Source organism: Hakea prostrata, chromosome 5 (genome assembly GCF_041222555.1).
Source record: "Hakea prostrata isolate BN-2017 chromosome 5, UWA_Hpros_2, whole genome shotgun sequence".
Lineage (NCBI taxonomy): Eukaryota > Viridiplantae > Streptophyta > Magnoliopsida > Proteales > Proteaceae > Hakea > Hakea prostrata.
The window spans coordinates 1,817,782-1,941,131 of NC_142604.1; the positions used below are offsets into that span (position 1 = coordinate 1,817,782).

A 123,350-nucleotide genomic window follows, 5' to 3' on the forward strand; every position below is an offset into this window, starting at 1 on the left:
ATTTCATTTCAGTCATTCAATATGATCGAGCATAAGATACTGCAAATAGTATAGACAATATCACCTTGATTACATCCATGGAGTTTGTAGTGTAAAAAATCTAACCAATCATGCATGCTATTTTCCAAAATTATGATGTATAAAAAATATAATCAATCATACATGCTTTTAAAACTAAAACTAATCTAACTCATCCACCTATTTGTACTGCTCCGCTCATTTGGCCTTTCATTCTTTGAGTAATAAAATTTAAGATATTTGGCAAAAAAAAAAAAAAAAAAAGTTAAAAAAGGAAAATAAATTATTAGAGCGATTATTCAAACCGAAAAATGTATTTAAAAAAAAAAAAAAATTCTTGAAAAGCTTCATAAGCATATACATATATAGTCTATTAAAATTAGAACCATCAAAACCGGTGGTTAATGATTTGAAGTCTTAAATTTGAAATTGATGCTATTGGTATAATTTTGGACTCGACGTCAAGAAACAAAAGGGAAATGTGGTGGCGATAGTAGTTTTTTTGGAGAATGGATGTGGTGGTCTCGAGCAAAGTGCAAGAAGATGAATATATTTTTTTGGTAAATCAAACTTCATTCCAAAGAATAGAAAAAAAACTAGGAGTCAGACTTACACAAATCCAACAACCAAGAGGTGGAAAGAGGTGCGAGAAGATGATTTTGTGTCACCTATTTGAGAGCTAGCTATGGTACAAAAAACAAGGGTAGTTTAGTAACTTTTGATTTTCTGTCACCCATATGCGAGTTGGCTATGGTACGAAAAACAAGAGTACTTTAGTAACTTTCTATGATTTTCATGTATGGTATTTTCATCATTTAACATATAAAAATGACTATTTTTTTAAATTTATTTATAAATTTCACTATTTAATGAAGTAACTAGTTGAATTAAAGTTTTTTTACTTAAAAATCAGGTTGCGTAGAAAATAATAATTTTAAAAAAAAAAAAAAAACGATAATCTTTTTTTTTTTTGTGGTAAAGACAATCAGTCTTCTTTATTTTGAACTGGCAAAGGACATTTACATGATTTTCCGGTCCAGACAAAATAGAAACTCTACCAAACAAAAAGGTTACATTTGATTTTAGAAATCCTCTTCCAACCATACCTTCTTCGTTGGATCTCTCGACATTGGTCATCTCTCCTGCTTCTGATACTGGAAGTCTGCAACTCGAGTCACATTCGCAGCATCGTGGATGGATGCAATCAGGAAACAAGCCACGAAGCTCAGGGAACAGGTCGCAAAGCAACAACAGGTACGAACCCTAATATTCTGTTCAACTGTATTATCCGTTTCCCATTTCGAATGATATCTTCATTGGTTAAAAGAATCTCAGCTGACTACATTTTATAAGTTTGAAATATAAATCTAACTCTCGCATTTAGCGCGATCGCAGAAAAAGTTTTCAGCAACTTGGGATACTTTATTTATTTCGTTTTAATGGTTGATTTTCTGTTATTATTTAGTGTTGAGATTGTTATATAGACGTTACGAAAGTTGAGTTCTAAGGTATTGGCATTTGAAAGGGATTGAGAGACGGTAAATTTAGCTTTTAGTCTCAATTGAGGCCATTGTCCGATAATCAGTAAATGTTGGATCCGGATTTCCATTTCTAAACAGTCATGAGATTTAACCATGAATATGCGCACAGAAGAAAATGAAAATTTGACAACCATTATGATCTGATCAGTTACCTTAATTCCCTATGGGTCTTCACTCTAGTGAATCATGGTTACCCGTTGGAAGTAGGATAGGAGTTTGATTTTCCATAAAGACACAACATTTTGTGGCTATGGATCTCTTATTCTCCTTGGCTCCTAGGCAATGGCAAACCAACATTCAATGACTAGAGCTTGACCTTCAGTTGATGTTGCTCAGATGGTGTACAGTGCGGATACTAGTGCAGCTGGTTACCGAGTGAAATAGCCGAGTGGCAGGGATATATCTTCTTTGTTGATGTGATGCTTTTTGCTATTTGAGCAGTGGCAACATGACAGGCTGAGCAAAGCTGTTGATAGAGATTGCTTCTGCAACAATTCTACATGTGGCTACTACGTTCTGCTACAGCCTCAATGAATTTTATGCAAAATTTGATGTGTTCAAATATACAAGTTCACTCTGCAAAGAATCTTGTTAGTAAGTCTTCTGTAACCATAGATAGTTTTTAGGGTTAGGGTTTTTAAGAAAATCTTATGGACTAGTAAGGAAAGGCATATGTGGCTAATCATGTTCGACAGTTAGAAACTATAATAGAAGTTATACCATATTACGGGTTTTTGTTTCGATCTGGTTTGAATTAGAACTTTATCGACCAAAACATATTCGGTCTAAATATGTATTCCACCCCCCTTCCCCCCGCCGTGTGGGGGTAGATTTGATGGCTAGTTTTGAGGGGTCAGATGATCAAATTAGGTTATGAAACTTGTAGACATCCTGTTTTAGGCCCTCCAAATAAGGCAGAACCCCTAGAAGAAAATAAAATCACACCTAAAATTGTAGTTAGGTTTTAGGCCCCGATGTACACTGCTTACATTCTCTAATATAACATTATTCCACATAATATCTAGTCTATAACTCATATAAAATTCAAGTAAGACGACTTAGATTAGTATTAAGAATGATTAGACATCAAATTATAAGCTATCTGATGAATCATGCATCACAAATGGTTCGCTATAGTCACAGAAAGAAAAGTGGAGTTTCCCGGTTCAGGAGTTGAAACCAGGGAAGAACATGAAATGTGGTTATGAGATACAAGGGGTGGATGCAACCAAAAAATTGGCTAAACTGGTCATAACAAAATTTAGGCAAAATGAAAGCTTCAACAAGACTATATGCACGTGTTTCACTTTGACAGCATGTGATGCTGAATGTTTCCATGATGTATCACTGATATTTGTGAAATCTTGTACCGTGAGTTTAATATTGCCTGTCTTCAATGTTATGTGTTTCATTTTGAGAGCATGTGAAGATGAAATGTTCGGTGATGTATCACCAATATTTTGGGAAATCTTGTACCATGAGTCTAATATTGCCTATGTTGTTCAGTTTTATGATTAATTAATGGTGGTCATTGCTTGACCAGAGTCAATTCACATATTCTTTATATTGAGATCTCTTAACTGTCACTTTTCCCCAAATTGTTTACTGCGTCCTCTGTGGTCAATATCTGTGCTTGACTTCTGTCAAGTTATATTAAATGATTACTTTTCTCCCTTTGCCTTGTATCCCCTCTATATGTGATGGATATATTTTTGTGGTAAAGAATTAAAGCTGATTATTTTTTGGAACCTCTGAAGACATGATCTGTTTTATGTACTCCAGGCCGTCTTCAAGCAGTTTGGAAGTGGCATATATGGGGGATCAGATAATTTAGTTTCAGATGACACAGACCTACAACAGCATCAAAAACTTGAGAAGCTTTACTTGTCAACTCGTGCAGCAAAGGTTAACCACTGTTCTGTATTTCTTTTGTGATTTTGCTTCAATATATTTCACCAACCCATAGATGTGCATTTTCTCTTTACCAGCACTTCCAAAGGGATATTGTTCGTGGTGTTGAAGGTTATATTGTTACTGGGTCAAAACAAGTTGAGATAGGTGAGGATGAAGCTCTTTAATCCGTTAGTAAATCTGTATTTTTTGTCCTGCCTTCTGTTTTTACATGCCTTAAACCACAACTTTCCATTAGGTACAAAGTTATCAGAAGATAGCAGGAAATATGGTGTTGAAAATACGTGTACCAGTGGCAATACATTATCAAAAGCTGCATTAAGTATTGCACGAGCTTATGGTCAATTAGAAAAGGAACGTGGAAATTTGTTGAAAGCTCTTGGTACACAGGTTTGAGCAAAGCACTCGGTAGACAGGTTTCATAAAGTTTTTTGCTTTCAATGTTGTAGCTTTGGTTTGGAAAATACTTCAACATTTCTTCGGGCATCTTCTTTTGATTTTAACTTTGGTGGTAACAGATTAACACTCCATATACACATCTCTATTTTTTTTTACCCCTTTAGATTTTGACATCGCTTGAATTGCTACTTGTTTTATGTGTGTGAAATCATTTTATATGACAGTGTCAACATATGTCTTTGATTCACCCCCCCAAAAAATATGGCTTTGAGGTCATAATTCTCCTTTAGTTGTATGTATGACTGTGTTTGATTTGCAAAGCAATTTCATATTTCATTGTGTTGAATTTACAGGTTGCAGAGCCATTAAGAGCAATGGTTATGGGAGCTCCACTAGAGGATGCTCGGCATCTTGCTCAACGATATGATCGAATGCATCAGGAAGCTGAAGCTCAGGTAGCATGAGATCTGTTTCTTCTGCTCTATTCTGCAAGATTTATCATGCTTTTAACATAATTGATTTGTTTGGTTGGTGACCTTTTATGTTGGACTTCTTCTGCAAGTTAAAGTGCTCAACCTTTTTTTTACGTGGAATGCTTCTAATATGTTCGGCTTACTAACTCGAGGAAACTTAGGCAGTCTTTGGTATAGCATTTGTTTTTTATTTTTACTCAAATAAATCGTTATGGTAGTGTTTGGTATGATTTGTATTTCTATTTAAAACCAAAAACAGGTCTCAACCTGTTTTTGCTTTTTCTATGAAACTCGTTTTCAGTTGTTTTCGTGGTGATTCTTAAAACAAGTGCTTCTTAGTTCTAAATTCTAATTTGTACAAGTGAGGTTAAAGCAGTAAATTCACATTCTTTTATAAAACCCTCTGATCTTCACCTTTTCTTTCTTTACAAAACCTTGCTTCATCTTCTTGAAGACGTTGTTCAAGATGGTATGAAAATGATGTTTCAAACCTCCATTAGGGTTTTTACCTCTGGAATCAGGATTCCACCGCCCCTTGGAATGAGTGTTCTTCTTGCTCCCATCGATTGGCAGGTAGAATGTCGCCACTTGGTGCCGAATATACCTCTGTGGTTTCTTCTTGCCCCACTAAATCTACAAGATTTCACCTTCTCTAGACTACAACTATAGCAATAGTGAAGCACTGGAGCAGAAAAAGGTCAGGACTAGGGTGAGTGTCACACCCCACCCAGCCGGATTTGGTCATACCCAAATACCCGTGGGGGTGATACATGGCAAGATTTAGGTTTAGTGACAATTCCATACAATACATGATAAAATAAAATTAAATGGACAGGAAATAAATAAGTTCAAGTATTTAATAATCAAGAATGAAAAGAAAGGATTACAATATCCAAAACTTCCTTTCAAAAACTAAATATATGAGTTTTAAGAAAAGAAAGAATGTATAATGTTGCAGTGAAAATAATCTAAAGAAACTCTAAGGAAAGGATTCTCCATAAGAGCAATCCTGGCACGAGCAAGAAGCGTCATGTGCCTCCACTTCTTCTCCAATTTCGCCCTCTTGGTAGCCATTCATCGAAGGATCCTCAACATAGGAGGGGTCCTCATAACCTGTAGAGCAGTCTAAAGAAACAAACAAAATAAAGGAATGAGTTCATAGAACTCAGTGAGGTAACTAACAATCACATCGTATATTCATCCAATTCCCATTAAGACAATAATGTATTCAATAATATAAGTAAATAAATAAATAAATAAATGCATGATGATGATATGAGGTTCTTAACTCTATAATATAGTCTCTAAAGTAGACACGCATTAAGTCATACACCAGTCTTCTTTGGGCGGTCTCATCACTCTTCCCTCACGACACTCAAGCACGTTTGTTGGGTTCTCCGCGGTTGTTGTTGTAAGCGAACTCCACCAATGCTAAGTGTTTATCCCAACTTCTACTCATGTCAGCTACACAAGCACGAAGCATGTCCTTCAAGATCTGAATGGTTCTTTCGGATTGTCCATCCGTTTGGGGATGATGAGTTGTACTCAAGTTTAACCTGGGTACTCAAAGCTTTTTGAGACTCTTCCAAAATCTTGAAGTAAATCTTGGGTCACGATCCGACACAATACTTACCGGCACACCATGCAATCTCACCACGTTATCCACATATAACCTTGCCAGTTTGTCCATGGTGAAAGTAATCTTCATAAGAATAAAGTGTGCTGACTTTGTTAATCGGTCCACTACTACCCACACTGTGTTGTTTCCTTTATTGGTCCAAGGCAAACTTGTGACAAAGTCCATCCTCCCACTTCCAACTTGGTACATGAAGTGGTTGCAAAAGACTTGCAGAAAGTTGTCGGACGGCTTTTACCCTTTGGCAAATTCCACACTTGGCCACAAAGTCTTCAACGTCATTTTTCAGACCAACCCACCAATAGTGCTCTTTCAAGTCTTTGTACATCTTGGTGCTACCGAGATGCATAGTGAACACAGAGTATTGTGCTTCACCCAAAATCTCTTTAATAATATCTTCATTCGTTGGTACACATATTCTTCCTTTGTACACTAAGAGCATTATCGGAGGATAAAGAAAAATCAATCACCTCTTGAGGGTCTGAAGAAATCTTCTCTAACTTCTCTTGCAACAAAGGATCTGAAGGTTGTAAGGTAATGATCCTATCTCTTAGGGTAGGCCTTGCTGTCAAAGCGGCAAGGATTACTTCAGAACCTTTCGGCACAATCTCCAACTCAAACTTCATGATAGAGTTTAGCATAGGCTTATTAAAGAACATTAAGATCAGTCACTCCTCGAGTGCTCTTCCTACTTAAGGCATCGACCACTACATTTGCTTGACCCGGATGGTACTGGATATTGCAATCGTAGTCCGTTGCCAGCTCAAACCACCGACGTTGTCTCATATTCAACTCCTTGTGGGTGAAGAAGTATTTCAAGCTCTTATGGTCGGTGAAAATGGCTATTGTTTCTCCATAAAGATAGTGATGCCATATCTTCAAACGAAAACCACCGCAGCCAACTGAAGATCATGAGTGGCATAGTTGTGTTCATAATCCTTGAGTTGCCGTGATGCATAGGCTACCACTTTCCCATGTTGCATTAACACACAACCAAGACCAATCTTCGATGCATCCGTGTAAACTGTCAATCCTCTAGAGTTATCGGGTACAGTCAAAACCGGTGCATTGGTCAATGTCTTCTTTAACTCTTGGAAGTTCTTTTCACATGATTCACTCCACACGAACTTCACGCCTTTCTTCGTCAATCTTTTCATTGGGGCGGATAACTTAGAGAAATTTTCAATGAATCTCCTACAGTATCCAGCAAGTCCCAAGAAACCTCTGATTTTAATGACCGATTTGGGTTGATCCCAATCTGCTACTGCCTTGACCTTATCTAGATCCACTTTAATTCCATCTGCAGATACAACATGTCCCAAAAACACTACCTGTGAAAGCCAAAACTCATTTGGAAAACTTTGCATACAACTTCTTTTCTCTTAACCTTTGCAAAGCAAACCTTAAGTGTTCGACATGCTCTCTCTCATCCTTAGAATAAATCAAGATGTCATCAATAAAAACTATGTTAAATTTATCTAAGACATCATGAAATATCCTATTCATCAAATCCATGAAAACGGTTGGTGCATTGGTCAGATCGACCGGCATCGCTTTGGATTTGTAATGACCATATCGAGTCCTAAAAGCCGTTTTGCATATGTCATTGGCTTTCACTCTCAATTGATGATATCCTGATCGCAACTCAATTTTAGAGAAAATTGCGGCTCCCTTCAATTGATCAAACAAATCATCAATTCTCAGTAGAGTATATCTATTCTTGATAGTAAGTTTGTTCAACTCTCTATAGTCGATACACATCCTCATACTTCCATCTTTCTTCTTCACGAACAACACCGGAGCTCCCCAAGGAGATACACTAGGTTAAATGAAACCTCTCCCAAGTAACTCATTTAGCTGGCCTTGAAGTTCTTTCAACTCCATGGGTGCCATTCTGTATGGAGCTTTGGACACAAGTGAAGCTCCAGGTATGAGTTTAATGGCAAAATCCAACCCTCTTTCTGGGGGTATTCTGGGCAATTCATCAGGAAAAACATCCCTAAAGTTCTTCACTACTTTAAGGTCTTCAATGGACTTCACTTCTTTTCTTCCATAGAAGCACAAAGTTTAGCACCTCCAACCAGTTCCTTTGCTTGAAGTGCTGCCACTGAAGTCTTCTCGCACTGCTTTCCAAATCACCTTGGGACTCAAAAATAGGGCTATCAACGGGATGAAATTGAACTTTTTTCTTTGAACATGAGATGACTGCCTTGTGAGCTGTCAGCCAATCCATGCCTAAGAAAAAGTCTTTTATGTCCAATTTCACAAGTTGAGCCTCTAGATCTTTTCCTTCAACAATTATAGGTCAAAGTCCAACTACTTTCATCAAGTTTTACTAGAGACCGAGTAGGTGTACTAACCACTAGTTCATGACATAGTTTACTAGATGGTAAAGAAGTACGCCTCACATACGATGATGCAATAAATGAGTGTGAGGCTCCAGTGTCAAATAATACAAATGCTGGAACTGAAGCAATAAGAAGTGTACCTGTCACTACAACATGACTCTGGTCTATCTCAGTTCCAGTCAAACTATGCACCTTTCCCGCTTGAGGTTGCTGAGGTGGCCTGAAAGAAGTATTAGGCTGACTTCCTTTCTGTGGGTAGAAGCGAGCCATATGTCCAGGTTTCTTGCAATAGAAGCAGGTAAGCTCTCCTGGACCTCGAACTGTAGCTGGCTGAACTGCTAGTCTAGGGCCATTGACAGGATGCGTATTTGCATAGATAGGTCCTGATGGTGGAGTAGTTCCAGCTGGCCGCATAGGTGCACCACTATTCCCATAACCAAACCCTGATCCTCTTGGTTGAAACTGAGGATTGGGTGATGCAAAATTAAAGACATATTTAAGGAAGAAAAAGCCCATTGGGTTAGGCCCATTAACGGCCTAAAGCTATCACTTGAACCAGCCCATGGCTTTTATGGGCTAGGACTGTTTTAGTGGGTCAAAGTTAGCCCACACATGTTGAACTTCATAGTTTATACCTAAGCCCAAGTCTAGGTTTTGAAAAGTCAATAAAAAGGGCTATGGTTTGAAAATAAAAGAACTCATTGTCAAAGGAGTTTTCCTTTGTCAAAGAGTTAGGTAATAGTTGAGTTATTAATAGGTAGGTGGTGTTAGCTAGTGGTTGGATGTTACCATTAATGTTTATGTCTCTTTAGAATGCTACATAAAGAGACTTATGTAAGTGGTGTACACACAACTCATGAATTGAAATCAAATTGCTTGCTAGCATTCCTCCTCTTTGGAAAACCCTTGTGTTTGATCAAGGTAGGTTGATGTTCGATCCAATCGATCCACCTTATGGTGTGAAGCCCGGGTGTTACATGTTACATTGTTATTGTCACTTTCTTCATTATAGTTCTGCTCCTATTTGAAGATATATTCAGCCCGTTTCGTTATATGCTATTATCCTTATAATACCATTCTAGTTTCAGCCCTCTTTCCCATCTAAACTCTGTTTCACCTTAAGTCCATCAAATCTGAAATTGATTCCTTGTGAAAGATCTTATTTGGCTATTGTTTTGATCAATCAAATACAATACTACATTACTGGGGTAAGGTGAAGGCCTAGTGAACCTTCCTTGATTTTTGCTCACATAAGGATTGGGTCCCTTATTAGCCAAACTCCTCTGCAGTTGGTAGGTCTCTCATTCTCCTTCTTCAATCTTCTTTGTTGCTTGCACGATCTGAGCATAACTCACGATAGGTTGTATGGCCATATAAGTTATGATGGTTGGCCTCAAACCTTTCGAGAATTTCTTGGCTTTCTCCAAATCAGCCTTCATAAATATTGGAGCAAAAAAGAAGAGCTCCTCAAACTTCTGCTGATAATCGAGAACAGAGAGGGGTCCTTGCTGAAGGGCTATGAATTCAGCCTCCTTGGAGTCTCTTACTGACACTGGGAAGTACTGGTAGAACGCTTCCTTGAAAATCTCCCAAGTGATCACCGGATGCTATGCTGCCTAGACAGGTTGTGTGGCATTCCACCAAGCATCAGCCTCATATTGAAGCTTTTGTTCAGCACACACTATCTTTTGTTCTTCATCACACCTTAAGTGATGGAAGGCTTTCTCCATTTCTCTTAATCACTTATTCGGGAACAAGACGTCCTTAGTGATTCTGGTGAATGTTGGGACACGAAGCTTGAGGAATTGCTCCACTCAGTTTGTTGTGAAATCCCAAACTGAAAGTCCCCTCATTACCTCCGTGAGTGAAGGTTCCAGCACCATGAGCTTGAGGTGTAGGCCTATTTCCTATAGCCACCACTCCTTGCATGAGCGCATTGATTTGAGTCTGCTGCTGCTGCTGCTGCATCATGTTTCTCATAATGTTGAACACATCCTGAGTTGTGGCCTACGTTGGAGCATCGGGTAGGTTACCTCCTTGAGGAAGGGGTGTTTCTGTACTAGGTGGAGGAACACCACTTGCTCCTTCCCGACTGGAATCATTAGGAGAGCCATCACTACTTCCGTTCTTGACAGATCAGTTTCTCAAATTAACCATCTTGATAACACCATAAACTCGTGAATTCCAAAATCACAAACTTAAGACATCCAATCCTTATATCAAACTTCAGCAAACAATAAAGCTGAAGGCACGTATGAAAACCAATTGAAGCACTTGAAAGAATCCAAAAATTTTATTTTTTATTAGGGGACCAAGGTGGTCTTTGAAATCAGGGGACCAATTTTTGTGTGTGTTGACCATAGGGGGGTTGGGTCGAGTCGACCATCCACCCACCCGGTAGGTCTTTGGAAATCGAGACCCTGCCAAAACCCCTCTTTTTTTTTTTTTTCTTTTCTTTTCTTCTGGAAGTCTTTCCTGCGCGCGTGCCCGCGCCCAAACAGCCCCAAAATCACATTTTCTTCACTTTTTCAACCTTTTCACCTCTCTCACCCTCTCCCTTGCCTTGGGGGTGAGTTCTACTACACTTCTAGGTTAGATCTAGCCATGTACGAGGCTCGAACGCGAGATTTGACAGCATCTTCTCCGCAAAACCCAAAAGTAAACTCTCCCCACATACCATCTTCGATTTATATGCGGGATATCCCCATTGATCTCACATATATCATTCAACGTGCAGCACCCCGATGTATCCAACCTTGGGTATGGGCGTCTCTTAACCCGAATCTTCAGACATTTCGGAGTGGACTTCTTTGACACAGAAGAATTGAGGGAAAATTTGGGAGATAACATTGGGAGAAAACTTATCTCTCAGATGGGAATTCGAGACGGACCCAACTCTCCAGTTTTAACAGAGGATGGAGAGGGAGGTAGACAACAGGAGCATGTGCCACCAGAGCGTCACATGGAGGAGGGTGAGTCTTCCTTTAGTAGAAGGGCTCCACCAGTACCCGCCGTTGATCCTGCCATGTGGGCAACATTCTTGGCTGCAGTAGGAAGAGTAGAGCAAAAGCAGAATTTCATGGGTCAGCAGATTGTAGAGCTTCACACTCAACAACAGGAGATGGTCCGACGAATGAGAGACATCCATGCCTGAGTCGAGCATTAGGAGAATTTCCTTTCGTCAGAACATGCCCCCGCCAGAGTGCTAGAGATTTACTTACTCACTCAGTTTCATTTTATTTCTAACATATATTTTATTATGCGTGTTTGTACACGCTTTTTCACTTGATATGGGGTTGTAATATTTTGAATCTATGAATTTTATCAGTTATGAACTTTGACATTTCATATACTTATTGTGCTTTATGCTTTAGTTGAATTAATAGTATATGTGACTTTGTATTTCATACACTTATTGTATTTTATTCATATTGGATTTATTATGCAACTGTTAAAATCAAATATTTCCTAAGTTCATGATAAGCCTATTATTCACTCTTATTTAGTAGAGTCAGTTATGGATCAATGACTCAGATGTCCCTACTGTATCATATAAAGTTAGGACTTGTATGAACCTAGGCTCTGATACCACCTTCTGTCACACCCCACCCAGCCGGATCTGGTCATACCTGAATACCTATGGGGGTGATACACGGCAAGATCTAGGTTTAGTGACAATTCCATACAATACATGATAAAATTAAAGTTAAATGGACAGGAAATAAACAAGTTCAAGTATTTAATAATCAAGAATGAAAAGAAAGGATTACAATATCCAAAACTTCCTTTAAAAAACTAAACATCAGAGTTTTAAGAAAAGAAAGCATGTATAATGTTACAGTGGAAATAATCTAAAGAAATTTTGAGGAAAGGAATCTTCATAAGAGCAATCTTGGCACGAACAAGAAGCGTCATGTGCGTCCACTTCTTCTCCAATTTCGCCCTCCTGGTAGCCATTCATCGAAGGATCCTCAACATAGGAGGGGTCCTCATAACCTATAGAGCAGTCTAAAGAAACAAACAAAATAAAGGAATGAGTTCATAGAACTCAGTGAGGTAACTAACAATCACATCATATATTCATCCAATTCCTATGTCATAATTCATAAGACAATCATGTATTCAATAATATAAGTAAATAAATAAATAAATGCATGATGATGATATAAGGTTCCTAACTCTATAATATAGTCTCTAAAGTAAACACGCATTAAGTCATACACCAGTCTTCTTTGGGCGGTCTCATCACTCTTCCCTCACAGCACTCAAGCACGTCTGTTGGGTTCTCCACGGCTGTTGGGTAAAGTATTATCGAACCATGGTTGGGGATCAAGTCTCCACTCTCTCACATCACCATTGGTATAAGATTTGGCGCATGTCAGGGATAAACTTAAGTTCAATGCAAAGTCATACGGTCTCATACTACATATGGTCCGGATATCTCCCCTCACGCCTAGTGCTCTGTTGGTTCAATACCTTCCCACTTATGAATGGAATTCTCAACGGGAGGTATCTGTTGGATCCCATTCCTTAACTTAGTGGTCATCCACATATAATGGACAGGATGATCTCCATGTCCTCTCATGTGTTGGTTACCGATCTTTAGCGCGCAGGAGTCCTTATCTATTATATGCAGTATGATGATAGTGGGCCTGCTCGATACACAGGACCCAACCACTAGCATCACGGGTCAATCGGCTTCAATACCCCTACCGGAAGGGTAGTAGTACTCATAGGGGTTCCTAGCCCAACACTTCTAGACACCTATCAAATATGCAATTGGGTTGAATGGCACCACATAAAGTTACTAGGATAATGGGCGAACCCACAACCCTAGTGAAAAATACAAGGTAGAGAGAATAATAATATTCCCCCGCTCCCTTCACATACATTTACATTCCATTCTCATAATAATAATAATAGATTTAAAGGCAACTAACAACATCATAGATAATAGTTTTACCTTTCTTTCGTGCAAAGTCACACACAAATATAGTAAGATTAACAGAAATTACAGCAATTTATATTTAACAAAAGACATAAAATAACAAAAATTAATTAAATATAATGTGATTAGTTATTCCTCACCTTCCAACTAGATTCCTTTCTCCAATGATCAGTAATTCCTTCCCACAAGAAGGTAACAAAAGGATAATTTACCCTAATCATGCAAGAGGATTAACAAAAATAAAATATAAGTTAATTTGGATTTAGAAAAATATCTTAAAATATTCCCATAAAAACCCAAACAGAAAACTAGGTTTTAACTCGCCCTTTTTAACCTAAATCGGCTAAAAGTTATAATTTCGCCCTTGATTTGAAGTCGAAACGAAACGAAACTTAACTTTGGGGGAAGCTAATTGGCAGTAAAGAGATCATAAGGGTGTCCTCAATTTGGTCCAATTTAATCCAAAACCCCAAATTGGCTCTCCTAAATCACCCGTGGGTGACCCGGTGAGTCAAAATGCATCAACCTTGGCAAGGGATCGCCCCAATAATTCTTATACTAGAAAGGGACATTAAAACAAAGATTGAGGAGTGAGCAATGAACTTAACATGCTTCCCTTTCAAGATCCCTCAAAAGGAAAGGAGAGAAAATACTCACAAAATTGTGATTAAGAGAAGGATTAAAGAAATCTCACATTTCTTGAAGTTTTTGCGAAGATTTGAATCACAAACACCTTCGGAAGAATGGAAATTGATCCTCTTCTCGGTTTCTCCTCTTCCCGCAGCCTCAAACTCGTTCTTGCATAAAGAAATGTGGTTACGGGTGAGTTAAAACATAAAATAGGGCTTAAAAACCTAAAATTCCGTTTTTGCCCCTAAATAGAAAATGGGGTGGGGATTGGTTCACCCAACCGGCCCATGGTTGGACACCTAAATGGACTCCGAATTCGGTGATTTTTAGCTTGTTGGAAAGGTCTTTTGATGATCTTCGATTTGATACCTTATTTGTGTCAATCGGATTCTCCATTGCCGATCTACGGACGTGCCAAAATCTTCTTTTAACACCATCGTGATTAATCTTCTCTCTTCTTTTAAACTCCATGAGAGTTATCAAATCATCACTAAGTTCATCCACAATCATTTGGCCCTCTTCCGAACCTTCGGGCTCGACTCGAATGGTCCACAGTTGTTGCTGACTCGAGGCTCAGGTTTGCGGTCCTGAAATCACGGGTTAACGGGTTAGAAATCCAGGGGATTTCACAGTGAGGGCTGCTGTAGGAGCCCCTGCGATGACAAACACATCTACTCATGCTGGCTCCAGCAGTAGGGATGGACCACTGCAGAAGCAGCAGCTTCGTGTGCTTGTGGCAGGGGGTGGGATTAGTGGGCTTGTTTTTGCTGTGCCAGTCATAAGAAAAGGCTTCGATATGGTATTGGAGGATGTAAGTGCCATTACAGGAGAGGGGAAGTACTGGGGTCCAATTTAGATACAAAGCAATGTGTTTGCTGCGCTGGACGCCATCGATTTTGAGGTTGCTGAGGAAATTATGAAGGCTGGTTGCATCACTGGTGACTGAATCGATGGAATGGTTGATGGGATCTCTAGTTCTTGGTTAGTTGTTCCTGCTTGTGCCCCTTCTTGTCAGGAATTAGGACTTGTATTGGGCTCAGATGTTACATCTTCTTTATAGCTTACGAACCCATATTGCGATTTATTACCAGTTGGGAGGACAGAACTGAAAAAGAAACATGGCATAAGAGTGATGCAAGAGCAGACACATGCTATACAGTTTCTGTCTGTAGGTTAAAAACCAATGGAAGGCTTTCTGATGTTTCTTCCAGATTCAAGTTGATGGCTAATGTTTAACTTCTTTTTACAGTCTTTGAAATTACTGTTAGAATATATATTTCAGGTGGTGCTCACTATCATATAAAAAGATCCATTTAGCAAAATATGACCCTGAATAGAGATTAATTCCTTTACCCAAAAAAAAAAAGAAAGAGATTAATTCAGTAGTTTGTTTTGGTGAAATTAATTAGGTAGTTTATGAGACTATTATGAATGACCTACACTTGGAGAGTGTTTATATCTTTTTCTTTATGAGTTTAAAAACCTATAGAAAATCATTTTACAGAAAGATATACCAAACGTATTTTTTATTAAAAAAAATCTATTTTACCAATTGATTACCAAACGTCTTTTGTATTTTGACACAAAATGGTTTTTTGTACTATTTTTAACAAAGGGTAAAAATAAAAAATGAAAATCATGCCAAAGAGAGCCTTTAGTCTTCACGCAGCTTATTTTGTTCTTGATCTATTCAGGCTATCGAAGTCTCTAAACGCCAAGCAAGAGTAAGGGAATCTGCAGGCAATGTTGATTATATGCCAAAGCTTGAAGCTGCTGAAGCCAAGCTGCAAGAGCTGAAATCAAACATGTCAACGTTGGGGAAGGAAGCTGTTGCTGCAATGGCTGCTGTGGAAGCCCAGCAACAAAGACAGACGCTCCAGCGGCTTATTGCCTGGGTAATTTATTTGCATCTTTACCTGACACCGTTCATTCTAAGTTACATACCATATGTTTTAGAATATCACACTTTTTACTCATGTTGCTCTTCTACATTAAAGGTGGAGTCTGACCGTTTTTATCATCAACGAGCTTTACAAATACTTGATCAGCTTGAGGGAGAGGTACAGGATCATCTTATGAACTCAAATCACTATTGCTTCTTTTTGGCAGATAGTGTTATTTATTTAAACTTTTTGTCTTTTGACTAAAGGATTGTTAAGATCTATGATACTTTGCTGCAATTTCCAGATGGTATCAGAGCGCCAAAGAATTGAAGCTTCTCCTAGTGTGGCTGTAGACAATTCGATGCCACCACCACCACCATCATATGAAGAAGTCAATGGTAGTTTTGTTGCTCAAACATATGATGGGCCAACAGATAGCATGGGATACTTTTTAGGAGAGGTGATTTGCTTATCTATATATAGAAATCTTTATTGATAATGAAGCACAGTTTTGTTGTGGCTTTCTGATGACTCTTTTATTCCCAAATTTTCATTTTCACTTTGTTGTAGGTTACACATTCTTATCAAGCTGAGTCTGATGTGGAGCTGAATTTGTCAGTTGGTGACTATGTTGTTGTTCGAAAGGTTTGTGAATCCCCCTTACTTGATGATGGTTTAATGCTTTATTTAATGATTTTATTTTGATTTGGCTGTTTTTGACTAAAATAAAAGGTAAAGACAAATAAATTTCTCTAGAAAATGTGGTGCTGACAATAATTGTGGAATTTGAAGGTTGTTGGGAGGAAACAAAGTGATATTCGCCAGGTTCACTATTTGACATAGATGCAATATGAGTTATTCTCTGTTTTGCTTGGCGTTGCTGACTAAATGACAACTTACCAAGGGCATGGATCATGCCTAACAGGAATTGGCTTTTCACTAGAGTTTCACCATCAGCAGTGGAAAGGAACTGTCAAAACAAAATAGAACCGGAATTTAGAAAGAAGAAGAAGAAAAGAAAAAGAGTGAGATGTCGACAGGCGGAAAAGGGGTGAATCCTAGACCAAGATAGGACTTAAAGCCTATAATATACGTAATGTTTAGGATGCCTAGTAAGAGTCTAACTATGCATAAAGACTTAGATTAGTTGAAGTAACTGGCAATGACTAAATAACATAAAACAAGACAATAACTCAACACGGTAGTCCAAAAATTAGCATTTGGAAATAAGAAGAAAAGAAATAAGCCTTGGGTATGGTTATTTATGCACTGGGCTTCCAATTCCATGTGTTTCCTTTCGTAATAGGTTTAATGGCCTAAAATATGGGAACTTGGAAGATATATGAGATTTGGCATATAGTAGCTTATTTCAATCCTATGTTAATTAATGCAGTGGACTTTACACGGTAGTATTGATTAGTCTTTTAGTTTTCATATCTTAGACTATGACCAAGTGGTCACTGGTTTGAGTCTTGAAAATTGAAACAACTTCTCTCTCGAAAGCAAGGGTATGTGGCTGTATATATTATGACCCTGCTGTGACGGGAACCTTGTGCATTGGGTATGCCATCTTTGCTTTGTTTTTTTTTTTTTTTTGGGGGGGGGGGGGGGGGGGGGGTGTTTCATGTATCCAGCCTATGGAATTATTCCCCTTGTTTGGGGATTGCTAGGGCGTCCCTCGACAAAAGAAGCGACGCGCTACACTATGGCCCCGGTGTAGTGATAGGTGGGCAAGGGTTAGCTAGGGCGTCTCCTTTAAGCAACTCGTTGCATTGGCGCCTGGATGCGGTGATAAGTAGGCAAGGGTTTCAGTGCCATGGACGAGTGCAGGTAAAGAAGCTAGTCCAAATATGTAAGATTAGATTGGAATCTTGGAACATATGATCTTTAACTGGTAAGAACTTAGAATTGATAGATGTAATGAGGAAAAGAAGGATTAATATATATTGCATTCAAGAGACTAGATGGAAGGGTAAAAAAACTAAAGAGTTGGATGACTTTGAACTTTGGTATACTGGGGATAAAATTAATAAAAATGGAGTAGGTATAATAGTGGATAAATATTTTAACAATGATGTGATGGATGTTAAAAGAGTGGGTGATAGGGTTATTGCTATCAAGCTTGTAATGGAGAAAGAGTTCATAAATATAATTTGTGCATATGCACCTTAAGTAGGATTGGATGAAAGTCTAAAGCTAGAATTTTAGGAAAATATGGATGGATTAATGCAAGGAATTCGTCAAGGAGAAAAGATTATTATAGGAGGTGATCTAAATGGACATATTGAAATAGATCAAAGAGGCTATAAGAGTGTACATGGAGGATATAGTTTTGGAGAGAGGTATGAGGAAGGGATCTCAATTTTAGATTTTGCTGTTGCTTTTGATCTATCTATTGTAAATACTTACTTCAAAAAGAGAGAGGAGCATTTAATTACTTTCAAAAGTGGATATCATAGAAGCTAAATAGATTTCTTCCTAACTAGAAGGATTGATAGATTGTTGTGCAAGGATTGCAAGGTGATACCAGGGAAAAACTTAATTGCACAACATAGACTTGTGGTATTGGATGTGTGCCTAACCCCAAAAACTCATAAAAGGTGCAAGGTTAACCATTCTAGGATAAGATGGTGGAACTTGAAAGGAGAGTGTTCAAAATCCTTCGCTAATGAAGTAGCCAAACAAGTAAAGTGGGATTTTAAAGGGGATACTAATGCCATGTGGAATGAGATGGCTATATGTATTAAGAAGGTGGCTAAAGATGTCCTAGGTGAATCAAAATGAAAGCTCTATTCTTATAAAGAAACTTGGTGGTGGGATAGTGAGGTTCAAGCTGCTATTAGGAATACAAAAGCTAGTTTTAAGACATGGCAAATAATTAAGGATGTTGAGGATCTTCAAAGGTATAGGTTGGATATAAATGAAGCTAAGAAAATTGCGGAAAAAACAAGGGAAAAGAAGTATGGAGAGTTATACAATAAGTTGGGCACGAAGAAAGGGGAAAATTAATTTATAAGATGGCTAAGATGAGGGATAGGAAGAGTAGAGATCTTTACCATTTTAGATGCATTAAAAATGGAGATGGTAAAGTACTAGTATGTGATGAGGACATTAAGAAAAGATGGGAAATCTATTTCTCTAGTCTACTAAATGAGCATACTTCAAGCACCTATGATTCAGACAATTACACCATTCACCAATGCACCAATTTTTGAACTTATATACGGAGAATTTCGATGTGTGAAGTAAAAGAAACACTAAGGAGGATGAAATTCGGCAAAACACAAGAACCTAATGAAACCCCAATAGAAGTATGGAAGAGCTTAGGAACCCATGGACTAATTTGATTGACTAAGTTGTTTAACAAGATTATGAGCACAGGGAAAATGCTAGATGAATGGAGGAGAAGCATCGTTCGTGGTTCCAATTTACAAAAATAAAGGAGATATTTAGAGCTGTAATAACTATAGGGGCATCAAATTGGTGAGCCATACTATGAAATTATGGGAGAGTAATTGAAACCCGTTTGAGACACTTGTCTACAATTATGGAGAACTAGTTTGGGTGTATGCCGGAAGATCCACAATGGAGTTTATTTACCTAATTAGGAGACTTATGGAAATGTATAGAGAATGTAGGAAAGATCTTCATATGGTATTTATTGACCTAGAAAAAAGCTTATGATAGAATCCTAGAGCGTTAATTTGGCAAGTTCTAGAGAAAGAAGTGTTGCAAGTAAATATGTAAACATAGTTAAGGAAATGTATGATGGTTTGGTGACAAGTGTAAGAATAGTGGGGGGGTCAAAGTAATGAATTCCCAATTACAGTTGGGCTACATCAAGGATCAACTTTAAGCTTATATCTATTTGCACTTGTAATGGATAAATTAATCAAAGACATTCAATATGAGGTCCCCTGGTGTATGCTTTTTGTTGATGATATTGTGTTGATTGATGAGACTCAAGTGGGGATTAATACCAAATTAGAATCATAGAGAACAATTTAGGAATAAAGAGGCTTTAAACTAAGTAGAACGAAGACAAAATATCTAGTTTGTAACTTTAGTCATGATCGGGCAAATGATGAGGTGGTGATACTTGACGATAAGGAGATTCCTCAGAGTGATTGTTTTAGGTACCTAGGTTCAATCATAAACATGGTGAGAGATCTCGCTCTCGAGCGAGATCTCGCTACCATGAAAAACCGAGATCTCGAACATCTCGGCGAGATCTCGGTCGAGATATGTCATTTTTTGGGCGTCAACTCGGTAGTCCATCTCGGTGGGTTTTAGGGTCCCAGTTAGGCTAAAACTTGGTATTTAGCCTATTTGATGCCTTTTGAAGACACTAGTGGCCTTGGATTTGTGAGAAAACAGCCCTAAGTATGATTTCTAAGTCTACCCATATTGTGAAACTGAAATGCTGTAGGATTAGAGAATGCAAGGTTATATAACATATAATATAAAACCATTAATGCTGTAGGATTAGAGAATGCAAGGTTATATAACATGTAATATAAAACCTTAAGGCATATAAATGAAAATCATGTGTATCAAATACATCAAATAACTCAAATGTCATCAAGATAACATTCATATGAGTATTACAATCTTAACTTTCGAGAATAGAATGATAAAAGTATACAACCGTTAGAAGTTTTATATAAGTCATTAACGCATAAGTTCATAAGACAAGTAGAGGATGATTGAACTTTCTTTGATGTTGTAGATGTGCTAAGAGTAGTTGCAAGTGAAACTTTGGCTGAAATCTACAAAAAATTTGGTAAAAATTGAGAGTTCCAGCGAGATATGGCGAGATTTGGGGCGAGATATGGCGAGATATAGCGAGATATGGCGAGATCTCGAGCGAGATATCCCATCTCGCAGATCTCGCCCTTGATCTCGTCTCGGTTTATGAAAAAACCGAGATATCTCGCGAGATCTCGCTGAGATCTCGCGAGATCTCCCACCATGATCATAAATAAAAAAGGTGATATAGAGGATGATTTTTCCAAATAATTAAAATAGGGTGGATAGAGTGGAGAGGTGTGTCTGGGGTTTTGTGTGATCGGCGTATTCCATTAAAGCTTAAAAGAAAATTTTATAAGACCGTTGTTTGACCAGCTATGATGTACGGTGCAGAGTGTTGGGTTGTTAAAAAGAATCATATAGATAAACTCAGTGAAGCAAAAAATGAGGATGCTAAGATGGATGAGTGGCAGAACTAGGATTCTTTTATAAGATAATGAATGATCATATTAGAGTTGGTTTGGGAGTTGCTCCCATAAGTGACAAGCTTCGAGAAAGTCTTTTTGGGGTGGCACGATCACGTTCATCGGAAACCTATTAATGCCTTGTACGGAGAAGTGATATAATTCAGATTAAAGGGACTAAAAGAGCTAGGGGTAGACCTAAGATAACCTTAAGAGAAGTGGTGAGAAATGATATGCATAGCTTAGGCCTTGTATCTAGCATGGCCTAAAACAAAAATGATTGGAAGGCAAGAATCCATGTAGCCAACCCCATTTAGTTGGGACAAGGCTTATTGTTGTTGTTGTTTGGGGATTGCAAATGCTGACTAGGATGTACTGAATGGAAGCTCAAGCTCTTCATTCATGAATTAAATGTCAAAAAGCTCTCTTTTAGATTTCTCACTTGTAAACTCAAGTGGTCAAAGGTGGATCTCTTTTGGGGGACATAGATGATATACTAAGGTGGGGTCTAGTGGATCTCTAAACTTTATTTGTTTTGTTCATCCTTCGCTTTTGACATCAGCTTTAACTGTCGCCATCATCTTCGGCCTTCGTCAAATAGCCTAACTCCCCACAATCTAAGAACCTACAGCCTTAAACACATTCCCTTGAACTGTGACTAATTGACTAGTCACCTTCCTGACATTGCAGCCTTTCTTTAAATTAGGATCTCTTTCCCATCAATTTCTTAAGTCTAAACCCACCATTCCAACCATAAGCTTGCCTCCACATAACTCTCTAAAGGTTCGATACATTCTGATTCTAATCAGGTTATCCTCCAGAATTAATCCTGAGTTGCAGATCCTTCTAGGATTTCCATCAAGAGCAGTGGAGAAAATCTGTGTTGAATAAACCATAATACAACCAGCAAAGTAAGTGGTAGAGAATATCAACCACAAGCCAGGATATCAGAGGCTCAGAGCAGCAACATCACATCATATGACCTTGTCAATTTAGGCTAGTAATAATCTTCACAAAGAACACAGATAAGTACAATATTGTTGTCGTGAACTACTAAAGGTGTAACATTGGTTGCTATGAACCACTGGTAGAAGTGCAGCATAGGTTGCCGCAAGTTACCAGTAAAAAGTGCTGCAGAAGTTCCTAAATCCACTAATAAAAATGCAGCATAGGCTGATGCAAACCACATACATAAGTTGTGTTGCTGAATTCCACAAGTAAGCATATTTGTAAAAAAGCTAGTATACTCACATGTGCAGATGCACATGTGGCCATGTGTGGGAAAGGGAGTGATAAAGAAATCTTGGAGAAAAAAATAATGAAATCGGAAAGTTTGAGAGGAAAAGATAACTAGTAAATTGAAGCTCAATTTGACCAACCTCTCATAAAAAACAAATATAGAATTTCTTTTTATCCCTTTATAGCTGGCCTAAATCATAAGAAAACTCCAACGTATCAATCCTAGAATAACAAAAAGTGCAAAATTATTCTAGTGGAGTAATACTTTGACCCATCAAAGATGAGATGTTTCAATTATTAAAAGTAGGATAATCAAACTTCAGAAACATAGGCTTCACAACCACATTATGAATCTCTTTCTTGTGTGGGAAGCAACCATTTTCTATCATTTCAAAGCATTAGGTTTGAAATGATACATTGCCTCTATTTATTCTCTATTCTTTTTTTTTTTGATGTCGCAAATAATTTAGACTTTATTCAAAATAAGACAGAGAAAACCTATGATAAGAGATTACATCAGGATGAGAAATAAAAGAAGGTGGTGTTATCCACCAATTTCTCTATTCTATTCTTGAATCCATCAACTACTGTGTGAAACTTCTAGATAATATCGGACCTACTTGACAACTCGTGGGAGTGATCCACAGCCATAAGATCCTCAGTTACATCATCAGTAATAAATATTACACAAAATGCCATAATTCATGAGTAAGAACAATTCAATAAAATAAGTGAATCCATAAATCCAAACCAACTTGAAAGATATCAAAGAATGTCTCAAAAAAGCGTATCCTAAGGAAGGTAACAAGATATGTAATAAGGTTTATGGCAGCGGAAGCAAAATTATTCAAAGAAATGTCTCATCATGTTTTATTATCTTCCTGCATCTTTTTAGGGTATTCTATCTCGTATTTCTCAATTCACGTAGTCATAAGTCCTTCCTTCATAGACCGATCCAAATGATGGACGACCTAGGGTCTCTTCCCGTTAATAGGTGCCATAAGAACATTCCATGCACCCCCAAGAATCTTTGTGTTGTGTAGGACCATATCCCATTGTCGCCTCCTATATCTCTTCAGAGGTGTTCTCCCACGCATGGGGAACTTCTCCTGTTTTTGTAAAGTCATCTGAAGAAAACAAGATAATCTACAAGGATGAGTTCTAACGAATTCAGTAAGACCACAATTTCTTATATACACCTCAATCACATAGTGAATAGTAGATGAAATAATGAAATGCATCTAGTAATCTAACTATGCGAGTCTCTATTCAGACATACATGCTTTAAGATGTAACACCAACCCTCCTCTGGGTAGGTCTTGTCATTCTGACTCTCACGGACTGACTACCTGACGCAGAATTAAAGACATATTTAAGAAAGAAAAAACCCATTGGGTTAGGCCCATCAAAGGCCTAAAGCTGTCACCTGAATCAGCCCATGGCTTTCATAGGCTAGGACTGTTTTAGTGGGTTAAAGTTAGCTCACATATGTTGAACTTCATAGTCTAGACCTAAGCCCAAGTCTAGTTTTTGAAAAGTCAATAAAATGGGCTATGGTTTGAAAATAAAATAACTCATTGTCAAAGGAGTTTTCCTTTGTCAAAGAGTTAGGTAATAGTTGAGTTATTAATAGATAGGTGGTGTTAGCTAGTGGTTGGATGTTACCATTAATGTTTATGTCTCTTTAGAATGCTATATAAAAAGACTTATGTAAGAGGTGAAGACAACTGATCAATTGAAATTAAACTGCTTTGTTATCATTCCTTCTTTATGGAGACTCCTTGTGTTTGATCAAGGTAGGTTGGTGTTCGATCCAATCGCTCCACCTTGCAGTGTGAAGTTCGTGTGTTACATTGTTATTCTCAATTCCCTTATATAGTCCCTTCAATTTCTTCGTCATAGATCTGCCCCTGTTGTGAAGATCTATTCAGCCTGTATTGTTATATGCTATTATCCTTATAATACCACTTTAGTTTTAGCCTTCTTTCATATTTAAATTCTGTTTCATCTTAAGTCTGTAAAATTTGAACTTGATTCCCTATGAAAGGTCCTATTTGGCTACTGTTTTGACCAATCAAGTGCAGTACTACATTATTTGGTATCAGAGCCATGATAGAGAGTGAAAATTACGGACCATCCAGTCCAACTAATCCTATGGCGGCAATGATGGAGATGGTTCAACAACTGAGCAACCAAATCACTGCGAACCAGAAGCAAATGGACGAGAGGTTCTCAGAAATGGAGGCTAGAGTTGTTACCTTTACTCATGCTCCTCACCCTCCACTTGGTGAAGAATCCCATCCAGCTCATTCTGTAGCCAATTTTCTTATTCGGAGAAATATGGGGAGAGGACCCCAAAGGATTCCAGTTGTGCAACCAACTTTTGAGGAGCACCTACGAAGTTATTTCGCTGGAGAACAACCTACATTCAATAGGCATGTTGGTGACTCTCACAGGGTTAAGCTTGAACTCAAAGAATACTCGGGTAAGCATGATCCTCAAGTCTTTTTTGATTGGTTGGTAGTGTTGGATGACTATTTTGTTTGGTATAAACTATTGGAGGTACGAAAGATGACGTTAGCACATACCAAGCTAGTTGGAGCTGCACGTGAATGGTGGAGAACTCGCGAATATGAATTGGAAGATCGTGGTAGAGCTCCTACTACATTGGAGGGAATGAAGGAAGAACTAAGAGAAAAGTACTTGTCATCTACTTTTCGATTGCAACTACAAGACAAGTTAAATTCTCTTCGTCAAGGGAACTTGTCAGTTGCAAAATATATATAACAATTTGACTCTCTTTCTTCTCGTACAGGAATTCGAGAGAGAGAGATCCAAATCTTGTCACGTTTTAGATTGGGTTTACGGCCTGAAATCAATAGGGCCATTGGCGTCGTGGATGTAGAGAACGTGCAGGATTGTTTTGAAAAGGCCCTACGAGCGAAAGAATTATTGGCATCCAACAACAAAAGGTTTGGATACCAAGCCGGGGAGGCTAGGTGAAATTTTCCAGCACCAAAACCTACAATAACCCCTACTCAACCCACATTTCCTACCTGACAAGATAAGGGCAAGGCTCCTATGACTAGTGGCAGCCAAGCGCAATGTTTTCACTGTTAAGAGGTTGGACATTATGCTAAATATTGCCCACACCGTCAAAAGATTAATGCTGATGCTGAGATAGAAAAGTCAGCAGAGGAAGAAGATCTTGATCTATTCCCATACCCGCTCGATAATGGCAACTATGAGTCTATGACGGAGCTGCATATGATGAGGATGATGCTAATAGAGGTGATGTTTATGGCATTCATATAGTAAACCGCATCTTGGTGGTTGAAACCAAAGGAGAGGACTGGCGGCGCAATTGTATCTTCTACAGCTGTATGAAGTCCAGAGATAATACCGCTTTGGTGATAGTTGACAGTGGGAGTTGCGTCAACGTTACTTCAAACACCTTTGTGAAGAAAGCAAACTTGAAGGTGGAGAGCACCCTCAACCATATTGGGTATCCTTGCAAACCTTGCTAAATGGGAATGCTCTGGAGGTAAATCAATGGTGTTCTGTACCACTGAAGCTCCATCGATATAAGGAAGAGGTATGGTGTGATGTAATCCCTATGCATCTTACCGATGTTCTGTTTGGTCGACCATGGATGTATGATAATGATGTTATGGCCGGGGGGAAGAAAAACCAGTGTGTATTCAAGTTCAAAGGACTTCACACTGTCCTCCACCCAGTCAATGTCCCAGCTGAAATGCGTCAGTAGAGGTCCTTGAGGACTAACCAAAAGGGGACCAATGAAGCACAAAAGTTGTTGTCCATACCGCAAAAGAAGCTGTTAGTTGTTCCTCACAAGGAGTTCATTCACACTAGCCATGATACATGGCTGGTATTGGCTCTTGTTACAAGGGAAGTCATGCCTCCACCTGAGGTGACATAACCTCCACCCATCAAAGAGTTACTTTTTGATTTTTCTGATGTGGTACCTGATGAGTTGCCTAATGAGCTACCTCCTATGCGCCATATTCAACATGTCATTGATTTGGTACCGGGTTCGGTGTTACCAAACCTACCGGCTTATTGCCTTAGCCCAACAGAGCACAATGAACTCAAAAGACAAGTGAATGAGTTGCTACATAAAGGATTCATTCAGGAGAGCTAAAGTCCATGTGCTGTACCAGCATTATTGACTCCAAAGAAGGATGGCTCATGGTGCATGTGTGTGGACAGTAGAGCAATCAATAAGATTAATAGTCAAGTATAGGTTTCCTATACCGCGGTTTGATGACATGTTAGACATGCTATCCAGGGCTAAAATCTTTTCTAAATTGGATCTTAGAAGTGGCTATCATCATATTCGTATTCGGCCTGGAGACGGGTGGAAGACTGCCTTCAAGACCAAGGATGGGCTATTCAAATGGAAAGTCATGCCTTTTGGTCTGACGAATGCACCTAGTACATTCATGAGAGTGATGACACAGGTACTCTGTCCTTTTATTGGTCAATTTTTGGTTTATACTTTGATGATATATTGATCCATAGCAAGCATCCAGATGATCACATCGATCATCTACGGCAAGTCTTGAGAGAGCTTTGCCATGAGAAGCTATACATCAATCTCAAGAAATGCTCCTTTATGCTGCCAAAGGTTGTGTTCCTTGGTTATTATTGTCTCATCACAGGGGGTTGAAGCTAATCCAAAGAAGATAAAAAGTATAACAGATTGGGCTACACCAAAGACAAATCACCGAGGTTCGTAGTTTTCATGGGCTTACATTGTTTTACAGGAGGAGATTCATTCGGAACTTCAGTGCGGTCATGGCACCTATTACCGAGTGTTTGAAGCTAGGCAAAGGTGAGTTCAAGTAGACAGCAACGGCAACCAAAGCCTTTCATCTTATCAAGCAAAAGATGACAGAGGCTCCAATACTTCGCTTGCTAGATTTTGACCGTATATTTGAGGTAGCAACGGATGCCTCACATATTGGTCTAGGAGGTGTATTGATGCAAGGAGGGCACCCTATCGCTTTCTATAGCGAGAAACTCAATGATGCCAAGCGACGCTATTCGACATATGATCTGGAGCTTTATGCTGTTGTCCAGGCGTTACGCCATTGGAGACATTATCTCATCAACAAAGAGTTTATTCTCTATACCGATCATGAGGCCCTCAAGTATTTACATTCACAAAAGTCGATTAGCAACAGGTACGCTAAATGGGTTGCTTATCTACAAGAGTTTGTGTTCGCAATGAAGTACAAAGCAGGAAAGGAGAATATAGTGGCTGATGCATTGAGCCGGAAAGTACTTACTCTTAGCACATTCTCAACACATGTAGTTAGCATTGATCAAATACGTGATGTGTACGCATCTGACGAAGATTTCAACATGCCATACAAGGAGTTAAAGCAAGGCAGGCAGCATTATAAATACTCACTTCAAGATGAGTATTTGTTTTTGGGAACTTAGTTATACATTCAAATTCCTCCCTTCGACATCACATCATACAAGAGTTGCATGGCAGAGGTTTAGGAGGTCATTTCAGTAGGGATAAGACTATCATACAAGTTACCGATCGGTATTATTGGCCTCATATTGCAAAGGATGTTGATCATGTAATCAAGAGATGCAGAGTCTGTCAGCTAGCCAAGGGAACCAAGGAAAATACAGGTTTGTACTCACCATTACTAGTTCCTTATACACCTTGGATTGATATTAGTATGGATTTCGTACTTGGGCTACCCTCAACAAAAGAGCGATACGACTCCATCATGGTTGTGGTTGACCGATTCTCAAAGATGGCTCACTTTATTTCATGTCGCAAGACCTTTGATGCATCTCACATTGCAAAGATATTCTTTAAGGAGGTTGTACGACTACATGGGCTACCAAGTAGCATTGTCTCAGATCGTGACGTCAAGTTCATGAGCTACTTTTGGAGACATTGTGGCTGAAAACTAACACAAAGTTACAGTTTTCAACAGCATTCCATCCACTAACTGAGGGGCAGACAGAGGTGGTGAATCGCAGCTTGGGAAACTTACTAAGGTGTTTGGTTCGTGACTATGAGAAGACATGGCCGTCCATACTTGACATAGCTGAGTTTTCTTACAACAGGTCAGTTAATCGTACGATAGGTTGTATTCCTTTTGAGATTCTACTTGAGTTCAACCCCGACGGCCTATAGACCACGTTCCACTACCACCACAAGCACGCATGAGCATTGATGTTGACAAGTTTCTGCGCCATATCACAGAGGTACATACTGATGTTCGCCGAAGAATAGCTCTCAGCAATGATGTCTACAAGGCTACAGCAGATCGTCATCGACGATATGTGGAGTTTCAAGCGGGAGACATGGTGATGGTTCGTGTCAACCGAGAAAGGTTCCAAGATGGGTTCAACAACAACTCCATCCAAAGAAGATGGGTCCATACAAGGTGCTGAAATGCATTGGACCAAATGCTTATGTACTCGAGCTACCAGAAGAAATGAACATAAGCAATGTCTTCAACGTGGCTAACTTACATCTTTATGTAGGACACCACTCTGATGATGGAGACAATGAACAAATGTTGATGCTGCCCCAACTCAAGCCACCAATCACTGACATCATTGAGGAGGTTTTGAATGACTCTTACAAAACCACTCGTCGTGGCACTGGATACCATGCTTTCCTCGTCAAATGGAAGAATCGTCCACGGCATGATAATACTTGGATTCATGCTGATGATTTCAAGAAACTCGATCCCAATTTGTATGAACATTACATGTCATTCATTCATTTGTCGGAGATGAATGTTTTCAAGCCAGGGAGAGTTGACGTAGAATTAAAGATATATTTAAGAAAGAAAAAGCCTATTGGGTGAGGCCCAGCAAAGGCCTAAAGCTATCGCCTGAATCAGCCCATGGCTTTCATGGGCTAGGACTGTTTTAGTGGTTTAAAGTTAGCCCACAATCCACATATGTTGAACTTCATAGTCTAGATCTAAGCTCAAGTCTAGTTTTGAAAAGTCAATAAAAGGGGCTATGGTTTGAAAATAAAAGAACTCATTGTCAAATGAGTTTTCCTTTGTTGAAGAGTTAGGTAGTAGTTGAGTTATTAATAGATAGGTGGTGTTAGCTAGTGGTTGGATGTTACCATTAATGTTTATGTCTCTTTAGATGGTATATAAAGAGACTTATGTAAAAGGTGAAGACAACTGATCAATTGAAATCAAATTGCTTTGTTAGCATTCTTTCTCTATGGAGACTCCTTGTGTTTGATCAAGGTAGGTTGGTGTTTGATCCAATCGCTCCACCTTGCAGTGTAAAGCCCGGGTGTTACATTGTTATTCTCAATTCTCTTATATAGTCCCTTCAATTTCTTCATTATAGTTCTGCCCCTATTTGAAGATCTATTCAGCCCGTTTCGTTATATGCTATTATCCTTATAATACCATTTAAGTTTCAGCCCTTTTTTACATCTAAATTCTATTTCATCTTAAGTCTATCAAATCTGAACTTGATTCCCTGTGAAAGGTCCTATTTGGCTACTGTTTTGATCAGTCTAATACAGTACTACATTACTACCTCTGTTGGGATCCTAGGGAAGGGGTACAATCCTCATCATCAACCATGGCTATGATACAAGTTCGCACTCTCTTACCACAACCATTGGTTTGAACACTGACGCATGTCGGAAATTCTAAACCCAATGCAAGGTCCTATGGTAACACAATACATGTGGTTCAGATACCTTATCTCATACCTAGTGCATTGTTGGTTCAATATCTTTCTCCACCTAGGAATGTAGACCTCATAGATTGATTACCTCTGTTGGATCCCATTCTTTAACCTTATGGTCATCCACATATTGTTGGGGCAGATGCTCTTATGTCCCCTTACGACACCCAAGCCGCCTATAGGGCGCCCATGAGTCCAATCCCAACATATGCAACCCTACCATTGTATGATAGAAAGTGGACCACTAAGTCCCCTCATGGACTGGCTGCTGCTATTGGATGATACAGAGTCACGTCACCACGGGTCACTCGGCTTTAATACCCTTGCCGAAAGGGTAGTAATTTGTGTGGGTTCCTAACCATGCAATCTAGACCTCCTAGTCATGTAGGACAGCAACCATGAAAGTTTTAGGGGCATCAGAGGACGATGTCCCATACCATAACCCTTGATATCCCAAGCTAGGAGCACCCAACTAGGTGTTCCCCAATCATAAACGCACCAAGCACACCAGTCCACACCATGCAAAATATTAAAAAACATTTATCATCACTTATGACATCACCATCATATAAACATCTATAACAGTAAATATAGCAAGATGCAAAACTAATGACAAGTAAAACAAAACAAACAGCTCATCATAGGATCAATTCAGATATACGTGCAATTGTAACCTTACTTGTTTTAGCAGAAAAGTATTGGTAATTGTGCTGGATCTCACCAGTAAACACACTAATAGGTCTTAGAATTCCCCTAGGTTAAGATTATAAGGTTATATTAGCCTATTAGGGTCTGAGAGTCAAACTAAGCAAAATCAACATTAAAACAGCCTCTGTGACCCAACTAGTTGGTTGAGGTGGTTGGTTGGGTCAATCGACTGCCCCTCTCTCGGGTAGAACTCCGATCTGAAATTTAGACTTTTGATTACCCATCCTCGATCTGATTTTGGATTGATTAAAGTTCAAACTTTGTTCTTAGAACTCTAGTGAGATCACTAGACTACAGATCACAGAAGAAGAATAATCTGAATCCACATCATTTTCTTCTACAAGATCAACCCTTGATTCGGATATAAGAATCTATCTTCTGACATATGAGTCAATCGAGATCATGATGGGTTTAAACTAGTCAAATTCATCACTACAGAATTTTAAAGGAAGAAGATTACTCTTTAACAATATAACATTCGAATAAAATAAGAGAGTGATTAACTCATCTCAACTGGATTTGAAAGTCAAAGCAAAATCTGAGATTTCTTTGCGAATAGAGGTTTCTTCTCCACCAAACACGTGTGTTCTGCCTTTACTCAAACCATAGCAGCCTCCACGAATAAAATAATGTGTAATTAGGTCATGGATGGCTTTAAATAGGGAATCAGGGTTTTATTCCTGAAGTCTGACCAGCGGGTCGCTTGAGGCGGTTGGTTAGGTCAGTCAACCGCCTTAAGCAATTTGCCCCTAGTACTTTTCAGTACTTGGGTGCTTTTCTTACCCAATTAATCCCTAACACTGCTGTAACCTTAACTAACATATGGAAAGGTCTTACCTTGTTTGCGGGCATCTTCCGACTCGATCTTTCTCGTGCTAGAAATCCACCTGTCCAGTCCATTCGGGTTCCAATGTGATCTTCTTCCGGTTCCCAAACAAGGCAGGTTCTTCACCAACAATAACCAGATCCATGGGTTCTAGGGCCAAAACATTGGCCTCAATCCGGATAGCCCACAATTTCTTTTGGCTAGAGCTTCGGGTACTCGGACCTATGATATGAATCTCGGGTTAGGATTATGGGGGTTATTACAGTTTTTGTTCCCCAAAGAAACACCCCCCCCCCCCCCCCCCCCCCAACCCCCAAAAAAAAAAAAAAAAAAAAAAAAAAAAAAAAAAAAAAAGAGGAAGAGAGAGAGGCAGGAACATTACTATTCAACCCCTAAATATAAGGGGTACATAGAAATGAAACAAAGCTGTGTTTGTGAAATTGGGATAAAATAAGCAAGATGAAGAAAATTGTAGCGAAAAGGTTGTCTTCATCCTTACAACTCAAGAACCTAGTAGATGAGGAAGGTTTCTTGTGATTGCTCTAAATCTCTAGTTCCTCAAGAGAGGTTCCAGAACACCTAGCCTTTGTATTTTTGATGTTTAAAAAGGGTTAGGATTGTTAAATGTGTGGTACCCATGTGAAGTGGTGTGAGGGTATAAGAAAGGGAAGGAAGGGAAAGTAAGGGGAAAGTGAAAATTTGGGCTCGACAATTAAAACGTACACTTCCCTTTTCTTTTCCACTATTTTGGCTGGGACTTTTTTAAGGCATGGGGTGGGAAAAAGTTATTGTTGCCCCAGCAGATAAACTCCTTAATTTAAGAAAGCTTGTCTCCTCATTCTTCCAGCCCATATAACTGAACAAACTCACTTTTCATACTTTGTGGGAAAAAGTACACTTTTGCCATTTGTTCACAGTTTATCCCATCAAATGAATGGTCTCCTGTGGACCTGCGGTTTTAGGATTGTGATTGCAATCACCAACCCTCTGGACTCCACATCACGAATATTCTAGAACCCATAGATTACCTAGTTTCTGAAGATTGGGTATGCATTTGTTACAGAACTGGTTTCAGTGGTAGGTCTGCAACTCAAAATAGAGAGGGACTTTCAAGTGAGAGCTAAAGGCTTTAGTCACTTTATAACCAAGAAGGATTAATGGAGCTTGAGACTTCAATACAAAAGCTTACGGGCTGCAGACAATGCCCAGAATGGGGCAACGCCAGTGACAAATTAAAAAGAACTACAGTAATAAAAGGAGGAACAGAGAAATAGATCGATAAAGTGTATGATGATCTCCTTTCATGAGAGACAGTAGAAGGATGCTCGAACTGTGAGGGCTGTAAGTCAGCAAAACTTTTATGGCAGCAGTTCTCCATATAAGGACACAAGGTTGTAAAAGCAATAAAAGGAGTAACAACGGTAACATTGGGACCAGTCTTCCTCAAAAAATTAGAATCTGTTGTTCTTTGTTTTTCCAATTTTCAGTGCATTTTCCTTTTTTTCATAGCTCTGGTACCATTTGATTTTATGATGGGAGTTTTAATTGTGTATATTGTGGTCTTGTCCCACAATATATATGTAATGTTTAAGAATTACCAAGATTGTGGGAATGCTACCAAGATTAAAAAACCTACTTAAGATCAAATTACAAATAATTACAGACGACTTGAAATAACTAACAAGTAACAATGACTGAGTCAAAGCAAGATGATAGTTCATCAAAGCCTCTCTCTCATGGTACAGCTATAACCCTCCTCCATTGTTATACTATATTTAATATAGTGTTGCCAAAATTACTGGCCTACTATAGCCTTTGAGCAGAGGCCTTGGAATTTTTCTGTGTGCTGTACATAGACATGGAGGGGTTGTATTACGAGGGATGGAAATTGCTTGACCTCCTGGGGCCCACATGACAAACTACACGGGACCAAGGGACAAACCAACTTTCAGACGAGTTGCCTTCAAGGCCTTTGGAGTTTTACTCACCTTTTGGTGGATGATTAGGGCCTTTGCTGCTATTAATGAATGGCCCGTGTTGTTTACATATCATGATATCAAGCTGCTGTTGTAAGTTCTTTAAAGCTTACATATTCTTCTTGTTCTGTAAAGCTGCCTGACGCCCCCATGGGGGGGGGGGGGAGGGTGGCACCATGTTGTTGTATATCACTCTAGCATTTTGCTTCAGCACTGCCCTGTGAATCAATGGATATGCTTCTATATTTTATTGTTATCCTCACAGAATCATGTTGAACTACGACTTTGTTAACTGTGCTGCTTAACTACTGAAATTATCTTACCAAAATAAAAAAACGTACTGAAATTAACTTCAGAATACTATTGTATTCATGATATAGAAGTGCACTGTGCATGACTTGAGATCTAAAATGAGTGCATGGCTAGATCTGGACCACTGGCATCGGCTCCAGCCTTCTTATAGCAATTTTGCTTGGAGACTTGCTACCGGTGCCATATTCTCATGAATCTGGTTCCATGCTTTTGGGATTGTGTTGCATTTGCAGGATGTATTAGTTGTCTTTTTTTTCTTCTTTTCTTATTTCAATTGCATTGAGCCTGACTGGTGCTTTGGCAGGTATCCAACAATGGCTGGGCAGAAGGAGAGTGCTTAGGGAAAGCAGGTTGGTTCCCATTTGGGTACGTCGAAAGACGTGATCGAGTTCTTGCAAGCAAGGTAGCTGTAGTTTTTTGATTTGTGGATTTGCTCTTTGTCAGATCTTTTTTCATATTTGTTAGGTTTGGCCTTTGTAATATCACAGCTTTTGAACATGTTTATTCATACACATTGACGTACTCAAAAAAGTGTATTGGACATTCCCTCTCGAAGGGAGTATACCCTTTTTTTTTCTTCCCTTCTTCCAAATGTGTGATAGTGTTCATTTCCTGTTAGTTGTATGAGTTTCTTCTCATACGGCCTTTCTGATAATTATTGGATGTTTTCTTCATACACATGTTTTTGCTGATATTTGAGTGGACCAGAACGCGTGAATTACTATCAGGCACCATTCGGAAAGATTGGTGAAAGAGATTGGCAATTCTTACCCAGAAAAGAAATAGATGATTAAGACTGGAGTGTCGTATTGTGCTGGCAAAGCTGTTCTGTTTTGTCTCACAAACACTTGCCGTAGGAGCTAAGGGTCTCAATACTCTCTGGTTACGTTTTAAATCCCCAGTGCTCTGCTGTAATTTGTTACGGTTTGTTTTTTTGTTTGGATATCACTCCGTTTGGTATGGCCTGGTTTCCAATTAGACTTGCCTATCTGGGTTTTGGACCTAGTTGTTAGAATTTAATGAAATTCACATTACAACCGTCCAAAGCTGGGCACCACAGAGACCACCATGTCTTGCGGCCGACCATGTTTTTATCCCCCAATTCTTCCAAGGCGTTGCGTTATCTCGCACTCGGGAACGAACGTGGAAGTACTCTAATTGATTTTAGTGTCGGCATGGCCGCTATGCAATCAAGTTTGGTTCCTTTACCTTCGAGGATAGAGAATAATTCTATCTTGACCCCACCATTATACAATCATAGGAATGTATTGTCCTCTACTGATTCAAATTTTTGCAATCAAATTGCATTTGTCCAACATGACCAAGTATTGAATGCTGGCATTTTCCGGTTAAGTATAAAGAAAATCTGATGTGAAGGTATGTATACCTTTCAAGAGGTTGTTTGTTTCCTGTTTCCCTTCAAATCTTAAGGATATGCATGCTGATTTCATGAAACCTAAAGTAGAGATACTTACCTTTACCAAAATCTGAATATATGATTATGAAAAAAATCCGCTTTGAGAAATATTAAAAATAATTTTGAGTGCTAAATTTTGTAAATACCTTTTTAAAATAGATCTCACTTAATCCCAATTCGTGCCCTATTTTTTCTCGGAGAAGCAAATGCAATAACCTTTTCCAAATCAAAAGTTTTCATAAATTTCAATTTATACTGCAAAAATCATGTGAAACGAAATGATTTTGTCAAATGGTTTTCAATCTTTTTTTTTTTTTTAAGTCGTAAGTCCCACCTTACCTTTTAGGGTTCACATCCTCTACAATTCCTATCCTTTACATTTCCTATATTTTCATTTTTCTATCAAGGATTGTGACATGTTACAGTTAATAATTTAAAGGTCAAAATTAAAACCTAATTATGAACTGAATCTAACAAATCTCTAAAATTAAGCCTTAAGAAAAAAAATCATCATAGAATTAAGAACACCCTTATCTAGTCTTCTTGAGTTTCACTTTATCACAACCATTGAGTTTCACCTGATCCAAATCTCCCTTGATTAGTTCTACTTTATCTAATTTACGTTGTAAGACATAAATATTGCAACCCGTTACCCAATTCATGATGTTTGAACAAAAAAAACAAGAAAAAAAAAACGCAATTCATGATGTAACTATTAAACCCAATCTCCTGTAACTATAGTAAAGACTCATGGAAACTCCCACCAGTGTATATAATCCTACAACCTATTAGGCTATTACATGAAAAAAATACTTTTTTTTTTGGTGAAATGAAACAATTCTTTATGAGGGTTCTATTTGCGAACCGTATGTTACGAGCATGCCATTTGTCAAAAGACTCAAAACCAAAGGAAAAAACAAAAATTCTCAGCTTGCAGGAAGATCAGCACGTTCTGGACTCCAGCCAAGAAAATAAATAAATCCAGCTTTGCAACACCTCATTCTGTCATTCATACTGTTTCTCCTGACGCGAAGGAACAAGGAACTGCAAAGTTTTTTGATTTTGACGGAAGGAGAAGGAGATTTCTTTTCACATCATTTTTCCATTTTTCCAATTGAAGGCTTTACAGTAATATCTCTCCACCATCATCACCATTTTTTGAGATCAAATTTCAGTCTTTCGCATTTGTTGCCTTCTTTTATTCCCGATTTGTGAACATCCATTCTTCGTTTAGGTTTGCATTGAAGAATTAAAAGAAGATGGAGAGTATAATGGCAGTGCTGACACATCCGGACGATATCTATCCACTTGTGAAGTTGAAGATTGCCGCAAGGAATGCAGAGAAGCAGATTCCACCAGAGCCTCATTGGAGTTTTTGCTACACCATGCTACGCAACGTCTCTCGTAGTTTCTCTCTTGTTATTCAACAGTTAGGTCCTGAGCTTCGTAACGCTGTGAGTCACCATCCTTTCAACATTCCTTTTTATCAGATGCGTTTCCTTTTCTTGGTTATGTCGATTGATTCTGCCATGATCTTATTTCTTGTCACTATTATAATAGCATCAGTCGTATCTAGGGTTTTGTGGATCTGTAATACTCATATCAAGCTCGGAGTTTTGAATTACGGTTGTTATTTGCTTTGGGAAACTTGGGTATCTACACCATTAATTAGGCATGTCTTTTTGCGATTTCTTACCATTTGTAGGTTGGGAGTTCCTTGGTTCAACAGAGTTAAATGCCTTGTATGCCAAACAATTGCAGTGTTTATAGTTGAAGCGTAAAATTTTTAAAATATAAATTTGGATCAAATTGGAGCTAATAACTAGTCCCAGCATATAAGTGTTGGAAAACTCAATATAGTAAAATATTTCGTATATCCTTGACTTCCATGTGAGCACTGCAGTTACATATCAGTGACTAGACTGGAACAATCTGGTTTCATCAGCTTACGAAATTGCACATTGTTTAATATTTGATCTGGGAAAGGTTCCTTGCTTCATTTCTCTAATTAAGTTTTAGCTGAATAGTGTTATTTTTATTTTACTGTTTGGACGGAGTATTTTTTATTTTTTTTGTCCAAATGATTTACATTTTCATTATTCATGGTTAAATTCTCAAGTTTGTTTGATTTAACATAAGAGTAAGTTAGAGAAGGTTGTCTACGTTATTGTTTTTGTAGGTGATAAAAGTTTTATTTAAGTTTAGTTGTCATGCTAATGCATTTAATTTCTTATATCCTCTGTGCAGGTTTGCATCTTCTATTTGGTTCTCAGAGCCCTTGATACTGTTGGTTTGTACCCATAGTCATTGCCTTTGTGATCACTTTTAACATGGTGTAGAAAAGAGAGTGGGAAAAAGGGGACCCTTCTTGCCATTCTTACTCTTTTCCCATCTTTATTTCCACAATATTGTTTATCCAGGTAATTTATTTTTAAATTACCTTCAACTCTGAAATTCGTTTTTGTTGGTAGAGGACGATACAAGCATTCCTTCTGATACAAAAGTACCTATTCTGAAAGCTTTCCACCAGCATATATATGATCTTGATTGGCATTTCGCATGTGAGTTTCTGAAATCTTTTTTTCCCCTGCTTGTAATGCCTTCCTTTTTTTTTTTTGTCCCTTTCCTTGGTCATGGAATGTGAAGACTCACTTTTAACATTTTTTCCCTTACTAACTTTGATAAGTTATTTATAGTATTCTAGCAACAATTACATGGCTTTCTTCACTTATTATGATTTGATACTGCTATTTGTTTTCAACTTGTGGAGGCATTTCATGGACTCGTTAGACTTAATAGATATTAATACCTTTTGTATTCCTTCATCTGTATGTTCTTTGAGAAAACCTGAAATTTCAGGAGATAAAAAGAATAAAAGAGACGTGCAATTAGGTAATTAATGTGGTTCAGCTGTTTCAGATCAGCCTACCTCCGTGATGCAACTCTACTACCATTTATTATTTACTTGAATTATGGTATGGCTGAAGCAGTAGGGTTTAATTTGATTACATTTGTTATTTGAGGAGGCCATGTTTACTATGTTACTGGGTCTCCTCTGTTTAGAGAGTTTGTGTTTATCACAACACTTATATTCAATTTCCCTGAACGAGTGAACCTTTTTGCATTGAGAGTTCTTATTAGGACTCTTGAGTCTCACTTCATGCAGTCTTTATCACTATTGCCTTGGTGATGGTGGCTGTGAGGAGTCCGTTAGGGTTGTTTATGTTCTTTAAGGAAGATTTATTTATTTTTATATTTTGAAGCTAGTTCAGACTTTAGGGTTTAAAACTTGAATGGTTTAGGAGAAGAAATACCAAGCATCCTCATATTCGTTGTATCGAATCCTTAAGAATAAAGTCTATACGAGGCTGACTGAAACTTCATGAAACTGAATAGTATCAATGATGGAATGAAGTTCTCCTTGTTTCATTATTCATGGTTTTAACTTCAAGGTTCTAAATTTGATGTCTTCCATATCAGTTAGTAGAAAGGTCATACATTAACTCAAATCTTACAAATATTGGAAATAAGATTATATGTCAATGTGTAGGTTATAGATGAAGGAAATAGGTTAGGGGTTATCGAACAGATGAGTTCATATAACTTAATGATGGTTTAAAGGAAGATATGTTTTTGTGCTGTAATGTGCTATTTGAGAAGCCTTGGGGACTTGCATTGTTTTGGAGAAGGTTGTGCAGATGTTTGAAAGGTGATTTTAGTGAAGATGATATGAGAGAAAGAACACTGCTTGTGTAGAGCAATGTCTAAACTAAACAGTTATAAAGAAGTTAATGTAAAGCTAAGGTCAAGGATGACTTAACCCCCAGTTAACCCACAAAATATAGAACTAGAAATGAGGACAGAAATAAACAATTTAGTGTGACACAAATCAGTCACCAAAATTATCAAAAACCTTGTCAAAGGAAGCTTATATGGTGGTAAACAGCTGCTCAAGTTTCACTTGATTCAAAGGGCTTGATTGAGGAATATGACCCAAACACAAAATTGGTAAATGGTTGGCTGTAGGCCAAAATACCCAGTAAAATGAGCTCAGATTTAGATAGGATGGTATTCTAGTAGATAAGGTTATGCTGCAAATTTGAGATGATTTTGGTGTCTGGAACTTCAGTTATTGAGGTGAACTGAAATTAGAAACTTAGTGGTTAATGGAGCAATTCAAGTGATGAAGGGGATTGAAGATGGATGTTTCAACCAATTTAATTCAGTCACTACCTGATTCAATTGGAGCAGCAGCAGCAGGCCTTATCAGTAGCTTGAGAGTGAATCCTCTTCAGTTTGATGGTCTGAACAGCAGCAGAACCTCAAGCGCAGTAATAGCAGACTTAAAGCAAGAGAGAAGGAGGCAAGGATAGGTGGATTTAGCCCTGTCAGTTAGGCTCCTTTAACTCTAGGATTTAGCAGTCTACATCATGGTTCCTTAACATTTTAGGTGTTTACATCTCACAGCAATGCCCGAGCTATTCTTATCACTCATGCAAGGACAAGGGAATAAATTCAAAGCACTGCTTCAGTAATTTATAATTCATTTGTTTTGGGGCTGATTACAACCTTACATATTTGTAGAGCTGTGGTAGTTGCTCACTTGCTCTCCAAGCTGTGTTAAAGTACTAATTGCTAAAATAGAATTTGGACTATTAGAAACCAATTGGCTTTATAATTCAACCACATGCATGAGTAACTATAATCGAAATTAGCTTTTAGAAACTGGGAAAGACAAAAATAATAACTAAATAAGATCTTCAGTCTTGTAAAAGGTGCAGTCACATTCTTCACGTGGGCCCCATTAAAATCTTTGAATAATATTCTCATTAAGACCCAAGGAAGGGGCTGTAACACTGCTACCCAAAAAAAAACACTGTTCATGCCACTGTATATGCAAAGAAGAGCAAGAAATCCACCTCAATTCTTCAGTAGAATTCAACCCTATAAAACTATACTGCTTCAGTTACCCCAGTTTCCTTTGTAGGCCACAATGCTTTGACTTGAGTGATACCTCATATACTAATTGTTGATTACTTATTGACATTGTAAGGACTATATATTTTGAAAGTCTGTGCAACTTACCGAATACCTGAAGTTAAAAGCTGATTTTATATTTGTGGATTAAGACTTTAACTTATTAAATTCCTAACTGGACTTAGAAGGTAGAAATTACCCACGAGACCGCAAGATTACCAAATAACACTACACTGGCTTTGTAGCTGACAATACTTAACCTGGTGCTGAAAACTGATCTCGTCATAATTACCAGCAATTGCTTGCTTCTGTGTTTCTTCAAGTAAAGAAACAGAAAAGGGAGTCTTCTGATCATAAATCAGAGGATGGATTGACCATTCGGAAGGAAGAAACAAGGGGAAAAAAGAAATGTAATTACTCAAGATCCACTTGTATATGGCTTAAATAAATTGGAATGTCAGTTTTCAATTTGTTTTATCTTACTGTAAGTAGTTGGATGGTTTATTTAGTTGAATATCTTGTCTTCTGATCTTTTAGTTAGAAACATCTTTGAAAGGATCTTAAGACGTTTTTCTATAAAGAAGAAAGGCTACATGGTACTAATGTGTTTTCAGTTTTTTTATTATGTTTCCTTGGTATGTTTGCTGATTGAAAATTGTGCTTCTTTTATTGTTAAGGTGGTACAAATCACTACAAAGTTCTAATGGATGAATTTCATCTTGTGTCAACTGCTTTTTTGGGACTCGGACGAAGGTTATTGCTAGACCTAGCACTTTATTTGTTATATAATTGCTTACAAAGTGCAAATGAATTTGAAATTATAATTCATCTTAGGAGTTTTCTTTGTTGCGGATATGTTATTCCTTATCTCGTTTCAGTATTGCAGTTAATGTGCCCATGAATTGATTGTAGATTCTTTTCTAAAAAAGAAACTAACGGGACCAAGGGTTGCCGTGGATCCAGAACTTGCGAGACATCTTGCTTTTCAGATCTAAAAAAATGAAACTAGGGCCAAACTGAGAAGAATAAATTAGCCTACATCCAAGTTCGTGTCATTCCATAAGGTGACTCATCTTTTCCATTCCCAACATTCTTATGTATGGGACAAGGATCAAACCCTCAGCTTTGAGGCTGGTTTCAACCAGCCAGATACTGAGATATGGCCAAAATGGTCAATACTTGGGATTTTTGAGGTACAACTCAACATGTATGGGCTTGTCAAAACTGATTGAATTCATCAAAACTAGTCGAAACTACTGAAATTGGTGTAACTTGGTATTTATTGGTCGAAACTATCATTTTTTAAATATTGTTGAACTTTGTCGAAAGCAGGGGCTTTTAAAACCAACCCATGGTTTTGTCTTGGTTTCTTGGGAAACCAAGATGTTTTTGCCCATCTTGGTTGAACCTGAACCATGGTAGGTGATTGCCTTTTGAGGTTCAATTGTTTTTGAGGACTGCAATGCTAGACCATACCCTTACAATAATAAACCTGATTCCTTGTCAGTTCAAGAATATTTGTTTGCTGTGTATAGACATTCTGTAATTGGGCCCACATTTGCTTGTCACAGCCATTGTGAATCAGAGGAGTATACTCATTTCTCTGCAATACCTAAGCAAATGGCCTTTGTAGCTTGCTTAAGTTTTGGAAAACTCAGTGTAACTGCTGTCACATTAACTTTGTTGTCAGAATGATGTAGCACATCCTTTTGTTCCAGCAGCCAGCCCAACCAGCCAAGCCCAGATCTAGCACGATCTAGCCTGCCCTGGCCTAGCCCACTTGCAGCAGTTTAATGGCCAATATGTGGGCTGATTTTTCACCAGTTTCAACAAGATTTCTGAAATTTTGGTGGTAAATTTGACCAATTTTTAGTTCAAACTGAATCTTTTAACCAATTTCATCCAATACAGCATCAGTTGTTTTGACCAGTTTTGAGCAGCCCATCACTATTCAAGCTTTATGTTAAAAAATATCAGGTTTGAGCGAGTTTTGACCAAATTTTCCTTTCTGGCTGGTTGAGGTAATCACCAAAATCTTTGTTCTTGCTTCACAATGATTTTCCCTCTTTTATAGAACGTGGGGGTTTGTCCTGCTTTACCGAATATATAATTGATTAGAATATTAGATTGGATACCATGAATATGCTTTGTATTTCAGCCTTTCAGGTTTTATTCTGCATCGGTTTCATTCTTCTTCTATAGCTAATAATTTTAACTTTTTGGGCAATTATGCAGTTATCAAGAGGCAATTGAAGATATCACCAAAAGAATGGGTGCAGGGATGGCAAAATTTATACTAAAGGAGGTTTGTATATTTGTACAGTCAACTTATAGACTTTATAATGACAGTTTACTTATATAGTTTTTCTCTGGATGCATGCTTTTACTTGGTTCTATTGCCTGATCAAGTAGATAGGATTTTATTAATTAATAGTGCGTCTGGTTATGTGTATCCATGGATTTCAAATCCGTTGAATCATGAATCCAATGTTTAGTGACCGTTTGGTTACTTTTGTTAAATGATTTACATTGAAATCAAGAATCACGTGGAGTCACAAATTTCGCCTAAAAATTGGAACTATTTGGATTTCATGGGTTTGAGGCTAAATCATTGGGTTCCTCCAAATTGAACATGAGTAAAAATAAAATTTGATTCACAGAGTCATGGTTATTTTGAAGATGAATCAGTTCTTAGGATCAAGATAACCAAACAGTTGAAATCAACGTAAGAATTGATGAAATTGAGTCCAAACACACTATAAGAATTCTTTGATATTTGGCTTTGCAGCATCAATATCTATCTACAATCCTCTGTCCAATAAGCTGACATTGTAGGCCTATCTTAGAGTAGTGTCTCAATTGCTTGAACAGTCAAAATCTTCCTGTTAAGTTCATTTTGAAATGTTCAAAACATGATTTGGTGTTCTATGTTAATATCATGCTCTTGAAGGTGATGGGGTTGAAAACATATAATATTGCCTTTTCTGAGAGCAACTTTATCTCTCTCCTTGTTTTGTAGGTAGAAACAGTTGATGAGTATGATGAATATTGTCACTATGTAGCTGGACTTGTTGGATTAGGATTATCCAAGCTTTTCCATGCAGCCAGACTGGAAGATCTGGCTCCTGATTCCCTCTCTAATTCCATGGGTTTATTTCTTCAGGTGATGATGTTGATATAATGGTAACTGTAACTTTTACTGGCAGAGTATAATTCATTGCCAGGTCCGGTTCTCTGAAGCTCTAATTTTGTATCCAATGATTTACAGAAAACAAACATAATTCGAGACTACCTCGAAGATATTAATGAGATTCCAAAGTCACGCATGTTCTGGCCACGTCAGATTTGGAGTAAATATGTAAACAAACTTGAGGTATATTTACTCAAGTGTTTCTTGATCTTCATTGCTGCAATATTTGCTGTCCTCATTGGAGTTCTCATGATGCAGACCTGAATTTGTAGATCTACAGATGTGGGTTAAGCCTGAAAAGAGATTCTCAGCTGATCTTTTTGAATATAGACTCATTCCATGTTGACATACTCATGTGATATTTCAGGACTTAAAATGTGAGGAGAACTCAAAGAAAGCAGTTCAATGCTTGAATGACATGGTCACAAATGCCTTGATACATGCAGAAGATTGCCTGAAGTATATGTCCGCTTTGCGAGATCCTGCTATATTCCGATTCTGTGCTATCCCTCAGGTAGGTACATCTTCAAAACTAACATGATTTGGTTGTCCATATTTGTATTTCTTACATCGCCATGGATTGTACTTTCTGTCTATAACTAGAACATGGAAACCCTTAAAATATTTGTTTCAGATTGTGCACTCTTTGTGGCTTGTCCTTCATGCAATATTTTCTGTTTCATGGTTCATCACTTATTCTATATCTCCATGTATTTCCTTGAAGGGTTGGGCCTTGGCACAATGGTTGGTGCACTACAGTTGTAGCCTGAGGTCAAGGCATCAAAAACAGTCTCTCAGCAAAAAATTGCTAGGTTAGGGTTGCGTAGGAAAGCTGCTCCCCCCCCCCCCCGGGGGACTTTGCTTGTGTGGAAGCCTTTGGCACCAGCTTTGCCCTTTTTTGTGGAAATTTTCAGTCCCACCCCCTGAGTTTCCCCTAATATTAATATCTTAAGTTTAAAAATACTATCCATCAACCATATCTCACAAACTTTATAAGGATTTATGATTGGGAGAGGAAGAAGTTGCAGAAGGTAGAGGGAGACAAAGAAGTGAATTGAGTGTAGGGTTTTTAGTTCAAAGTTATACTTGTCATTTTGAAATATTCAACTTGCTTACATCAGCACTTAACTGTGATTTCCAATGGCAAGGGGTGTCTTTGATATATTTTCACCATATAGGGCATCTGATTAATAAATTGGATAACTCAGGGGCTTACATTACTTTTAAGGGGTAACTAAGGAGGTGGTGCTGATAATTTTCCTTTTTATTTATCTTTTTATTCTTTTATTTTCCTGTGTCAATGTGAGTTTTGTTCTGCATATATGGGACAGTTATGGATAAAGTAGTTTGAAGCTGGACCTGTCAATGAACTGTGCGGAATGGGGTTACTTTTCAGTTTCCCAGGGCTGACATTTATTTGACACTAAACTATAGTTTCCATCTGTGTATCTGGAAAAGTTGAAATATTGGCAATCGGGGAAGGTCTGTCATAAGTCATAAATATATCTCATATCATATTGCAAGATTTGTTAACTGTACTTGGATAACATGTGCTTTATTCTTCTTTTCTGTACTCTTCTTACTAAATGGTTTTCTTGAATTTTCTTCATCTAGTCTCACAGCATGTGTGAAACATTATGCTTTTGGTGTTTGAAGACTTTCTTGGATGAGGCTCTAAATCTTCCTCGCTTGCCAATTCTGCCTGGGTTTGGAGGTTGGGAATTTTGACCATTGTTGAGTTATAGAATGCAAGGAACAAGGAGAACAATAGAGGAAGTATATTGAAGAAGATTGAAACGAAGAAGGAGAAGATGGTGGAATCTTGTGGGTTTTGGAGTGTTGTCTCGTCCACTTCTATAGTAATTAATTAATAATAATAATAACAAAGTGATTACATACACCTCCCTAGGGAGGTAAAACATAAGAAGGATACTAAATTGTTCTTGAAGCACACTTACTATGTAAACTCTAACATGACCTCCATCAATAGTCTGGCTCTTCATACTATCCTCAGCATCTTCTCAGTTTTCCACGTACAGTCTTCTTAAAACCTTTTTTTTTTGGGGGGTCATTTCATACCAGTTACGAGGAGTGGGGCCCACAGTCACCTGGGGGGTGGGAAGGCATGGAGGGATGGAGGTTTGAACCCAAGACCTCCTTGAACTTACTACCTCTACTTACAAGGTTGCCGCCATTGTGCTAAAAGCACATCCACCAGTTGTTTTGAACTTATTAACATTTTTGGTAATGAATTAATTATTCAGCAGAAAATAACTTCTTAATCCATGAACCACCTTCATTGTCTAAGGAAATCATCAATGCATGGTCATCATGCCAAAAATCACCTAGGCATACCAAGACATTGGAGAGGGTAACACCAACTATGGGAGTAAAGCATTTAAGGTGCCTGGCTACCTGCCTAGGCAACCAAGGCACCTGGGTTGAGCAAAGTGCCTGGACGCCAAGACAATGTCTTGATAAGTAATAGATCTCATTTATGTATTGCAAGTTGCATATTCTTAGAATGTGGCACAGTAAGCTATCATCCCTTTGGAGAATACAAATATTTAGATTGAGTTTAGTGTTTTGGAAGGGCTCACTTGAGGATGCTTTATCAATGCCGAAAAATCGTTGGACGTACATGACATGTCATGCCCAGTCCTCAACACATGGCTCAGCACCTCTAGCCTTATATTTTAACAATATTCTACTCCTTTTCCATATACCCATATAATTGCAAAAGCAATTTGTTCTAAGCAAACACAATCTCTAGGGCGTGGCTAATTCAATTTAGGTGGTTTAATCACTCTAAGCCAAACGAAATGCAAGTAATAGATCTACATAGTGACAGTTTGATACCACCAAACTGTAGGCTCAACCTTCTCTGCTTCCAAAGTCTAAATCGGCAAGCAAAGAAATTTAGATTGTCAATTGTTACATGATTCTCATCAACTATAATCCATTAGACTGGCAAAGTTTTTAAGCTCTTTTTCCTGGATCTTTAAAGAACAAAAAGCCGAAACCTTAAAGCATCTGAAAGTTGCTGAATTCCTGAAAATCTCCGACTCTCTCTTAAACTCTTTGCTGTGTTGCAATATTAGCTAGGTTCAAGGTAGCCAATGATATCAGTAACAGTAAGTGCTATTTGTGCTTTCTGTGAACTTGGATCGAAGCCCAACCCGTCATCCTATTCAAGTTGCGCTTGGCCATGTATGGTGGGTTACTTCATTTTGTTGAATTTTTGCTAGTTAAAGCTTTTGTTGCAATCTGCAGTGCCTACCCACAACCATCTTACTTTGGCAATACTTCCATTAGCTATGTGAAGCAAACCTAGGTTCAGATATCCCAATTTAGCAACCTGTCACAGTAAAAAGTCACGTTCAGGTGAAAAGGATAATGCTAGAAAGGTTTTTAAAATAGGGATACGAGGGGATAACGGAAGTGTTGAAGGGCATTAAAGGAAACAACAGCTTCAAACAAAACCAAAAGTTTAGTTTGGGGTCGTTTTCGACCTTCATATATTACCAGTAACAATGGAACCTGAACCTGGAGTGATTCAACCTGAAAGAACTTAGTCAATACTCGATATAGCGCTGGTCATCTTGCAATTTCAAGATTACGTTGCTGATTCTTGGGCTTTGAAACCCGGCTAATACCAATATCAGGGAGTAAATTCCAAGTAAATCTATGAAACAGAAATCGGCAATAGTGTCAGAACCAGATCTGGTTTCTGGGTGCTATTTATGATAGGGAAGTTGACTGCAAGTAGGCTTTAGGGTTTCAAGTCATCCAAGAATAGCAGTTTTGATCCTAGAAGGGGTAGAAGATTGTATGGAAAGGAGGTGAAACTTTTTGTGTGCAGAAAAGGGAGTGAGGAGTAAGAAGGATAGTGGAAGAAACAAGAAGAAAAGATTTCAGAAAATAAGGTTGAAAAATTGAAGAACAGAGGGAGAAGATGCAAGAGAGCACACATGCACGCACAGTTCTCATCTTCATTCTGTATCTCAAATCTGTTTTTCATTGGTTACAACCAGGTATTTAGGGAAAATAATAAATACTCTTAACTTGGTCTCTAAAAAGTAATCCATTTAAAATAATAGGTTACAAGATAAGGTGCCAACTAAGCACCCCATGAAAACCCAATTGAACCTGGTTCATCTTCACGTGGATACCTAAATGGATTTGGATGGGCCCAAGGCTGTGTGCCTGCATCACTATGTTAATGATATGCCTGAAGAGGGCACTACTTCCAACAGAAAACCTCTGTATCTGAAAAACTCTTCTTCCATGATGATGACCAGAACGTGATCCACTTACCATTGCGCTCTCATGTTATGACCCTAGGTTCAATGATTTTGGATGAACAATATGCACTTAGCTATGTTTGTATGGCTTGGATGGGCATTGGAGGAGCCAGGAGGGTTGTAAAAGGTGTTTACCAATGGTTTTCGATGCATTGTGTATTGGTGGAGAGTTGGGTTATAACATGGGTACGACTTCTGATTATGAGTCATCAATATGAACCGTGGAACCCTGTGTTTCTATGTAATCAAGTTACTTCAAATGGCCTTAAATTTAGATATTGGTTTGGTACCCAAATTCTGAAACAGCATTTCATTTTTATTATTGGAACTTTATTACTGCATAATTTTTGTACACGTCTAGAAGTTTGTAATCAAACTACTGACTTCATTCTCCTTATTATAACAGATCATGGCAATTGGAACACTTGCTTTATGCTACAACAACGTTCAAGTGTTCAGAGGAGTGGTGAAACTGAGACGTGGTAAAGATTCAATATGAAAATTCTGCTTTGATTTCCTTTTTTTGCTTATTAGGGCTAGGAGAATCTTAAGAGTAGTTTCTTGGCTAAAGAATTAGTCATTCTGTTCTAACATGGATTTGTTAATTTTCTTTTGAAGCCTTTCACTACACCAATGTTTCAAAATTATAATTTTCTTTTCATGCATTTAACCCTACAGATTTTGAGATTTACAGGGTACTTTCCTTTGTGGTCCATCCATGAATCCATTTGAATGCTGGTGCTGACACACACACACACACACATGAACACACGTTTTTGTTCAATAACATAGGTGAGGTTATGAGCACCGGTGAGATGTGATATTTAAAGTTACAAGTACCATCTGGAGGTTGGAGTTTGATATCCTTATGCAGCATGTACCTAGATACAGGGAAAACTTCCCCATGCAGTCAGTGTGCAATTTCCTTGTCACGTAGTTAATCATCAATAGGTTTATGATGGAATATGAGATCACTATGGAGTAGTCACTTACACACTTCTATCATGACATGCTATCATTGTACAAGCATTGTTGTCTGTTTTACGTGTTCATTTGCAACAGCATAGTTCTACAGTGAACAGTTGTTTACTTGCAGGGAAACTTATCTATGCCTGAGATCTGGACCTTTGAATGACATGTCTCAATTATGCTTAGACATATCCTTATGAAGAATTTTGATGTTTGCACATTCTTTGCTTTCTATAAGCTGTCGCAAATTTGTGTTGGGTACTTACTAACTCTTGTTTATCTTTCTTTTCTATTGCGACTTCTCTCTAGGTCTTACTGCTAAAGTTATGGACCGAACAAAAACAATATCTGATGTCTATGGTGCTTTCTTTGATTTTTCTTGCATGCTGAAGTCCAAGGTATAATACTTAAGTATATTACTGTACTGGCTTTAGTAGTTTACCATGTAGAAAATGCAGTTTTTCTGAGTGAAATTAGCTGGTACACCTTATTTCCCTCTCTGTTCTCTGGAGCCAAGTAAACACAGTGGATGAATTTTTATTTTATTTTTTATTTTTTTGGTAATGCAGTGAATGAAATTTGAGCACCTGGTGCTCGTCAAATAAATATTTTAAACTTCAGTTGTAATCTACATTTTCTGAGTTAGTACGGGATGTGTAACCTACATCGATTAAAAAGGTTCCTGATCTATAGTTAGGGCTTCACCTGGTGGGCTTCTCCTTGTGAAGGCACTTCTGCTCAGAGGATAAGCTTATTGATCCGTTCAATATGGCTTATTTTCTCACTTTTCATTACTTGATTCTCTTGAACATCCATTTCAGGGATTGGCATCGTGCCATGTGATTCATGCTGCAGCTAAAAGCATAGGAATTATTGAATGTTTAGAGTTTGTAGTTAACAAAGCACCATCTAGATAACCCTGAGGGTGGCTCAATTGGTAAAAAAAACCAACACCTCCAAGTAGGAGGTTAGAGTTCGAATCCCCTTGGGGCCAGGGGGCAAAGCCCTGCCTTATATTATGTAATATCCCACATCCCCAATATATAAAATTGCCTATTTGATGTAGGAGACACCCTAGAAACTAGGGGACCTACAAAGTGGGCTACTAGACTCTTAGAATTAAACACCTACTCTTGACAGATAGTAAATGAATGAATTTGCAGCACTTGAATTCTGATTAATCATGCATGTAAGACAGCTAAAGTAGAGAAATAAACACAATTAGTCCTACTGGTAAGCACAACTAAACAAGAATCAATAGGTAAACAAAGGGATGGGGATCTTGGCACCATAACACTAAATTGAATGCAAGGGTATTAAGAAACTTAAAGAAAATAGAGCTGTCCTAATCAATATCAGATTTCTAACAAGGAATTCAACAATTAACAATGTAAAGGCAGTCTTAGGAAGTTTTTGTTTTAAACAAAACTATTGCCAAAGAATAAATGAGAAATATTTAGGGAGAGTTAATGTTACCTGCTGATCCTGGCTGCAAAATAGGTGTTAGAAAGCATTTAGGAACAGAAATAAGAGAAAGAAAACATATTTTGAAGTAGTGATGAATCCTAGAATTCGGTGCATCCTAGGCATGGTAGCTCGAGCGAGATCTCACTACCATGAAAAATCGAGATCTCGACCAGCTCGGTCGAGATATGCCATTTTTTGGGCGTCAACTCGGTAGCCCATCGCAGTGGGTTTTAGGGTCCCAGTTGGGCTAAAACTTGGTATTTAGCTTATTTAAGGCCTTTTGAACACACTAGTGGCCTTGGATTTGTGAGAAAACAGCCCTAAGTATGATTTCTAAGTTTACCCATAGTGTGAAACCGAAATGCTGTAGGATTAGAGAATGCAAGGTTATATAACATGTAATATAAAATCATTAAGGCATATAAATGAAAATCAAGTGTATCAAATGCATCAAATAACTTAAATGTCATCAAGAATCCAAAATAACATTCATATGAGTATTACAATCTTGACTTTCGAGAATAGAATGATAAAAGTATACAACCGTTAGAAGTTCTATATGAGTCATTAACGCATAAGTTCATAAGACAAGTAGAGGATGATTGAGCTTCCTTTGATGTTATAGATGTGCTAAGAGTAGTCAAGTGAAACTTTGGCTGAAATTCGCAAAAAATTGGGCAAAAATTAAGAGTTCCAGCGAGATATGACGAGATTTGGGGAAAGATATTACGAGATCTCGAGCAAGATATCTCATTTCGCAGATCTCACCCTTGATCTCGTCTCGGTTTATGAAAAAACCGAGATATCTCTCGAGATCTCACGAGATCTCCCACCATGATCCTAGGAAGGAGGGTAGGGTTAGAATGGAGAACCACAGCAAGACTGCTGTACTAGAGGTAATAAAAGAGAATGAGAGAAAAAAAGAAATAAAATGAAGGGAAGGGAGACTAACAAAAGAAAGAACAAAGATTGCCATAGGGTAGGGAAATAAAAGGAAATAAGGGAAGTAGGGAAGAAAAAAAGAACAAAGATTTTTCTGCAAGAAAATATAACAACCGTGTGGTTTGGGGAAGAAGAAGAAGATTTCCAGGAAAGAAACTAAGTCTTTTTCAAGAAAAAAAGAGAGTAGATCTTTGTAGAGGAGAGGATGGAAGAAAGAGAGGTTATCTGGAGAGAGAAAAGTGTTGGTTTCGTCGGGAGAGAGAGAGAGAGAGAGCAGGGTGAGTTATTCTTTTCTAATTCTTTCATTCATTCATTGATTGCCAAAAACGAATTCCATACAAGGTTTAAATAAAAAATTGATCCCTCACAACCCTACGTGTTTAATTCCCAAAATAACTCGAACTTAAGTTGTAAATATAACCCAAACCCAAAATAATTCAAAATTGGGTTAAATAGACTCTAGGCCCAGCCCATAAAGACTTAAACATGAAATTAAAATATTTCAATAGTAAACTACTACCCAACCCACTAAGACTAAGTAGAATAACATGACAAACTGCCTATGAGCAGTGTTTTTCATCGAACCATAGGATCTTAGCAATCCGATAACCTCCGAACTCATCATCCATCCACATAGATGCTATCGTGGGATGATCTCTACGTCGGCGTCGCCGTCGCCGGTAAACTCGGAACGGCTCCCTAATGTCCTCATCAACTCTCCCCGACTTTGAAGAATTCACCTCCGGTGAATAAAGGCTCTGGTAGTACTCTAGCATGTTTGGGTCAAGTTGTTGTAGCTCCGCCGTCGTGATCCAAGTGCTGTCGATCTCAGGATGTCCCCTCCATTTAACTAGGAATTCTCTGTAACCTCCCTCTTTTGTAGTTGTAACTCTCTCATCAAGGATCTCTTCAACTGTCTCAACTCTGTTGTGAAATTTAGGCATAGGTGGTACTGAAGTAATAGGGAGTGAAGGGGTCTTACCAGCAGGGTCATCAAAAACAAAGGGAAGGGTGTTAAGGTCATCTGGATAGAAAGATGCAGTAGTAGGAGTGCCATGGAAGGGGACAAGGTCCTCCACATTGAAAATATTGCTGATCCCCATGTTAGTTGGCAGATTAAGAACATACGCATTAGCTCCTATTTTCTTCAGAATCTCGAATGGTCCTGCACTACGAGCATGTAGCTTGCTCGCTTTACCTTTAGTGAAACGTTGCGGTCTGATCCTAACCATCACCATATCTCCTTGAAACTCTTGCAGTCCTCGATGCACATCAGCTTTGGACTTATATTGATCATTACTCAGAGCTATTTGTTGTCTTATACTTGTATTTAAATCAGATATGTGCTGCGCAAAAGACTCGGCTGATGGGGAGGTCCTAGAGCTAGACACAGTTGGAATAAGGTCTATAGGAGCCTTGGGCTGGTATCCTAGACAAACCTCAAAAGGTGACAAATCAGTGGTTCGGTTCTTAGAGCTATTATAGGCAAACTCGGCTTGGGTAAGGACCCAATCCCAACTGGTAAGGTACTCTCTTATTAGGCAACGCAACAAGTTCCCTCGACTTCTATTAACAACCTCGGTTTGGGGGTGAAATGCTGAAGAGAAACGGAGTTTGGTTCCCATCATCCTCCATAGAGTCCGCCAAAAGTGACTAGTGAACTTAACATCCCTATCGGACACTATGGTATTAGGCAACCCATGGTACTTGACAACCTCATGGAAGAAGAGTTTAGCCACAATTGATGCATCGCATGTCTTAGAACAGGGAATGAAATGAGCCATCTTTGAGAAATGGTCTACTACTACAAATACAGAATCATGACCTCTCAAAGTCTAGGAATGCCAAGCACAAAGTCCATACTAAGGTCTTGCCACGGAGCATGTGGTACAGGCAAGGGAGTATACAACCCTGTGTTCTGGTTTCGTTGCTTAGCAATTTGACATGTCTTACATTGACTCACTACCCTAGCAACATCTCTTTTGAGTCTTGGCCAGTAAAATCGCTCCTCTACTAGGCTAATCGACTTATCTCGACCAAAGTGACCAGCAACTCCCCCAGCATGCAATTCCCAAATCAGGAAATCTCGAAGTGAGGTCCTGTGAATGCATAGTTTAGTTCCTTTAAAAAGGAAACCATCTCTCAGAAGGTAATCTAAGCGGCTAATAGGAGGATCTCCACTGAGGGAAGTGAATACCTCACTAAAATCAGGGCAAGTGGGGTATTAGCCCTTGATTAGATCAAATCCTATAATCTCAACACTCATTGTTTGAAGTAGCACATTGGCCCGACTTGTAGCAGTTGTGTGGCGGAGGTATATATTAACCCGGCTTAATGCATCAGCAGCAGTATTTTTAACACCAGGTCGATGCTTGAGTACAAAGGTGTACTCTTGTAGAAATTCAACCCACTTGGCATGCCTTTGATTTAGCTTCTTTTGGGCACTCAAGTATTTAAGGGCCTGGTGATCAGAATATAACACAAATTTTTGTGGTAAAAGATAATGGCGCCAATGGCGCAACGCTTGGACAACCGCATAGAACTCTTTGTTACAAGTGGAATAGCGTTGCTTGGCTTCGTTAAGCTTCTCACTAAAGTATGCAATAGGATGTCCTTCTTGACTAAGAACACCACTTATCCCAATGCCAGATGCATCACAATTAACTTCGAAGACTTTAGAGAAGTCTGGAAGGCGCAGGACTGGAGCCTCCATCATCAACTTCTTAATCTCTTTAAAAGCCTTCTTAGCACTTTTAGTCCATTGAAACTCCTTTTTCATGCAATCTATGATAGGAGACATAATGGTACTAAACCGGTAGATAAACCTCCTATAGAAGGTGGCTAAGCCATAGAAGCTTTGCACCTCATGGATGTTTGTCGGTTCTGGCCACTCAACAATGGCTCTCACTTTCTCAGGATCAGCAGATACTCCCTGGGCTGACACAATAAATCCTAAGAAAATGACTTGATCACTCATGAATGTGCACTTCTTGAGATTGGCATACAACTTTTCTCGTTGAAGCACTTGGAAAACTTGATGCAAGTGATCTAAGTGGGAAGACGGGGTTTTACTATAGATGAGGATGTCATCAATGTAAACCACTAAAAATTTGCCATTGAATTGTTGTAGCACCTGATTCATTATTCTCATAAACGTGCTAGGTGCGTTAGTTTAGCCAAAAGGCATAACTAACCATTCATAGAGGCCATCCTTTGTCTTAAAGGCCGTCTTCCATTCATCCCCAGGTCTAACCCTGATTTGGTGGTACCAGCTCTTAAGATCAATCTTGGAAAAGATTAATGAACCAGCCATCATATCTAGCATGTCATTAAGCCTAGGTATGGGGAAACCTATACTTAATGGTGATCTTATTTATGGCTCGGCTATCTACACACATACGCCAAGTACCATCCTTCTTTGGCATGAGTAGGGCAGGTACTGCACAAGGGCTAAGACTCTCCCTAATGAATCCCTTTTGAAGCAATTCATCTACTTGCGGCTTCAACTTAGCGTGTTCTTTGGGATTCATGCGATAATGGGGCAAGTTTGGCAATGAGGGCCCCGGGACTAAATCAATTGCATGTTGGACATCATGCATAGGTGGTAATTCTTCTGGTAGTTCCTCAGGAAACGACTACCGAAACTTCCCTAATAAGGGTTGCACTTTTCTTGGAACATTAACAAATTTGTCGGATGTGTGATGTGTATCTGGATTACTTTGCGAGGCAACTAGAGCATAAACAACTCCTGATTCTTTACACTCAATTTCAAATTCTTGCTGATTTAGTATCCCAAGTGTTTTAGAGCAAGTTTGTTTGATGGTACTGCCTTTATGCTCCACAACCTTAAGCTCTTTTGGGGCGCTAGGGGTCAGTCGGATCTTTTTCCCTTTATATTCAAAGATACAGATGTTAGATTTCTCATAGTTAGTGACATCCCTATCATATAACCATGGTCTCCCTAAAATGATGTGAGCAACATCCATCTCTAGGACATCACACCATACTTTATCCTCATAACTAGCAAAATGTAGGGGAACTAAACACCTAAGGGTTACAGGGATAGTAGACTGATCAACCCAAGCAACCTTGTATGGTTTGGGGTGAGCCTCTAGTTTGAGCCCCATTCTGGATGCAGCACTTTGAGCAACTATATTCATGCAGCTTCCACTATCTATGGCGACTCGACAATTCTTACCTTGATGGCAAGTGTAGGTAATAAAAATATTAGTTCGTCACCAGTCATCAGTATCTTTGGGTTGTGATACCATACAACGCACAACTCCAAGCTTAGACTTATATACCATATCAAGATCCTCATCAGATATGTCCTAATTTGGTCTTTGGTCTTCATACTCAGGCTCCTGATCGTCATCCTGATTTAAATCCACATGGTCTTGCCCTCCAACATAAAGGTTTCTGTTGGGGCATTCCCTAGCAACATGTCCAAATCCTTGGCATTTGAAACACAGGAGCTGGCCAACTTTCATAGGGGGAGTTCCCAAAATGCCTTTACCCTTGTTATCAATTGGATGTTGTGGATTAACAGGGGGTCTTTGGAAATTGGTAGTGTTAGGGTAGACCTTCGTTACTAGATTCTCTGGGCTAAAAGCTCTTCTTTTGAGGAAAAGTCTTCCTAGACGTCTCAAGTTTTAGAGCAATCCTAAAGGCTTGAGGGACATCTCGCACTAAGTGGGGTGCAAGTCGTGACCGGATATCTGAGTTAAGTCCAATAATAAACCTAGAAAGTGTTTGCTCAACATCCTCACGAGTACGACTTCTAATCTTAAGTTCGTTGAATTTGGGCATGTACTCAGTCACTGTTAATTTCCCTTGCTTTAGGGTGTTCATTTCATTTAACAAGTTTAGGCTATAGTTGATAGGTAAGAACTCCCTTTTAAGCCTTTCTTGCATCTCAACCCAAGTGGTCACTGGCTCAAGTTCTAGATTGTTCTCTTGGTACTCTAATTCTGTCAAAAAATCTTGGGCAGCTTGGTAAGCTTAATCTTAGCAAACCTAAAGCGAACCTCTTCTGACATATTATAAAAATCAAAGTACCTGTCCATTTGTCTAATCCGATCTAGTAAGACTTTCGCATCTATTTGGCCATCATAAGATGGGGCCTCTACCTTGACTATCCTCCTAATATCGAACCCTCTATCATGGGTGTCAAGAGCATTGTCATGCTCATAGGTTGCATGATGCATAGGACCAAGATGTCCACGTGCTCCACAACCTCTACCTCTACCTCTTCCATTACCTTGGAAATTATCCCCAGTTCTATCAAGATCCTCGAAGCAGTGGTCAAAGTTTTGGAGGTCCACTTGGTAGTTTTCATTCCTAGGTCCATTGGCTTGAGCATTATGTCCATGCTGCTTTTGTTGTCCCTCCATGGCTGTAAGTCGTGTTGCAAGGGTCCGAACATTACATTCTATGGCCTGAATGGTGGTGGCTTGGGCTGGTTGTGCTGCCCTTTGGTTATTTAACTCCTCTTGAGTTGTTTGAATGGCCTTTAAGATCTCTTCATTTTGTTGGAGCAGCTGAGTCAATTGGTCAGGGGTCAATTGGGCACTTGATGAACCATTCATATTGGAATATTCATTTCCACTTCGGGTTAGTACCATACACAGTTTGACCTAAAGACACCTATACTAAAACCAGCAATTCTAACAACTCAAAACCTAACAGTCCAGCAGTACTGACACTCTAAACCAGGCTCTGATACCAGAATTGATGTAGTAGAAACCCTAGAAACTAGGGGACCTACAAAGTGGGCTACTAGACTCTTAGAATTAAACACCTGCTCTTGACAGATAGTAAAGAAAGGAATTTGCAGCACTTGAATTCTGATTAATCATGCATGTAAGATAGCTAAAGTAGAGAAATAAACACAATAAGTCCTACTGGTAAGCACAACTAAACAAGAATCAATAGGGAAACAAGGGGATGGGGATCTTGGCACCATAACACTAAATTGAATGCAAGGGTAAGAAACGTAAAGAAAATAGAGCTGTCTTAATCAATATCAGATTTCTAACAAGGAATTCAACAATTAACAATGTAAAGGGAGTCTTAGGAAGTTTTTGTTTTAAACAAAACTACTGTCAAAGAATAAATGAGAAATATTTTGGGAGAGATAATGTTACCTGCTGATCCTGGCTGCAAAACAGGGGTTAGAAAGCATTTAGGAACAGAAATAAGAGAAATAAAACATATTTTGAAGTAGTGGTGAACCCTAGGAAAGGAGAAAAAAATATTTTGAAGTAATTGTGCATCCTAGGAAGGAGGGTAGGGTTAGAATGGAGAAACACAACAATACTGCTATACTAGAGGTGATAAAAGAGAGGGAGAGAGAAAAAGAAATAAAAAGAAGGGAAGGGAGACTAACGAAAGAAAGAACAGAGACTGCCGTAGGGTAGGGAAATAAAAGGAAATAAGGGAAAGAGGGAAGAAAAAAAGAACAAAGATTTTTCTGTAAGAAAACAAAACAACCGTGGGGTTTGGGGAAGAAGAAGAAGATTTGTAGGAAAGAAACTAGGCCTTTTTTGAGAAAAAAGAGAGTAGATCTTTGTAGAGGAGAGCAATGGGAATTTTTCTAGTGGGAAACAAGGGTGAATGGAAGAAAGAGAGGTTACCTGGAGAGAGAAAGAGAGAGAGCAGCGTGAGTTCTTCTTTTTTAATTCTTTCATTCATTCATTGATTGCCAAAAACGAATTCCATACAAGGTTTAAATAAAAAAATTGATCCCTCACAACCCTACATGTTTTATTCCCAAAACAACCCCAATTTAAGTTATAAATATAACCCAAACCCAAAATAATTCAAAATTGGGCTGAAATAGACTCTAAGCCCAGCCCATAAAGACTCAAACATGAACTAAAATATTTCAATAGTAAATTACTACCCAACCCATTAAGACTAAAGAAAATAACATGACAAACTGCCTATGAGCAGTGTTTTTCATCGAACCATAGGATCTTAGCAATCCGATAACCTCCGAACTCATCATCCATCCACATAGATGATGTTGTGGGATGATCTCTACGTCGCCGTCGCTGGTAAACTCGGAACTGCTCACTGATGTCCTCATCACTATTACACCCAAAAAAAAAAAAAAGACTAGATGCTTATTTGCAATTTTGCAGGCCAGGATAATCCCCGTCCAAAATATTGTTGCAAACCTATGCTCTTCGTCTTCAGTACTTGAGCTGTTTCAGGAATTCCATTTGTTGCTTTCTAGAAGCTGACTGTTGATGGTTTTCTTTAAACTTTAAACTTTGAAAGCACAGTTTAGATCATCTTGTGTAGAAAAAGTATACATGTTTTCATTTTGGCTCAAAATTAATGTGCAGGTGGACAAGAATGATCCTAATGCCACCAAAACTTGGAATCAGATAGAAGCAATACAGAAGGCATGCAAGGAATCTGGGCAGCTGAACAAAAGGTTTGCCTGTGTTTTGAAGCGTCCTGCTTGAATATGGTAGATTTATTTGTATGACAGTTTTGCTGGTTTCTACAGGAGATCTTACATGGTCGAAAGTGATCCAAGATACAATCATGTTTTGGTGGGTCACGTTGCTAGTTTGAATTATTCTGGATATTAATGAAGGTTCCAAACTGACAACACCATTGTTGCTTGTATAGATCATGGTAATCTTCATTCTACTGGCGATATTTCTTGCTTCTTCTGCTAAGCAACCAACTCATACAGATTAGGGTAAGTTTCTGTCTAAAATCTTGTATCGTCTTTTTGGTTGGGTGAATTATCTAGTCTCTATAATAATAATAATTGAATTTGGACAAACTTTATTTTATAGGAGTGGCTTCCTTTGGTATTCCAAGTCAACATTGTTTTGCAGGCTCTACAACTTGATCCATATTGGTCAATGGTCACTCATGTAATATTGCTTTGTGCTCCCCACAGTTTTGGTGGAAGAATCAAGCAGAGGAAGTTCCCATTTTGTTTTTTCCCTCTTGGAGGTGCTCAATATGCTATGGATGTACCAGACACGTTTTGTGCTTTACCATGAGAAAGTTTTCCTATCAAATTTGGGACTGGTGGTGCACTTTAATTATCTTATGGTTTGATTCCTCCCAAAACAATCAAAGAAAAAACTTGCGTCTGTTATGGTTACTTTTTCTAGTGGAAAGGAACAGATCATGAATTTCTCGAGGAAATTTTTTGAGGTTCCAGATCAGGTTTTTTCCAGGTTTTGCAGGTTTTCTTGAATTCAGGATCTTCAACTAAGTTGCCCATTGCAACCCTATGACCTTGGCGGAAGGGAAAATATTTTCTTGGTTGATAGATGAATGTGGGTGGGTGGAGGATTCTACATGCATTTCAGTAGCTTCCTTCAAACAGTATAGTTGTGGAGGATGTATTCTCTTTGGTAATGAATTATTTATTCATCTGAAAAAGTTTAGCTTAGAAAAAAATATTGGCATTAGTTTGAACATTTAGTTCAATACTTTGATTTATTTACGATGCTATAATGCACTGATTTTGGTCTAATTTTTCTTTTTGACTCATTGACCTTAAATTGGACATGGATGTGTTTTTTGGCACGGTTTTTTGGCATGGTGGTAATAGTCGAATACTTTAATATAGAGTGTGTTAGGTTTTTTATTTTTTATTTTTATATCTATATTAAATTTCAAAATTAGTTTTTTTATTTTTTTATTTAAATTGTTTTGTTAGTGTGTGGGACCCATGATGTAAGGGTGGTAATGAGGCACTCATGAGTAAATGAGGCATTTCATGACATTGGTTATGAGGTTCTTCATGACATTGATCATGGTGACAAGGTGGGCTTATTTGTAAGGTGAAATTTATTCAAATTTTAAATATTGACCTTCAATTTTCATTGAAACTTCTTGACCGTTCATGGCCATTACCATTAATGGGGTTTAGGTTATTGAATGGATTAACTTCAATTCATACAAGAGAGGTGAATATGAGAGTTAATTCTCCATTTATTGGGGATGTTAGGTCAAGATGGTTTATTCTCATTAGTGAAGAAGGGACAAGTCTATTGATTCTCCCCCTTGTGAGGAGGTGAGTCATTGTGATTTAATGACTTAATTCATTGACTTGAGAATCTCAAGGGGTGTAAGGTGCGGTTTGGGCCTATATAAACCGAACATCTTTCTTGCATGTGGCATGTAATATAAAGATACTACTCACACTTGCACCTTTCTTTCTTTGAGTTTGTTTAAGTGTTGTGCTGTAGCTTTTGGTTCCTTGAAGGGACTATAAGAACTACCTCATCTTCTAGTTGGAGGTTGCTTTATCTTGGAGGTGGTGGTGTGAAGAACCCTTGATAGTAGGGTGTTTCAATTACCTTAAAGACAACATTCAATGTGTGATTCAACATTGTTTATTGGTGGTTTGTTTGATTGCAACACCAAGCTCTCCGGATTGGCTAAGGATGAGTTGGGGCTGAAGCGAAGAAAACGGAAGTGCGCAGATGCGCACTCCTGCGAAGCCAAAAAAGGTGAGCGCCTAGCGCGATACGCATTCAAACTACTGCGCTAACGCGCTTCAACCTAAAGAAGCAAGGGCCCGACTAGATCACAACGGCTAGCGCGCCAGAACAAGCAAGGGATGAGCCCCCCTTGCTTTTAGTCGTAAGCTGAGCTAAGGATCTTCATCTTTCAATTGTATTGTAATTTCATTATTGTATTTTGTAGAATTTGTAATACAACTTCCCCAACCGAGCGTGTATTTTTATTTATTTATTTGTTATTTATTATGACCCTCTATTAGAGAAGTCTTAACCAAACTCAAAGAGGTCTTAAGTTTGACTCATACCCCATTCTGTGCCTATAAAACCCATACCCCATCTTGAACCTGAAGGTGAATGGATAAAATTGATTGAAATCATTATTGGATTGATTTTGGATTGAGGTACGAGAAATTTAAAAGTTGGGTTGTATTCGAACAAACACTATGAAATAGTGAATTGAAAAAGAAATAAAAATGAAAATAACAAAGATTTAGCGTATTAACACACCAATGTGGTATGTTAACGTTATCGACATGGTATGTTACACCTACGAGTGAAGAAAAAGAGTTTTTGTATTATGTAGAAGAAGAACAGAACAAGATTTCACAATCAATTTTCAAGAACGGTATTACAAGAACTCTTACCCAAAACGTTAATCGAAAATTCTAAAAATCTCAATAATGTGATAGGCAAAGATAAGATAGATATATATAAACTCCAATTGAGTAAACGGATTGATCCATTGGGTCAGGTTGTACCGTACCTGCACTGAAGCACGACCCGCAAATAAGTCATTTGCGTCATTCATCAAAATATGTTGGTGCGGGTCCGTATTCCAAATTTGGTATAAGAATTTAATCAAAACATAACAAGTTGCATCAAATATTCAAAATGAAAACAAATATGAATGATCCGTTCAATGCTACTTAATAGCCTCCACCCCTTAATATAAAGATACCAATTTAATAAAAAAAATATTAGAAAAAAAAAAGAAAAAAAAAGTAGGAATTGATTTGGAAAAATGTTTTCATTGATCTCATAATCTCTTTATTTTAATTTTATTATAATCACATTCTTTTTAAATCATCTTATTATTTTAACGTTTTCCCGGTTTTTTTCTTCTCCCACAAGTGACTCGGTATCGTTCGCGCTGATTCAGGACGATTCCCAATTTTAGAACCCTGGTCGAGCCCCGAATCATTTACACTTTTATTCGTAAAGCAATCATTTACACTTGGATCCCACAATCGCGAATAAGACGAAATTGTTTTTGTCCATTTGGTTCTACGGCTTCCGGAAAACTGGCTTAGAAACTAAATTCGAGATTTAAACCCAACACCAAAAAAATCAATTTGCACTCTCGCATGTTGCCGAATCATTTCCTATCTTCTGCTGTTCTCTCTAAACTCTAATTCCAATAATGGATTCAACAACCTTAACTCTTCCCTCCCGCTTTCTTGCTATGCGAATCCCTTGTTACAGACGATCATTCTCGTCTCCTGTAACACTCTTTAGCCACTCTTCACTTTCTTCTTCTTGTTTTTCTGTGTCTCCTTTACCTGTAATTGTTTCTGTTGGAAATAGTAATCGTCCACGCTTCAGAACTGCTTGTATTGGTCCTACTGAACAAGATATTGCCTACAAGCCTTACCGCGCGATTGACAATGAAGTGAACGACTTGTCGGTTTCATCCGTCCAGCTAGAAACCATGGGAGATCTTCCTTCAGTAGCAGCAGAGACTTTTGGTGCGGACAAGAGCATCTGGATACAGATGAAGGAGATCGTTATGTTTGCAGGCCCTGCAACTGGTCTCTGGATTAATGGGCCTCTGATGAGTCTCATTGATACTGCAGTTATTGGCCAAGGGAGCTCTTTGGAGCTTGCTGCCTTAGGTATATTCACAATCTCCTGTAGACTGTCCTTATGTGCGTGTTGCTGGTGGGTTACTCATCTGATTCAGTTAAATTACTAGAGTTAACCTCTGTTCGCATAAACTGTGGTTTGGATGAGCAGGACCAGGCACCGTGGTTTGTGATAATCTGAGTTATATGTTCATGTTCTTGTCCATATCCACTTCCAACATGATTGCCGTTTCCCTCGCTAAACAGGTTAGTTTATTTTTGTTGTGAGCTGTTGTTATACTATTGTTAACGCCATATCATGCTCGATCATTCCATATTTCCGAGCATGGGGGATAATGTAGCTTTTGTTGCAATGTTTTCATGTAGATGAGAAGTATTTTTGATGGCCTAATGGGATAACACAGGTTGTGGATTGGTTTAGGATATCCATTTGAGATTGAATATCTCAAATCTACTTCATTGTTCAAAGGTTGCAAGTTAAGGATGATCTGCAAAGGCCGGGCGGCTTAGTTGGCAGCATTATCCTAGCCCAGAATAGATGGCACACCCACATGGCTTGCATCTGTCCTAAAGTACCATGAAGTATTGACTCCTTTATAAAATTTGTCCATCCAAATTGTCATTGCCTGAAGATTAGTTTCCTGATCTTTTGCTGCTGAACTATTTGACAGTACATAATGATATTATGATAGCATTGGGAATAAGCCATTAAAACTTCCCTAAAACAACAACAAGAAGCCTTGTCCCAATTTAATGGGGTCGGTTACTTGGATTTTTGCCTTCCAATCAGCTCTATTTGAGGTCATACTGGATACAAGGCCTAAGCTATGCACATCCTTTCTCAACACTTCTCTTAAGGTTATCTTAGGTCTGCTTCTAGTTTTTCTTATTCCTTCAATCATGATTAAATCGCTTCTTCATACAGGGGCATTTACATGCCTCCATTGAACGTGGTCATGCCACCTCAAATAATTTTCTTGTAGCTTATCATTTATTAGAGCTACTCCTAGACCAGTTCTAATATGATCATTCCTTATCTTATTCTTTATAGTTTTGCCACTCATCCATTTGAGCATCCTTATTTCTACTACACTGAGTTTATCTATATGATGCTTTTAATAGCTCGACACTTTGCACCATACGTCTAAAACAAAAATTAGAAAACAAAATCCTTGTGATGGTATATTTGCTATACTGGATTTCTACATCTCTTGCAAATGTGATGTTTATCACTTGACTGTGGATATTAGTATTTGTACAGGATAAAAATGAAGTGCAACATCAGATATCCACCTTGCTGTTTATTGCTTTAGCTTGTGGTGTGGGAATGTTTTTCTTCACTAAATTTCTTGGTGCAAGGGTACTAACTGGTAAGTTTTTATGTATATATCATAATCTAATTTATATTTAACTCTGAATTCCAGCAATATCAACCTTCCCTTTTCCAGTTAAAAGTAAATCAGGAGGAAAGTTACAAGAAGTTTCCTATTGTTAACTAGTACGTATTTGTTGTTTTCAGCTTTCAGCGGGCCAACGAATGTACATATAGTACCTGCTGCAAACACATATGTTCAGGTCTGTTTTCCTGTCAAGTCAGTTATCTTATTCAGATTTTTTTGTGGTCTGTTCAAGCATGCTTTGGAGTAATCAGGCTTTCTTTTTAATTTCTTTAGGTTGATAGCTAGGATTTCTCCATGTTAAATTTCTTCATTGGTTTTACTATTCTTTTGGTAATAATAATTGGATTATTGGAAGGCCATGACTCTAAGGAAACTCATGTACGGTGCTGCATAGCTTAATTTATGAGATCCCTTTTAACTTTTCAGTAGAAGCTTAATATATGAGATTGGTAGAATAGGATTGTGTATCTAATTTTCGAGATAGATAGAAAAAGATTGCTATGAAGGCATGGTGCATTGGTCAAGTGCTCATTTCTATAAACAGCCTCTCTGGAAACATGGGTAAGGCTGCGTACATTGATCCTTCCCAGACCCTACTAAACGTGGGAGTCTTTTGCATCAGAGAAACAATCGGTAAATCATCTACTTATTTGTGAATTGTAATTGATAGAAAGGAAATGCTATATTGTATACTTATTTATGACTTGTGATCAATTGGTAGATTTACTTGGCATTTGTGATCAGTTTGTCTGGTTTGAAGTTCCAATTGCGACTATAGGCAACTGATGAGGTATAGACCATCAGTTTATGCACTTTAGTTTGAGTCTTTACCCCCACTGTGTATCTCTATTAAAAATTGGTTATGCTTTGTATTACAGCAACCAGCTTGGCTATAGTGATGATAATTTCAAATTGTATTGTTCATGAATGTGCATATTTATAAGCCTGAAGTTAGTTTATTTTTGGTTCTCTCCCTCCCTCCCCCCATGCGCCCCCCCCCCCCAACCCAAAAACAAAAACACTGGGAAATGTAATTGTTAAATTACTGCAAACTAAAATGTGGGATTTACATCTGCTATGTATAACGTCTTCTATAATTCAAACAAAAATGAACATGCAAATAAATGGCACATAGCTTGCTAGTTTTTTTTTAGTCAATTGAGTTAGAGTATGGAAGGTAGGGTTGTTACTCGATCTCATAATTGAAGCAATAAGGTTACTTGATCTTTGTAAATAGGTTTTGGCATTGTTTACATGTAAAGTTGTAAATTTGTGAATTCAGATCTCATTGTTATTTATTGGTCTTTTCTCTCATAGGCAATAAATGTTATTTAAAAAAAAAAGTTACTATCAGCGAGGGAGAGAGAAACCCTAAAACATATCCGTCTCTTTTTTTTAAACCTGTGCTTGATTTTAATAATCATTTCGTAATTACTGGGCTCTTATTCACTTGACAGATTAGAAGTTTAGCCTGGCCAGCAATTCTTGTTGGATGGGTTGCTCAAAGTTCCAGGTATATTTACCACAATTTTTTTTTTTTTGGCTAGAAGTATATTTATCATAATTTGTATCTTAGACTGCGTTTGTTTGCAAAGGTGGGGTGGAAAAAAAAACGTGGGTCCCATGTGTAGTGGGGTGAGGGAGAAGGAAAGGAAAGGGTTCTGTGGAAAAGTGATAGTGGTGAGTCCCACTTTTTACTTTTCCCAACTTTCCCACAAAGTCCCACCAAATATGTGGGGTTTTAAAATGGCTTGGGGTGGGAAATCTCACCTTCCCACCCCAAGTAACCAAACAATCTACCATTTTGGGATTTAAGGGAAAAGTAAGAAATTTACACTTTTTTCAAGAATTTTCCCACCCTACCTTTATTCCAGCAAACAAACACAGCCTTAGGGTAATTCATGCATATTCACATTTTTTTTTTGTCGTGTATAACTTTTTTGTTCTTCTTAATTTTATTTTCATTGTTGATGAATATTTTTATATCTACCATTTTATTTTGTTTTGTTAATCTTCATACCCAATGGGCTAGCTTGGCTGATCAAGTTGTTTAATAAGATTATGAACACAAGAAAAATGGTAGATGATGGCAAAGAAGGATCATGGTAATAATTTACAAAAGTAAAGGGGATATTTAAAGTAGTAATAACTATTGAGGCATAAATTTGATGGTTTATGCTATGAAAGTATGGGAGAGGGTAATTGGAACCCATTCAAGACAATAAACCACTATTACTGAGAACCGATTTGGTTGTGCTTGGATTCCACAACAGAAGTTATTTTCCTTGTTAGGAGACTTGTGAAAAGGTATAGAGAATGTAAGAAGGATTTTTATATGGTCTACCTATGATAGAGTCCCTAGATTGTTGACTTGGCAAGTAGTAGAGAAGCTAAATATTTCAAGTAAATATATGGGCGTAATTAAGGATAGTTACAATGCTTTAGTGACAAGTGCAATAATGGTTGGGGCCAAGGTGGTGAATTCTTGATTACAATTGGGTTATTGAGAAATAGGAATCAGTATTATCAAAGGATTTCTGCGATTATATGTAATATGGAATGAGTCAATCATCAAATCAAGGACCAGCTTTAAGCCCTTCTTTATTTGCATTTATGATTGATGATTTAACCAGAGACATTCAAGATGAGGTTCCTTGGTGTAAGCTTTTTGCCAATGATATTGTTTTGGTAGATGGGACACTAAGTAGAGATTAGTGCCAAGTTAGAGATATAGAGAAAACTTGGAGTCAAAAGATTTTACACCAAGTAGAATGAAGATGAAATATTTAGTGAAAACTTTGGGCATTCTTGGATAGATAATGAGGTGGTAAAACTTTATCCAAAAGGAGATTCCACAAAGCAATTATTTTAGGTGCCTTGGTTCAACTATAAATAAAGAAGATGATACCGAGGACGATGCTTCCTAAAGAAGTAAAATAGGATGGATGAACTAAGATGTCTGTCCAAGGTTTTATGTGATTAATGCATTCTTTTTGCAACGCAAAGGAAAAATTTATAGGCTTGTCATATGACCAGCCATGATGTGTGGCTCAGAGTATTGGGCTGATAAAAAGCATTATATAGATAAACTGGGTGTAGCAGAAATGGGGATGCTGATATGGATGAGTGGCAAATTTTAGGAATGATAAAACAAGGAATGCTCATACTAGAGCTGGCTTTGGAATAGCTATGATCAATGATAAGCTACGAGAAAGTCGTTTGGGGTGGCATGACCTTTTCAATGGATGATTCAAATGCTCGCGTACAAAGGAGTGATTTAATTTGGATTGAAGGAACTAAAAGAGCTTGGGGAAAAGTTAAGACAACCTTAGGAGAAGTGGTGAGAAAAGATATGCATGACTTAGGCCATGTATCTGCTATGGCCTCGAATATATCTGATTGGAATGCAAGAATCCATGTAAAGCCCCTTTAGCTGGATAAGGCTTGTGTCATTGCTGTTGTAGTCTTCACAACTGATGAATATTTTGATAGCTTTCCTTTTCATTGGCCATGTGAAGGATTTTGTTTTTATTTTTTTTGTTCGTCTCTGTACCATATTTGTTTCTTTTCATTCATTAGTGGATGAGGTGTAGTTCAGTAGCATCTATCTCTGAATTTGTATGGAAAAGATTCTAAATGACTTTGTTTCTTTTTGTAGTTTTTGAATGATGATGGAGCTAGTAGCATAACCAGTTTAGTTCCAGGACCCTTTATAACGTAAGAGTAGAACCAAAATAGGTCTAATTGCTGCCAGGATCAAATAGAAACTGATAGGCCCCTCATATCTCATGTGTATCTCGCAAGCACAAGAAGAAAGCTGGATTTGGCGAACAACAGCTAGGGAAGGCAATCAGATATGGTCCTGAGAAGGAGGTTGCTGAATAGAGAAAGCAATCAGATCTGGTCCTGAAAAGGAGGTACTGAATAGAGAATGATTTGCAGAATATTGCATAATATTTACTACTGAATAAGAGGGATTTGGGGACAGACAGAATATTGTGAATGATTTGCAGAATATTGCAGAATATTTACTACTAAATAAGAGAGATTTGGGGACAACCAGAATATTGTAGAATATTGCGGAATATTTACTACTGAATGAGAGAGATTTGGGGAGATTATGGTTGATTAGGGGTTATAAATAGGGGTAAGATGTGAGTAGTAGTTAAGGATTATTTATGTGAGTGTTTGGGCAGCCGTAGGCTAAGGGGCAGCAATGTGCTTTGGCGGTGACTGACACCATTGTAACCAATTTATCATTGTTCATTGTTATTCTATCAATTAAATAATATCAGTTTTGCATTCGATTTGTGGGTTCTTATCAGAAACCTTCAGTGAACAAGAAAGAGAATGATTGGATCTTAACTTGGTAGCCACAGGTGAACAAGAAAAGGAAATGATTATTGCTACACAAATTAGTTGCCTGTTATGGCTGCAATTAGGATTAGAATCCCCAAATAGATGAAATCAATCAGGCCAGGAAGAATCGGGGTCGAACAGCCTCTCGGGCTTTTGGAAAACCTAGGTTCTTGGATTGATGGTGTTGCTGGTTTGGCAGATGAAGATGAACCTTGGAGCAAAATATGATGCTATAATTCCAGGATGTTGATGAGAGTAACCTGCAGAAAAAACCCAGCAGTTTGCAGTAATCTTGAAGTCTTGAACATGATTAGGGTTTTGGAACATCCAGTGATGTTTGGTTTCGTGAAAGAGAATGGGTGTCTCGCCCTAGTCCACTTATGCCCAGAACTTAAATAATGCTCAAAGCAAATTCTATATTCACTCTATTGTGGGCTCTCTATAGCTGATTACAATGATTATATAGCCACTAATGGCTGAGACAAAAATAGAATCTAGAATCTAACTAGGATTCCCAATTCGGATGACAATTTTAAACATAAATAGAAAACCAAATAAAAGTAAAACCAATCATCCTTCGGGTGATGTGGCAAAATATCAAAATCCTTGGAATGGGGAGACACTGTACTCATGAAACTGTTCATTCTTGATGGCTCAAACCAAAGGTTACCCTCGGTGGCTTGGACATTTCCTACCCGTCTGGGTTTCTTTTCCTTTGTTGTTTTTTTGGAGTTTTTAACTTAAAATCTGAAGCACACAATTTTCTTCTTTTGGTTCCTAGCCGTGTTAATTTAAGGGAGGAAACTATTTTATCTTTGCAACGCATGGCATTTTTCAATTGATCACCATCAACTTGATACTCTGATGTTCTGATGGACCATATTCCTGTAAACGAGTCCAATGTTGAAGTTACATGAAATTTGTTACTTCATATAGATTTATGTCATGTGATTTTCCACATTAACCAGTCTAGGCATGAAAGATTCTTGGGGACCTTTGAAGGCTTTGGCAGTTGCTAGTGCTGTAAATGGCATTGGTGATATTGTCTTATGCTGTTTCCTTGGATATGGTATTGCTGGTGCAGCTTGGGCAACAACGGTTTCGCAGGTACAGCAATTGGAGGTCCACTTAATTGTGCTTTTTATGGTGAAAGTCCTTCAATACTCTATCAGTATTGTTCTAAAGTTCTCAAAATGATGTATGCTTCGTTTTGCTTAGTCTTATGACTTATTAATATTGGTTCCAGGTTATTGCGGCATTTCTGATGATTGAAGCTCTGAACAAGAAAGGCTTTAATGCTTTCTCTCTATCTATCCCATCACTCAAGGAACTGGTGCAAATACTGGAGTTGGCTGCTCCAGTATTCATAACAATGTTAGCAAAGGTTTATGTTGGACCCCCCCCCCCCCCCCCCAAAAAAAAAAAAAAAAGAGAAAAACCCAACCCCCTCCCAAAAAGAATGGTACCCATGTCTCTCTGGCTAATAAGTAACTGATGTTCAGGTGGCATTTTACTCTCTTCTTGCATATTGTGCTACTTCCATGGGAACAGCAACTATTGCAGGACATCAGGTTAGGTTCCTTCTGCACAATCCTCCCCCTCCCCCAACCGAAAGAAGGGGAACTTGGTACTACTACCAGCCTAAATATTTCGATATCTTCTTTCTGATATATTGCGCACCATTGAGAGATTAAGTTAGTTCTTGATGAATCTAGCATGCAACTGTAGGTCATGATTCAGGTGTACTGCATGTGTGCTGTATGGGCAGAGCCCCTTTCTCAAACCGCACAGTCATTTATGCCCGAGTTGATATTTGGAGTTAATCGTAGTTTGGAAAAGGTTTGTGGTTATTGTATTTTTCTGTGGCTACCTTCTTTTGTTAGAAGGATTTAGATGATTGCCTGCATGTCAGTATGCATCTTTGTCTCTGTGCATTGCGCAAAATTTGTCTCCGCCCCCCCCCCCCCCCAAAAAAAAAATAAAATAAAATAAAATAAAAAAGTGAACTGAAATTCCATGGAGACCTCTGGGCTTTAAGTTTGAAATACCCTTTACTTTCAAATTTCTATTTTCACTGCTAAAATGTAACACCATCAAACTTAAAACTTGAAATGCCCTTTTTTGGATAAATGAAGAATACATTAAAAAAAGCAACTTTGTTCCACTTATATGCATAAAATCTACAAAAACCAGAGAATGGCTGAGAGCTAGAAGATTCTTTACGACATTTGAAAATGAAGAAAAGCACTAGACCTTTGAAACATATTGTGGTCGCTAACCTACCTGGGAAAAGTTGCTAGTTAGATCAACTAGTAAACATGAAAATGATGAGGAAGACAGTGAGATGCTTAAACTAATTAAAAAGAAGAAACATGTATCTGTTTTTGTTTCAAGAATCATGAGATAAGCCTCTAATATCTGTACTGTGTGATAAGACCCCGAATTCAGTGAATTAACAAGAGTAAATTGGCACACGGAAGTAGTAATAATAATAGACTTTTAATCAAACAAACCACTAGAATAGAACACACTACAGCCGTAAGTGGTCCTATGCTACCCGAGAGCAATCGCCCCCTCCCTTATTTCCCTGATAACTCAAAAAGCATGATCTCCTATTCTCCCTTCCCCTACTAATAGTAACTACTTTCCTAACATAATCCTTTAACCAAATCACTCCAAATCCAATCCTAAAAGGCATCCTGTATCTCAACCGAATCACCCCACATTTATTCCTATAAAACAGCAAATGTATCTCTCAAATATTTCCTTCTATTCCTGGCTGTTGTGCAGCAGATCTTGTAGCTGATCTTGTATCTCGGGCTGTTGTGCAGCAGATCTTGTAGCTGATCTTGTATCTTTCCTTCCTTGCTTGCGAGTATAGACTCGTGAGGTGAGGGGTCTATCAATACTCCCCTCCAAAAGTTTCACCTTGTCCTCAAGGTGAAAGCCTGGAAAATTGGATTGCAATGCAGCAAGATCTTCCCACGTATTCTCACAAAAGGGAAGTCCTTTCCACTGAATCAGAACTTCCAATGCCCCCTGTACAGAGAAACGAGTGCTAATCAAATGTTCTGGTGTGAGTTGTAACTCGCCGTTCTCTTGCAAACAGGAAGGAAGAGGCTGGGGAACCATGTGTGGACCAACTGCTGGCTTCAACTGGGAAACGTGGAACACAGGGTGGATGCGAGTGCCCGCTGGTAACTGTAACCGATAGGCAGCTGGGCCCACTTGCTCTAAGATTTGGTACGGCCCGTAGAAACGATGACTTAGCTTTTCATTTGGGCGTTTGGCAAGCTTCTGAAAACGATAAGGCTGGAGCTTAAGGAAAACCTCATCCCCCACCTGATAGTGCACTTCCCGGCGATTGGGGTCCGCTGAAGCGCGCATGCTTTCTTGGGCTATCCGGAGGTTAGATTTGAGATCATCCAGTACTCGATCGCGCTCACGAAGGAACTCATCGACATCATTGACTTTGGACCAGCCATCCTCCCAACGCAAAAGTGAAGGCGGTTCCCGGCCATACACAATCTGGAATGGAGACATTTTAGTGGCTGCATGAAATGTCGTGTTGTACCAATACTCTGCCCAAGGTAACCAATTAATCCAATCCTTCGGTTGGCGAGCGCAGAAACAGCGTAAGTAAACCTCAAGGCTGCGATTCACCACTTCTATTTGGCCATCGGTTTGTGGATGATAGGCACTGGCTATACTTCGGTGGGTACCTGCAAGTTTGAATAACTCCATCCAAAAGTGACTAAGGAAGATACGATCGCGATCAGAAACAATGGATCGTGGAAATCCATGCAAGCGGATAACTTCCCGAGTGAAAGAGATAGCCACCTCTTTCGCAGAGTAAGGGTGCGAAAGAGCAAGGAAATGGCTGTATTTTGAGAGACGATCCACTACCACCAGCATTGTATCCCCACCTTTAGTCTTGGGTAATCCGCCAATAAAATCCATACTAATATCCTCTCAAATGCGTTCCGGAATTGGCAGTGGTTGAAGGAGACCTGCGGGTTTCATAGCTAAGTATTTACTGCGCTGACAAGCGTCACAACTAGCCACAAAGTCCCGAACAGCAGCCTTCATTCCCACCCAATAGACCACAGCCGTCAATCGCTTGTATGTCCGCAGAAATCCTAAATGTCCACCGAATGGGGTGGAGTGATACTTGAACAATAATTTGGGGATTAGGGGAGATCCTTCAGGGATGACTAACCTGTTTTTATAGAGTAATGAGCCTTGTTGGAGCTGATAGTTAGGATAGTCTTGGGATCCCTTCATTAAGGCCTGAATGATCTTCTGGTAACGTTCTGAGGCGTGAACTTCCGCATCTAATCCCTCACTTTCCTGCCAGGTTGCTGTTGTCATATTGAGGAGCTGCATATCACCCGCTGACTATCGCGAGAGAGCGTCTGCGGCCTTGTTCTCGCTGCCCAGACGATACACTATCTCAAAATCAAATCCCAAAAGCTTCAAGACCCACTTCTATTGATCAGTAGCCACAATGTGTTGTTCCAGCAAAAATTTCAGACTCTTTTGATCAGTTCGTACTTTGAAATGTCTCCCCATCAAGTAGTGACGCCATTTCTGGATAGCTAGCACAATTGCCATTAGTTCTTTCTCATAGACAGACTTGGTTTGTGCGCGAGGGAAAACACTTGGCTCTAGTAGGCAATTGGATGACCATCTTGCATCAAAACCGCACCTAGCCCAAAACCCGAAGCATCAGTCTCCACCCAAAACTCCTTTGTGAAATCGGGCATAACCAACATAAGGACAGTCGTCATGGCTGTCTTTAGGGCGTTAAACGCCGTTGTTGCCTCGTTACCCCACTGAAATGCATCTTTCTTCAATAAGTTAATGAGTGGAGCAACAATCTTACCATAATCTTGGACGAATCTACGCTAATACCCGGTTAAACCTAAAAACCCTCGTAGGGCTTTAAGATTGGCAGGTTGGGGCCACTCCACCATGCACGTGATCTTTCGTGGGTCCGCCGCAACTCCATCTTTAGATATGATGTGCCCTAAATACTCCAATGTAGCAACCCCAAACATGCATTTTTTCCGGTTGACGACGAGGTGGTGCTGTGTGAGGAGTATAAAGGCGGTTCGTAAATGACCCACATGTTCCTCCATGGTCCTACTATACACCAAAATATCATCAAAGAACACCAAAATAAATTTTCGCAGTTGTTCTCGAAATACCTCATTCATCAGTGATTGGAATGTGGCCGGAGCATTTGAGAGCCCAAATGGCATCACCAGGAACTCGTAATGCCCATTATGAGTTCGAAAGGCCGTATTTTCCTCATCACCTTCCGCCATTCTGATCTGGTGGTAGCCTGCTTTCAAATCAAGCTTGGTGAACACTGTGGCTCCTCCGAATTCATCTAACAGTTCATCAATTGCAGGAATAGGGAACTTGTTAGGAATCGTTAGTTTATTTAGGGCGCGATAGTCCACACAGAAGCGCCACCCGCATCCTTCTTTCAGACCAACAATACCGGACTAGAGTAAGGACTTACACTAGGCCGTATCAATCCTGCAGTTAACATTTCTTGTACTAACCTTTCGACCTCGTTCTTTTGAGAGTGTGGGTAACGATAGGGTCGAATATTGGGTGGTGTACTTCTCTCGGCTAGCCGTATCCTGTGGTCTTGTTCCCTCCTGGGTGGCAATTTAGTGGGTTCTGCAAAAAGTTTAGCAAAATCGGTTAATAAATTTGATACAGCTGCACTCTCGTGTCCCTCCATAGGTTCATATTCGGGACGCTAAGGCTGTAGCCAGTACCCATCACCGCCCGCTTGATCTAACTGTAGCACGCTTTTCAACGTCGTTTCCAATCGCAGCAAAGTCGGATCCCCATTCAGTTTCACGGGTCGTCCCTGCCACTCAAAACTCATAGTTCTTAAACGCCAATTGCTTCGACCTCCCCAAGCTTCTTGCAACCATTCTACGCCCAAGATTGTATCAATGCTACCCAAATTAAAAGGGTAAAAATTCTGTACAAAAATTTCACCGCCCAAGTGAATCGGTACTTGTCGACAAACTCCAGTACCCTTGCTAATCGTTCCATTCCCCAAAGCTACCTGAATTTTGTGTTCTTTACCTCCAATCCCATCAGCTCCACCAATTCTTGAGCAATGAAATTATGTGTTGCACCACAGTCAACCAAAATGATAACATCGCAGCCATGGATTTGCCCTGTTAGTTTTAAAGTGTGTGGCGAATTGATTCCTACCAGGGAAGTATGCGAGAGTTCTGTTTCAAGCACAGGATCGATTTCGACTGCACCACGATCCTCATCGATCACTCCTACTGGCGCTGCAACTTCTGATTCATCGTCGTCGTGAAGTAGCAGCAACTTAAGTTGCTTCAGGGGGCATCAATGGCCTTTTGTGTAAGGAGCGTCACACCGGAAGCATATTCCTCTGTCCATTTTCTCCTTAATTTCGTCTTGGGAAAGCCACTTCGATCGAACGGAACTTCCTATCGTCGCTGAACTTGCAGAGCGAGGTTAAGAAGAAGAAGACGATGGGTCGACTTTTAGGTTTGGTCGAACCGGAGTATTGAGTCCCTGGTTCATCCCGGTTCCATGAGTAGTTCCGGTTCCTTTATAAGGGGTGTTGGGTGGGCTTAAGTTGATATAACGTGGGTTTGAAGTTTGGGCTGGGTGTGTGGGCTGGGCCCAAGGTAAAAAATTCGATCGAAATGAACATTTCGACCGAAACTGGATACTTTTTTCCTGATTCTTGAAAACTCAATTTCGAGCCTCAAATGCACTCAAATTGATTTGGATTTTTGCATACTAGCTATTTCAAGCATAATAAACACTATAATAACTACTAGTTTACTAAAAAACTACTGAAAATGTAACATCCATTCATCCAACATTCCAAGTATATAGCATGGTGGGAGATCTCGCTCTCGAGCGAGATCTTGCCACTTAGAAATACCAAGATCTCGACCGAGATGGCGAGATCTCGGTCGAGATATGCCAGAAAATTGGCGGTAGTCTCGGTGAGTTTTAGGGCTCTGGTTGGGCTGAAACTTGGTATTTAGCCTATTTAAGGCCTTTTGAACACATTGGTGGCCTTAGATTTGTGAGAAAATAACCCTAACTATGTCTCCTACGTCGACCCTATGTGTAAAACCGAAATTCTGTGAAATGCAAAGTTAGAGTCTTAGAGAATAGAGATTATAGATATAGAGTTAGAGTCTTAGAGAGTTAGAGACAACATGTAATGTAATTATGTAAAGATATCAAGTAATTCAAGACTTCAAGTTAATGAGTTATCATTTATCAACCATCAAGTATCAAATACAAATATACAATAACATTACACATCAAGTATTCAAGAATCAAGTCAACAAGTGATCAAAGTTCAAAGTTCAAACTATCAAAGATTCAAAGTAATAAATTGTTAAACACTTAAATGTCTTCAAAATTTTACCATAACTCCATAAGAATTAAGAAGATTACAACTTACAACTTACAAGTTACAACTTACAAGTTACAAGACTAAGAGTATCACTCAACATTCCGCATCAATTGATTCTGAACGGTGGCCACATATGACTCCCAAGTTAATTGATCACTGAAGTATGTCACATATCGGTTTATATGATCATTATATGTTTGCATGTCAGAATACTGGAGGAATAGCGATGCAGGATAACCGTCAATCGTGGGTGGGTGAAAGAGCCATTGTTGTTGTTGTTGTTCATATAGTTGTTGAGTATTTGGGTAAAGGTTTCTAAACCACTCATTTAACAACCCACCTTCACTCCCATATGCATACTCTCCAAGTGAAAGGTCTTGAGGAATAGTATGACCTCCATAAGAAGAATACCCACTGTAATCTGACCCGGTGCTGTGATCCCCGTATTGGTACCCCGATGACAGGCTCTGCTGTTGTGAATCACTCTGATCTAGGCTCATGCTTCCCATGTTCAATTCAAGATCATGCATACTCGCATCATCATTCGGTTGCCCCTGTCCTTGCTTTGATCTGCTCTTCCGACTCTTACTATAAGTCCGAGAGATAGGGGAACTGTGGCTCACATGTGTCGGATGACTCGGACCTGGTGGAGGTGAGTCTGGTGACTCCCTTTGTTGAAGCTGACTTCCACCAGAAACACGACCAGCCTGACTGCCTCCATGACTCGAACTCGATGTCTGATTTGGGCCACTTGGCCGTCTGGTATGAGTGGTATCATCAGCATCATCATCTGAATCCCCACTACTAGTTGTCACCTCAGTTGTTTGAAGTCGACTAGGTGGCTCCACAAATGGTACAGCTGATCCTTCTGATGCCGCTACAGCAGCCTGACCCTCATCAGAAGATAGGTGCTCAGCCACAGCATCTGGGCCCACAGCAGCAGCAATGGTAGGATCAGGCTGCCCTTCTGGCCCATCCAGCACTGGGCCACCTCGATCCCTAACCCACTGATATATGACATCATCTTCCTCATCTTCTGCGGGGGGCTCGTGGAATATATCAGTCAACTCAATCGGTTCACGATTGTCGTCATCTATATTATCTTGTATGTGCCCTACTCTCAATCTCATGTTGTAATGCACATACACCAAGTTCTCGAGCCTCTTACTCCCCAATCTGTTCCGTACCTTACTATGGATGAGCGAGAAGGTGCTCCAGTTCCTCTCGCAACCAGAGGATGAGCAAGTCTGTGAGAGTACTTTAATTGCTATGTCCCTGAGATTTGGCGCACTAATTCCATATAGAAACCACCAGTCAGCTGCATAACCAAAAATAAGAATGCATTAGGCAAGCAAATCTTTATATTTATATAACTTATCAGTTATCATTTATAAAGTTATAGACTTATAGACTTAATGACTTATAGAGTAGTGAACTATTTACCAGGATCAGTTTTTTTCCTAGTTGCAACTGCAGAAGGCTTTCCAAAACTCCCAGAGGCATCCCTGAACTCCCTGATCTGTACACCAATTCTTCAATTATTGTATTATGTATATGCTTAATGGCTAATGCACTAATGCAAGAAGTTGAAGAAACAATTGAATAAGTTCTCACCTCTCCATTAATTGTCCCTTGCATGATGGGATTTGACACAAGCTTCTCCACCACCTCTTGCACCGCAGTCATCAACTTTACATCAAGCCCCAGATCATTCTTGTAATGGTACTTTGGGTTGAGGTAGTAAGCTTGCATTGTGGAAATAAAAAATTTGGTTAGTGACTTAGTGATTTGGTTGTTTACTAACTTACTTGTTTATAAATTATAAGTTATAAGTTATAACAAATAAAGAAGTTAAATTAAAGTATACAACAAAAACTTAAAGACTTAAAAGTGACTCACCAGCCAAGTGCAAAGGATGCATCAAGTGCATCTCCCATCTATTATCGATGATCCTCTCGTAGAATTTGAAGGTGCTAGGGGCAGCAGCTCTAAACAACTCTTTCATTTGCTGGAGGGCAGCATATATGTGGGGCATTGTGGGCTTCTTCTCCGAATCCACCATCCTTAAAACAAACACAATAGGCTCTATAATGCCCAGTGTCCTATTCAGCTGCCTCCAAAAGGAATCATCAGCAATGGTTTGTTGGGCTAATACTACATCAGGATGGCTAGATCCACGCCAACCAAACCACTCCTCACTTGCAAACATGTGCCGAAGACCCACCACTTTCTTCTGGAAGCTTTTCAGAGCTACATAGTTGTTGGCGAATCTAGTCAATCCAGGTCTGACTAGATCACCCTTACAGTGGTTCCTCATCATCTTTAGCACATAACCATGGTTATAAATAAAATTACTTACCCTTCTAGCCCTCTCAACCACAGTACTGATTGACTTTCTTTTCCCCAAGTCCTTCAACATAAGATTAATCGAATGAGCAGCACATGGTGTCCAAAAGAGGTGGATCTTGCTGCTCTTCTTCCTCATCAACATTTCACCAGTTTTTTTGAAGTTTGCACCATTATCTGTGACAATTTGGACAACATTCTTTGGCCCTACCTCGAGGACCACCTCCCTAAGAAGCTTGTAAAGGTAGTCAGCATCTTTGATCTTATCTGAGGCATCCACTGACTTGAGGAAGGATGTCTTTCCATTGCAGCTCACCATGAAATTAATGATGGACTGTCTAGTAGGACCAGTCCATCCATCAGCCATCACAGTAACACCATATGTACTCCATTGTTCTTTTAATGATTCAATGTATTCATCCACCTCCTGCTTTACCTTGGGTAAATATTTATTCATTACTTCCCAAGCTGTTGGGCCTTTAACCCCTACACCTGCCCTAGCAACTGCATTGATCATCCCCTGATAGTATGGTGTTTTGGCTACATTGGGTGCAATGTTGTTATAAAGCATGAATTTGCTGATTGATAACCTAGCTTCCTCCTCCCTACTGCCTTCTCTACCTCCAGCAAACATATAGGGAATGCTTCTTTGATAAATGTCTTGTTGGTTGAAGAGGGAGGGGTCTTGGTCAAATGTGGAATCATAATGTGTAGTCTTCCTCTTCCTCCTTTCGGTCCTCTCAGTCTCAGTTCCCTGAAAACTATTTCTAGGTGGCATGGATGCCCCTAACCCCGAACCACCTGCTCCCCTTGTTTGTTCATATTGCCTCACACTATCAGCATGTAAGGACTGTCTGCTAGCTTCCATTGCAGCCTTCATCTGTCTCCATTCGGCTCGTGACTCAACACCCATAACCCTCCTCCTCTCTTCATCATCGCTTGATTCCTCATCAACATCAAGAGTAGGTCTAGATAGCACTATATCCTCAAATTCCCTTTGCTTTTGTGCCATCTCTTCCTTTTTTTGTTTCCCTCCCCTTAAAGTTGCTGCAATTGTTTTTTGGACTTCATAAGGAACCCTGGGACACTTGGCAACATCTTTATAACCACCAGCTAAATGTTGCTTTAATCTGGTTGAACCACCAGAATTCAAAGTCTTGAGGCAATACTTGCATCGGGATTTCTTCTTGTCAGCAGTCAGTGGATCCCCATGTTGCCAAGCAATGTCCTGAGTCCCACTACCAGTGCCGCCACTCCCACTAGTTGCCATTTAAGATTCAAATGTACAGCATTGAAAGTCTGAAATACATACATGAATCATGAATATTGCCAAATAATCATTAGAATAATTTTTAGATACATAAAAACATGTAAAAACAATTTATAAAACAACAAAACACACACTTTGTTCTAAGATAACATATATACACTGCTCAAACAAACATGTTAGTATTTTTAAAATAAACTACATAATATGAGCATCATTTAAAAAAAAAACAGATAAATTTTTAATAACATATTATTTTTTATAATTATTTTATGTAAAAATAATTTATAAAACAACAAAACACACACTTTGTTCTAAGATAACATATATACAATGCTCAATAAGACATGTTTGTATTTTTAAAATAAACTACATAATATAAGCATCATTTAAAAAAAAAAAAACAGATAATTTTTTAATAAAATATTATTTTTCATAATTATTTTATTTAATTATTTAAATAAAAAAAATACAGCAAGCATGATAATCAAAATATTAATACATGAGATTGTAGCCCTCTAAATGTAGTTTAACATAAATAATAATCACATTCATATCATAAGTATTTATTTATAATCTTTAATTTTAATTTTTTAGATAATATATTTTTTAAATACGAAAATTCAAAAAAAAAATTTAATAACAGAAAATTAAATTTTTTTCCATGAAAGTGTAGATCTAAGCTTGAACATCAACATATATTTATATCACACTCATACAATCATTGAAGAACCTTGTATTTAAAAAAAATCAAATTTGGGGGAAAATCTTACATTTCTTGAAGATCCCTTGAAATATGCTTGAATCACTACAAATATGCTTCAATTTGTTGTTGTAGATGAGTTGAGGATGTTGCTATGTTGAATCCCCAACAAATTCCGGCCAAATTCCGGCCAAAAATGAAGTTTTCCGGCCAAATATGGGCTTCCAGCGAGATAGAGGAGAGAGAGAGGCTCGAGAGAGGTGAGAGATGCCTCTCTCGAGTGAGACAGGGGCTTTAAAAAGCCCCTAAAGCAGCCAAAAAAGTCCCGTTGGCGAGATCTCGCCGAGATATTGGCGAGATCTCGCGAGATGGGCGAGATCTCGAGCGAGATCTGCAATCTCGCAGATCTCGCCAGAGATCTCGTCTCGCCTTTCTAAAAAGGCGAGATATCTCGCGAGATCTCGCCGAGATCTCGCGAGATCTCCCACCATGGTATATAGTACATGAATCAAAGAAGAAGCTGTATTGTTGTTACTTACAAGTCTATTATATTCAAGCCTCAAGGTCTCCCTCTTCCGTCTGCACCCCATACAAATGACAATATAACTCCCATAATGTTTGCCCCTGCCCCATATAGTTTTGGACATAGTCAAAAACTGCACCTCTGTATGTGGCCTCATCCACATGCATAAGATTCCCTAACGGTGGGAAGTTGTGAATCTCCAAAGGAACTGGTGGTGGTGGGCCTTGTGGCTATGGAATAGTGTGGAAGATCTGCTCAACAAATGAAAGACCACCCTGCCCCTGGCTCTCAGGACTAGGAGAAGGATAAGGATACTGATAAGGTCGCAGTGGCTGACTCCGATAATCGACAGTGGGAGGGACACCATAAGCTCCATAGGCCGCTCCATAACCATAAGGCTCCAGTCGTGGCTGACTGGCCTGACCCTGAATCTGATAGCCAGGAGGGACACCATATGGTCCATAACCATAAGGACCATAACCATAAGTCGACTCGGTAGAACCAATACTCTCCACAGCAGTATCATATAAGGACTCTGCAGGCCTATGCCATCCGGATCCTCTGGAGGTGGAGGAGTCTCTACCATCATCAATGCTCATCGATCTCATAGATCCCACCAAGCTCTCGGCATCGGATGGATGGTAGGACCTATATGATGACGTGTCCTCTGTGCTCCAGCCATGCTGTCTCCCCTTCCCCTTCCTCGAATATGTAGAGGAAACATTTTTGCCTCGAGATGCAGCTCCAGTATGGTCTGAATCCTGTGTCGCGTGGGTGAACTGACTCTCTCCTGTAAATCTCGGTGGTCGTCCTCCCCCCCCTTGACTCTCACGTCCAGCAGGTGGTGGTGGTGGTGGTCTCTCCCTAGGATTAGCTGAATCCTGATCACGAGGTCCCACACCCTCCTCATCCCCTCCATCATCACCATCACCGTCATCATCACCACCATCGTCATCATCGCCGGAGGCCTGAGTCACCTCATCCTCAGTGTCGGACCAGAAAATCAAATCCTCACTCTAGGTGGATGCACTAGGGTGTGGCACGAAGGGACGGGCGGGCGGGCTTTGCATGTGGCCTCCCCTCCTGGGCCATGAAGTCCCCCACATTAGCCCCCATCTCCTCTGCAATTTGACTATTGGGAAGACCTCCACCCTCATCCAGCAATCCGTCTCCACTATCCCTGATCCAGTCAACTACTGGGTTATCATCATCATCCATCTCAAATATGTCGGCCAACTCGATATTGGTGCTCTCTCTGTCCATCCCCTGTCTAATATGATCCTCTCTCAGTCTCATATTATAGTGTAGGTAGACAAGGTCCTCTAGACACTTCACACCCAATTGGTTGCGCCTCTTCGAGTGAATGAGGCTGAAGGTGCTCCAATTTCGCTCACAACCAGTGGCAGAACATGTTTGGGAGAGCACTTTGCTTTCAATCCTACTCAAGTTGTGTGAATCACGTCCAAATTGCAACCACCACTCAGCTGCAACAAACATAGACTCCAAGTCATTTTAATACTTAAATAACTAAATTAAAGATAGAATATAATAATTAAATGTATAATGAAATAAATGAATGAACTTACCCGCAGGGGCGGTTTCCCGTCCCGATACAGCCACAGCACGACCGAAGCTCCCAGTGGCATCCCTAAAAGCCTTTATCTAATATATAAAGAGAAAAAACAATAACTAGTTAGTAGTTACTAGGTTAATGACTTAGTATAAAACTACGAATTGTGAATATCAAATGATTTTAATCACTATCTCACCTCCATAAGGATGACTGCTTGTTTAGCTGTATCCGGTTCGAACTTCTCCACTACAGTTTGGACAGCATCCATCAAATCTTGCCTCATCCCAAGATTGTCCTTGTAATGGTACTTGGGATTTAAATAGTATGCTATGTAAGAAAAAGTATGTCATAACTCATAAAAGGGAATAGTTAATGCTTAAGCCTTAATAGTGTGATAACATAATGAAAATTAAATTAAATTCTTAAGTCACTTAAGTACTTAACAACTTAACAACTCACCAGCCTTATGCAGTGGATGCTGCAACATAGACTCCCATCTACTGTTGATGATTTGAAGGACTTTCTTGTTGCCGCGTGGGTGGACCTGAGCAACTTGCTGCTTCATCCTATCTACTGTAGCAAATATGTGTGCTAGAGTAGGTTTTCTTTGCTGATCTACCATCCTCAACACATTCACCACAGGCTCAAGCATCTTCACTACTATCCTCACATTGTGCCAGAAACTCTCATCAAGGATAGTCAACTGAGCTCTCCTTCCTCCCACCGATGAAGAACCCTCCCGCTTAAACCACTCCTCTGATGCAAACATACTCCTAAGGCCAGTCTTCCTACTCTCAAAGCTCTGCAGTGCTATCCAATTAGTAGCAAATCTCGTTATGCCTGGCCTCACTAACTCACCCTGACACTTGTCCCTCATCATCCTTAATGCATAGGTGTGGTTATATATGAAGGTGCTAACATGTCGAGCTTGGTCCACCGTATTCTTCACAAGCTTGACCTTTCCAATCTCCTTCAACATTAAGTCCATCCAGTGAGCAGCACAAGGAGTCCAAAAGAGCCTATATCTGTCCATCCATTAAGGCATCAAGCCATCAATACAAAGTTATAAAGTGTACATGTATATGTGTAATGTAAATATATGTATTTACAAATGAAAATTAATACTATATGTTTAGACTTTAGATACCCGGAGTTCTCTTGCATCTTCAACCCAACTTTTTTCTTGTAGTTGGAGCCATTATCAGTCACAATTTGAACTACATTTTCCACTCCAACCTCCTTCACCACTTGCTTCAGTAATTTGTAAATGTATTTTGCATCCTTCTTCTCACCGGATGCATCTATTGACTTGAGGAACACTGTCCTCCCATCACAATTCAACATGAAATTGATGATGGACTGTCTAGTGGGACCAGTCCAACCATCAGCCATCAGAGTCACTCCATAATGATTCCACATGGGCTTTAATCCCTTAATGTATTCATTTATGTCCTCTTTATGCTTAGGCAAATACACATTATATATCTCATATGGAGTGGAGTGGGGCCCTGTACACCACTCCCAGCCCTGCCTATTTGCTCAATCATATCTCTGTAGTAGGGCCCCTGAGCTGTATGTGCTGAAACACTATGGTAATGCGCCCATTTGGAGAAAGCTATCCCCACTTTCTCCTTCACACTCCCCCATAAGTGCTTCAACTTTCTCTGTTTATGCTCAGGCCTCGCAAATAGGGCCGGATCATTGCGAAGAATCTCAAGATCCGGATCTGTAGGATGTGTTGAGGAAGCTCAACCCCTTGTAGGGGCCCGTGGGATAGGAGCCTCCTCCCTGACACTCTGAGACCTCCTCATAGGGACTTGGGAGCCACCTATGCCTCCCATACCTACTGGCTCTCTAAAGGACCCACAACCCAGACCCCTCTGTTGCCTCCTGATGTCATCAATCCTCTGTTGCTCCCTACTCATCATCATCGCCCTCCTCAGCTGATCGGCCTCTAGATCAGGGTCACTGTCTCCTGGCTCATCCCTACCATAACCCTCAGGATCTGGAAGGTCATCTAAGCAGGCATCCTCGAACTCATCCCTCTGTGTTCTCTTCTCTTTCCTCTTTTGCTTTCCACCACTAATATATGAGGCCATTGCCTTCTTAACCTCTACAGGCACCTTTGGGCACCCTGTTACATCCCTGTTGCCACCAGCTAGATGCACCTTCAATCTAGTGGCCCCACCTCCTCCTATTTGTTTCTTGCAGTAATTACACTCACTCTTCCTCTTATCAGCTGTCAGTGGCCTCCCATATTCTTAAGCTATGTCTGACATTTTAAAATAGAGTGCCTGATACAAGAAACACACACTAAGTATCTTGAAAAGCTCCACAATATGCTCCAAAAATGACATACATGCTTCTAATAATAACCTCCAATTTTTAAAAAATAAAAAAAATATATGTATAACTATATAAGTATTTTTTAATATATAAATAATTTTAAAATATATAAAATACACACTAACTATCTTAAAAATATCCACAACATGCTCAAAAAATTGCATATATGCTTCCACTAATACTCTCCTATTTTTAAATTTAAAACAGAAATTAATTATTTTTTTAATATTTAAATATTTTTTTAATTATTTAAATATAGATTAAATACAGTAAAATTACATAATTAACAGAAAAAAAAATTCAACACCATCACAGCAATATGGTGTCTCAACTCTCACATACATCCATTTGAAGCTTATACATGTACTATACATAAACATTTTTAACAATATACATAATTTAGTAAATAATTTTTAATAACAGAAAAATAAAAAAATAGTAGGAAGAATCAAAAAATAATTTTGACACTACAAATTCATAGATCATCACTCTAAAGTAAACATATATAAATTTGGAAGCAATCTAACATGATTTAAGGCACAAATGAAACAAAATAAAAAAATGAGGAAGTTGGTTACTCACCTTGCAAGATTTGAGAAAATGCACAAATGGAGGAGCAAATCAAGTGTTTGAAGGAAATGGAATACTAGAAATTAGGTGTAGAATGGGATGAAAGCAAGAGAAATGAGCAAAAAATGCAAAATCAGGTCGAAATCTCCTGGGCGATATCGCTCAAAACAGTCGAAACTGACGGTAGGTCGAAAATGAGCTCAATTTTGGGTATTTTATAGCCTACGCAAGTGTCGTTTCGGCCCGATATGGTATCGGGCTGAAATTTCGACTCGTATCGACCGAAATTTCGGTCGATACGAAACGAAATGGATACTTTTCGTGCCTACTACTAAATTTTGTTTCGAGTTGGATTTCTGCAGGCATTTCGATCGAAATTTTGACCATTTCGATCGAATTTTCTTCCATGGCTGGGCCCAAGTGGGTTTCTTAAGTTTCCCAACCCAATTCTTTGCCTCTATTGCTTGGGCTAGATCCATTATTTGGCCCAAATTAGTGGGTCCAAATAGGCGAACCTCAGCTCTCACGTCTTCATTTAACCCAGCCAGGAAAATCCCTTTCAACCATTCCTCTTCTACAGCTCCGGCAGCCGCCGTCAGAGACTCAAAGCCATCTCTATATGCTGCAAACGTCCCAACTTGCTTGTGGGTGATCAAGGCCTCTTGAGGAGTTTTTAGTTGTGCGGAACTAAAACGTTGGATCATCGCCTCTTTCAATCCCTTCCATGAGAGTAACGGTTAATGCAATTCGCGAAAACGTATCCATCCTAATGCTGTTCCGTCAAAGCACAAGGTGGCTGTTTGAAGTTTTGCCCCATCACTCAATTTGTAAAGGTCGAAATACCTTTCGGCTCTCGCGATCCACCCTATTGGGTCGTCGCCCAAAAAAATTGGCATCTCAAGTTGCCTAGGAAAAATTTCCCGCGATTTTTCTGTTTCCCCCATTCGCTCACCGTGAGATTGAGTTCCTTCGATCTTAGTCACCTCAGCTGTGTGAGAATCGAGAGATTTCTCTTTTAATAACATGAATCGCAACTCTTCTCTGAATTCGTCATTGGCCTTCTCTCCTTTTTCGATTTGATGCGCTAAAGCCCCTACTTGCCCTTGAATCTCCTTAACAATGACTTCCAATTCTTCTACTCTCTGTTCCATTCGACTTTTTGCCATTCCCCTGAAATCGATTGGCTCTGATACCAAATTGATAAGACCCCGAATTCAGTGAATTAACAAGAGTAAATTGGCACACGGAAGTAGTAATAATAATAGACTTTTAATCAAACAAACCACTAGAATAGAACACACTACGGCCGTAAGTGGTCCTATGCTACCCGAGAGCAATCGCCCCCTCCCTTATTTCCCTGATAACTCAAAAAGCATGATCTCCTATTCTCCCTTCCCCTACTAATAGTAATTACTTTCCTAACATAATCCCTTAACCAAATCACTCCAAATCCAATCCTAAAAGGCATCCTGTATCTCAACCGAATCACCCCACATTTATTCCTATAAAACAGTAAATATATCTCTCAAATATTTCCTTCTATTCCTGGCTGTTGTGCAGCAGATCTTGCAGCTGATCTTGTATCTCGGGCTGTTGTGCAGCAGATCTTGTAGCTGATCTTGTATCTTTCCTTCCTTGCTTGCGAGTATAGACTCGTGAGGTGAGGGGTCTATCACTGTGCTATATTTATTATCTGTTAAATAGCAGCCAAAACTGGCAAGAGAATGAAGTAAAAACTTGTAAATAATCTAGTTGAAAGAAGTTTCCATATTTGACACACTTTCAAAGATCATGAGGTAATCTCTATTACAGGTATTATAAATTACAGAATCTCAATAAATTGTAGCAAGCAAATATGCATTATTGAAATTCCACGATGAAGAGATACAATGAAACTGAAATCGTTACAGACCATTATATCTCCACCAAGGAAGAGGTGATGTGGGTTTTTAGCCATGGAAGCTGAGAAGGGCTTTTCAATTTCTTCCAACTTCTCTTCACCTAGCTTCAAAGTCCCCAGTAAGGAACTTGAATGCTTTTGCAGAAGAGTCAACTTCAAAGAAATTGATTCTGTGATATAAGGTGATAGATTTCCCGTTTGTATCCTACATCAGTTTCAACGATATTATGGAATTATGGTGTACTTGTTCCACAGAGAAATGTAATTATCTCAATATTTCCTAAGAGTCTTTGGATAGATTTAAGAATTTGTTTGCTTCAATTAAAAGCTTTGCTTTGTCACAACTGTACTAAATTGACCATGCGTCATGCAGGCAAGGATGCTACTGAAATCACTTGTAATTATCGGAGCCTTATCTGGATTTATTTTAGGAACTGTTGGGGCATCCATCCCTTGGTTGTTCCCTTCCCTTTTCACGGTTGATCATGAGGTCATTAGAGAGGTCAGCTTCTTTCCAATTTTGAGGCATTTGTTGTCTTGAATGTTGAATAGAACCATTCTCATTTCCTTTTTGTTAGTCTGACATGTAAATGATCTCATTAATTAGGAAGGAACACTATAGGTATGCTGTCTGTCTAATCTCTCTGCAGCAGTTGGTTGGCTCTTTGGTTTTATGAGATGTGTGAATTTAAAATTGTACTGATGAGTGCACATGCTCTGCCAAGATTCGGCTAGCAGGCTGCAGTATACTATCAATTAACCATTTGAATTAATAGCTCACTCATTATCATATAACGTACAAATTTTCCCCCCAATGCTATCAATGACCCGTTAAGTATCAATTGACCCTTTTAAGTGGCTCATTCCTTGTCTCATGTTATGCACAACTGTTTCCTGAAAGGTGTTGTTTATTGTGAACCTTTATCAGCAATTTAATCTCAATCTGAAGGCTGCATTTGGTATCACCTATTCTGGATGATTTCTCCCATGCATTAACACAAAGAAGAACTATTTATTAGCATATGATTAAATTTGTTATTGGATGTGTTCAGTGGTGGATATATTATATTCTTTATTTCATTTCTTTTCCAGATGCACAAAGTCTTGCTTCCTTACTTCATGGCATTAATGGTGACACCACCTATGTGTAGTCTTGAAGGGACATTGCTGGTATCAGTGTTTGTGTGCCCAGTTATTCATATTCAATTTGTGTTTTTCCAACAATACATTGACATTAAATTGAATTAGAAAATATACTGTTCTCTTTACAATAATATTTGTTTGAGCAAATTGCTCAAGCACCCAAAAATGGAGGTCTTAAAACACTGACACCCCACTTTATCTTTGAAAAGCAAAGACACCCCAAAGTTGGATTTTCATTGGACACATGAGTCCAATCTGTTGCTAAATGTCATTAAAGCACTGTTTTATTTTTTTTATTCCAAAACTACCCGTCTTAATTACACGTGATTATCTGAATAACCTTTTCTAAAAAAAATAAAAATAAAAAACAGCAGCACCATTGTCATCTTCATCCGAATAACCTTCAGGCCTTCATCAGCGAAACAGAAACCCTACTGAGATCTCCCTCTTCATCGTCTTTAGTCTAGATCACGTGGAGAACAAATTATTGAAATTAAATTGGTCATTGCCTGAAGCATGCTTGCTATTCAGATTTGTTATTTGATATTATGCAAAATTTAAACCACCGTTTTTGAAAGGATTAATTCCAGTGCTGGTGGTCTGAACTTGCAAACGCAACCAAAAGGGATGTATGGGGAGATAGAATGGCATCCAAGCTGTGACAACCCAGCGGCAACAACCTGCTTCCAGCAAAGACAATTGACAATTGACAATTCTACTCCCAAACATACCAGCAATTTCAAGTTCAAAGCCAACCACCTCCACAACAATACTCCTGTGTCCACTCCAATTAGGGCAAGAAAATGAATTTCCTTTGATATAACAACATTAAAATCAGCAGCCACACCAGCTAGCTCCCATCGCTCAGAATATTGTGGCTTTCGTATTTGCATGATTGGGGGAGCACAAGAGCAGGAAGAAGATGAAAGAAATTCATGGACTGATTGAAAGTGCTTGAAGCCCCAACCGTGTCTCTCTTTTTGTTATCATTAAAAAGAAGGGATATGCATAAGTTGATATACAAATATTTGAACTTGCAGCTTCAACAGTGGTTGATCCAGTTGCAGGTTTGCTCGCTGCCAGCAAGAAGAGGAATCGTCAAAGTTTGGTTTCTGGAGAAGCTGATGGTGTTTGGTTCTGGTGGCCGCTGTCATTGCTCCTTGATGGTTGCTTAATCGTATATTTTGAAATAGTGAAGTTCTCAAGCTTCAGATAGGGTTTGGGGTGAGAGAGAACGGTTGAAGAGTTGTTGGAGAATAAGTCTAATAGAGAAGGATATTTGAGGTCTTTACATCCCATCATACCTAAGGGCTAAGGGTATAATAATTCTTTACCATTGTACCAGTAACCATTCTAACAGAATTGGACCTATGTTTTTTTCAAAGATAAAGTGGGTGTCGGTGTTTTTGGGACTCCGTTTTGGGGTGTCAGGGCAATTTACTCTATTTGTTTTAATACTTTGTTTGTGCAGGCTGGCAGGGATCTTAGGTTTCTAAGTCTATCAATGAGTGGATGTTTTACTTTGGGTGGCCTTCTAGTAGTGGTATGTGATTGATTTATTTTCTGGTGAGCATAGTTCAAAGTGTTATCTTCAGAAGTTTGCAGAAGATATCTATGATACTTGAAAAGAAGTTCCTCTTAGAAAGTTACAAAAAGTCAAACTACCCCTCCCTGATCATTGAGAATGGTGATTCTATGATCCTGCAGTGCTTATCTGTGTCTTTTATATATATATATATATTAAGGAATTATGGTATTCACCATGTCTGAAGCCTACCACATTTGAATTTCTGTATGTTATAGCATTCTTAATGTGAATGGCCTTTGTGCTACTAATATACTAAGTTCTTTTCCTCCTGATATGGGAATGAAGGTGTTACTCAAATCCCACCAACAAAAGCTTCTCACCAAATGATCAATTGTTAAGGTAACATGATAATGAACTTAAAAGTATTGTAGACATTGTTCAGAGGATAGTGGAAAGGGAAGGTTGTCTTGGTGCGTTTGTCAGGTGCTCACTTGCTGCATGCTAGATCATGGTTTCAAGTCTTAGAAACAGGGGTAATGCTGCGACCGTTGACCCTCCTTGAACCCTGCCAAATTTGGGAGCCTTGTGCACTAGGTATGACCTTTTTGTAGTCGAAAAGGGAACTAAATGGGGCTGTGGCATTAGAACCAAGAGGGAAAAAATAATGTCATATTGAACTTTGCTTCAGCACTAGTTGAGAAACTACAGTTTGCTTCTTGCTACTCCAGTAACAAGATTACCACCAATAAAGGTACTGTAATTCGATCTGGATGACCAATCATCAAGAAAACCAGTCCATCCGCATCAGTAAAGGCTTCTGGGTGCATGTGACCTTGGGAAAGAAAAGAACCTTTCCCTAGAGCTTACTTCAAATAATGAAGTATTTTAAAAATAGCTTCAAAATGTTTGGAATAAGGATCATGCAACTATTGGCTGATCAAAGCTTATAATATAAGAAATATTGGCTAGGTATGTGAAAGATAGATCAACCTACCAGTCCAATGTGCATTAGTAAAAGCTTCTAGATGCATGTGAAAGTGGGAAGGAAAAACACACCTTTCCTTAGAGCTTACTTTAGATAATGGGGGTCTGGAAAATAGCTTCTAAATGTGTGGAATAAGGATCATGCATATGTTGGCTACCAAGCTCATAGTATAAGAAATGTCTGGCTAGGTATGTGAAAGATTGATCAATCTACCAACCAGTCTTTTGTATCAGCCTTGCTCTTTAGAAGTGTATTTGTAGGTTTGCAGCCTAACATCCCAATCTTTGGTAAAAGATCAAGGGCGTACTTCCTTTGAGACAAAAAGATACTGAGGATGGAGTGAGAAACCACAATGCCTTGGCAATACCAAAGCTTTCCCAGATCCTTAAATCTCAAATCCTTCCGGAAGGCCTTTGTATGAGATATTTGAGTGGAATTATTTCCAGTGACAACATATCATCAACATATACAACAAAAATGGAAATATGATAGACTGGGTTCTTGACAGCAATATAATCACTGTATACAATGGAATTTATCGTCATTTTTTATTTGTTGTGATTTGTATCTTATTATTGAGGCAGTTGCCTGCTTTTAGGAACTAACACTTAACAGCTAATTTGGTGGTGGGATGCTCTACGATATGGACCTTTCCATGTTTAGTGCATGGCAGAAGGTGATGACGACATTTGGAAGGACCCTTAATTTGTTTATGAAAAACATAATAAAATTGGGCAGCTCTCTTCCACTTATTTTTTCGTGATGGTTCTGGGGGAAGCTCTCTGTAATGCAATGTGCAGGAACTATAGTTCTAAATCAATCAATAGATGGAAAATTTAGCTTGTGGAGCAAGTTTGATTTGGATATTTGATCTTGCATTAATAATGTTAGTTGTGTCTTTGCCAGCTTGTGAGCAGTAGAGGGTGTGGTCTGCCTGGATGCTGGTGGGCACTTGCAGGATTTCAATGGGTAAAAATTCTCAGCACAGCATCATAGAGACCGCATGTATTCTATTTGGATATCGCTAATTGAAAGACTTGCTTTTTCAGGCTCGATTCTGCCTTGCTCTGCAACGACTTGCTTCACCTAATGGAATACTATACAGCGAGGACTTCACCCAACGTAAACTGGAAAGTTTGAAAGCTGCATAGTTATCCATTTACAACCATCCGAAGCATTTGAATGGGTATCGAGGGTGATTCCCATGCTTTTAGGATATATTTGGATATAACGTCGGAGCACCATAATGCCACTGTTCAAGCGGCCAAAAAGATTGATTATGGCCATTGATATCAGCATCCTCAGGAGTCTCAAAGAGTGCTTGTGTCATTACTGTATGAATTGTCTTATGTTTTCTGTTATTCAAAATAGGTGTTCCATCTCCTGTTGTAAAATGTACATGTATGTGGAAAGTTAAAGACTTTCGGTTGGGTCCAGTCGATCCTTTTTATTACATTCGGCAACTACATGCAACAGCTGAGGAATATACACATTCAGCAGGCATTTATTATATGTGGAAGGAAATGATAATGGTGAAAGGTCCTCAATCCTTCAAAATGGATGGAACTTTAACAATTCACTGTTATAGTGGGACCCACTCTGTAAGTATGTGGCATACGGATCAATCATGTAGCCAAGAGAACCCAGTCTTAACGTAATTTTCTTTGCATTTGTAGTAAAAATTGACTCTCTACTTTTCCACTTAAGAACAGTGAAGGCATTTTGGGACTCCAACATGCAGGGGACAGGTACATTTTTGACTGTGATCAGTGGCTGGAGAGTTCAGTTCATCTCATCTCAGGTGCAAAACCCTCTGGGGGACAAAAGTTTACATGCACTGATGCATGCATAGTGTGTGACAGAGACAGAAATGGTAATCAAAATGCACTCTTCTTATTTCAATCATTGTCAATGTACGGACACCACAAACTTTTTCTCTCTATGACCCAAACTCTGTGGGGAACTTGCTTCAGTCTGCACATTTAATGGGTAAGTGATACATTTCGGTGTCAACCATGGAAATTCAATGTTCGAGATCTCGACCATTGAAATTCAACGTTCGATATCTCGACTGAAATTTCGTTTGATCGTCTTGTGCATTTAATGGACATGACTGAAGCAATTTTGAACTTTGTGGGTAGATTCTGAGTTCTATCTGCTCATGCTCGAGTCTCCATTATTAGGACATTAGTCAGGAAACAATTGGTGCACTTTGGAATCGGCAGCTTGACATTCGGCAAGCGCTAGATCCTATGGTTTGAGCTGATTGGTTTAGGATCTTCTCTTTTCTTCCCCCTCGTTTTTCTTTCTTCTTGAGCTCATAATCCAAACCATGTTGCAGCTCATAAGTGTCCAACTCTCAAATCTTAAGATTGCTACCGTGTGGATTCTCTTAAAATTGTCTTGATGTCAGTAGCAATCTCCATTTCTTATGTTTTCCTGTTTCTCAATTTTTGAAATTTATCTTTTTCTCACTTTTGAGAAGCGAGTCCAATTAGCTGGTGATTACTTCAACCCATGGAGAAATTATACCCAGGATTATTCTCCTACATAGGATGTTTGGGTAGGGATTTTCCACCTTTATATGGATAGAAGATTTTGCTTCTCTTACATTTGTCTACCACACAATTGAAAAGGAATTCATCTCTGAGCATTTATGATGAACTTTATCTCACACACAGTTCTTCCTTGAATTTACTGGTTGCATTTGGTGCTATCTTTTCCATGTTGTCTAAATTCCTCTCTTAAATTGGTAGCATGAGACACTTTCTTATAATTTACTTCTAAATCTATAGCTTTACTCTTGTGTTTCCATGTCCTTAGTTAATCTACTTTCACCCTTACAAATCTATGATCCCCCGTTTTTCATTTTTTATTGTTGATGACTTTTCGGATCACAAATTCTCTTTATCTTTATGATGGATAATAATAATAACATATATGTATTAGGTGACTAGCTTTATCTAATAAATGATTAAATTTTTTTTGTTAAATAATAAATGATTAAATAAAACCTTGTCAAATTATCATCTACCAAACCAAGGTTATCCTAAAGTAAGATGTCACTCTCATGCACAAGCCATGGAAGGCTTAAGAAACAATGGATCGATAACTAGGGCCAAATGTGGAGTCCAAATTACCTTCGGAGAGAACAATGTGATTTCTTGACTGGTCGCAATTAGATAAATGGGGGAGGGGACTCACATAGGACCTACTAGGATTCCCACCTCTCACCATTTTTAATATCTACATGTGTGTCCCACTCCATATTACATGATTGAAGACTATCAGAAGAGCACTTTGTTGCATTTTGTTTCAGTCCTGCGCATTAAGAACCGTTCAGCAGACCGTTGGGTTGGAATCTAGTTGAGATTTCGAATAAGATCTCGATCTCAACTATTGATTTTCAACGGTTGCCGACCCAAAATCTCTTTGAATTTAATGTGTAGGACACAAGCAAGGTCCCACAGATGTTCCAAGACACCCAAATGCGTGTTTCCACTGCACTAAGCCACAAACAGAGAGACAACTACATTCTGTCTTCCTTGCGGTTAGTTGGCCTTACAGTTCCTTCTGGGTAACGCACTGACAACCAGGACCACCACATATATAGGCATACAACAGGTAGCATGTGACAATCACAGCTTTCTTTCTTTTGTTCACCTCACCACCACCATCATATAATAGTGCCGGCCAAAGAGAGAGAGAGAGAGAGAGAGAAAGTGTCAAATTAGAAAAATCTGTCTTTCTTTTCATTGTCCCATACAATCAGCATTATCTACTAAAAATCAAAAAACTCATGTTTTGTTTGGGGCCCACCTCAGATCGGTGTTATCCTATATTTTTAAATGCTGGGTATTTATAAATATCTAGAAATTGGGACGGAACATAAACATGGAGGATGATTCCTTACTTCGAAAGCGGCGTAGCATGCTTCGTTGGAACTAAAGCATCAATACAACCTCTCTTACTCCTTTTTCCCTATGGGGAAAGCTTTTGCCCACATAGAAGGTTAGAGTTCGAATTTTTTTGGGATTAGGGGTGAAGCCCTGTCTATATTAATTATATAAAGTTCCCCCGAGGATGTAGTCGATGTACGCATAAGCCATAAGCTGGTTCAGATGAACCTCAGATCTAAACAGAAAAAAGAATACTTTTGTTGTACAATATAACACGCTTCTACACCTGTAAATGAATAGTAGAAATCTGCCTAAAATTAATATTTGTATTAGTCCACTAAGCAACCAGATTTGGATTTCAGATAATATCTGGATAAAAATTTATACGGATAGAGTAAAGTATTTAACATTTTGTTTCTTCTTGTAAATGGATGATAATTAGATTCGGATACTAGTAATCGGAAATCGGAAATCGGAAATTATGGGATTAAAGTAAAGTATTAAATATTTTTCTCTAAAAAATGGGCTAATAATCGGATTCTGAAACCAGTAATCGGCAATATGAAATTGAAAATCAAAAAAAAAAAATGACAATCACCAATTAATAATCGGATAGTTTATATGATCGCATATCCGATAGTGTCGGATTCGAATTCGGATGTTCTCTTTAAATTTATGCCAAATTCGGATTCGGATAATTGTGTATCCGAGCTGAATCTGATCTGTTTATATGTCTACACGCTTCCATGCTTGTTTACTTGGGGCAATGAAAGTAATTGACTCTATATTGTAAGATCTCTTCAACCAACTCACTTTGAAATCAAATATTTTTTTTCCAATATTACCAGCCAATAACACATCAATCGATTCCACATAAAAATCCAAAAATTCTAAAACTTGTTTCACAATTTTTAAACATATCAGAAAGTCATTCCACCCGAAAATGATCTGAATTTATATTAGAAGTTGACTAGTTAAAAAAAAAAGAAGGAAAGAGTAAGGGAAGAAGACTTCCCAGGTCTTGCAATGCTTGGCAAAGTTGATTAGCAGAGCAGTTGCTGCAACTAATGTTTTTGGAAATGGCCGGCATATTTATCATCTCGAAAGATCTAGAAATCCCCTGGACTACAAATCCCTTTGACGAGAAAACATCTGGTTATGTGATTTCCACGTTGTTAATTGCCAAAATCCTATAAAATCAAAACCCTTTGTAATGTCAAGATCTTGATGGATAAATCCTTGTCCTCAAGTGAAAAGCACCTTAATGGATTCGAGTATTTTCCAAATCCTCTCTATAGAAAGGAAGTATCCGAAGTACTGCAAATCGAAAGAGTTGTAAAATGAAAATGGGAGGAAGATGAAGTTTTCACAGGTAATATATTGCACTAAGAGACCTAACATTAATTTTTTTGTCTACTCTGGATACCCATAGGTAAAAAAACTATTTTTAAAATTTTATTTATTATTTTAAATAAAATGATTTTAATCATTGGAGTTGAACGATCCACGTGTCAAAAATCCAACTGAAGCTAACAAAAAAGGGTTAGGAGTTGGGACAAGAATTAGAACAGAGAAAATTCAAGTGTGAATCATCTCCCTTGACGTTCTGTGTTTCCTCAATGGTCTTACAACCACAAATAATGTAGAGCCTATAAGTAAAAAATAATAATTAAAAAAAAAAACTCATCATCCTAATCCTCTGGGCTTCATTGTAATTTGTGGTCAACAATCGTTGGAGAGCTGCTCCCCGTTGGAGGAGATGGTCAACTGGCGTTGGGGAGTTGCTCCCAGTCAAGGGAGATGATTGGACTCATAAAATTCATACCTAATTTGGGGGTCTTGTTTGGGTCCTATGTTGGACCATCAAGCCATACACTCTGGGTTGTCGGACCAAAATTTCAATATTGAATTCAACTGTCGAGATTTCAAATTTGACAGTCCGAAATATCGGTTTCACGGTATGTGCATGACCAAAGTAATTTCGCTAAGTTGGCTGTTACGTACTACGGACAAGACATCTAATGTTTTGACAGAAAAACATAAAACGCAGAGGAGTGCGTGCCAATGTAATTACCGATGGACACGGTTACATTACTAATCACTAATCCGTTTTAACTCCCCAAATAAATAATAGTAAAAAAAAAAAAACATTGATTCCCGCCTATTTGGACTCCGGGCGCGCGGAATCTACCAAGTTTGAACTCAACCTTGGACACCATTCGCTTGCCACGTCATCATAATCACCACGTCAGCATTACGCCTCTCCTCTTCGTCTCTCTCTACTCTCTGCAACTCAAAGAGTCTTAAAAATGAAGGAATACATAAGTTGTTGTCACTCTATTCTTCTCTCTCTTATAATGAGTTTTGTTTTTCTTTCGTAGCTTCTTCGTTCTCAGTTACATCGCTTTGAAACCGTCTCAGCGAACTTTTTCCTTTTTTTAACAAAAATTCTTTTTCTAATTCTTCTTCGTTTTTGTCTTCGGGAGCATGTGAATACTGACAGTGAGATTTTCATTCTGCATTTTGTTCTTCTTCGTGCTCTTACTCTCTTCTGAAGAGTAGGATCCATCGGCGTCGATCGGTGGCCTTCGAGGAATGGCAACTTCTTCTTCAAGGAGGAGCAGCTCGCCTTTCAGTCACCGGAAACCGATTCCTTCTTATCATTCCTCCTCGTCGTCATCTCATCTCAACGGCAGATTGATTCCTCGCTCTTGCTCGCCTTCTACTTCTTCAATTTTTAGTTCCGGCAGTGGATTCACCCGATCCATGACTCACAGTCGGAGCCCCAGCGACTCAATGTATCCTGGTTCGATCGGCTATGGCAATCGTACTCCTGTAAGTTTTGCTTCCGCGGATGAGCTCATTGGAGAACAGGCTGACTCGTCGAGATCGGGAGATAGCATTTCTGTTACGGTTCGATTTAGGCCGTTGAGGTGTGGTTAGAATTAGATCTGGAACGATTGTGTTAGATCCTGGTAGAACTGCAGTTTGGGAATTTAGGGTTGCATTTTGAGTCTGTGTTGCTTAATATTTTGCTTTCGGATTTTCTGGATGTAGTGAACGAGAATTTCAACGGGGAGACGAGATAGCCTGGTATGCCGATGGAGACAAAATCGTCCGCAGCGAGTACAATCCGGCAACCGCCTATGCATTTGGTACGGTTGCCTGAATTCCAGCTTCCAATTGGCATAAGTGAACTGCGCCTCTAGAGATTATCAGAAACATAGCTAATACTCAATCTATGCATAAATGTGCTACTAGCTGCTTTTTCTCTGGAAGCCTTTACAGTTTTTTTCTGAAGCAAGACTATTACTCTGTGCGTCATTTCTTTGTTCATACAATCATCCCCTGTGCGTCTAAACAGGCCCAACAACTATGGTTATAGGTTTCATTGTCATTGACCCAGAGTTAACAATCGGAATGGACTCTTCTTCTTGCTTTTAAAACTGGGGCCATAACAGCATATTGCCGATAGCTTATCCATACTGCCATTATCTAAATTTTTTTGAGACAGTGACTCAAAAATTAACATGTAGTGTTATCTACATTGCCGTTCTCCTTTGCGGGATATCATCTGTTTAATATAATATGCTAATTTGATATGTTTGCTATTTCTGCCTGGTATATTGAGGATTCTTCCGATTTTACAGATAGAGTTTTTGGTCCTGATGCAACTTCCCAGCAAGTCTATGATGTAGCTGGTCGACCTGTAGTCAGGGCTGCAATGGACGGTGTCAATGGTAGTGTATCTCTGATTCTCTGCAGTGCCCGAGTATGGAACTAGCTGCCATGCAAAGGAAATCATATTTTGAGAAAAATGAATGTCTATGTTCTAAATTCCACCCCCTGAACAGCACTGCAATTATTCAAGTGGAGCTTACTTTGTTGGCAATTTCCTTTACTAAAATGAATACATTGCTTACAATGCAGGGACGGTTTTTGCCTATGGTGTTACTAGCAGTGGGAAGACACACACCATGCATGTAAGTCCTGAGTTTCCCATGATGAAACAGTTGTTTAACCCCCACCACCAACCCTCCCTCTTTATTTTTTCACTCCACATTTTGTTTTCAGCAATGATAAATCAAGTTGAAAGGGCTCTGTTAAGTTGCAGTGAAGTAGGGGAGTCGAAGCTACAATCAGACCAATTTACTGTTAAAAATTTGCTTTTGGTTTTAAGATTTTAATTGTTAAAACACAACTGGTGCCTTGGTTCAGATTGATAGACTGACTGATAAAGTGTCCTGACTGGCGACTGCTTCTTGTGTCTTTAAGGTGCCAATAATCTAAACACTGAGATTATCCTGGTACTTTCCCCCTTTGGTGTTGAAATTTTTTAAATTAGTGAAACTAGTCAAAGCTTTCCACCCATTTCAAAATACAAAGGATCTGTATCGTTTCATCTGAAACAATACTGAAATGAAAAATGGTGTAAGACCCATGTATAGAACCTGCTTGTGTTTCTACCATTCTTGAAAGAAAAAAAGAGAATTCAAAATTTTGGGCAATTTGATTTGAAATTTCAAACATTGCTCTGCTGTTTGGGGATTTTTGAGTCATGAGCATTTAATGCAATAGGAGCCTCATAGAATTGGTGGTTCTACATGTGTTGGATGAAGATAGAGTGGTTGAGCATGGTAACTTGTCTGTCAGTTGGTATGGTTCAGCTACCCAAGGCAAGTTATACCTATTGAGCAGTACGGATGGGCTTAGTGTCAGAGGGATTGGATGGATTGGCTGGCTTCTGTTCTGCATAAGTGCTTGTGCTTTCATATGCATTTTGGTGTTTGATATTTCCTGTATTTTGCATTTTCTATTCTATTAATTCAAGGAAAACTTGGCAAACCCATTGCCTAAGGCTTGCACACAAGCAGAGTCCGAGTTATATTTTCCTACTCAGCCTTACCCCCAACAATTTTTGCTCGGAGGCTGTTTCAATATCTTAACCTTAGGCTACAATTGTTTCTATTAATTAGAGAGTAGTTCCACCCCCCCCCCCCTTGCTTGCTTCATTGAAGACGTGTTGGTTCTTGGATTATTTAGAGGGTAGCTTATCAGTTGTACTGTGTCATCTTTTTGTTCTCATTAACAATTATCTATCATTGAAGAGAGAGAGTGTGTGTATTCTGAAGGACTTCTCACCATGAAGGCAAACATTTCATGCATAATTTCTCTCTGCTCTTTTTTATTACTCTTTCCATTCTTAATCTTGGCAGGGAGATCAAAATTCTCCGGGAGTTATTCCATTGGCCATCAAGGATGTATTCAGCATAATCCAAGATGTAAGTGTATTCATCTATTTTGCTGATGTGAGAAACTGGCTGTTGTAACCCATTTTTCTTAACCAAGTTAAGCTTTATGTTATTTCCTTTCAAAAGAACCATATGTTAGTTGCTTTTCAAATTAGTTGGAGTTTATGTATTCAATAAATATAACAAGCTTGTGGATCATTATGGCAACTAAAATAGTTTGCCAATGATTTATAAAAGTTACTACTATTGTAGTATCACTTTGATGTTATTCTTAAGATCATACGCAGATTGCATTATCAGATGCAATACCTCTGTTCATTTAAAAGATATTTTTGGCCCTTTCCCCCAAGTGCTGAATTTTTCATTAGTGTTTGACATGGCATAGTGGTGTTAATTTTGTCGCAGACTCCTGGAAGAGAGTTCTTACTTCGTGTTTCTTATCTTGAGATTTATAATGAGGTGAGTTGTACAATCTGTTGTATAAATCAGCTGAAAGGCTTAGGGAATATCTTCTTGTGTCTTACACTCGTATCTTGAAGATTATGTCATTTCCTTTTAACTAACTTGGCATTATATTAAATAGCCATTTTAATACTTAAATGAAGAAATTTTTCTGGTTGATTCTTCAACATAGAAAATTTTATTTGATTATCACGATAAAAAAAGGCCATGAGTATTATTACTATTGTTACTTGTAATCTCTTCCTGCTATTGGAATTTGAGCTCTAATTTTCCATATTGAGTTCTAATGTATATTCAAGTCAATATTTTCTAATACAAAATGCTAATTTCTTATGATTTAGGTGATAAATGACTTGCTTGATCCAACAGGACAAAATTTGCGTGTCAGAGAAGATGCTCAGGTTCAAAGTTGTAATTTCCTGCAGTTTTTACTTATAACTGCTTCTCTTGCAACTTTTAAGGACTAGTGTAGCATTTCGTTTTTTCCTTGTCAGCACTTACAGAACTTTCTGAAGCTGCCTGTCAGTTTCCTCCCACCCCTGAGGGGAATGTTTGATTTGTTGCACCAAAAGAACAAATATCTAATTTTAATGAGTGGAGTATTCTGTATTTGAACAAAGGGACCTTCTCTTCCTTGTAGATGAAAAGGTCATTATATGTGATCTTTCTTGGGTTAACTTTTCAAACAAACTTTTGCAGGGAACCTATGTTGAGGGTATAAAGGAGGAAGTTGTTTTATCCCCTGGGCATGCTCTTTCCTTTATTGCTGCTGGAGAAGGTATTCTATGAAATTTCTGCTTCTCTCTTTCCAGCACAAATTCCCTTCTTGGTAGGCACTTATATATTTCATTTGAAAGATCCCATCATTTTGGTTTTCTGACTGATGTTTCTTTTAATGACAGAACATCGTCATGTTGGTTCAAATAATTTCAACTTGTTGAGTAGCCGAAGTCACACCATATTTACACTGGTACTAATATTTTTAGCCAAAGATTTTTGATGAGATACACACTATTGAGCACACAACTTGATTTATGTTATTTTTTCTCTTTCCCTTTTACTTTGCTTTACTTCTTATTTTGCTTGCACCTACTGGTTATTTGGACTGTCTTTTATATTATTCTTTTCCTTTCCTCTTTTGGAGATGGGGGAGGGGCTGCATTGGTTTTTTATTCATCTGGTTGAAGTTTTGAAGCGGTGGAGAGTTTTCTAGGGAATTTGAAAGAGTGCACAAAAAAGTAGGAATTATGCGTGTAAGTGAGGGCTTGATTACCTTTATTTATATAAAAATCACTCAACCAATTTTATTGTCAGGAGACCATATAAAATGTCAAGTTTCACATAGCAAGTTCTGAAGCCATACCCACACTTAATGAACAATATCATTATTTTGGGCATTGTATGCATTAACAATGATCCTTATTTGTAATTTATGGTCTATATTATATAAACCAACCCATGGAACTGTAACAGGGATGCAACAACCGTGGGAAGTAGATCTTGCAGGCACCACTTGCATGTTGTTTGTTAGTCCATGTATCTTTATTTTTGTTTTATCCTCAGTGTACATGATGCAAAAGTAAGTTGATGTAAACCAGGTCTAGGGTTAGGGGTATTCTGGTAATTTTCCTAAGGCTTGCTCAGGAAATTCCAGCAAAAGAGAGAATGGTTTTACGGTTTCTAATGGGTTTAGAGCCTTCTGAAACTTATTCTCAGATCTGAATCCTTTTATAAATTGAATTTCAGATTTAAAAAAGAAATAAATTCTGCAACTCTAAATTTTCTACAATTCTCAATGTTGAAGATGAATGCAGAATTTCTTAAAGTCATTGAACTAGGACAGAACTGCAGAAAATAAGGGTAGGACTTGAGTATATGGGTTCCTGCGGTTCTGAGGGATGTGAAAGGAGTTTGAGTGGGGCTGGGAATGGGGGTTTCCTAGATGGAGTAGGATGCTTTATCGCAAGGAAGAAGGTGGGGATGGGGGAGGCTGCGGCCACTAGGGAAGGGCCTAAGGTTTGAGTGAAACTGTAGGGAAATGGGTAAGAAGCTGTATGCAATGTGGTGGGGAGGGTTTACTAGGCCTAAGCAAGAGGGGAAGGGGGCAGGGATGCTACAATAGTAAGGGGAGGGGTTTCTAGGGTTGCGTGGGCAAAGGAGAGCGGTGGGGAGGGGCTGCGGACAAGGGGGAAGGCAGGGGTGGGTTTTCTTCTTACTTGGAACTGCTGGGATGCTTGCTGGAAGGCTGAAGAAGCTGCTGGGGTTGCTCTACTTGAATGCTAGAGCTTGAAGAATGCAATATTAGACAACAACAGGTTCCCCCTCAAAGGAACCTTGCCACACCTTGGCAATAAGACTCAAAATTTATTCAATCCAAACTGAAAATAACTTTCATGAAAAGGCTATTTATAGCCTGAAAATAAAGACTCTGACTCAAACTAGGATCTCCTTACTGATAGGGTCCCATTACATATATGACTGGACTCTTATCCAAACACTTGAAAGGGGAATCAAATTACTACTAGATTACAACCCTTAGATTGGAATCTCTCTAACACACTTTAAGTTATCCTTTTAAGCACACACTAATTAGATAACTTAGGACTAAAGAAACCTACTTTAAATCAAACTAGACTTGAGCAAAACCAAACTTGACTCAACTTAACAAACTGGACTTAACAAATATTCTGGAAAATCCTAAAATTAATTTCTGAAGTAACTTAATGCCTAAAATGCCCAAAATACCTCCAAGTAGGGGTTCGGCCAATCTATTGTGGTTTCTTGGATCCGTGATGGGGGCACACCTGAGCTTTCGGATAGGGGGTCCTTGTGTTCACATCATAAGTGCAGTTTCAAAACTCTAAAACAGCCTTCCCTACGAACTAGGAGGTAAGGCTGCATAATTTGCCCCTTCCTAGACCCTGCAATGACATTTTTTTCTTCTTCTTCTTATTATTATTTCTCTAATTTGTACTTGATGCAGTTCAATACTGTGTATAGGATGTGGTGGATTTTCATATAAAATTGAATGAAGAGACAGCTAGAAATGGAGCCACAATGTAAGGAAGAGAATCACATGGATGAGGGTAAGAGAGAGGAGAGATAAGGAATAGAAAGAAACATGGGGAAGATACTGAAGACAAGGAGATTGCAGTCTAACTTCTGATTTTTCAAAAAAGAAAGCAAGAACTCTCTTTCCTTTATCAAATTATGATGGGGGGGGGGGGGAAGGTTGCTGTTAGAATGAAGCTAATCTTATCTAAAAAGTAAGGATATAAAAAAAGAAAAAAGAAACTAGGAGTCTCCAAACTTAGGATGTGTTTGGAGCATGGTTCAAGGCATGGTTGCCAAGGCAGCAAGGCAACCAGGATGGTGGAGGGGTGCCTAAGTGAGGCAACAAGATGCCCACCCAGGTGACCTAGGCACCTCAATGATATTATTTGTTTTTTCTCACCCTCTTCTCTAACATTATTTAGTTATTGTATACACCTTATTGGAGTTGACCATTTTCCCAGTCATTGGTTGTGAATACACTATCCTCAACATCAACTACAAAAATTACGATGAAGATGTATTTCTTGGTAAGTCTCAAAATAGCCGAGCCCATAGAATATTCAATAAAAGGACCATAATAGTGGAAGGCCTCATCAATGTCAAATTTGATGTGTTCCACCTAGAGGTGGATAAAAACCATTGGTTGCTGATGATGGTGGTGACGTATTTGTGAAATAAATGTAAAGAATTGAAGACATGACCGTAGAAGAATCCAATGGCACTTCCAAAGATTTACGTAAGGAAGTATGGAAACACCACCCCTTAGACCAAGTCACTGGAAACCTTTGATAATGTGTTGATTGGTGAGCCTTGGCAGTCTTAGCAAATATTCAGTGGGCACTAGAGACACAAAATTTGGAGATCCAGGTTCAGTCTGACAGTACCAATTTGATTAGCATTCTGCTAATCAACAAGCCCCCTTCCCTTCAGATCTGTGCAACATCATTGGAGACATTGGTTTTTTGGTGGAACAACTTATGTTTTGTAGTCTTGTTCATAATCCAGGAAGATGGAACCTGTTGCTCACACATTTGCTAGGACCCTGTCCATTCCATGTAGGACTTTTTGGCCTACTACCTCTCCTTGGCTGCTTAAGTTCTGTAGTCAGGACCTACCATCATTTGCATGGTTTCCTGAATAAAAATATTTTTACAAAAAGATTTTAAGAAGAAAAGGCTGGCCAAAAATGTGGTTAAAAGGTCAAAATTCAGGGCCAAACTTATGGGTCATCAAATGTACAAAGGAATATTGAATATGGTTTGGCTATATTGACATTGTTTACACATTTTGACATGTGGCTAATCCATGAGAATCCTGTATATACATGTAAGAGGATGTGCCATATCAGCCATGTACCCAAAATCAGTTGGGATGTGTTGTTTGGAAACACTTCTGCACTACATCATTGTTGCCTTTTTTATTCTTGTTTATGTCACTTATTTTCCAATTTTTTTGGCAGATGATTGAAAGTAGTGCTCATGATGATGAATATGATGGAGTGATATTCTCCCAACTGGTATGCTGATAAAAATTTACCAGTGAATTTATCTTGGATCATCTTCATTGATAGTCATCTTACTTCCATTTGTTTTTGTGTAGAATTTGATTGATTTAGCTGGGTCTGAAAGTTCAAAGACCGAAACAACTGGACTAAGGAGAAAGGAAGGATCTTACATAAATAAAAGCCTTCTTACTCTTGGAACTGTAGGTGTTAATTACATATTGAGGCTATTTTTTTTCTTTCAACCGTAACCTAGATAAATAGGACTTATTCATGGTTGACGATGTGGCTTGGAGCAAACCCATTCATTGCTTATGCTATAGTGTCACTAGAAAATTATTCCATTCTTTCTCTTTTTTCTTTTTACCCCTTTGGAAATTGTGGATAAGTAGAAAATGAGTTTTTAGATTATATTGAATTACTTTATGTTTGCCTATTTTAAATTGTGGACTCTGATTGAGAAGTTAAAAATTTGAAGGTGATCGGAAAACTGAGCGAGGGGAAATCATCTCATGTTCCATATCGTGATTCTAAGCTTACCCGCCTTCTACAATCCTCACTGAGTGGGCATGGGCATGTCTCGGTTAGTATTATGTGGAGAAACCAATCATCTGTTTAGTGAATAATTGCTTGGGCTGCAGCTTATTGTTTTCCAGCTGTTGTTGCTGTTTTGAATTTTGTTTTGGTTGCATAATTATTGGCAGCTTAAAATTTCATAAACTTCTGCTTGTGCTCATAAAAATAAGGTTCTTTCCCAAAGGAATTCAATTCTTTCTCTCTTTCTTCCTTCTGTTTTCCGACCTATCTCTCTTTGCCTGTGAAGTAGATTTAATAATGCAAAATGCTTATTACTCATCCTTATGTTGAATAATGTTTTTTTATTATTTCCCGATGCATTTGCTGCAGCTTATATGCACAGTTACTCCTGCATCTAGCAGCATGGAGGAGACTCACAATACAATAAAATTTGCAAGCAGGGCAAAGAAAGTGGAAGTCTATGCTTCACGCAACAAGGTAGGCAACCAGTTACACAAGTTATGTGTTGTTAATTATCCTAAAATGAGGACTTACAATTACACTGTTTGAATATTTTTGTTCTAGATCATTGATGAGAAATCATTGATTAAAAAGTACCAAAGAGAAATTTCAACTCTCAAAGAAGAACTTGATCACCTAAAGAAGGGGGTGCTTGCTGGTGTCAGTCATGAGGAGATTTTGAACTTGAAGCAACAGGTTTCCTTCCATACTTTATTGTTAGAATCTGACAGCTATAAATATTAGTTGTGTAGGGGGCAATAACTTACTTACCTGATTACTTCTATGAAACAAAAAATCATGTGTGTTAGTTTTAGCATTCTGATTCTTGTTATTTTGTTGCCTCTGTGTTCATTGAACAGCTAGAACAAGGCCAAGTGAAAATGTATGCAAGGTTAGAGGAAGAAGAGGAAGCAAAAGCAGCACTGATGAGTAGAATCCAGAGGCTAACCAAGCTAATCCTTGTTTCTACAAAGAATTCTATTCCTGGATATTTAGGTGATGTACCTAGTCAACAACAGCACCATTCTGTTGAAGAGGATGTAAGCTTCCACATTTCTTCAGTGATTCTCCCACCACATACTGAATCACACTAAAAATCATGATCTGATGCCTTTGGATGACGAAACAAAAAGGAAAATGTCTTTATGCTGCCAGAGAAACTTTTGATTTACTTCCTGAGTTTTCTTGGCACTAGCATTTAGCACAGCAAAGCTTGATTGATTTTAATTATCTGGTGAAGAGCTCCTTTTTAAGTCCTTGAACTTTTCTTAATTCAAAATAGGCAATATGAATATATATTGCATTTCTAGAATAAGATATGTTCTTAGCCTTTTCTGTCTAAATATATCAAGCGTCAGCTGGCTTTTGATCCTGTCCTCATGTTTTCTGTTCATTATCTTTAATACTATAATTAGGTTTTGCTTTTTAAAATTCATTATTGGTTGTCTTTTCTTTCTAAAAAATATCATTTTATATGAAAAATTAATGAAAAAGATTTGCTTACAAGAAATTTATACATATCGTGAGGTTTTGTCTCTATAAAAATCGAAGCGTGTAATGAAAAATCAACACTGCTGATAAATCTAGTGTGCATGTGTGTTCATGCGTTTCAACAGCCTTGTTTTTTGTATCTAAGCTGCTCACCCTCTTTTGCTACCAGATCTATATTGTTGCTGTTGTTGCTTCTTATCCCTTTATCTTATTTCCACTATGAATACCCATCATCATTTTGATCTTTTGTCAGCTTCGGTTATTGGGCCCTCTTTCGATATCTCATAATTTGGATTAGAAGGAATCACAATTTCTGTTCTGTGAATGTAAATTGGCTACTTGGTGGTCTGCCTTGATTTTTTCTTTTCATTTTAGGTTATATAAACTATTATGAAGTACATTGAGGTTGTGTGCTAATTGTTTTCCCCTATAGACGTATCAATCTGGAGCATATTTCTGATACTGATAATTTGTGTAATTTAATACCAGAAATTGGACCTTTTGCGTGAGGGTTCTCAGTTACTTGTTGAAGGTCAAAACCAAACTCCATCTTCCACTATTTTAGTTCCCCTGGACACCTCGAGCGAACCTAGACAACAAAGATATTCAAGCAAATGGAATGAAGAATTGTCACCAAATAACAATTCCGTCGCAGATACTCAAGGGGGTGAACTAATCAGTGGGACTGCAAGTAGTTCTAGATTGCAAGTGGTATGTTTTTTCTTCTCTTATATGTATGTGTGGTTACTAATTCTAGTACTGATGGTTCTATATGAATATTGAAATGATTTTAACATGACCAATTGAACTACAAATTAAGCAATTCTAGCACAGCTAGTTGGAGCTATCGTCTCATTCTTTTGGCAACTGGTAAAAGCAAAGAAATTGATAAGCAGGCCATGCAGACCTTTAAGAAGAGAAAAAGGGGAGAAAGAAAGTACAATGAGGAAGGAGATTCAGCATACATTTATCGGGGTGCTCTCATTTTATTTATACTATCAAAAAACCCAAGACTTGTTACCTAGTTGCCAAGGAATCAACTATCAATGAGAGACTAAACAAGCTCTGTGACTAATCATACCTCAGGCTAAGGAACTCCCCATATATTGACTAATTATAAAGAAATTAAGGTTCCGCATGATGGTAATTCATCAAACTCATACAGATAGTTTTGCGGTATAAGAGAAACTTCAAGTCAGATTTTTTCAGGGATAATTAGTTCGTCTATGTGAGGTTTATAGTATGCATGCTGTACTTTTTTCCTCACATTTAGTGTATTTATTTTCTTGGAAGAATCTCTGATTTGCTTTTCCTCCATGCATTTCCAGTGGAGCTGCTATTTATATTTTTTTCTTTATTTTTTACTCATGCTGGTTTGGTTGAAGGGAGTTCCCACTTTAACTCAGTTCTTCATCTGAACTTCCATCAAGGATGATATTAGTACCACAGATCATCTTACTTTCCATGGATGCTGCCTATCGAATGTCTATTATTGTTTAAATGCAGCTGAGTCATTTCCTCTCTATTCACTGCCTGTTAACTTTTTGAGTTTTTGTATAATATATCTTACGGGATGGGAATGAATTGGCTGATTCCTACTTTAGTGCTCTAAATAGAAAAAATGCTACAATGTTTCAGAAAATCAACCGGTTGTGAGGCTATTTAGACAGAAATATCGGCAACCACTAGTTCAATTATCAGTCCAAATGGTCCACCGTGAAAAAACTGTTAGAAATGACAGATGTACCTAATAATATATTTGATGGCTTTATGTCAAAAGTTGAGCTGTGACCATAAGGACGGATTGTCTGATGATCTGAATGGTCAAACAATCCATTTAAACATTCTTAAGAAATAACTTGATCTCCTGTACCTGCTGCTACTTGTTGGAATATTTGTCTTGAATGGAAGTGAAGGGCATTCATTACTCTTGCTAAGCATGAATTTAGAGTGACATCCAGAGCTGCTCCAAGAAAATGCTGCAGCTAGTAAGCGCTGTCTTTGCTGGTTGTAGCAAAGTCTTGGGATCGAATCATAGTGTCACCTTGGGATGGTGGGTAAGTTGATTGAATTAGTTTATGAAATTTGACATGTGGCTAATCATCCTACACCTACCTATCCAACTGTTAGGCTTGGCACATCATCATAACTTGTAGTAAAATTTATTGAGCCTCCTTAGTATGCTCATCAGAAAGGCCTATCCTAGTGAACTGTTGCTGTTTTGTTCGGCACCGTGTTCCAGTCTTTTGCTTCGGTTCACTGATTGTGCATCTTTTTCCTTCTCCCTAGAAGACCTCATAATTTTTTTTTCCAGTTGTCAGAAAATGATTGCTTATCAGGTCTGTAGTTTGAAATTTAGGTCAATAATCAATATACTGAAATGTCAATAAAACATTATGATTTTAACAATGTCAAAAAGAAATAGAAAAACTAACATGTGAATTGAAGAGTCTTTAATGTTTTGGTTTTCCATTGTAATGGAACATAGTTCAGTTTCAATCAAGGTTGCAACCACAGTTAACATTGATCTTGAATCATGGGTCATCAATCCTTTACTTGTTGCAACTTGCAACTCAAAATTATCACAATGACCACAGAGCTCTTTCCCTTTTTTTTCTCCCACATCCTTTCTTGCACCAGATGAACTTCAAGTCCAACTATTTGTACTTCTCTATTCTCAAATTGGATGCAGGCTGGGATGACGATGGCAGATCAGGTGGATCTCCTTGCTGAGCAGGTTAAGATGCTTACTGGAGAGATTGCTTTCGGCACTAGTACCCTTAAGCGCTTAATGGAGCAGTCTGCCAATGATCCCGATGCTTCAAAAATTCAAGTATGAGTTTCTTCCTATCTATATATAATACATGATGTGAGTGTATTTACTCTAATCATCTTTAAGGGGTATAAGTAGGAGCAAAGCAGATCATATTGTCCAAATTTTGATTTCTTTTGCTGGCATTTTTCATTGGCCCCTTTATCAACTTGATGTCAATGACGTTTGTCTCAATGCTGATCTTCATGAGAACGTCTATATGGAGCAGCCTCCTAGATTTGTTGCTCAAGGGGATATTGTATTGGTTTGTCGACGTAAGACATCGTTTTATGGGCTGAAACAGTTGCATCATGCATGGTTTAGTCGGTATCAAGGTTCCGAATTTTGGTTTCAAGGCCCGGTTTGACCAGCCTCGAAACCGAGTTAGGGTCGAAATTTCAACCAACTCAGTGGAAACCTCGGAATATTTCGAGGACATCTCGATGGGTGTTTTTGGGCCCTGTTTGATGGATTTTTTTTACTTTGGGTTTTTGCATCCACCATATTTAAAGCATAAATAACACAATAGAAGAGGTATTTTACATTTAAAAAAAAAAACAAAAGTACTCATTCATATTCTAATAGTTGAGAGATGTGTATCCATTTCAACAAATACAAAGAGTTGTCAATTGTAACAAAAGTACTTTAATTAATAAACATAAGCATCATCATCTAAACCACACCAATAAATACATACACGTATGTATAAATATTCCACTATTTTTAAGTATAAAACAGAAAATAATTGGTATTTATATCATTTTTAAATAATTTCAGTAAATACTTAATAATTTTCACATAATTTAAAAATATAATTAAACTGCATAAAAATAAATTTGACACCATCATAACATAGATCGAGTGATAGTGTCTCACATATACTAGATTCAATGTCATCTATCGTGTATAAATATTCTCTTTTTTTCTTTTTAAATACATTATATGGAAATTGTTTTTGAGAAAAAAAATACTAGCGCTCCACAAAACTAAAAAAATTTAGCAACATAAATTCATAGATCATGCTCTCAAGCTAAATATATATTGATTTGAAAAGGGGGGGAAAAAACATTTTTGGATGCATCCACTATCAAAATTTCAAAATTTTGGGCTGAATAAAAATACCTAACTTCTACATGTGTTTAATCCCCAAGAATGGGACAAAGTGGATGTTTGCTGATAAAACACTAAAGAAGTGTAGGGATTTGAAGCCAAAAAGTTGGATCTTAGGTCGAAATTTGCAAAATTGGAGGGGTGGTATCGAAACAAGATTTGTGAAATATGTAGATGTCATTGAACTAAGTAATTTAAAGAAGGAAGATGGAACGAAATTGTTGAAACCCAATATTTGGTCAAAATTTCATTCGAGATGGGTCGAAGCATAGTTGTCAAGGTGACGTGGTGAGGGAAGGCAAAGCAACAGAGGGCAATGAAACCCAACAAAGGGGCCAAGAAATCTAGGCAACGCCTTGACAACTTTAGGTTGAAACCTAGGAAAAATATTTTGCCCCCCAAGCCTTGTCTCAATTGGAAAAAAAATGAAATTTCGACCATGGTGACAGAAATTTGGATTAAGGTCATTATACATCAGTTATAGATTTTGGGTCATTCGATATTCTTTTGACGTTCTAGTCTAGGAAAGATGTTTCTTGTTGTTTATGTGGATGATGTTGTCATCATTGGGGATGACGTTGTTGGTGTTGTCAAATTAAATGTTTATCTGTAACATAAAGTTCAAAATAAAGACTTAGGAAGACAAAAGTACTTCTTGGGTGTAGATAGTTGCTTAGTTCTGTAAAGGGATCTTGTTCGTCTATGTCTTTGTGGTGCAATAATCAAGCTATAATTTCATATAGCGTCAAATCCTATCTTTTATGAGAATACAAAGAATGTTGAAGTTGACTGTCATTTTGTTCATAAGAAGCTGCAAGAAGGGCTGATCTCTCCAATCATGTCCAGAACGAAGAACAGCTGGCTGATTTGTTCACAAAATCTTTAGAGGCTTCAAGGGTGGAGTATATTTGTATTAATCAAGCTAAGACAGGTTTAATGTTTATTCTCCAGCTTGAGTGTTAGAAAGCATAGCCAAAGGGCAAAAAAGGGAGAAAAGCATCATTCGGGATTAGTGCCTAGGCCTTTGGATGGTTTATGGAGTCTCTCTTTTGTTTACTTCCCTAGTGTTTCTCTAAGTCTGATGTAAGTTCTATAAATAAGATTGCTTGGCTTTGAGTCCCTCATAGTTCACTTTAGGTCTCTCTCTCATACTCTTCTTCTTCTCCTTTCTCTCTATTTTCTCTATTTATTAACATGTACCAACATGGACAGTTCTTGCCAAATCTTGTGCTTAGGTATTCAATATGAAATCAGCTAATTAGTTTGGCTGTTCTTTGTGTTTGCCCAGATGTACTTGTTTGGTTGATTCTTGATAGACTATAGAGTTGGCTTAAATGAGGATATGCACATCTATTTTTCAGATCTTGTGGTAAACATCAGGCATGAAAAGTAGTTCCTTCTGTATAATCTAAAACTGTCTGCTTATTACCATCATGCAACTTGAATGTTCATTCACATTCCATTTTTATAGATGTCCTTTTCTTTCAATTTCTGCTTTACTATCGGTGTATGTCCTCCCAAAAAAAATTGCAGATTCAGGACTTGGAACGTGGAATACAAGAGAAAAGGATGCAATTGAAAGCTTTAGAGCAGCGGATTACTGAGAGTAGTGAGGCTTCATTATCTAATGCATCATTGGTTGATATGCAGCAGGTATTATCTTTTGTCTTTTGATGTCTATACTCTTTCCTGCCTTTACCTTGCTTTCAGGTTTATCATCTTGCATCTTCATATGCAATTAAGCTGTGCTCTCCCCATGAAACAGACTTTGATGAAACTGATGACTCAGTGCAATGAGAAAAGTTTTGAGCTAGAGGTGAGTAGACATTAAAGTATACTGTTTTGGCATTACGGTAGATGATTTCAGAGCTCTAGGTTTATGTGGGCATTTCATCTTTAATTCTGTAAGGAGTTTGTTGGGGAGGGTACTGCTTGAACATTGTTAACTATTAGCTTTCTTAGTGGGAGCTGTTGGCTTTTTCTTTCACAAGCGTTAACTGTATGTATTACGAGTCACTTGAAAGCTTGGATGTTAATGGATGCAGATAAAGTCAGCAGATAATCGTGTTCTTCAGGAACAACTACAGGATAAGGTAATGAGATATACGTATGAACATGTGTATTGACATGGCCATTATGTTTTTTTAACACCTGGAAGATACAGCTCAAGCATCCTGATTAAAGGAAGGCTCTGGCCATCTCCCCAAATCATGTCCTTTTTGGAGTTATAAGAAGTTTTTTTTTCTTTCTTTGTAGTGTTCAGAGAACAAGGAATTGCAAGAGAAACTAGAACTCCTGCAGCAGCAATTGGGTTCAGTCCTGGGTGATAGGTCTTCACTATCTTCTGAGCAGGGCATTTCCGAAGAATATTTCGAGGAGTTGAAAAGGAAAATTCAGTCTCAGGTGATTACTGGGATTTATTACCATTTGTTAACTTTTTGAAGGTTTACTAAATATGGTTGACATATACTGCATTTTATCATAGATATCAGTCATGGGTGATAACTTTCAATATTGGCAAAGCCAATAAATGTCTATTATCCCTACAGTTCCTATTGGATTTCGGTCATTACGTTTGCCAACATTCTGCAGTTTTGGACTTCCTAAGAGCAAATCCCTAATAATGATGATTTGTTTCCATTGGAATATAGTAGTTTTGTACCTTAGGGTGTAGTTTCCATGTTCCATGACAATGGTCTACTGATTGTTGAAGCTATTGTGAGCCCTTGGGAGGCTTCTTTTTTCAATCACGACTACTTTTGCAAGATAATGGAAGAATCACTCTATGATAAATTTCTTTTATCTGGCTTGGAATTGCAGTGAACTTTGCTTAGCTAAACCAAAACCTGGGAAGTACTTGACTAGCTGAGTTGGAGCTCAGCATCTTAAGATTGTTGTGTGCATGCACAGCTCAATGGCCACAAGGTTGAAATGAGCAGAAGATCTGTGCCATTTGGCATATCACTTCCCTAAAGGATAGGCTCTAACATGTTATTGAATACATGACGTGTGGCATGTTTTGTCTAACTTTCCTAGGTGCTTTTCAATTTGTCTTACCATGACATATTCCAATACATGTATCTGGAGATGCTGAATCTCTGTTCAGCTTTTTAAGCATTGAGGTCATCAGCTTGTTGGCCTAATTCATATTTGTATGACAACTGATGCATCAGGAAAAAAAATCTACAGGGGCAGCCACTTTTGACTATGTTTCCTCTTAGTCTCTCATTTTCTGTCTGTTTTATGCCCTGAAAGTCTGGCTGAAGCTTTGAAACTCAATTACTCAAATACATATCGGGTTTTAGCTTAAAATTTTGAGAAAATTGCATTGGCACCCCAAAATGGAGGCCTTAAAGCACTGACATCCCACTTTATGTTTAAAAAGCACAGCAACCCCAAAATTAAATTTTCATTGGATATATTAGTCAAATTTATCACTGAAAATAGTTAAATTATTGTTTATTTTAAAATATATCCTATAATAAATAGTGTCTGAAAGGTTTTCAGTGATAAATTTGACAAATATTTCCAATGAAAATCCAATTTTTGGGTCTCTATGCTTTTTAAACATAAAGTAGGGTGTCAATGCTTTAAGGCTTCCATTTTGGGGGTACCAATGCAATTTGCTCTAAAATTTTTAATACAAAAAAAATGGGATAATCACTCGAAATGATGATAGTTTTTGGTTGTTGTTGTAGAGTATGAAAGTTTCTTTTTCTAAATGCTTATCAATGGTGTTATTAGTCTTTAGTTTAATCTATTGTCGGTATGAATGTAATTATTTTATTTAAATTTATTTTTTGTTTAAAATTCCCCACAGAAAATGTGTTTGTTTACATAATATTGGATCTCTTATATTTAGTGGCTGCATTAGAATTTTTTTTCCCCTTAAATGAAAGGCCAAGAAGGATTTCATCCTGGATTCTGATATATAAATTTTTTCTCTATCATAACTTGCGTTTTTCCTATTTCCCTTGTTCAACAAAAATCAGTGGCTGTCATTGAATATGGCTACTAATTTATCTCTATTATTTTTTATGAGTAGGAGTTTGAGAACGAGAAACTAAAGCTGGAGCATGTTCAGCTTATGGAGGAGAACAGTGGATTGCGCGTGCAGAATCAAAAGCTGGCAGAAGAAGCTTCTTACGCAAAAGAATTGGCATCTGCTGCTGCTGTTGAGCTGAAAAATTTGGCAGGTGAAGTCACCAAGCTTTCTTTGCAGAATGCAAGACAAGCAAAAGAGTTGCAGGCTGCTCAAGGAATCCCATATTCTAGAGGTGCTGGAGTGCTCACTGTTAATGGTGCTAGTCGCAAGTATTCTGAGAGCAAGACTGATAGCATTAAGCCTGGGAGAAAGGGACGTTTCTCTAGTAGGTCTAATGAAGTTTCTGGGACAGTACATGATGATGTGGACTCCTGGAGTCTTGATCCTGATGATTTTAAAATGGAGTTGCAGGCAAGAAAGCAAAGAGAGGCTGCTCTTGAAGCTGCTTTAGCAGAGAAGGAACTTGTAGCAGAAGAATACCAGAAGAAAATTGAGGAGGCAAAGAAAAGGGAAACTGCTTTGGAAAATGATCTAGCAAGCATGTGGGTTCTTGTGGCAAAGTTAAAGAAAGATGGGGTAGTTGTTACGGAGCGCAACATTTGTGAGAGATCTAATAGTGGAGACAGTATTGCAGTTGATCCAAAAATAAATGGTGAAGAGGACAATGAGATTAACCCCAGAGGTGCCCAACTTTCAGATGGTCCCGAACTAGAACCTCTCGTTGTTTCCCTTAAGGTAAAATCTGAGTATGTTAGCTTGATGTTACATGCATATGTCTGCTGCTGCTCCCCCCCCCCCCCCTCTTCTTTTAAGTTCTCCATTCTTCCCATTTTCTATTGGATTTACAAAATGTTTTTTTTCCCTAAGCAGCTTTGAGTTTTTGTTTCATTTGTTTCTCCTCCATTTTATATTTTGTTTTTCTGGGTTGGGGGGTGGAGGCTGCAAATTCCATTTTGGGGTGCTTTTCTCCTTTAATGGTCTCTTATTTGGACTAGAATGATGCATTGTGATGACTATATTTCCACCCACTATGCAGTTAGGTTTATTTCCTTGTTAAGGTTTTAATGTTTTTCTCTGGATTCTTCTGATATATCATGTTTCCACTTTCAAATCTTTAGAGTAGTGAATAATTTAGGTTTTATTCACAGCAAACTGGATTTGTCAATCACTTTTGCTATGACTTGTTTCTGAAATCTCAACTAGTAGCTCATGAAGATCAAATGTAACTATAGTATAATACAGATGTCAGATTTTAAATGACTTCAGAAAGGTTTTGTAAAATCTGAAGAACCATTAAAGAGCTTTACTGAAACACAAGTCTGAGTGCAAATTAATTGCTTGGTGAACCAATGTTCAGAGAAGAGATGAAGTGTAAATCTATACAGATCAATTGAAGTAAACGGATCTGTTTCCTAACAACCCTTCATCTCATGGGTTTGAAAGCTGGATAAGTAGAGGTAACGTGTAATATCTCAATTTTTCAGACCCGGATGCAGGAGATGAAAGAAAAAGAACAAGAGACATTGGGGAATGGGGATACAAACTCTCATGTGTGCAAAGTATGTTTTGAGGCACTGACTGCAGCAATACTTCTTCCCTGCCGGCACTTCTGCTGTGAGTAATACTAACCTTCCATATCAGTTTGTTTGTCTTTAAATATATATTTCAGTATATTGATCAGTCTCTGCATGTTGTGGCAGTATGCAAGCCTTGTTCACTTGCATGCTCTGAGTGTCCAATTTGTCGCACCAAGATAGCAGATAGAATCATTGCATTCACTTCATAACGATTCATAATATGTCCCAACTGAAGGTAGTTTACGTGTTTTTCTATCTTCACTTCTTTTTGGATGTCTTCATAATTTCCACAACATCACTGCTTTGAAAATTCTTATCTTTTCTGACTCTTTCAGGGAACATTTCATTCAACTACTCGCCATTTTCCTGTAATACCAGGTGCAATTCTTTTATTAGTTGGTCTGTAAGTAAGTTTTCTAAATGGTGCAAATATATCCATATTTCGTCTCCATCTTCTTCCAGAAGGCTGTAAAAAAGTATTTTTAAGGAAGAAATGAATGTGAGAGAGAGAGAGAGAGAGTGTGTGTGTGTATATGTATCAACCATTACATTTTTCAAAACCAGGAGAAAATTAGTAACTGGTTTTGTAGTATGTACACTTGTTCAAACTGCACTTAAGTGGATCACCCAATAGCCAAATGACTAATAAGAATGACCCCCCCTTCTCTGAATTTCATTATCATTTTTGTGATGTGGCTCAATATTAGATCTGAATTTAATGATTAATATTATACAGTAACTATTAGAAATTTTTTGCATTCAAGAAAATGGAGATGGAATCACCATTTGGGTCTGAACTTTATAAAAACAGAAGCTATTGGAAAATTTTCAGCACCACCACTTTAGCTAACCCAATCTATCAATTCAACCCGCTATTAAGCTATTACTAACACCATTAGTCTCAGATAATTTTATTCATCCATTTTCTCCCTTCACCCATCTTCTTCTCAGGTTACAACTACACTCAAAACTCTTTTGTAGCTTTACCGTCGATAATCTCAACAGGCTCTCTGACTGTGATACTCATGGTTTTGCCACTTTTCAGCAAGAATCGACTGCCTGCAGCCTCACTTACGATTCCTTCTGGCTGTTCCATAGTTGCATCTTCACCCATCCTCTTGGTAGATACGTCAGACATGCTTCGTCTTTAGTTCTTCAGAACAAAATGAAGAAAATTCCCACTGGTCTGTACATAAAGAATTATGAGACAGATTAAGAAACCTATATCAGAGAACAAGAAAATAGAACGGATTTCCTACCCAGGTGTTGCAAAGCTATTCTATTGACATTTTTACAGAGCTCAAATGCAGAAAAGAGGCTGGAACAGAGTTGATCCTTAAAGAGGGAAAAACAAGAAAGTGAAGGACGGGGGGAGATTTACGTGGGTCCACCAGGACTGGTGAAGGACTACCAGGTTTCTAGTTTAAATCCGTTTTAAGTGGTTCACTCAAAACAGTAGTTACGATGTCAACCAGGAAAGGAAGGAGGCACTGAGTTCTCATCTCAATCAAGCATTTGAAGGTACAAACCCAGAAGAAAATAACGGATTTCAGAGGATCTGAAACGGTAAAATATGCAAGAAAAGGGAGTAGGTACAACTGTACAAGGTGGGTATATTCTTCTTAAGGAACAAATATTTTCTTTTCTTTTTTACATCTAATAAATTGTTTACGTCATCACTTAACTCTTGTTGACCAACAACAGGGAGTTTAACCGATACAAATTCACTCATCACTGATATTTTTGTAAACTATAAACTGGGTAACGTAAGGGGTGGCATTAATTTAGGTGGTAACTTTGGTGGTACTTAAAATTCCCCAATGCTTAGAAGTAGAAGTAGAACTAGAACAGGAGGGTACGTGACCTGGACTTGAGACTGGAAAACAGCTCTCATTGTTTTGATACTACTCTCTGAACATGAAACTAACTATCAACTACTAGTTTCCAACTTTAGCAGAACTTCAATGCTGCGCATTTAATGAACGACTTCAATAAAAGTTAATTTTTTTTTTTTATAAGTAGGTAAGGTTGAAAGAGTTAAGAAAAAAACAAAAACATGCAAATTGGGTCCCCTTGACCATCCACTCCATCCAGACCGTATGCAGTTCAGTAATGCACATTAATTGCACAACATTGAAACTCTATCCAGAATGGGATGACAAATTTCTGTTACTCCAATTTTTTTGACAAGATACTGACATTGTTCTCAACTTAAATTTCAAAAGAGATTGGTTGGAGTTACGACAGTTGAGAGTTATTTTTGGATAGATGTATCACATACACGCCTCCTCACTAAGAGGTGTTAGTTTTACCGCAAGCCAAAAATGATTTCAGAACCAAAGCCATTACAAGTGGAACTCCACTGGATCCACTTGTAAAAGTAACGAGGACACATGCAACATTATACAAACGCAAGTACTATGGCCTTTTCCAGTTTATCTGATCCTGGTTTTTGTGTCTGGAGATTTGAAGTCGTTCATCTCCTTTCCCCCTGATGATGTCTAAGACCATCAATGAGATCGGTACCAGCTCTGTTGCAGGTGTCTTTTTCCAATCCCTGGTTTTTGTGTCTGGAGATTTGGTTCGCAAACGATATCGTCTTTTAGACTGTTGAAACTTGAAACCATAAACCCTGTTATAAATTTAGCTCAAAACCAACCAGATCCAGATACCAGAAGGCTTAATCACTCCTCTTTATTGCACAGGTTTTTCTGAAGATTGTATATATATGCTTGGGTTTTCTCCTTTATAATAGAAAAAGAAGTGTTTTTGTAACTAAAACAAGCTATAATTGTATTTCGATCTGTCGATAGAGATGCAGGTAAGACATCTACTCGAAGACTCAATCCCTGTTTTTACGTTAAATTACCTATCTTGAGTGAAGCTTTCCTGATTTGAAATTTGTATAATTCAAACCCATCAAAAAGAAACCCCCCATAGAAGAAAAAAACAACTGAAAAATAAGGAACATAACCAGAAAGTACGGTTCTTGCCAAGGAAAAAGAAAGTTGAGACAAAGGCCTCTTTTTTAATATATCTTACATCTGATGATGATTGACGAATTCATATATACAAGGTCGATTGGAGAAGGATCAGAGGATAGTAACTAGACAAACCCAATGGATTCGATTGGAGAAGAGAAGCATGGAGAAGGTTGTGTAACCAAGAAAGAAAACAGAGACTTCCACTTGGGTTTCAGGCTCACCTTTAAAAAACGAAGAAGGCTATGGAGGGCTGATTTGAGGAACTCTCAAAACATCTTTCATTCGCTTGTTACCAGTGAGATTGCTTGCTTGATTCTTGTACAAATCGACGTCGCTGTTGCTGAAAAAACGAGGGGCCTGAGGAACTTTAGGTACCCAGGTGCCAGAGTCTTCAGCAGACAAATTCAAGTTGGTTTCAGGATGAACCGGTGGTGCGAAATCAGTCTGCCATGATTTCTCAGTCAGAAAAGAGAAGAAACTTGTGGAGAAAAAACGAATAAGATGATGGGCAGAATTCAAACCTTACAGAAACCAAAAGGAGCAGAGGATTCGAGAAGCTCATCGACCTGCCAGCCCGGTAACATCTCCATCAGGTATTCCGTTAAGCTACTGGTAGAACCTGAAGCTCCTTCACTTGCAGAAACATCTTCAACGACTTTGGACATATTAACGTTGGAACTGGCAGAATTAGTTTGGGCAGCTAATGGTAGCGAATCATAAACAGAGTTGGGTTTAGATTTCACATTGAACGATGAGCAGGCAGAACTATCAGTGGTGGTGTTGGTAGTGGTGGGTGAGGAGGAAGGGAAGGAAGAGAGCTTAGCGCCGGTAAGGAGGAACCTTTGGTGCTTGGTAGTGAATTCATTGGCTGTATGAATGGGAATGTCACAATCTCTGCAGAGAATTGCTCTGTCTTCTCGGCAGAAGAGTAAAGCACGTTTCTCCTTCAAACAGGTCAAAGGCAAGAAAATTTTGTTAACTTAAATACTTTATCACAAAGAAATCAGAAGAGAAGAAGAAGAAGGAGAAAAACCTGGCAGACGTCGCAGCATGGGGCGTCTTCTGAAGAAGGACGGAGAAGAGGAAAGCGTTGGTGTTTTCCGGCGAGCTTGTTGGCATGGTGGACACGGTGGTCACAGCCATGACAGAGGACAGCTTCGTCGGCTGAGCAGAACACCAAGGCTTCTTCTCTGTTGCAAACGTCGCACTGGATCTTCATTAGTGTCTAGTTCTACACTCTACCCGCAGCTTTAACAGCTCTGAAGTCTAAACAAGTAAGATATACATTAGAGGATTGGAGGAGCCCAAAAGGAAAGTTGAGGACATAAGGATCACTACTGTAGTCTCTGCAAAACTGTCCTTCTCATCTCCCTGTAAAACAGATAGAGAGAGTCAGAGACTCAGAGGTTGTTAAGGGAAGAATTGATTGGGAATTGAAATTTGGAGCTGAAAGCGTGGGACTCTTTTATTTATACAAATGAATATACTACTCAGAGAGAGAGAGAGAACAGAGAGAATAACTGTTTTAGTGGTCCAATGAAGTGAAGGAAGAGAGGGAAGTCACTACAAACAATGGGAGATCAATTAAGAGAGAGAATGAGAACCTAAATCTAGGATATTATGATTTTGTTATTGTTTTATGCATTTCTGTTCTTTTTCTTTAGCTTGAAAGGTCATGAATCTGGAAATAGAGAGATTTTGCTTTGGGGAGTAAGGGTTTGGTGGTATATCAGTAAGCTGCAAAAGTGGGAAGGAATGAAGGGAAACAGGGGAGATGGATCATGAAGTGAAGCATTGGGTCCCTAATGAGATGAGATTTATAAATTCTAGTAAGAAAATTCAGGCAATTGTGCTTAATAGACTGTCTTTCTGTATGGGTTTGGGATGTCGGCAGAGGTGGGAAACCTACCTTCCTGGCAGTTCTGGTTCAGTGGTCACTGGTGTCTGGATTATAAAACAAGGTATGAGTTGTATTGGTATATCCATTGGAGATCAAACAAATAAAAGAAGATGTACTTTCTGATTGATACAATCAATTCATGTCAGTTCTCTAACAATACCTGCTAGAGAAGGATCTGGTGCTCACTACAAATTATGTATGCTGTTTTCAGAGTCAGACCCATTTGAGTCTTGAAGATCTATGATGGATGGGCATCAGATTTCGGCGATTGCATTTCTACCTCTTTTGCCTCTCAGAGTTGGAAGCGGAAGTTGATCAAACACTTAGGGTTCAATATTATATACATGAATTTCTTTCTCTTTTATTGCAACTTCCAAATGTAGATAGATCATGAGCCCACTAGCAATATTTATATCAATATTTTTGTAATGTGAAAGCATGGGCACTCTGGGTTGAACGAAAGGGACCCACAGCACTGCCTCACTGCGTCCATTGCACAAAGCTTCAGACCTTGCTGATGCCCACAACGACCGTGGGCATTAGATGAGATAATTTTATATATACATCTTTGATCATCTCCTTCTTCTCAGCACTGACAGGTCCTCTGCCACCGCCCACCTCTCCCTGAATCCTCTTAATTGGAGAGTTTAAAGCCCCTCACCGGACCACCACACATCATTGCTCCAACTTAATCTCTCCCCTGCAGGACTAAAAACTGGTGAGATGATCTCAAATCGTTTCATTCATTAGTTTATTAGGATGGTTCTGGGTTTGAACTTTGACTGGGTAATTTAAAAGAGTCATGGAAAAATTCATGAATGCATGAATCAAACGCAATAAAATGTTAACCCAATCTGAAAACTGTGTGATCGACCCAATAAGTCTATAAAAAAAAATGTAAAGGTTTGACATGTAAAGATTGGGTAACTTCATTTAGAAGACAAACCAGCAGGGGATCTGGACCTGGGTGAATGCTGACGATATGAAAGACTGAAACTTTTGCCTTTAAAGAGTTTAATAAGAGAAAGAAAAATTGAGAAGATTACAGAAACAGAGACGCTTAAATTCCGGGAAAGGAAGTGGTGGGGGCTGTAGATCTTTAACACTAGACGACCAAAAACACTTTTTGTGTTTGTAATCCAATTTCCTTATTAATCTATTAAGAGTGTCATGTGGGTTCGATTATAAAGAAAGCCCTTTAAAGAGGTAAAAAGATAGTCGTGGAATCAATTCGAAGTTTGAAGAACACAAGAGACTCCATTACCTGAAAAGCAGAGATTGGAAAGAGGAGACATCGATAGTTTTATATCCTGACAATTCATCAATCACTGTATATTTCATGACCTTTTGGATAAGATCAAAGTGCAAAATTGTTATCTGGTTTTTAATGGTGCATCAGACATATTAGAACAATGTAATTCTAGAAATGAAATCTAATCCATCTTCTCTCTCTCTCACACACAAAACCCACAAGGGCTCAGGGATATTTTCACCCAAAGGATGTGAGAGATGTATTAAAATATGAACACTAGCATGGGAAAGACAGCTATATGCAGCTATGTTCCAAATTCATATAAATAAATAATTAATTAATTAATAATAATAATTAGTGCTACCCTCGAGATATTTGGTTTAATAATCAAACATATTGGGGTGACACCTTCTCTACACTTACAGAAATTAAAATTAAATATCAATGTAATCAAGTTAAACTTTTCATCAATGCAAGAATAAAATTGGATGAAAATTTTACATCTCACTTGTTATGTCATCTTCCTTTACTTTATTGTTTACAAATTCTTCATCTTTAAATTCTTTTCTCACGAAATTAGTGAGATAAGTTTCATAGATAGTATCTTTAACTTAGGATGTAAAAATAATATTGAAAATAAATAATTAAAAACTAATTGAGACTAACCATAATAGTAATAGAGGGTCTAACTGATAAATTAGGTAACTTGGCCCAAAGGAAAGTTTGTACTCCTAAGAAGGAGGTCTCGGCCTTTGATACCTTAATGATTGGAATTGCACTGCTTTAATTAAGCAGTTTTAGCTTATGATTTCTAATCAATAGTCTTGTTGTGCTCAATTACTCGGATATGTTCAAATCTATTTTGAGCTTAAGGGATGTGGCTATTAAGGGGGGTGAGATATTTCATTGGCACTAGCGGGGATACATTCTTGTGGCATGATCCTTGGCTACCAAGGGGTCCCCT

At 38.5% G+C, this 123,350-nt stretch overlaps 6 protein-coding genes across 12 annotated transcripts; 4 read left to right on the plus strand and 2 right to left on the minus strand.

Moving 5' to 3' along the window:
* Positions 1-1,041: 1,041 nt before the first annotated feature.
* Positions 1,042-34,575, plus strand: LOC149014329 (SH3 domain-containing protein 2-like). The gene is made up of 10 exons (XM_089155779.1): positions 1,042-1,272; positions 3,342-3,464; positions 3,548-3,617; positions 3,709-3,860; positions 4,223-4,324; positions 15,599-15,799; positions 15,902-15,964; positions 16,092-16,247; positions 16,358-16,432; positions 34,091-34,575. Exons 1-10 carry the CDS (start codon positions 1,213-1,215, stop codon positions 34,205-34,207), a joined length of 1,119 nt encoding a protein of 372 aa, XP_089011905.1. The 5' UTR covers positions 1,042-1,212; the 3' UTR covers positions 34,208-34,575.
* A 1,460-nt stretch (positions 34,576-36,035) lies between these two features.
* LOC149014330 (squalene synthase 1-like) lies at positions 36,036-59,860 on the plus strand. Of its 2 annotated transcripts, none has more exons than XM_089155092.1 (15): positions 36,036-36,331; positions 36,438-36,657; positions 37,451-37,493; positions 37,675-37,764; positions 40,858-40,933; positions 42,416-42,485; positions 43,200-43,343; positions 43,449-43,553; positions 43,738-43,884; positions 48,081-48,156; positions 48,953-49,041; positions 58,405-58,496; positions 58,572-58,617; positions 58,697-58,769; positions 58,977-59,860. In XM_089155092.1, exons 2-14 carry the CDS (start codon positions 36,463-36,465, stop codon positions 58,766-58,768), a joined length of 1,245 nt encoding a protein of 414 aa, XP_089011218.1. In that variant the 5' UTR covers positions 36,036-36,331; positions 36,438-36,462; the 3' UTR covers position 58,769; positions 58,977-59,860. The 2 variants fall into 2 exon arrangements, with proteins under 2 accessions (XP_089011218.1, XP_089011217.1); XM_089155091.1 differs by having other exon boundaries at positions 36,037-36,331; positions 58,870-59,860.
* Positions 59,861-61,810: 1,950 nt separating this feature from the next.
* Positions 61,811-93,597, plus strand: LOC149014331 (protein DETOXIFICATION 46, chloroplastic-like). 3 transcript variants are annotated; one of them, XM_089155087.1, is made up of 14 exons: positions 61,811-62,450; positions 62,572-62,666; positions 63,682-63,790; positions 63,940-63,995; positions 65,278-65,333; positions 69,148-69,286; positions 69,426-69,563; positions 69,682-69,750; positions 69,908-70,018; positions 87,228-87,356; positions 87,947-88,045; positions 89,469-89,540; positions 91,417-91,479; positions 91,560-93,595. In XM_089155087.1, exons 1-14 carry the CDS (start codon positions 61,979-61,981, stop codon positions 91,659-91,661), a joined length of 1,710 nt encoding a protein of 569 aa, XP_089011213.1. In that variant the 5' UTR covers positions 61,811-61,978; the 3' UTR covers positions 91,662-93,595. The 3 variants fall into 3 exon arrangements, with proteins under 3 accessions (XP_089011213.1, XP_089011214.1, XP_089011215.1); XM_089155088.1 differs by having other exon boundaries at positions 87,947-88,024; positions 91,560-93,592; XM_089155089.1 differs by lacking the exons at positions 87,947-88,045; positions 89,469-89,540 and having other exon boundaries at positions 91,560-93,597.
* Positions 73,087-82,660, minus strand: LOC149014332 (uncharacterized). The gene is made up of 12 exons (XM_089155219.1): positions 82,498-82,660; positions 82,235-82,365; positions 82,052-82,127; positions 81,803-81,949; positions 77,526-77,624; positions 77,241-77,371; positions 77,070-77,145; positions 76,250-76,944; positions 74,274-74,557; positions 73,982-74,160; positions 73,710-73,873; positions 73,087-73,605 (listed from the first exon to the last, which is right to left on the minus strand). The coding sequence occupies exons 1-12, from the start codon at positions 82,658-82,660 to the stop codon at positions 73,087-73,089; spliced, it is 2,664 nt and encodes an 887-aa protein (XP_089011345.1).
* A 3,094-nt stretch (positions 93,598-96,691) lies between the features above and the next one.
* LOC149014333 (kinesin-like protein KIN-7D, mitochondrial) lies at positions 96,692-117,753 on the plus strand. 2 transcript variants are annotated; one of them, XM_089157265.1, is made up of 25 exons: positions 96,692-97,342; positions 97,467-97,564; positions 98,060-98,149; positions 98,340-98,392; positions 99,626-99,691; positions 100,067-100,120; positions 100,465-100,524; positions 100,823-100,901; positions 101,026-101,093; positions 104,637-104,693; positions 104,777-104,881; positions 105,157-105,261; positions 105,585-105,692; positions 105,780-105,911; positions 106,076-106,255; positions 107,196-107,417; positions 109,399-109,539; positions 112,162-112,281; positions 112,394-112,444; positions 112,674-112,721; positions 112,885-113,031; positions 114,674-115,408; positions 116,170-116,287; positions 116,374-116,485; positions 116,586-117,753. In XM_089157265.1, exons 1-24 carry the CDS (start codon positions 97,005-97,007, stop codon positions 116,457-116,459), a joined length of 3,261 nt encoding a protein of 1,086 aa, XP_089013391.1. In that variant the 5' UTR covers positions 96,692-97,004; the 3' UTR covers positions 116,460-116,485; positions 116,586-117,753. The 2 variants fall into 2 exon arrangements, with proteins under 2 accessions (XP_089013391.1, XP_089013389.1); XM_089157263.1 differs by having other exon boundaries at positions 116,158-116,287; positions 116,586-117,751.
* A 1,420-nt stretch (positions 117,754-119,173) lies between these two features.
* LOC149014334 (B-box zinc finger protein 20-like) lies at positions 119,174-121,437 on the minus strand. 3 transcript variants are annotated; one of them, XM_089155745.1, is made up of 5 exons: positions 121,295-121,437; positions 121,144-121,178; positions 120,268-120,605; positions 119,756-120,178; positions 119,174-119,678 (listed from the first exon to the last, which is right to left on the minus strand). In XM_089155745.1, exons 3-5 carry the CDS (start codon positions 120,451-120,453, stop codon positions 119,475-119,477), a joined length of 813 nt encoding a protein of 270 aa, XP_089011871.1. In that variant the 5' UTR covers positions 120,454-120,605; positions 121,144-121,178; positions 121,295-121,437; the 3' UTR covers positions 119,174-119,474. The 3 variants fall into 3 exon arrangements, with proteins under 3 accessions (XP_089011871.1, XP_089011870.1, XP_089011869.1); XM_089155744.1 differs by lacking the exon at positions 121,144-121,178; XM_089155743.1 differs by lacking the exons at positions 121,144-121,178; positions 121,295-121,437 and having other exon boundaries at positions 120,268-121,137.
* Positions 121,438-123,350: the final 1,913 nt, after the last annotated feature.

Excerpts from the sequence above, each read along its gene's own strand:
- LOC149014329 (XM_089155779.1), top strand. The coding sequence starts at position 1,213 with ATGGATGCAATCAGGAAACAAGCCACGAAGCTCAGGGAACAGGTCGCA. Across the intron at positions 15,800-15,901 it reads TCCAGCGGCTTATTGCCTGG|GTGGAGTCTGACCGTTTTTA; the intron begins GTAATTTATTTG and ends TCTACATTAAAG. Across the intron at positions 15,965-16,091 it reads TTGATCAGCTTGAGGGAGAG|ATGGTATCAGAGCGCCAAAG; the intron begins GTACAGGATCAT and ends TGCAATTTCCAG.
- LOC149014330 (XM_089155092.1), top strand. The coding sequence starts at position 36,463 with ATGGAGAGTATAATGGCAGTGCTGACACATCCGGACGATATCTATCCA. Across the intron at positions 37,494-37,674 it reads CAGAGCCCTTGATACTGTTG|AGGACGATACAAGCATTCCT; the intron begins GTTTGTACCCAT and ends TTTTGTTGGTAG. Across the intron at positions 43,554-43,737 it reads AATATGTAAACAAACTTGAG|GACTTAAAATGTGAGGAGAA; the intron begins GTATATTTACTC and ends GTGATATTTCAG.
- LOC149014331 (XM_089155087.1), top strand. The coding sequence starts at position 61,979 with ATGGATTCAACAACCTTAACTCTTCCCTCCCGCTTTCTTGCTATGCGA. Across the intron at positions 62,667-63,681 it reads CCGTTTCCCTCGCTAAACAG|GATAAAAATGAAGTGCAACA; the intron begins GTTAGTTTATTT and ends GTATTTGTACAG. Across the intron at positions 65,334-69,147 it reads TGGGTTGCTCAAAGTTCCAG|TCTAGGCATGAAAGATTCTT; the intron begins GTATATTTACCA and ends CACATTAACCAG.
- LOC149014332 (XM_089155219.1), bottom strand. The coding sequence starts at position 82,660 with ATGGTAGATCAGCAAAGAAAACCTACTCTAGCACACATATTTGCTACA. Across the intron at positions 76,945-77,069 it reads TAGGAAAAAAACTGATCCTG|CTGACTGGTGGTTTCTATAT; the intron begins GTAAATAGTTCA and ends TTGGTTATGCAG. Across the intron at positions 73,606-73,709 it reads CAGGATTGATACGGCCTAGT|TTCCCTATTCCTGCAATTGA; the intron begins GTAAGTCCTTAC and ends ATTCCTAACAAG.
- LOC149014333 (XM_089157263.1), top strand. The coding sequence starts at position 97,005 with ATGGCAACTTCTTCTTCAAGGAGGAGCAGCTCGCCTTTCAGTCACCGG. Across the intron at positions 105,693-105,779 it reads TCTATGCTTCACGCAACAAG|ATCATTGATGAGAAATCATT; the intron begins GTAGGCAACCAG and ends TTTTTGTTCTAG. Across the intron at positions 116,288-116,373 it reads TCCCTGCCGGCACTTCTGCT|TATGCAAGCCTTGTTCACTT; the intron begins GTGAGTAATACT and ends ATGTTGTGGCAG.
- LOC149014334 (XM_089155744.1), bottom strand. The coding sequence starts at position 120,453 with ATGAAGATCCAGTGCGACGTTTGCAACAGAGAAGAAGCCTTGGTGTTC. Across the intron at positions 120,179-120,267 it reads CATGCTGCGACGTCTGCCAG|GAGAAACGTGCTTTACTCTT; the intron begins GTTTTTCTCCTT and ends ACCTGTTTGAAG. Across the intron at positions 119,679-119,755 it reads CTCCTTTTGGTTTCTGTAAG|ACTGATTTCGCACCACCGGT; the intron begins GTTTGAATTCTG and ends AAATCATGGCAG.